Raw genomic sequence first — 144,179 nt, forward strand, 5'->3', positions numbered from 1 at the left:
ATAACCTGTATATAAGGAGATAATTCTGAAAATTTCCCTGCAAAACTCTTTAAGCAAAAAGTAGCATTCCTTCTGTGGAATCACAGAATGTTAATAAATGTTGCATATGAAAAGGGCACCATGATCATATAAGCTTGGGAAACTTGGGTTAAATAAAGTCAAACAAGTACTGAAGAACTTCTTTGAATTTTTAGTGTGCTAAAGAGCAGCATGAAACATCAAGAGGAGGATATAAAATAGAGCATCTCCCAACATCTCACAGCATTACTCAATGAGCACCTTTGAGGGCCAGAAAAATGTACCTGTAGGGACCAGAGAGTTTCTGCCCAGGGCCCTTTCTAGGAAAGCCTATGTGGTCATAACCCAAATTTGCTGCTCACCAAAAGTTACTGCAAAAATTGTATTTGTCTGGAGGAATTCTTCATCATCTCTGAATAACCTTATAAAGCTTTGTGAGAATTAATAATCAACTCTAATCACTTGAATAACACATAAGTTTGGACACTTAAAAAAAATTCTGGTGAAAAGAGCAGTCAATTCTCTCTTTCTCACTATCTCCTTCACCCACCTATCCTTTCATTCTCTTCAAATCAAAGGCGAAGGGGAGAGAAAGCCCTGCAAATGTGCATTGTATAGTCCTAACAAAGATAAATGTGGACAGAGTTCAGAGGGTGGTTTGTTTGCAGTTCATGGCAGAGGTTCATGGTCCCAAAGATTTCAGAGTTGGTGTGAGAACTGGAATTTTTGCATCTTTAAAGTTCTATCTTCTTCAAGTTTTTACACTTATTTTCCCAAGGCAAATTAGATTTTTTATATTATACATAGCAAGATGAATCTTTCATTTTCCTCTCAACAGCATAAAAGAAACTCCCTCCCTTTTGATGAAATCTAAGAGGCTTTTCATCAAACCAGTAAAAATGTTTATGACAATAACCTTAGAGAAATATTCTTTAAACATTCAAGCCTCAATATCTTGGGATGATGCATCAAAAGCCTGTTGGAAAGAAAAGCTTAGATTCAGAGTGACATCTAGATACCTGTTTTTCTCAGCAAAATAATTCAGCCATTGTAATTATTTTTAACAGAATTGGGCTTCACACTGTGGGATAATGAGCTGGAAAATGTATTTGTTTTAAATAAAGGCATTTCACACTACAAGAACACACAAACATCTACGAAATCCAAATGCTTCCGTCCAGCGTGCCTGGTAAAAGAGCCAATTTGATGTTATTTCCAACTGCGTAGAAATAATTTGCTACAAATTCAGGCTACAATGCAAACAGGTGCTTCTTGAAAGAAACCCCATGAGTCTGCAGTTGCCAAGGGCTCGGACAGCTGGGAAACATGAAGATATTCTCTTTTAAATAGAACCCAAGCCTCTGGCACCTATTTGGGTCCCAACCCAAAGCATCAACTTTAGGTTGCTCATCCATGATTACAGGACCAGCTGGCCCTTCATATTACCCTCAGACTTCACTAGAGCCGTGGAATTGTACTAGCAACACTACAAAATTGCATTACCCTGAGGATGTGCAGGAAGGTGATTCCCTAACAAGCCCCAGGAGGGCACATAGTGATGTCAGATGCAATAACCTTCACCCTAAACTCCAACAACTTCACCTTTTGAATGAAATAAAGAGACAATGACAAAACCAAAGGAGAGAAGGGTGGAATGGACAGCTAGAAAGTTATAGATGGAATAGTTGCAAAGAGAAGGGAAAAGGAGTATGTGGAATCATAACATAGATCAGTGAGTTGAATTATAAAGCAGAAACAAATGGTAAAAAGAATGAAGTTCAAAGAAAGGAATTAGAAAGTATCTTACGTTTTGAAGAGAAATTTTCAACAGTGCAGAAGTAACTTAAGCATATAACATTTAGACTGATATTATGTATAACAAATCCTGGTATTATGTTTAATGAATCCCACTCAGTGTTGATGGTTCTTGTTTGGATCTTAATGCACTTGAGTACTCATCCATGGCTGTACCTAGAGTTTATTTTTTAAGTCTTACTGGGTTGTCAATGAATCTGATAACTTTAAACCTTCGTTTTCACAGATTTGGTTTTAAGATCCTGCTCTAACAATTTCAACGTGTGGGAGAGTTTCCCCCCACACCACCAAGCAATTCTCAGACACCAGCTGGGCGTTCTACGATTCAGTTCAATTCTGACAGATCCCATAGGTTAAGGGCTTAGTCAAACAAGACTGCCCCCTCCCTTCAGATGCTAATCACAAGTCTAGGTTGTCACCTGTGCCATAGATCAAAGTTCCAAGGACTCTCTCCTTGGATTTGATTCATTTGCTAGAGTGGCTCACAGAACTCAGAGAAACATTTTACTTACTAGATTAACGGTTTATCATAAAAGACTCACTCAAAAATAGCCAGACTGAAGAGATGCACTCAAAAAAGTATGTGGAGCCACTGATCTTCAGTGCCCTCTCCAGGTGCTACTCTTCTGCACCTCCATATGTTGACCAACTTGGAAGCTCTCAGAAACCTGTCCTTTTTCAGTTTTTATGAAGATTTCATGACTTTGGCACAATTGATTAAATCGTTGGCCATTGTTAACCGAACTCAATCTCCAGCCCCTTTTTCCTCGCCTGAAAGTCTTAACCCTCTAATCACATGCTTGGTTCTCCTGGAAACCAGGCCCCAATCATTAGGTTACTCAGGGGCATTCTACCTTCACTAACAACAAAAGACACTTGTATCACTTTCATAATTAGTAAATTCCAGGCAGCTCTGTGCTAGGAACGATGAAAAACCAAATATATATATTTCTTATTATAAATAACTTTGAATAAGCAAAGATGGCTTTCACTATTTTGTGTAAGCTGTTATTTAAAGAAAAACACTGTGTGTTCTTTAATGGTAAAGATATTTATTTTTGAAAAGTTTTTTTAATCAAAATAAGGGATCATAAACTTTCAGAAACAGAAAAATCTTGTTTATACCAAGAAATAAAAGTCCTTGTACCTTATAATAAGAATCATCACTTCCTTGCATTTACCTCTGAGAGAATGAGGCACACAGTGAACTCTATTGCTTCCATCAGCAGCTAGAATTTGTCCTTGGCAAACAAAAAAGTATAAAACAATGAGTTTTGCTCAGAATATTAGAGTAGATTACATTTTTAAAAACTTTCAGCAATATTATTTTGTCTTCATAGTATGATTTTGACATGTTTGCATAAATAAGTGCATAATCTTGTTTATGTATTTCTATAAAACAGATGTCTAGATGAAAGGTAGAATCATCTGGTAAGCCTCCATAAGAGGAAAATGATTCAGCCACTTATTCTTTTCACCTGCTTTGTAGCTGTACCTCGGTTTCTCATTGCATCAAGTTGGAATAATGCCTATCTCTATGATATTCACAGGGATATTATAAGATTAGAAGATAAAGAGAACATTTGGGGTTCTATTCCTTTACTGAAGAAAATAGCTTGCTAATTGCTTTTTCTTTTATAGATTTTATGTTTTAATTACACAGGTAATATCACAAAAGTCTTATTAGAGAGGTATAAATTTCACAAAAATATGAAAATTTAATTTTACTCCTCCCTCACCCTTAACCAAGAAATTCTGCTCCTCTCTTCAAAAGTAATTTTTTAATTTTTTTTTATTGTTCAAGTACAGTTGTCTCCATTTCTCTGCCACCACTTTCCCCCCACCTCCCACCCTCAATCCTTCCCCTCTTTGGCTTTGTCCATGGGTCCTTCATACATGTTCCTTGACTTGAACCTTCCCCTTCTTTTTCTTTTTACCCTGCCGTCCTCCCTGTCGGTTTCTTTTTCTTTCAGTGTTGCTGGTTATACTTTTCTTGCTTGTTTGTTTTGTTGATTAGGTTCCACTTATAGATGAGATCATATGGTATCTGTCTTTCACATTTTCTCTATTCTTTTGTTGTTATTTTATAATTTTATTGCACTGTAATCAGAGCATGTGGCCTGAATACTTGTTGTTTTTTTTTTAAATATACTGAATTGGGGGATCTATTAATGATTGATCTTTTTATTTCACATTTTTTATAAAATTTTGAAAAGAATATATATTTTCTATATGTGGGTTACAAAGATTGAGGCAGAGATAGAGATACATTAGAGTAAGCTTGCCAATTGTTGCCAAAATCTTACCTATTTTTACCTATTTTTTGTCCAGTTATCTTTCAAATTCTGAGATAAGTGTATTATTAAGTTTCCAATTGTGTTCAGATAAGTTACTTCTACTTTCTCTTATTTTTCACAATCTTTTCTTCTCAGTAAGCTGTTCATAAAGTAAACCTTTTGTTTATCAAATATTTTTGGCCTTAAATCTACTTTTTTGATGTACTCCCATACAAGCTTTAGTTTTGTTATATTGTTTTGCAAGTTTTTCCTTAAATTTTCAACCTTTCAGTACCATTTTGCTTTAGTGTTTTCTCTAAATTTTATCTAAATAATGTTTTTACCCAAAATAAAATTCTACACATTTTAATAGAAATATTACAACCATTAATACTTTATTAATAAATATAATTACATATTAAAATGATTACCCATGATGACTATTATTTGTTCTTATTCTTACTGCCTAACAAATGTTTTCTGTTTCCTATGTTTTCTCGTTCTCTGTTTTGCCCTCCTTGTCCTGTGGGCTTCTTGAGGTGTTAATGTTCTATTTTATTCCTTTTCTTTTAATTTGGAAGTTAAAAAGCCTTTTGATATTGTTTGATGATTGCTCTTATATATTTGTCACACATATTTATACTTGTATTTTTCAAACATATCTAAAAATAATTAGCATTTATATTCTCTAGCTGTACAAGGGGAAAACCTTAACATTCTGTAAATTTTCTTGACCTGTACCATGATGCAATTAGTTAATCATTAAATTGCAAATTAATTTATTTGTATTGTGCATTGGCAATTATTTAATAACTAAAACTTTTACCAGATTCTGCTCACCAAAATTTCTTACACCCCATATCTTCTTCTTTCTGCAATATATCCATAAGCTTCTTTGGACCCTTGAAGAGTTATGCCTGAAATGTTTTAATTTTTTATTCACATTTGAATTATACTCAGGTTGGGCTTAGACTTTTAAATTATAATAAACTTTTTTCAATCAGGAAATATTATGCAGCCTTAAAAAATAAGGAAATACTATACATGCCACAACATGGGTGAACCTCCAGGACATGCTAAGAGAAATAAATCTGTCACAAAAAGAAAAAGCAGTCAAAACAGAGTAAAAAGGTACTTGCTGAGGGCTGGAGGAAGAGGGGAGGAGGAATTTGTGTTGAATGGGTATGGAGTTTCAGTTTCGCAAGGTGGAAAAGTTCTAGAGATCTGTTACATAGCAATATGAATGTACTTAACTGTACACACATAAATAGTTAAGATGGTAAATTTAACATTATGTGTTTACCATAAAGTTATTTTCACACACTAATTTGGAGACATTGCTTAATTTGGGGTGGCTAATTAGAAAAAAAATGGCTGATCTCAATTCGTTTCTCATTCCTTAGTAATTAATGGTCTATTCCAATCTGGAAGCTATTAGAATTTTTGCTTTATCCTTGGTATGCTAATCTTACCATGTTTTGTCTAAGTAGGTGTCTTTTTTCATTCATCATGTTCAGTACTTGCTGGATTTTTCAATATGAAAAAAAGGCCTTTTTTAGCTGTGGGAGATCCTCTTCTATTACTGATTTGACCATTCCATTGCTTCTTTCTAAAATGTCTCTGGACCCTCAATTTATTCCTTCATGTCTCTCAACTCTTCTCTTTCAGATACCATCTTTATAATTTTGGTCTCTATCATGAGCAATGCTCTCATATTTATTTTCCAGATCATAAATTTGTTCTTTACATATGCCCATTTTATGTTTCAGTCCATCTACTGGATTTTATTTTGCAATGATACTTTTAATTTTCACATGCTTTTTTTTTTTAACTTGGTCTCTTCTTATTGACGTCTGTTAATGATTTTTTAATGTCTTTTGAATATCTTTAAGATACTAAGAATAATTTCTTAAATTTCTTTTTAGGTTCGCCCATTTATTTCATTCTCTCTTAAATCTCATGTCATTGGATTTTAGTACCCACTACTTCTTTATTATTGTTATAATTATTGTCCTTCAGATCACCCACTCTCGTTTCTTAAAAAATTTAAACATCTTGGTTCATTGTAACTCTATTCAACAGCCTTGTCTTAACTCTTGACAATTTCTATATCTGCATGGATGAACTCTCTCCTCCAGTGAGCTTACACACCACCTTACCTCAGCCTCTAATACTAAGGGTCATGCCTTAGACTTTGCTAGCAATTTTAAGCCTTCCATGATCTTGATTTCACTTACTCCATTCTCAAACAACCATGTTGGGGTACCCCAACTCAAACAATACCATCATCCAACCTGGACCTCCAGTCTATGAGTATTAATCCCAGCATATTTTCGCTATCCCTCACTCCTGTGGAAGTTTATCTTTTAAAAAAAATACTCTTCATCTTGAATTTGTTATGTAGCAATAGTTAACGAATACAGTGACAATATGTTCTACATAAATGAATCCGCCACATCTACTACAGCAAATACTAACTTTAATTATTTTACCAATTTGGGGCAATAGAATGAAATTCTAACCATAAAGTGTTTGCTTTAAAACAAACTTAAAAATAGGAATAACATGAGCACCAAAACAGGACTTTGAACCCACTGTTCTTGGAATGGTCAGAGCAGCCATCCTGGTGGGTAAAATCGAGGCAGTAAACTAATTCAGGGCATCTTGCCAAGAGCATAAGAGACTGAGGTCCAAATCCCAGACTTTATCCACAGTAAGAGAGAAGCCATCTGAATTTTTCCAAATGGAACCTGGCATGATCAAAATGCCTGACAGTGAAGGTAATCTCAGGTTCAAGTGGGAATAGATTCTGATTGCAGAGCTAAGGTATTAGTGAAACAAAGAAATAAGTAGGATACCATGACTGGACAAGAGGAAAAATCTCAAGCTGTGGTCAAAGAGGGTAAAAAAGACAATGAATAAGTTCTATTGAGATTTGAGACATTTAATATAGTTTCCTTTTACTAACTATGATACTCTGTGGCTTAAGATCAGAATATAATTGGCTAAATTTGCCTTTTCATTTCCTGAGGAATTTCCAAAATATTCCTTCCAAATTTGTGAATTTTGAGAAGGAGCCAGGTCCCAGAGCCACTTTTGGCTTCCAAATTCTTTCTTTGCTTGGTCGATTCAATTTATCTTCTCACTCCTCCACTTGCACGGTCTCTATTTATACCATATTGACATGGACATGAATTTAGGCTCTTTCCTTCGTCTCCTCTCTCCCTAAAATACATTAAACATTTTATTTCCTTATATCAGGCTTTGAGTGTTATGCAGTAGGCTTTACTAAATGTTTGAGAGAGGTACAAATAGTTTATACCACCAACAATGTGACATTAAATATTAGATATCCTTGTTCTTTAAAAATTCACTCAGCTAATTTTATCCACTTGGGCTCCAGTTTCTTGCCATATAAATGTGCTTATTTTTCCTCTCCTCTCTTTTGACTCCTCCCTCCCTTCTTCCATCTCAAGTAATTTACCACAGTATTTTTCTAAGCAAAGATTGATCTATCTGTCCTCACAGGAATTTTGGTGCCAGCTGTTAAGATAATTGGTTTTGTCTTGCTGCACTTGATTGGCTGATTGGTATAAGAAATCAATAACAGGCTTGTTTTAAAGATCATTACACAGATCCTTGATATTGAAGGGCTAACATGAATCAAAGGCTGAGAATTTTTATGGCCAGAATGGAAGATAGGATATTACATTATGTATCAGGAACACTGCATGATGCTAAATAACAGGAACAAATTCAAAAGTAAATACATACACTGGACACCATTGTGCACTAATCTTTTGGTCTAAAATTTGTCAATAAATAATTAAGCATTATTTTTCAACTGTATTTCAGGGTAACCAAATAGCCATATTTAATGAGCAAAAGTTTCTGCCTATTTTTCATTTGTTTTTAACAGAATTTTATTTAAATGTGGAATGAGCAATAGAATTTTTTAAATCACCGTTCTGTAATTGTTAGTGAAATAACTGAATCAGGAAATAATCACCAATACATGAAGAACTTAAAATGGAAAGTTTAGGTTATCAACTATCTGACCCTCTGCTCAACTTCAGTTTCACTCAAAGCGGAGCAAATAGTCATCATAGGCCTTTTGAGTTGTGGTATATAAGCTAGCATATTTTTATTATTGTCTTTAGGGGAGCATGAAGTATTTCAAACTTTGTACTCATTATTATAAAATCATAAACATGTAGATTTAGGTTTTATTTTCCTCTCTAGGTGAGTTCAAAATTATTATTTTTACTCAAAAGATATTTGTTGAGTACCTTTTATCCAGGAAATATCCAGTGGTCTGGTTTGGCTTACATAAGGGGTACATGATGTGGTGAGAAGGTGGTGGGTTTTCAGGAGATAAGGCTTAAAAATTAGATTTGAAGTACATTGTATGTCAGATTAAAGATTTAAAATGTTATATGACAGCTCTTAGATTGCCATTGCCTTTTTTTTTTTTAAACAGAAGAGTGACAGATTCTGTTAGTGGGACTGCAAACTGGTGAAGCTCCTATGGAAAACAGTGTAAAGATGCCTCAAAAAACTAAAAATAGGTATACTATGTGACCTAGCAATTGTACTTCTGGGTATTTATCCAAAGAAAACAAAACATTAATTCAGAAAGATATATGGGGTCTTTGTTCATTGCAACATTATTTATAATAGCCAAGATACGGAAGCAACCTAGGTGTCCATGGGTAGATAAATGGATAAAGAAGATGTGGTATACATATACAGTGGAATATTATGCAGCAACAAAAAAGAATGAAAGCCTGTGATTTCCAACCACAAGGATGGATCTAGAGGGTATTATGCTAAGTGAAATAAGTCAGGCAGAGAAATACGGTTCCACTTATATGTAGAATCTAAAGAAAAACAAAATAAAAAAATACTCATAGAAAGAGACCAAAGCAACGGTTACCAGAAGGGAAGGGTGAAAAGGAGAAGGAGAATATAATTAATGATAATGTGGTAAGTTTACATGGTGATAGATAATTACTAGAATTAGTGAAATGATCAGATTGTAAGGTATAAAAATGTCAAATCACTATACTGTACAGCTGAAACTAATATAATCAATATGATTGTATGCCAACTATACTTAAATAAAAATATTTTTAAAATGAGAAGAGTGAAAAATTATATTTGCTTATGATCAGAATCACTCAGAAATTATATGGAAGACAAGTTGAAGAAGGACATGACTAGAGGCAAGGCTAAGTAGGCGACTGCTGCCATTCTGATGGTGACATTGCAAGGCAACAAGAGTGGGGCCAAACGGGAAGGGATGAACAGGAGACTTAGAATGGAGAGAGGCTAACGTCCAAATATTAAACACAGATGATGGAGTGTTCCCATTCAGTGTGTATTGGCTAAAAAAAAAGTAAGGAAAACATCTCTCCCAAAGCTTTCTCATCTTTTTGGTATGTTGCAATCAAGCAATAAGGGTTACTAGAAAGTTACTGAATCTCATAGCTGAGAAATGTCATTATTTCACAACAACGACAACCAAAAAAAAAAATAAAAAGAATTCAGGTCTAGCATATTCTTCTCTAGTCTCAGAACCAAACTTTCAGAGTTTATTTAAATAAAAATAAGAATTGGGTTATTTACACTCATCCAGCATGAGGAAAGTAGAGAAAAAGGAATACTGATGCCCAAAAGTGTGGTGATATATGTTGGGATGAGCCCTGAATTCTAATGACATCTTTTAACCATGTCTTTTATAGCAGCACACTTGTACCAGCTGCTGAGTGCTTCTACTTACATCCCTTTTAGTTTGAGCATTTAGATGGCCTGTACCACCAAGTTTCCTATTTTAGAATATTATTTGGGCCTGTAAGTTATAAAGTATTTGGAAGTACAGTACATATGTTTAACACCAAGGGTAAAGACCAAATGAATGGAAAGTATTTCTTGCACCATGTGGTTTATTTAGGTCTCCACCTGACTCTTGAATTCCTATGCAGTATTTAAATCTGGATAATGTAACAAAACCATGCTTGATTCTAAGACATGTCCATAAGCTTAGAGAACAAGCAATCTAATACAAAGACAACATACATACCTGCATTCCCTATAGATAGTTTGACAATAAATTCTTTACCTATCCCTGTCCAAAAAAATACATTTTAAAATGTTTTTCCTTGTTTCTTCTCAGCACATTTCTTTGTGGTCCTAGAGAACTAAAAGTTATCAACGATAAGTAAGGGAGGAGAATATGAGTTAGATAGAAAAGACTGGCAGTAAAAGTGTCACGTGAGGTGGAAAAATAAAGAGAAAAGATTATGGGTCTCCCCTGGAACAAATAAGAGTGCTTGAAGACTAACACCATGTTCAACATCTATAAAGAAGAAATTCCAAAGAGAAGACTTATCAGTGAGTCACTACACTGGAAAATAATTGTGGAAAGTCAACCAGAAAAAGTAAAATGGCTATTATCTTAAAAGGAGGTGGATAAAATAAAATGAATATCAAACTATTTACTCTGTGTGGCACAGCATAAAGGACAAAGGCTTTGGGGCCACAGAGGCCTGGATTTCAAACTTCCACTCTTCCACTTACCAGCAGAGTGACTTTAAGCAATACATTTAGTTCTTCAAATCCTAACAGTACCATCTCTTTGCATAGAAATAAGAATAACTAACTCAGGCCTGTGGTGGGAATTAGAGGTTTGGGAAGCATTTTGCATGCCATTAATGTACTACTAAATGGTAGCTATTATGCAATAAACACTTATGGTGGCTTAGTTGACCCAGTTACTCAATAAGACACGAGCAAGTTGTTTTTGCAGGAGCTGGTGTAGGACAGGCAAGTGGAAACAGAAAACACTAAGTGGAAAAGGTCGTAAATGTTTTTAATTGAATAAAAACATGAAAACAAAGAGAAAGGTTATGCTTACTATAAAAATGAAAAAGATGACATCTGCTTAGGAAAAAACAGAGTTAGTCTTATTTTGTGAGGGAAAATGACTGTTACTCCTCAAAGGTGACATTAAAAAAGGCTTATATTTTTCCCCCAGTTGTTCAGGACAATATCAGATGTTGATATAGTTTCTTGATCGCGACCTGCTAGACATTTCTGGAGAAGTAAAACTACCCAAGCCATTTTCATTCATCTGTCTTCTTCCCATTAATAAATGTGTTAGGTAAATGAATGGATGAATCAATCAATCAATCAATCAACAGATCAATCTATCAATTCCTAGATTAGAAATCTAAAGTACCACCCACCTTAATACATGGAATAAAGTACAGTGTTACCCTTTATCAACAAAATCAATGGACAAAGAAAACCACAGATGTTAGGCATTGTGTTTCTCAACAAGCTACTCTGAATTAAATGGCTCTATTTTACTTTGGCTGTTATTTAAATAGGCCATAAGCACATGCTGCAGGATGTCCAAAAGGCGAGTAACTTTCACTCTGTGTCTAATGGTTACCATTCATTATCTAAAGCTGTTCCCACAGCAGAGATAATCGCCCAGCCCTTGGTAACCTGGAACCCCTCCAGGAATCAATTTGCGTTAGCAGAGCTTTGCCTGCCTCACATCCCTGCTTCTTCTTAAACCTCCCCTATGCTGTGGCAGGAAGACGGTGCCCTGATTAGCAAGCCACCTCCCATTTCTCTCGGTATAATTCTGATCCCAACCTTCAGATTGCCTCTACTCCCTCCTCTTAAGACATGTAAAATGATTCTATCATTAGAAGGCTCTTCACAATGCCAAATTTGGTTATACTGAATGTCAGATCACAATACGTCAGGATAGGAAAAGCATTGTTAGGCATGCCATCCTGCCTCCTCACACCCATGTTTTAATATGGCCACTATCTAATGTGCTAATAATCCAAATGATCTTAGGATAGCTCCCTGTTGTCCAGAAGTAATCAAGACACTGGGATTTCGTGACAGGTGGCCTCCACGTTTGATATCACCAAAGACATTCCTAAACCCAGGCTTCCACTGCCTAACATCAATCTGTAATGACAATACTGGAACCAACTCTGCCACTTACTAGCTGAGTCAATGTCATTAAGTTACTTGGGCACTTTATGACTCAATTTCTTCATTTATAAAATAGAAAATAACAGCACCTACCTCTGAAGGTTCTGTTGAGAGTTAGAATGAGTTAATACATATAAAGCATTACTAAGAACAAAGGTTGGCACATAATAATTCTAGAGGAAAGCAGCTGTAAGGAATTTTGAGTTCTATTGAATTGTAGAGCCACATTTGGATCTAGGGCTACTGTCACTCATGCTTAATTAATTCTTTGGCTCTGAAACGCATCTTGCCTGGAGAGGTGCACGAATCAAGCCATGTCATCCACAACCTTAAAAAAATGTGGTAGGGTGGGGAGAAACATGTATTCCTAGCAGAATCCATATTTATTATCTGCTAGGAGAGTGATACCTCACCAGAGAGCATCGACATTTTTTTCTTTTCATTCACATTGGTGGCTTGAACTCTCAGACCACAGGCCATTTTGTCCCTTGGTATTGAAGTCACAGACTAGAGCTGTGATACTGTTGTCATCGAACGTGAGCTTTGCATGACTCTTAGATAGTGGTTCCCAAAGTCTCCTACCTGTCTATATAAGAGTCATATGCAGTGCTTGCCAAACATATAGACCCTGATCCTCATTTCTGTACATTTTGATTCAGGAAGACTTGGGGTGTGGCTCAGGAATCAGGTAATTCTGAGCTGTAGTCCATGATAATGTAGTCCATGAAGAAGAAACTGTCCCCTTCTCTGGGAATACTTATTTTCTTCATTCAGTTACACTAATATATCTTAGAGTTACCTCGTCTGTTGAATTCTTCATGATTTTACACAGGGACTACTCCTCCAAATTCTTCATCCTCAACCACATGTTGCATTTCAAAGAAAGAAGTCGAGATATTTTATAAATGGTAGTGGATCTCAGTGCTTTCATTTCCTCCTTCCCTCTAATCTCATAGTCACAGGTTTTGACAGAATTAAACCAGGTCTTCCTGGCCACAAGGATGGATATGAACATAATCCATGCAAGTGTGATAGAATATATTTGGAGGATTCTTGGAAAAGCTCTCTTTCTCTGCCTCTCCCTCCTCAAAAAAATTTTCTCGGTCCCATCAAAAATGAATGATAAAACATTTAATACCAGACTGGATGCTGCTGAGAGTGGCTTAGAAACTATGAGAGAAACCAGCTTTAAAATGAAGCCAATACTATGGGAAATCAAACTCAGAGACAGAAACAACTCACATTCCAAACGATATCACTCAGCAACCGGATCAAGTTATCACCTGAAGCTTACATTACTGCTGAATATTTTATATAGGTAAACCAAAGTACATTCTCTAGGGTTGAGGCTGGTTTGAGTTGCATTTTCTAGTCTTTGAAACCAAAAGCATCTTTACTGATTCATAGCCCGTAACAATTAGTTCAAAGCTTCATAATGTTGGTCTTGCTCTCAAGATCACAATCAGTTCAAAAGCCCTTGCGGAGAAGAACACTAGCCCATGCTGTTCTTATAACTCATATTCAGATCTGCAACTCTGATCTTCTCAACTCATGTGTATCTCAGAGATGGTTACAGTACCATACTTTCCTAGTTTTCCTTCTACATTGCTAGTTATTACTTCTCAGGCTTCTTTGCCAGTTCTTCCTCTTCTCCCTGACTCCCAGCATTCAGTCCTTAGAGGATTCTCTCCACTTTCCTCACTCACTTTCTCAAAAATCACATTCAATTCCACTTATGTGCCGATGACTCCTAAACATGTAACTCTAATATAGATCCGTTTCCTGAACTCCAGATTCATACATCAAATTGCCCACTTAACATATATGCTTGGAAGACTAATCAAACTCAGTGTTGTAAAACTACTGAACACCTGATTTCTTTTCCCTCTTCACCTCCAGAAATATGCTCTACCTGAAGCCTTCTCCATCTCTGTTGATGGCAATTCCAGCTTTTAGTCTGCTCAGGTCAAAAGCTTTAGAAGCATCCCGGACTTCCATCTTTTTCTTGTATTCTACATCCAAAATGTCATTGAATTCTGTTGGTTCTACCTTCAAAATATATACAGAATTGTCAGCACCTCCACTGCCACCACTATGGAATGAGCTGATGGGGAATCCTTCCTGTAGCTAAAGTTGCCAGTCAGTGAAGTCCTATATCTTCCAGAAATAGACCTATCCAGAACAGACTTATCTTAGTAATCCTGCAGTGTTCTTTTTATTGTCTAGAAGCTGCCCATCCAAAAGGTGGCTTTGTGGTGAATGGAGCAATGAATTTTAGAAAGTAGCAGGTGAGGCAGTCAATTATGCTTCTTACAGTCAGAGATTTGAGAGGTGAATTTTTTATGGCCACCACACCATTTTTATTTTTGTCTTTTACTTGTCCTAGCATTATTGATTTATTGTCATCCACAGTTCTTTCCTGGTTTATTGCCTTGATCCTACATTAGCCTCTGGGGCCTATTGATCTGGATGAGGACTTCCTTCTTCAGTTGCCAGCCTGGCCAAATCTCACTCCTTGACAAATGAAATAAAGTTGAAAGCAACGAGGTTTAACTCTCTTCTATATATGAGGAAACTAGGACACATTGTATTGGGCAAAACCTGCTCCATCTTTTACCTAACTGGCCAACTCCAGATTTTTTTTTTTAAATGAGCCTATATAAGCCTTAGTTTTCTTGCCTTTAAAATGAAGATTAAAAATATCTTTAAATAAACAAGAATAATAAAACGACATTTTTGCAAATTACTGAACTTCCCTGGGCCTCAGTTTCCTCATCTATAAAGTGTATATAAAATACTCCTTCTCTCAGAGTTATTGTAAAGATTAAATGATATAATTAAATAAACTGTAGCTATTACATAAGAAAAAAAAGACATTTACCTGAACAAATGAATTGTTACCAAGATCTAAATAGCTAATATAATATCCTGAAAAATCTTACACAAATATAAGAAAAACTCTATTCAAAAATGCTGTATAAGTAGAAGAAAGAACTCTGGCCTTGGGGAGGAAGGGGGCAAGGGAAAGTGGTGGGGGGAAGGCAGAGACAAATGTATTTGGGAAAAAAAAAAGAATCATTGAGAAAAAAAAAAAAAAGAACTCTTGCCCTAATGATAGGTTAAATATTTTTAGAGTTCACAACTTCATCCCTAATTTCTCTCCTGAGGTTATTTAGTTATTGTATTTTTTTATTTAAGCCTACCTGAAAGAGAATGTTAAAATCATATATTCACATTACTGTTTCACTTTGGAGAAGAACTCATGTTCCTTCATTTATGTGTATATCAATGTATATGCGTACCATGTTGACATAAACTTAATTTAAATTGAAAAAGTCTACCTACAATTAAATTTTTCAAAGAATAAATATTCGCTATTGTTATTTCAAAATTATCACCACCAAAATCCATCAGTTGTTCATAACTGTAGCATGCTCATATGTAAGAATACATGTGTGTATGAATTTCAGTTTGTCCACAAGAGCAAAACACCTGCTGTTTGTAAGACAGAAAATCAGCCAGAGCTGACTTTTGAGAGCAACTATGTAGTCTTTATTTTCTGAGAATTTTAATTCTTTATCACAAATTATGACTGTTCATATTTGGTGCCTTACTTCAAAATATGTATTTATGTAATCAAATGTAATCATTGACACATTTTTGAACTTTGCTAAGGCACTGAGTGGACTCTCAGGACTTTTATATATGGGAACACAACTCTAAAAGACTAACCAATGGTCACATAATGAGATATTGACAGAATTCACATTTCCTACCTGTCTATCCAGTATGGTTTATCATATCACTTGGTAGAATTAAATCAGTCAAAAATCAAAAGATCCTTTATTTGCTAATTATTTATTTATAAGTTGAGTTGTTCCTAAAAGTGACATGTGATAAATCTAAGAGATAGGATCACTCTGGTTGTGCCCTTAGATTAGTGTGTTTGGTATTTGTGTGCAAGTTATCTTGAGGCGAGAGGTGAAATAATCTTTTTTAAAAAAATGCATGTTACTCATCTCAAAACTCATCTCAAAAAAAGTGAAAGCTTGACCATTTACAACAAAAAAACCGACTTCCTTTCTACATAATTATTCAGTAATTGGTCAGAGGCAGAAATAGAACTCTACTCTGGGAAAGTGTATCTATCAATCAGGGTTTAATTAGGAAAACTGAAGCCACCTTAGGAACTTTGATTAGATAGAAATTCAATACAGAGAATGATACACTTACACACTATTGAACAGTCTGGAGGAATGAGTGTGAGAAGTCTATTTTCAGAAATTCTAGAAGTGAGGTGATCAGAGAAAAAATGCAGCCCAATGATCTGAGCTGTCAAATCACCAAAATGGGTGATTCTTAGAAGAGAAGCCCCAAAGTCAAAGAACACCATCACTGGTTCTACCTTGGCTAACTAGTCACAGCTCTCAACACAAAAGGAAACTGCAAGGTGGCAATGGGTACACTCTTGGCCACTTGGCTTAGGAAATCAGGTAGTAATGCTAATAGACTCCTTTCAAGTAGAGGAAATTATTCATTCTCTAGGATTATGACCTCATTTTCCATGGAAGCCTGTGGATGTTCTACATCCTGTGGAAAACTGTACAACCTGATGTGACCCTGGCAATAAATGGCTTGTATTGCATTAAGTGGAAAATCCCAAGTCTTAATCAGATCAGAGCCAGATGATCTTGTTGTCTCATAGTGATCATTTGGATTCAATTTATTTGCCTCCTGCCAGCATGTGCTCAATATTTCCAAAACTAGCTTATGTCAACTTCACTTCAGGATCCTTTCTCAATCTGTTTTTGCCCACATCTCATAATCCCTTTACTATCTATATACCTGGACCATTTAGCCTTTACTACAAGCTTGACTTTGCTGTCTGTTCCAATGCGCATAGGGATAAAAAAATGCTGATGGCTCAATATTTTGTGTATGCCGTGCAAATTTATGTGTGGCAAATCCATCAGGGACTGCAGGCAGGAGATGTGATAAAAATTCTCATTCCTTGAATCTACTAAAGCAGAAAAAATACCAGAATGTGGCAAATAAGAGAAGCCGCAATAGTTAATTATCATGACACACAGCTCATCTGTAATTAATCCTTTTCTTCAGCAGGATTCTGCAACTGTAGCATTAAAAAAAAAAACAGGTCAGATGATGCTTTAATTAAGGCTGTACAGTGTTGCTGCTTCTACAGCAACAAGAACTGTTTTTTGTCTATAGGTGTGTGTGAAGCACTACAAATATTTTCTTAACATCTTTACAGAGTGCTGTTTAAGCATCTTTGCTAGCATTATGTCTGGAGACAGACTGATTACAATTCAAAGGAGTTTTTCTATTCTCCTCACACCCATCTTAGGAGCCACTAAAACAATCTAAATGTCATGCCAGTGGGAGGAAACACTCTTGCCAAGGAGCTAGAAATGAATCATGAGGTGCCACTGCAATAGGGAATGGCACTGTCTTGAAATTTACAACCCTTTTAACTGGCTACCCGACTCAGATCAAGAGCCTGTAGTGTGTGCTCATTTGACCAAATCTGACTTGTAGTGAGTCCACTACCATTACCCTGAAACAGTGATCCTCAAGCTGCAATACTCAGCGGTGAAACGTACGTTGTGATAAGACCATTGAAAAGGAAAACTTTAAAGTCACTCTCTTGTATCTGAGAATCTTTTGCAAGTTGCTAAATGGAATAAGGCTGGCAGTATGTCCTAGTCAGATCTCATAATTAATAAAAAAAAAAAGACTGGTTCTGTGTTTTCAAAGACATTGCTATTGTCAAAGCAGAGTCACTCTGTGATAGACAGATAGTGCTTATCATTATCTGCGTTCTTTTCTTTGGTGAATGGTTGGTCACATTTCCCAGACCCATTGCAGTCATGTGACTTGTTCTCACAATAAAACCTGAGAAGCAGTATATGTCACCTCCACAACAAGGCCATTTAGAATGGTTATGCCTATTCCATGTTTTCCTCTTCGATAGTCAGTTGATCTCAGAAAATCCAGTGAAGAACTTTAAGGTTCTAAAAGATGTAAAAAGCATGTGTGGAAGATCCCCATCGATGCCACTGACTTGCATTAGACTATGATGCACACAAGTAAAAATCTTTATTGTGTTAAACGACGTGATGTGAGAGTTTTTGTTAACAACGCTTCACCTATACTGACCGATACATGCACTGTGTTGTTTATTATTATGTGTTTGTGTTATTCCCTGCTTCCCCCTGTGATTAGTAATATGTATTTGCAAGACACCTGGCTAAATACCAGGATCTAGTGAGACTTCTGTGGCATAGTTTGTGTACATAACATTTTTCTCTACACTATGGCAAACTAATTACACTGATCTTAAATACCTTAGATTTCTCTTGACCAAGGTAATCAGCTTGTACAATCTAACCAAGAAAGGGCCAATATCAGTTATTAAGTAGTCTATTTCTAAATCCTAAGGAAGATACCTAACTGAGCAATATAGAATTCACACATTTACAGGTAAAATATGCTGCTCCATCCAGCATTATAGAGTAGCCAGAAAACGTTCTCCCTTGTGTGGAGAATTCAGAACCCAGTCACTTTGGGTCTGCCACCCTCCCTACATTGCCTACAGACAGTGAACACTCATTTGCCCACTATAAATTATAAAATGCATGTTGATTTCTACCTGCTTTATTTGGTGAAATAATGCATTTATAACCTGTTAAGCATTTGATACGCAATGGGGGAGGGATCCTTTGTAAATTTTGCTAAGTATAGCCAGTAAGCAAAGGAATTTGCCTACTGTTTGCCCCCAGACTATGATATTGTTCTCCTCAGTAAAGATCTCTGTGGTTCTGAAGATTGAGTCGCTGAGATCATATTTCTGAGGCTCTCAAGCAGGTCTGGTTGCTTCAGTACACAGAACAAAATAAATTCATTGTAAACATCAACCTTCTAGAGAGATATGGGCAGGGGTGAGGCATTGGAGGGATAGAAAGGATGAGGAGTAGACAAAAAAAGCCTTCATCTTTTCCAACTTACCTCCAGAAAAACTGAATTCGGCAGAGGTAACCCTTGACAGATTATTTCCATTTTGGTACCCTTCTATTGTTACATAGTAATAATCAACTCAATACTGTTGCTTTCCTTCAAAAGTAATTGGAGCTCTGAAACATAAAAATTTAAGCCAGGCTCCTTCCTTTCTTTGTCTCAGATCTTATAATAATAGGGAGGCTGCACTGGCTATTTGGAAATTATCAGAGAAGCAGAAGGCCAAAAGTAGTACTTCTCTATACCAACTCTGCCCCTCTAGGTCCTGCACCAAATCACAGAGAGAGAGGGAAGAGAAGGGAAGAGGAGAGGAGGGGGGAGAGGTGGGGTGAGGAGAGGAGAAGAAAAGAGAGGGAAGGAGAGGGGAGGAGAAGAGAGGAGAGGAGAGGAGAGGAGAGGAGAGGAGAGGAGAGGAGAGGAGAGGAGGAGAGGAGAGGAAAGGAGGGAAGAGGAGGGAAGAAAGCATTTAGCTGGTTCCATCAATTATACAGTTTTAATTTTTCCCCTTTTCAATATTAACAATAATAAAGCAAGTTCCTAAACCTGGAATTAATTATGCAAATATTCTGTGCTGTCTTTGTTTAAAAATTCTTAACAGCTGCCACCAGGACATCAGACTACAAGTGCATCAGGTGTGTAGTATTGTACCCAGCTGAATAGGTGCAGTACTTATGTTTAATTCCATGTTATACTTAACCTCCCTGTAACAATAGTGGTTCTTGTGTAAACTTTTCATGATGTTCTCTCTAGGAGCCTTTGTCAATAGTAATAAAGAATGCATGAATAATTAAGAAACCACAGAGATCTCAAAAATTTCATTCTAGTCAATGGTTTCTCAAGTTCTCTTTCATCAGAAAGTGGTTCAAGAGACCAACTTGTCTTACTGTCGGGGGATGGGGGGTGGGGCTTAGAGCTGTAAAATAGGCAAAGTGGTGGACAAAGAAGAAAAAGCAAGAGATTCAAATGCAGTGGTCCACATTTCAGACAATTACTCCCTAGATAATAAAGTCACCAATGTTACTCACCAATCAATAAACAATTTCATTGTAGAATACACTACTGAAAAAATATGGCACAAACCTACACACCTGGAGCTGAATATCTAGTTGGAAAGATGTTATCGACATGGAAGATATGATCTCAAAACATGTACTCTAATGGTGACCAGAATTCACGAAGGTGAGACATCATTGTGGGCTGGCATAGACAATTTGAATTAGGCCTCTGAAGGGTAATTATTATGCTAGTGTGAAAAAAGCAGTGACTTAAAGTTCTTGCAAGTCTTGTTCTAAGTTAAGTGATTACTCAGTGGAACCATAAGCCTAGAGCCCAGGATTTAAAGACATAGGGAAATACTTCATCACCTCAGAAATATATGCAGCCCAAAGCCATCTTGTTAATATGTCTTCACTTTATTTGGAAAGTAAGTGATATGTGGGGGAATGATGGCAAAAAAGTTTGTTATGGCTTCTAAAGTGAAAGGACAAAAAAAGAGAGGGCTAAGCCATCATTTCTATACAATATGCCAGGTAGAAAGAGAAGGTTCATTAATTGGACAGCTGCTAAACGGTAGGCCACATTTGAGCACTTTTCTTGAAATGCCTAGTTTTTTTCCCTCGTAACAATCATCTAAGATAATTATACAGATAGAATGTATCTAGGCCAGAATACCAGTCTCCACAGCTAAGTAAACCCCTTCTACAATCTCATGCTGTCTTGTCTGGACCGCGTTCTGGTCTGTCGACATTAGAGCTGCCTAGTAGAACTAAACAGAGAAAATTAACTGAAGGTACACTTAGTTGATATTTAAGTTGGCCCAGCTGCAGATACATGGAAATGCCAATAATGTAAGTGAACAATTTACCCCAAATCACAAAATTATATTAGTCCTATTAACTTCATTAAATTATGGAAATTAAGATTCAGTATCCACACACACACACACACACACACACACAGACATACATGGGGCCACAGGCACAGGTACACACACACACTCATACCGCCTGCCACCGCCACCCCACCCCACACCATACATATAGAAACACACACAATCCTTTGATTCTCACTTTCCTCTCTTAAACAGTTCAGCTCCAGACGCATCGCCAAAGGCAAAACTGCATTGCTGAATTCAGCAGCTGAGGCAGTTTACCCTGAGTCTCTTGAAGGAATCTGGAGCCTCAGAGATTCACTACTTACCAATAATTGGCCCCATCAACCTCTTAATACTGTATATGTGGTGCCCACAAAAATATTACCAGATTTCCCATGGCTGTTTATACAAACACAAAATGATAAAATGCAGTCAAACATCACAAATACCAGGAGAACCTGGGACACTGGGCCCAGGTGGCAGGTCCTCCCCTCACTCTCACTGGGGTTGCTGTGTCTTCTCCTGAGCATAATGCCCCTGAAAACATGCATTCCCCAGCCTCTGGCAAGGCAAGGGGTGAGTAATCATGGGCCCTGAGAAAGGCAGCCCCGCAAGGAGAGAGCAGCTATGGAAGGACTTGGGGGGATTTGATAGGAGAGCCACGGACCACTGAATTCCTATGTGCTGATCAGACCTGAGATGGAGCAAACCAGTGCCTCAAACCTCAGACCAGCCTGGAAGGACACTGACTGAGCATGTGGAATTGAGATCCTTTGCCTTGTCCCCAACACACCACAAAATAAACAATTAGTGTACTTCTGGTTCCTTCAGACTTTTGATCCTTTCACCTCTGGCCTTAAACAGTTTTCTTTGTTTATAAAAACAGGTACTAAATCTAAGTGTGAGTTTCAGGGACAATCTTTTTATTGCCTTAATTGTAATATCAGGGGTGATCTCGTTCTGTAGGAGGCTTCCTTTACTCTTCACGTGCCCACCTGCTCTCTTCCACTTTCAAGGGCTCATTGGCAAAGATACTTTTGTCACCTGTTGGAATCTGAGATTTAAAAACGTCTCTGAGATTTAAAGAGGACAATTAGGTGCAGGAAGAAGAGAACTTGTGCACATCTGTCTGGGGACAGGCTATAGGGCTATGGGAATCCTGCATCCCTGTGCTGGAAGCTTGGCCTGGATCTCTGTCTCTCTCATCACTGACTTGAATCTCTCAGTATCTGATCACTATGGAAAGCTGAAGTGTTCCTACCTTCTGTGTTCATCCAGAAAGTCTTAGGAGGAATTCTGAATCATTTCCTGTTGAAAATTATAGCACTAATGTAGGAGGGAGAAAATTCGTATTTAAAATATTCTCATAACAAAATCAGAATTTTGCTTTTGCTATTTCCAAATTTTTATTGACTCTCGTTGTAAACTAAATAAAGATTTAGAGTGTTCTGCCTCTGAGTGATTAGATATTCCCTTTCTGCCCTACTACTTAACTGTGTGTGCCGCGCGCACGGTGGCGGGGGCGGGGGCGGGGTTGGGCGGGGGAGATGCAGGTGTTGAGTGGTGGCACTAATGCTGAGTGAACATTTAATAGCCTGGCCCTGGCGCTGGTGAGGCTCAGTTGGTCCAAGCATTGCCCTGTAAACTGAAAGGTGGCAGGTTTGATTTCTGGTCAGGACACATGCCTACGTTGTGGGTTCAGTCCTCAGTTGCAGTGCATATGAGAGGCAACTGGTAAATGTTTTTCTCTCACATCGATGTTTCTCTCCCTCTCTTTTTACCTCCCTTCCTCCTCTTTTAAATCAATAAGCATGTCCTCAGGTGAGCATAATAAAAATATTTAAAAAGGTAGAAGAGTAAATATCCTAATGAGTTATTCTTTCTCAGTAATTTCTAAGGTCTCTACCAGGCCATATCCATTTTCATAGACATTTCTAGAGACAAAGCCTTACCCAAAATAAATGATGCTGATGATTGTACTATCGTGGGCCGATGATTGTACTATCGTGGGCCAGTAGGAGAGAAATTTGGGGCCTTTGTAGTGTACTTCAACTCCTGCTACATAGAAGGCAACATACTGCCTATGGATAAGCCAACTGTGGGGAAAACTTCATTAATCTGCGTGTTGAAAGCTTGTTTAAAAAAAAAATCACTGCGTATTTAAATTATTCATTCGACTGAATGCTAAGTAAGAGGAAATCAACCTACTTTTTTATGGTCTTTGCTTCTGATTTGCATCAGAGGCTGTAAGTTTCAAGCCCTGCAGACTCTAACCAAGGCTATACCTGGCATTTGCTCATCTCCTGGGTAATGCGATCCAATCTGGGCAGTGGTTGTTTACAACTGGTCCTTTGTGAGTAGCTAAAAGAGAGATGATGGACCTAGATCACTAAAATGGGCAATCAGCAGGCTCCAGGAAGAAAGCAACACGGCCTTTTTGTTGGTTTGAATGCCCACATTGAAACAGGATGATTTCACCTGGTGCAACACCCCCCAAAAGATAGCATCTCCACCTCCCTGTTCATGCTCAAGTGCCCGTAGATGGGATTAGACTGGAATGTGCCACCACAGAAAAGCATGACCACACAGAATTTATGGATTTAAATAGGGGAAATGTTGTGAGAAGCAAGTAAACTGATATTATGTGATGACAAGCACTGCCCTCCTAGACCTGATACTCTGGTTGGGGAAACATGACTCACTCGCCTGAAACAACCAGAGAAAAATGCCACCACACCATACATACTGAAAATAAAACATAAAATCAGGTGCTAGGTTGTGTGGCAATAGCCCATAGACTATTAAAGAAACTTAGGACAGCCTGGACTGGCGAAGATTTGAGGTAAGTTTTGCCGTTAAAATGGAAAGGTCCTCGGGAAGGAGGCAGAAGGCTGGCGTGGGCTGGACCAAGTGAGGCCAATACATGGAGACTCTATTTAAATTCATTCCGTTGATTCAACAAACAAATGAGAAACCACTAAATGCCAGGCAGTCTGCTAGGTGCTGAGTGTACTGTGCAGAGCAAAACAAAGAAACCAGGGGGGAAAAAATAAGGGAAACGAGAGAAATTTAGGTGTGTGAAGTAATGATAGTTGGGAAACACCTCTCCTACATGAGAAAAAGCTTGTATGCCCACTCTATAAAAAGAAGATCGCTATTGAAAAGAGCATTTTCCTAGTTGTAAACAAGCAATAAAACAACTACAAACCAAGGTGGAATGTTCTTCTTTGACAACATACATTTTTTTTCCAGTTAGTAGAGCACATCTTTATTTCTAAATGTTATTTACTGAGCAAATAATCACACAGCACTTGAAGTCAAATCTTTGATCAAAATTACACAATTCTGATATTTAAAAATTGTCAAATAAAAGAAACAATAAAAATATAATGATTCTGACCATCTTGATAGAATTTGTGCTCTGAATTATTTTTTTTAGCAGTGTTAAAGAATCTTTATTACAGCTTGTTGAGTGAGGTTCACCATGTATGGCTTGGAATAGTTTTTGTTTTCTTTTTCCCTGCAACAAGCCAACTGGCCCTTCCTGGTATCAAACCCATGCCTTTGGCATCTCAACTGCAGCTTGTTCTGACAAAAAAATAAATCAGCTAAGACAACAGAGAAAAAGACGAAGTGTTTATCAAGCCCAATCCTATACGCTGGGATGTGTGCAGGTTTACGAGGCCCATTTTCTAAATGATGAGTGGATCTAAGAGAATGGAAAGGCATGGTTTGTGTCCTGTTTAAAGAAAAGAGATATGAGCCTACACTTTCAGCTTTCACCCATCCAATGAGTCTGGGAACCACAGAACAAGTGCTTCCTTCAAGGATCCTTCGTAACCAGATTTTTAGACATATCATACCCCTTACTTTCCTAGATTTTCACCTCTATGTAATGCATACAGACACATGGGTAAATCAGCAGCAACCCTCAAGGAGGCTATAACCACCCCAGTATGTACATTCTACAGCTCTTCAACTTGTTTCCCATCCTGCCCATCGCCTGCACGAATCAGGTTTGATTGCCCAAGCTTGTCACCTGGTATACAGAAACTCAGTCTAACACTGTATTTATTAGCAATCCCTTTCCCTTATGTTTAATTTATTGTTACATTTTTTAAATGTACAAACAGTTATACCAGTTTTATACACAAAACCACAGGTACCGTTTTGTATCTGTCAAAATTCCAGCAGCCTGTGGAGAGAGACAGTTGAATAGATGTCCTATGCTGCCATCTAGTGCTTTTGTTAAGACACGGGTTTGTTCATTTCTCTGGAAAGGAGGAAACAAAGGCAGCTCAAGGCGCCCAAATTCTGGAACAGCTACTGATATGCATTATTAAACAGATGCATTTGTGACACTTGGACCATATTCCCTGGAACCAAGCAACTTAACTTGTTTTCACACAACGGCAGGGCAGCTTACATCCGTGATCTTGACTGGCAAAGCTTGGGCCTTCTACCCTGGCTACCAAGACAGCTTTAAAAAAAAAAAAAAGATCATTATCTCTAAAATTGACTAAACAGCAGCCATTTTCTTTTCAGTGGCCAAAGTGATGCCTCTGAATTTTCTCTTGCTCCTCCACTCACATGATTTGTGTCACCAGTTTGATCTGTTTTTGAATCCCTCCCTTTTTCTTTTCCTGGATCTAAAAGATATCTTTCTTCTCTTCCATTTGTCAATCAGTAGTCTCTCTGTTGCACGCATGCTAAACTAAAAGCACTATCTATATTAGGGCACTAGTTAGTGCGTAAATAAATTAAAAGAAAATAACCTTTTCCTCTGTGTCTCTGACTGCTTACACCTCTGGCGTCTAAGAGGCTTTATTATCCCTCTCTTTTTGACTCTTTAACCCCTTTCCTCTCTAATGTTGTTTTTTCCTGTCCTTTAACTTTGTACAATATTCTCTTCTAGTTATAATAATACAGAGACTTCACTTGATCCCTCTCTACTTTCCTGCTACCAGCAAATGTCTACTCTATGTGCATGTGTCTTTTCATTCTTTATCTCAGTGATGTGAAGAATTCACTAACTTGTATCCTGTTGTTCAAATGTGGAATTGACTGCCTGACAAATTGGGCAGTGCCCTCCCAGCAAGGTGGAATGAACCTACCTGTTAGGGCTGCAGATCCTAGAGTTGATCCTGAAACGGAGAGGAAGTTGCAATAGATGACCTCCAAGTTGCTTCCAACTTTGATCCTGTCTTTTTAAAACTTACTTCTATACAATCTCCACTTTTTCTCGAGGCACACCCTACCTAACCTTGTCTGTACACTCATGGTTTCCTAAAAAAAGAAGTGAGCCTTTTTATAAGGTCAAATGATCAAATTCTATCTCCCCTCCTTGAATTCAGTGCTTCATCACAGCACCCTGACCAGACCCCTTGCCTGAAGCCTTCTTCTCTCTTCTCTGCTTAATCTGTTTATCATTGTTTTCCATTTTTTTCACTGATTTCTTGTCTTTCTGGGGAATTTATCAAACTTGAATTTGCCCACCTATATGTTTGTGAATTTAGAAACAGGTTTACTTACTCTCCCTGTATCTCATACAGTGCTCATGATGCTGGGATGGCGACGATGGCGATGATGATGATGATTAGCTCAAATGATTTTGTCTACCACTTCTATACAGTTCCCGAAACCTCCATTTCCACCTTGGTTGTTCAACCTCTTTCCACACCGTAGCACCACAGAGTAAAACAGTCCTTTTGGCTCTCCCATCAACTCTGCGATAAGTGAACTCTGGGCTCTGACTCTCACCCCTAAAATGACATTTTCTAGGTCTGCCCATGACTGTGAACGGGAAAAATATGCCCAATCTTCAACTCAGCTCAGTACCTTACTTTCGTTTAACCTTTTCCCAAGCCTTGGAAATTCCTTCTTCTGGGTTTCTTTCAGATATGCACCTTCATTTCCGCTTTCTGCAGCCATTGCATGAGTTTCAATCCTCACTACCTTGTACCTGGGTTGTAGAATAACTCCGGGGCAGCCCTTCTGGCTCCCGATTCCACTCCTGTACCAGGTCATCCCACAAAGAGGCCTGGGTAGTCTTTCAACCACTTTGCTGTCATGTAACTGACCACTGAAACACCACTACAGCTTCTCATTGCTTCCTAATACTACACTGAATTTTTGTAGCCTCGCACTTTTTCCCAGTTGAGAACCTTTCCCAATGACATCCCATTTTCTGCAAATACATTCTCCCCCTACATGTCTCAGGTTCCAGTCTAACTTGTCTCTTTGGCATCCCCTATACAGGAATATTTTGCACACAGCCATCTCCCCCTGGAATGCTTCATTCACTCGTTTCAAAAAGAAGGCCTTATTAACCTTTCCAATATGCTTGCCCTGATCACAATCTAAGATGGATCACCCCTGTCTCTGAGCTCTTCTACAGTGAGATCCTCAGTGGTCTCACTTTCTGGGAAATATAGATGCTCATAAAAAGCTTGCTGACAGGATATGGCTGATTTCCTGCCCCCGCCCCCCCCGCCCCACTGCCAGTAGCTGGTCTGTGCTCTCGGACACAGGCGCATGGGGTTATGCCACAGTTGGAGATCTGTGTGATGTCTGATCTGCGGGATTTGTTGCTGAGGGATGCTCCAATCACTTTCATATTAAGAAGTTTCCTGGAATAGGCCCCCTCTGTCATACCCTAGAGGAGTAATGAAGACGAAGTAAGAAGACAACCCAGGGATTTTTGGCATTGTGATTTGAGGTACCCACTTTGACATAACCATTTTGATGTAGCTGTTTTGATATCAAAATGGTACTTTAATGTATCAAATCACTGTTTTCTTTGTTGTGTCATTACCAATTAACATGTCAAACCCACATCTCTGATTCTTACTACACCTTTAGCTCTTACCATGATGCATATTTAAAGACACTAAAAGTCAGAAGTTATAATATTATATCAAAGTCATGTTTCCATGTTGAAAAGTTCCCAGCATCAAAACGGTTTGCCAAAGCAACCGGGTCTCCAAGTCACAACTTTGATGTGAACTGGTGGTATGTGACCTAATGACAGAGTTCTCAGGGGGAGGCGCTAGCATGTTCAGGCTGGCAGAATAAACACTCAAGAGGACTCATGGCCAGTAGGTGCGGTTCCTAATGAAGAAGTCATTAGGGGTAGACTTGTAAGCCACTGGTCCTGGTAGCAGAAGGTGTTCCTCATGAGCATAAAATGGGTGGGTAATTGGGCCCCTAAGCAAGTGCTTAAGTTGCCTAATGCTCCTGCATCTATCACAGGCCAGACCTGGGGATGAGTGTTTATTACTTCCTCTCACCTGCAGAGCTAGAAGCAAAGTTGTCATGGAAAAGAGCATGGCTGAGAGGGTCACAACACTATGAGCTTTTATCGAGAGTGTGGTTTATATTTCTTCAAAGGAAAGTTCCTTGCCGACAGCTAGTTTATTTTTCACCCTGGGGTATTCCATCATTTCTGAATCTGGTGCGGTATTCTGCACTCCATAATTGCTTAGTGTTAACTGTTCACACATCAGTGATTTGGCTCTGGCAATTCAAAAAAGGTTGCTGTAGTTTGAAGAGATAGAACTCCTTTCTCTCTGACAGAAATTACAGTGTGTGGGGGTGAGGAGGAAACGTATGTGAAAAATATCACTTTTTTGTTTATTTATTTCTTTACTTGTTTATTATCTCCCTTCCTGAACCCGAACCCGCAGTAGAATACAGGCTCCATGAGGACAAGAACATTGCTTATATTCATTGAGGTTGCCCTGTGTTTTACACAGAGATTGGTACACAGTAGGTACTCAGGAAATATTTATTTAAAAACAATTAACTTTTTCATTAAGAAAACGAGGTACCTTTGGACTAGCAGTTTCAAAAAGGAGTGGTTTGGTCCATTCCCAAACAGCTTTGTGATTAGCTATGTGTTTCTCTGGGCCTTTTACTGCTCAGAATCCCTGCCAGGGAAAAAAATGCTAAAGCTCCATTTTTTAAATATGTAGATCCCTGACATTTGGTTGCTTCATGAATTTTGCATTACATAATGACAAGTGTTTAATTTTATAAACTGCTCCTATAATAGATCGTTTTCAAGGAGACGCGTAATCTGGAAATGCAGTGTAAAGTGCTGTTGCCGAATTAGACAAATGTCTTCCCCAAGCCAACGATCCTTTCTGTAGTAAATGTTTTCAAGCATTGACGGATTGGAAGCCATGGAAATAGTCTCAACACCCAGCTGGCTGACTGAGTCAGAAATGAGATGGTCCACAGAGCCTTTTCTTTTCCAGGCTGCTGTGTACCAACCCTTGGAATATCTCCGGAGTGAAGAAAAAACAAACAATTGACTTGTTTCCTGAGGCCCAATCACCTCACTAGGTTTGATTTCTAATTCTTTCTTGATTGCCACAAAAATGGAAGGGAGAGAAGTAGGGAAAAGAAATAATTATTTCTGGGTCCTCTATTAGGGACTTTAGAGTTCTGTGGTCTACCTCAAGCATCTATGCAATGCCATCAGGCTGGGAGATCAGCTCACATTGGTTTGACTTCATAATTGGAGTAGAAGCCACACTAATGTGTCAAGTTGTGGATAATCCACACTTCACATGCCACATTTCTGTCACTGTTTGTCCTCAGGGAACTCACTGACTGACCCTCTCTGTTCCTTGGTTTCCTTGTCTAAACACTATGCCCAATAATGTGCCCTTTTCAAGAGAATTCTGATTTAAGGAAATTGACATTATTCTTCAAAAGTGAGTGGGTATAAAAGCTATATGGCCAAAAGAAAGGAGACTGGCTTCATAAATGATAACAAAGATTATTCATTACAAGTGTTTCAAGCCAGATCATTCTCATTATAAAAGCACTGTGTAAATTCAATAAAAGCATTGAAAAGAAAATGTGCTGTGTCAAAGATTAAGGATGAAAATTCATATGAAACATGGTGACAATATAGTTAAAAGGTTTACAAAGGAAAGGTTACAGCAAAAAAGACTTATAGTCAGTTACCCACAGCCAATCCCCAGGGAGGTCTGTCAGTCAATAAGGCAGCCCCATGTGGCGGACAGAACAGTGGACAAGAACCAGGAGCCCTGAGTCTAGGTCACATTTATGAAGTGACTCTTCCATCGCAGGCATTGACACCTGCCCAAGGTCACACAGCTGGGGTTCAAATCCCAGAGGTCAGATTCTAGTGTCATACTCTTAACCATTACACCGCAGTGCCACCTAGTAAAATAATTTCTGGCAAGTCACCCAGTTTCCACACCTAAGTTTGGGTTGAACTAGATAGGCTCTAAAGTTTTTTCCAGGTATAACATAATGCCAATTCAGGCGAGCTACTCTACTTCTTTGATAGAATATGTCAATCTATCCTTCTTCGACAGAATATATGTATTTTTATATATCTTTCCATATTTCTAGCTCTGTCCTCCTCCCAGTTGAGAGCCATCTGTGTCAGCCTAATGCCTTGCACAGCACTGATAAGTGCTCTATAAATGGAATTACTGGTGACACTCTGGATGCTTTTTGATGCCTTGCTGATTGTATCAACAGCAAACTCACGCCATCTAGGCTGTACTGACCTTCCTTACTTCTAAGCAACACTTCATTTCTTGTGTTTTTGGTTCCTTGCCCCGATACCCATAGCAATTATTTGAAATATCATCTACCCTTTCCAGTACCCAACCCCATTTACATACCATCCCTCCCCCTCACCTCCAGAAGGTAATCTTTCTTCCTACTTTTCGGAGACTGATGTTCCCAGAACTCCTATTTTTCACTTAACAGAATTTCTTTATATTTTCACTATTCCTTTTCTCCTTTCAAAAGAGAAGTAGTACCTGTCTTTCTTTTCAAAACACTTCCTCTGTCTGCTCCATTTGATGGGATCTTGTTCTACAATTTTTCCTTTCTCTTATTCCATCTTTAATCTTCTCCCATGTGTCTAGGAACATGCTCTAAGTTGAGGAGCTGAAGCAGGCCCGGACATGAACTAACAATGCTCAAGATCTCCTGTGTGCCAGAGACTGTGTAAAACTATTTGACATAATGTTTCATTTAATCCTCCCAGCAACCTCGATAGTTTATTTTGTTTTATTACTTTATTATTTTTTATTTTGTAATGGAAAATAATGCTTAAAAACATTAAATGACATGGCCAAGGTGTATAGAAAATAATTGAGTAGTGCCAGGATTTAAACCAAGTTTGACTTCAACTTAGATGTTCCTTCTACCATACCTTACTTGTTTCTTAACACAAGTAAATAAATCCTTTCTTGCAACCCTGATGCTTTAAGCTTTCCTTTTGGTCTTTCACTGCCAAACTTTAAATACAGCAAGTGTTTATTGAATATCAGTTATGCCGAGCTACATGCTTCCTCCTGAGGGAAGACAGAGAGGAACAGCTCAGTCCTTATCTGCCAGCAGCTTCCAATGTGATAGGAGTACCAGATATATAAATACAATAAAATGAGGCAGAAAGAAGTGCTAAATGAAGTTATCAGAATCTTCTGAGAATACAGAGAAAGAACAATTTACTCTTATTAAGGGAGGGTCAGAGCAGAGAATTTCACAACATATTAGTTTTGGAGAACTCCTTAAAGCATTCAAGCCACTTCCTATTCACCTGCAGTTCTTCTTAGGAACATGTCTCCTCTGCATCCCTTCCTTTCTCTTCTCTCACTTCCAACCTACATTACCATCATAGCCTCAGAAATGGTCTCCCTAACTCCAGATTTTCCCATTCCAATCCAGCCTACAAAAGATCCTTTCTGCTGGGTTGCCAACTCAAATGTATTACTCCCTAAAGAAACATGTTCTGTGGCTCCCTGCTGCCCAATGAGTAGGAATAAATTCATTAACTTCGTCTTCATCAATCATAGGCCCACACTATGAAGTTGTTATAAAGATCCAATGTGATAACATATGGGGAAAAGATATGAAAACCATAAAACATTCTAAAGATAGGCTGTTATTAATATTGTTATGTACCCTACTCTTGGGCCAGTGTCTGTTCCCTGAACTCACCCTTGACCTTAGCTCATGTCATCCTTGTTCTCATAATGCTTTCTCTCCTCATTTCCAATTCTAAAATTCTATTCTCTATATCTCTCAAGGCCTTGCCATAAATGCTACAGTTTAAAGAAACATTTTCCGACCTCTCAGTGAAAATTTCTTCAGGCTTCTCTGAACATCCATAGAGTTTTCCTTCCAGCTTTTCCAATGTCCGTATCACAGCGAGCCAAGTGTCACAGACAGTTGAGTATATGCCATGGCTTCCCTATTCAGCTATACGTCAGAAACTATTCATCTTGTAAGGTTCATGTGACTAGCGTAGTGTTTTATGTAAAGTAGGTGTTCAAATACCTGTTGAATGGAAGACTATAAAAGGTGAAGTTACGTTACTCTGTATTAAAATAATTTTAACTGAAGTAAAGGGGGAAATTTTTCACATATCCCTGACAAGGTCTAAAGCAGGGCACGAGGAGGCAGAAGACACACAGGCCTAGAAAATAGCCTCCTTGCAGGGGCGGGCCATCATGGGGAGAAGAAAAGCCAGAGCTTATCTGGCCCCAACCCTGCATCTGCTCTCTCAGTTCTTATTTTCCAGTATCAGTGAGCCACTGGAAAACCTAAATGACAATCATTATTTTTTCCTCCTTTCTCCCAGGAATTCAGAATTCAGAAATGGGAGTTATTTTGAAAATCAAATTGAGTAGCTAAAAGTCTCAGCTAAAACCACGTATTTTTCTATTACTCTCTCTTTATTCTCCCTCTCCCTCTGTGCTGTTTATCTCAAGTGACTAGGGGAGCTAGTTGAAATGACATCTTGTTATAAACAGTTAAGTTGAATAATGCTGCAAGAAAATGGTTGGACCCATGGAGATCTGGGACCATGGTCAAAACTAAGGGCCTCCTTTGTCTGGTATAGTCCAGAGAGCTCAGTCTGGTTGGACTCTCCAAGCTGGCTGTGACTCAAAAATCAGGCAGGAAGCCAAAGGATCTCTGAGCTCTGACTCACGTAAACAGGGAACAGTGCCAAAGGCCTCCAGCCAGCCCAGGTATGCAGACTGCAGACCTGCATTCACCTCTCACTGACCACCCACACCCCTCAGGTGGCATGACGTTATCTGTGGGCTCTGCCTTTACTATTGGCACATCTGCATCATGTTTTGGGAGCAGGTGACTCCTTTTCCCGCTGCCACTTGGAATTCACACAAGGACTGAAAAGCATGGCCGACCAGGCTAAGCAGGGGGATCATCAGTTCAAGCCAGACTTTCTAGATTGGTCTCAGCTTTTGTTACATTATCACCTTCTCTCAGAAGATTCAAAATGTTTCTCACATGTCCCAAGCCCACTTACTCGACTTCCTGGAGAATCTCCAGCAAATCACTCATCTCTACAAAATGTTCCATCTTTTGCCTCTGCAGAAGCTGGTAAGAGAGTGAGGGATGGTGTGCAGTTCTTTTCTTTTTTCTGTCCATATTTTTTAAAGTAAAATTAGATCTCAAAAATGGATGAAACTTTATACCTGGAACAGAGTCAACATAAAGAAATAAAAGGTTTGTCTAGGCTTGTTTTTATTCACCTGGACTGCCTCCCATTATCCATACTCCAAAAAAAATAGTTTTTAATCAGCTTCCTGCCAGAATCCTAGTACAAGGCAGAAGTTCGGACATGTGCAATTTCAGAGCAACTTTCTGGGCCCAGATTTGCAATTTGGTGACATTATTCCTACCTTCCGAACAGGGCAACAATTGAACATAGCCTTGTATTGTTGCAAAAGGCTTAAGTGTTTGCCAGGCATGCAAAGGAGGAAATGGAATCATTTCACTGAATCTAAGGTCAGTGGTCTTAAAACTGATGAGCCTGCCAACTACCTGAGATCCTTGGCCTCAAAAACATTTTCCCCTAGATTGCTGGTCCCTGGGCCACACATACTTCTTGGGACACTTCTGGAAAACCTGATGGGAATTGTTTTCCTAAACGATGAAGAAGATTCCCTGGAGACAGTACTGTGACCATCCAGCTCTTCCTTCCAGCAGCCAGCTCACCACTCACTCTCCCAACTTGGGGACTGTTCCAACCTACCACAGGCCCCGAGCGTCTGGCTCTGCCTCCTCCCTCCTTTTGAGGATTTCTTTCCATATGGAATACCCAAGCCATAATTTATGGAGACCAGGCAGCTCTGAGCTTTCTGTGATCTCTTCATTAGAGGATTTACAGAGTTACAATTCATTCCAAATATCCTATCACGTTCCTTAAGAATGGTATTCAACATGGGGAGGGAGAAGACTGGATTTATCAACTTGGGCTCAGGGAAGCTTTTCCCTTGGACATCTGAGTAGAATATTTTACCACAAATCTGAACCCCCAGAGACCGCACAGCCTGGCAGCCCCAACTGAGGACACTGTGTCTTGGCTGTATGTGAAATAATCTAAGCACCCTTGAGGGTACGTAGAATGCTTTTGCTTACTATGTATTTGCTTGTTTATATCTACTGTACCTTATTTTGAAAAGAATTAGATAAACTAAAAAATACAGGTAGTAAATTGTGTTAAAACTAAGGGGGGAGTAGAAAAATAAAATAAATTTGTGATATCAATCACAGAATAATATATGCTATAAAGTTGCACAGCTTCTGAATTGTGCTACAGATTTGGCTGTGAGCTCGTGAGCAGCCGAACAAAGAAAAATATCATATGACTGGTAGTGTCTGTATAAAAATAACACAGCTGCTATAAAGAAACCAAGCCTTCCCTTAGTACTGAGATACTGAGATCAGAGAGAAGACTCTCTTCTCTCTCTTTCACTTTCTCTTTCTCTGATCTACATAAAGAAAGCATTGTGTGATGACATGGACTTTGTAGCAACACTCCTGTGGCCAAAACAGCAAGTTTCACAATTTCCCTCCATTGAAGGGTGCCACAGCAGCAACGCACAGCTCAATAGCAGCAACTGTCCAAAATCATTCTTTAGTAAGAAAAATAACCTAGTAAATAAAATTCAGAAAAAATATTATCTCCCAAGAGAGTGAAATAGAATGCTTAAACTACCCAGCTCTCTTAATGGGTAAATATTTAAATATATGGAGAAATTAGTAATTTGGAAATCCTTTGTGTCATTCTATGTGACTACTGTTTGTTTCAACTGAGAGTTTGGTAAGAGTTGAGCAACAGAGAGCTTAAGATTGTTTTCAGCAAGAACTTGAAAAGCCAATAGTTGCCAGTTAAGAACAAAGCCATAACCTTTGGCTATTGACTAAGCATAGGGAAGGATCAGGCCACTTTATTAATGAAGGAGAAGAAGGAGGAGAAGGAGGAGGAAAAGAGGAGAAGGGAGAGGAAGAAGTGGAGGAGAGGGTAAGGAGAAGAAAAAGAGGAGGAAGAGGAGGGCTGATGGAGGAGGAGGGAGAAGGGACCATTTCCTAGGATACATGGTAAACTAGGTGGCCCTGAGGAAGTGAGCCAAACAAGAGCAGGACTGGGACCAAACTCATCATGAATTAGATCTTAATATCCTTAAATCCAGAATTATTAATTCCAACTCCAACCAAGGGGATACTTTTTTTTTCACTTTTATGGCTGTGTTTTAAGAATGGCTGTATTTTAATTACAGGCAAAATGATACTTCAGGACATTTAAGGAAAGATATCTTTAGCTTTTACATCTATTTTCAGAGGAATTTAAAAGTATTTTAGGTTCCTTTAGTATGAAAGTATTGAAAGGTACTATGTAAATGTAGGTTGTTACTACAATTTGATGACATTCTCCTCAAGCAAAAACTGATAGAACCCACAAAATACAGAATGAAGTGCACACGCTTCTTATTTGGGGGCAATTAATTAACAAGCACATAAACAATTTACCTAGAATTCTAATGCCAGTACTATCATATCCCCCCCGCCCCGCCCAGTGCAGGGGAGAAAATACAGAACCGAACCTTGCATCCCTCTGTCCCCCTATACCCACAACACACAGACACACACACACGCACACATACACACCCCTGAGACCAGAATGCAGACCCTGTAGGGGCTGACATTTCCCTCTGGGAGATTTATGAATAAAGTCCACGTTGAACCCTTTAATCAATCCTTCCAGAAATGTGCTTTGTCAGTGAAACTCCTAAAACAAAGTCACACAGGCTACACACTAGCCACTATCTACCACCCCTACTAATGGTGCAAAAGGAGGGCAGGCTATAAATATAAATTTAAAAACTACCAACTTATTTTAATTTATCAACTTGTATTTGACTTTGAAAAACAAGAGTTTTAGGGTTTAGTTTAGAATTGCTTTACCCTTAGATACAGTATGTAATTGGGAAAGACAAACTGGAACCACAGTAAACAAAGCAAAATAACCAGCCTTAAGTGCATTATTTGCCACAGTTAGTCTATACAGTAGATCATCAACATTGGTAGAAAAAGGAGAGCCACCTCTATTTGAGAACCTAAGCAGTTATACAAAAATCTGCAGTCCTGTAGGTATAAATGGAGGTCACTTACATACAGCTCCTTTTGAGTTTTCCTCTAAACTTGAAATGTCTTTCTCCAAATCTACTTTTTGAAATGTGCTTATCACTGGTAACTTTTTCTCCATTTTGAATTGTGTCTATAATAACTGGAACTAGTGTAGTGGTCACAACATTGATACAAGAATAAGAAACAAAAAAAAATTATTCATTTCCTATTCTACAATTTTATATACAAATTAAGAATAACAACAACAACAAAAAGAAAGCTCCTCTAAATCTCTCTTATGGATTTCAACGATTCAGAAATATGCAGAGCACTTGAAAGCAATAAAAGAAATAACCTAAGAAAATTAGGCAAAATGAATTTGCAATTAGTTTGTGAAATTGCGATAAATGCATTTTGAAAGCAAAGAGTAAAATGTAACTTTGTTCAGTATAATTTGAAATTGGCTTTTGTGCTTAATATAGTTCACTTATAATTAGATGAAGATTTTGTTCTGGTTTGAAACATTCAAAGTTCCATCTTGAGATTGCTATGTACTATGTACACAGAACTTTTCAGCAAGAAAGTCTGCTGCTACTGCTGCTGCGTTTGCTTTGACAGCTTTTATCCTAGTTTTATAGAAATGAAAGAGTGAAAGAACACAGCTGGTTTGAACAATGGAGCATGTTCAACATTAGGCCAAACACTTTAGATATTGCAAAATATTGCAGGCTATATTTATAGCTCTTAGCAGGTTTTCGAAATTCATGCTGATATTGCCTTACTCCTGTTTATTGGACCAAATTTCTATTTAATGATCAAGTTATCTTTCAGCCAAAAAAACGGGGGGGGCTTTCAAAGGCAATGACACTTACACCGACCTCTTGTCAATATCGAAACAGTGATGACTTGAAACCCTTTCTAAATTACTTCAAGATGTCTCAAAAATTCACGAACATTCTGGATACCAAGGGGATTTAAAAGATTTTTATGTTGAACTGCCTTATTTTTCTTTTCCCTAAAGAAAGTGAATATCCTGTCTCTGAGAACCTCTTTCCCAGTCATGAAATTGTGCACTGGCTCATGTACCAGCACCTTCCAGGAAACTGCCCAAGGGAAGTCAGGGCACAGGCTGCCAGGTAATTGCCCGTTCTCCATTTAAACTTTCTTTTCTGTGGCAGTTGTTTTTAATAGAGTTTTCTTGTTTTTTAATAGATCCTGTAACTTTGGAGAGTGCTAGCAAGGGCTCACATTCTTTCACATTAATAACGGGAGAAGCAATGAAAAGAAGAGGGCAGTAGTTATAAGTTTAGTGACCATACACTGAGGCAGGCAAAGTTTTTCAGGACAGTGAGATTTCTACAGGTTTATCAAATACCTACAAGATTTAAGGACTAGCAACAGTGCTACCCTGTCCTTCCAGTGCAAAGTGAAAGTCCCCCAAACTCCCACAGCATCTGTTTGTTTAATTCATTGTCATTTATCATCGTTGCTGTTCGTGAACAATTAACTAGACCTCAGATGTCACATCTATAAAATTGAGACACAATATATATTTCATGGTGCTGTACATTAGGATTGTAAGTCATACACTCTTATACACACACATAAATAATCTACTTACACACCACAGGCTTAATATACTGTATATATTAGATACTAAGCAAAATGTTTTATGCACTTTTCTTACTGAAGAAAAGTGATGTTAGCCCTGGCCAAGTAGCTCAGCTGTTCAGAGAGTTTTCCCATACACCAGAAAAGATCACAGATTTGATCTCTGGTTAGGGTTGTAGGTTCTACCCCCTGTCGGGGCAACAGATTAATATCCTCTCTCTTTCTCTCCCCCCGCCCCAAATCAAACACATCCTTGGATGAGTATAAAAACAAATAAATAGAAGTGAAGTTAAATTTTGCTACAGTTAATTTTTGAAAAGTCACACAACAAAGTAAATAGTGGAGTTGATCCTAAAACAAAGTATTGTCTGATTCTGAAAACTGTGTTCTTTCTACCATACTATTTAGCTTCATGTTGGCAGAAGGGAGTTCTTCTTATGGTTGCATTCTGTTGATCTTGGACCTTTGATCTTGGAATGTGGCTGCTATAACAGCTAACCAAGAAATATTTTTCCACTGATGGAACAAGAGAAGCTAACAAATTGTTATTGACTTATGAGCAAAATATTACATAATATTTTAAATTAATCCCCAAATATTTAAAATAATTCTCCCTAGAATAGTAAGGCTTGGTAAAGCTATACTTCCTGCCCTAGAGGAGTAGTCAAGCTCTCTCAGAACCAGGAAGGGCTCTCAGAACCCAGAGGCTTTCATGGGGAGTACTCTGTTGTTCTTATACTTGCTTGCATATTAGAATCACCTGGGAGCACTTTAAAATCTCTCACCATGCCAGTTGAAGAAAGAATCTCTCTAAGGTTGAGGCTAAGACTCCTACATCTGTAAACTTCCTTCAAGAGCCCCTGAGGCTGAACTGCAATGTCAGCTGCGTCCCTGGAAACTTGGATACAGCTAGGGGGATAGCCCTAGAGAGTCAGAGATTCAAGTTTGCAGTTTGATCATCCACCCAAAGCATGGAGCTTGGAAACGAGTTGTGGTCTTACTATAGACCACAGAGAGCTGCTCCACTGCACTTACTCCCAAGAGTCATAGCAGTGAGTCACGCAGGAATTGAGCGCCACCCATACACTTGGTGGTGGGTGGCAGGTGCAGAAATGAGCCAGCAGCAGTGTGCTAATAAGATCTGTCACTGATCTCAAAAGAGGAGAAGATCATCAAGCTGCCTGATCTCCCAAAATACTTGAGTCTCAGACAAGAGGGATATTGTCCTGAGTCCCAAGCTCAGGTAGTGGGCAGGAAAGACATAAAACACAGTTCTGATTTCATTTAGCTCTTAGGCATAAACTAACGCTTTACAACAAGTAAATTGAAGGTTTACATGATCCAGTCAAATAAAAAAATATTTATTGAATCTCAATTTTGCTGTTTTATTTCTATGAAGATGTTAAGACCCATGTCATCTGCTTTTTTATTTCTCATGGTCTCTGAGACATAGAGGGTTCCTCACTACTATTGTTTCTGATGCTTTGAAAAATATTGCCTTCCCTCATAGCATTTGGATTTCCTTCCTCCATGATTCTTAATTTACTCTGCCCACAGCAGAGCCATTTGAGTACTTGTCAAACTCCCAACCTACTCCCACTGTTTCTATTTGCAAGTAAAGCACCTGGAGGGCAGGATATATGTCTTTTTTATCTCAGAATCTTCTAACGTATCTCGTAAGGTGATGCACACACAGGGAATACTTGATACATGTTTGTTTGTTGTTTGCTTTCTGAAAGTTTTGATAAAAACACCATTGGAAAAACATCAGAGTATCATAAATATAGGTGCACCTCATTTTATTGTACTTTGCTTTATTGCACTTCACAGATGTTGCATTTTTTATAAACTGAAGGCTAGACCCTACACCAACAAAAAGATTACAACTCACTTTACTGTGGTGGTCTGGAACCAAACCTGGAATATCCCTAAGGTATGTCTATAGAGATTCAGGGGCAGAAGGTAAATAAAATATAAATTTCTCAGATGCACATACTAAGCTCTTGGGTGGAATCAAGTGTTTGTTACCAGCAGGAACAAGATAAGTAACTAAAAAGAGAACTTATTTCTTTGGGAATTCTATTGAACTTTAATAATCAAAATCACAATACATGGTTCTTGATTGCTTTTTGTTTTTCATTAAGGTAAATTTTCTCTCTTCCTAGCCTGCAAGTTCCTTGAGAGCCAGAATATTCCTCATGATACATAATATTATAGTTGACACATAGAACATATTAAACAAATTTGATTAGTTAAAAAAGGGAATATATGTAACAAATAGCCCAGGAAATCTTGTTTCTCTTATTTTGTATAAATTACAAGGTATCAGAATGTTGAACATAGAATGTTCTAGACTACAGTCTATGAAGGAGGAAGACTAAAAACATGTATATTTATGGCTCTCAGCTCTACAGTTTATTGAAAAAAATTAATAGTAGTTTTTAAAACCTAACTTAAAAAAACTAATTTAGCCCATACTTGTGCATTCCAAAACTAAGGTCTTTAAATATCATTAGGGTTTCCTCAGCAATATCAATGCTGTTGTTCATATAAGAGCATCATTACATCATTCACTCACTGATTGAGGAAAAAGCTTAGTTGAATTACGTATGTTCCCAGTTTCATTTAAGTGGGGGAAACTGTGCACACCATTTCTATTTATTTTATGCACATAGTGTAATAATATAGCAATCCTACAAACCATAAATTAAGGCATACTTTCAATAGTGAATCTCTTTTTAATAGAAACCTTTACTGTCATTATTTCTTAGCCATTCTCTGCCTTGAAGACCCAGATTACATACCATCTTCTCTGTTAAACGTTATCTGTCTTTTACTATCTACTCAAAAATAATTGTTTCTTCTATGGTCCCATATTATGTTTTACATATTTTTATTATAGAATTTTATTAATTTAGCCATTTATTCAACAAGCATAAAGCAGTTTACCACTAGTCGGTCATCAGGCTTGGCATCAGGAATATAGAGAGAAGCATGAAGCTGGCTCATCCAGAGGTATTGTACTTGTTTCTCTTTGTCTGTTTCTCCAATATCCTAAGTTCCCTGAGGTATAAAGTGTCTATTTAATTAGTTGAGCAAGCCAAGAGCAACAGGTGACAAGAGACACAGGATTATTGTGAAGCTCACAATTGTAGTGACAAGACCTCCACCTTCTGTTGTTAGATTCTTTTTCTCCCTGTTCTAAAGTCAATGTTTCTCTTCCTTCCTCTAGTCCTCTCTTGTTACCATTTCTGCTATCCTTTCATCCACCATGCATAAAATTGAGCACATTATTTTCTCTAGTAAACACCCACCATCTTGCAGGCTTCCCCAAACAAAAACCTAAGGGTCATCATCAATTTTTCTCTTTTCCTGATCTTCCACTTGGATGAAACAACTAAAAAATAGTTATTACACACCTTAAATTACTACTGCAGCCATCCCCTTTTCTTGATCTTCACTGGTCTTACTTAATTTATTTATCATCTTCTGCCTGGACAATTTCCATGGCATCTTAACTGGTCACATTGATTGTGGGCTGTCCCCCACACCAATTTGTTTTCCACTTTATGCCTGGGTTTTCTCTCTATAATGCAAATCAGATCATTTCTTTTCCACCACCACCTCTTCTCTCTTTAAGTTACTGATGGCTTTTCATCACCTTCCTAACAAGGTGCTGAGAGATCCAAGCCTCTGTCTTACAGTATATGAGACTCTTCGTGTACCAGCTTTGCTTTTTGCCAAGCCCTCTAAATTACTGTTGCTCCCTCACTCTGCTCAAGAACATACACCAAGGGAACCAGGATTGCCCTTAGGAAAACAGAACTGTATAAAGCTAAAATCTTCTCACACTTCATAGACGGCACTGCTTAGGGAACTAAAATAAAGGATAAGAACTTAATCAAGCTCTGTTCAAGGGGAAATGATTCTGTTCCTCTTAGACATGGATATTCCAATCACTATAACAGAACAAGGAAAACAATGAACATCATAAATTAAGTTAGGGCATCTTCTGAAAACATTGCTTCCTCCTAGGGTGCTCAGCTCTTAGGTATTTAGAATGTTGCTATGATTTTCAGGACTGAATCAGGTAATTCTAAAACTAGAGGAGATACTAAAATCATGTAAACCAACCACCACATTTCACATATGAGAAAACTCAAGCCCAGAGCATTGATAGATGCGTCCAAGCTCATTCAACTAGTACTCATTTCTTTAACTCCTCCAAACAGAAATAAAAGAAAATAATAGATTTTATAATGTTAAATGATAAATTCATTTATATATTTTTCTGAGGAGCAAACTCATTCATATGCCAGAGCCTCCATTCCAATGTGGCTTCATCTCTAAAACTCACTTTTTATTTTGCATTTTCAATTAGACACAAGGTGAAATGTCTCTTTATGGAAATCTTGACTCACTTCTACCTGTCACTGTGGGTGTATTAAAGTATATAAAGTTATAAAAAGATATGAAATATGAATATAATCTAGTTTAATTATTTCCATCCTCCAAAGACTATGATGGCAGTTAGATGTCAGTGAAATCTCCAGTGGTTGAACTTCATGCTTAGAAAAATAGTGAGTAAAAGAAAGGCTAGAGAAAAGGAAGCTGATAAAAGTACCAAAAAAAAGAACATTTATCTCCACCAAAAGAACATGTACCCATGACAGAAAAACCAAGTTTCATATATAGATAGCATCAGTGAGTCAAAGATGATGACAATATTTGGCAAAGTTAAACCAAGCCAAGTTCAGTGAATTTATAGATCACTGAGCTATTTTTTAAGATAAAAAACACTTGAAACATTTTTATTTGATAACTTACTTGTGCTTGCTGTCTGTTCCTTTCTACTAGCCAGGGACTAAAGCTGAGACAAATAGCTACTGAGGTACAATCCTTTCAACAGGCTGGTTTCAGCAGCCCTTGGTAACTTTTAAGAGGGTTCATGTGCATCACTATAGTGATTTGCACCTGAGTTTTAAACACTGATACATTTTGATCCTTGGCTCTTCCATGCTAAGAAGCTAAGCTTTTCCAAAATCCTGAACCAGTCCATCCTATGGTCAGTACCTTCTGCGTATTTCAGACTGCTAGGGGGTTGGGTTTCATCTGGAAAGGAAAAGAAGGCTGTTTGCCTATTTCCCCAATCAATTTTCCTCAACAAATATTTATTAGGTATCAGCTTCTATGTGAAAGAGCCTTTTCTAGTTTCTGCTTCTTGTGTACTTCTCTTTCCTATGCCACATGCCTATTCTTTCTTCTCTTTCTATTGCATCTTCTGTCCTTGAGAGTTTTCCCCCACCACCACCCCCTGTCCAAGGCACAGTTCTGGAGAAATAGCTTTAATATGCCATCTCATACGGACCCTATATGCCAATGCAAGTCTCTACTCACAGCACTGTCCCATGTCCTAACCAAAGAAGAAACTTGCCATGTAGCTCTATGTCCAAAGTACACAGTGGGGGAAGGGGAAGAGGACACTCAACTATTATCTGAGTTCCAAACTTTAGAGGAAGCCTTGTCTATCAGAACTTACTGTTACTCAAGGAGGCTAGGGTAAAAGAGGGAATTTATCTACAGATATTAAAATGACTTGAGATTCATATCCGCACCCACAACTAACCTACCACTTCCTCTAGCATCACCAAGGCAAAATGATACTTATTTTCATATCTCCCTCCTATGTCCCTCCTATTAAATTGTTTATTAATTGGCTACTTGACTTTTCTTCATTTCAAGGCTTCTCTCCTTGTTTACTTCAGTCATTTCACATGTATTAAAAAATGCTAAAGGCTTGGCAATAAGTAGCATAACTTTTCTGGATCATGTACCTTTTTAAGGATGATCTTGGCAAGTGGAATATCTAGACTGTCCCTCTCTGTATTCTTCTGTGGCATCAACATGGCATAGCTCCTCTAACTTGAAGTTGGGTGAATACAAACAGGGTCTCAATTCTCTCACTGTAACTCAAGCCATTATGGGGTATCAGGAAATGGAGGACTCAGGATAAAGACTTCTAACCCCATCAAGGTCTCATTTCTCCTGAGTGACTTCAGTGTTCCAGATATCCAGACAGTTTTTCTAAACTTATCTTTTACTATGAAAAATTGTAAAAAGCAAAGCAATGGCAGTGCATGCCAATACCCTGTTATTGGGTCCATCTTGTAGTAGAAACTCCTTAGGCTTACAATTAACCACAGTATAAATAAACATTTGTTTTTGTAAAATAAATAACCCAATTTTTTAATAAAAAGAAAAGTAAATGTGCTTTTGCTTCATCATTTCTTAAATGGTAAAATAGTATTTGCCTGATGGGGTGGCTGTGAAGGTTAAATAATATATTTAAAGTGTTAGGTCTGACATATTCATTAAATATCATGTATCATTATTGGATCAGGGATCTTGGTAATACTTGTGGTCTATACATAGCACAAATAATGAATTTCAATGGCTTATGCCTAAAACTCAGAATGGACACATTGATGACTTTTCATTGGGTATCAAAATAGCTGGGTGATTGACCTAATATTTCATGTTCAAAGAGTTGATGTGGCACTACGTAGACCCAGCCTAAGTCCAAAATAACTGAAGGATGAGACCACACACTTGACCTGCTTTCAGCCTTCCTGTTCAGAGTGACAGCAGAAAGTTTAGAGTTGGGTCTGTTTGGCATTTAAGCACTCATAAATATTAAAGAACTGTAACACAATCGTACCATGACGTCTCGGCTTGTAAATGAGTCTGTGGGATTATTAGCCTGGCTTTCGGGGATACAGAAGTTACTTGGAAATTAAAGGGCTGAAAAGTCCCTCCTACCAATCAGGTTCAAGTCTCATATACAAAAGACGTGATAAGGAGAAATATCATGGCAAATAAATTTCATCCTGTTTATCACCTCTGATCAATTGACACTGTCTCCTAAAGTGTTAAATCGGGAAGAATTGCAGGGTTGAATAAAGGTTCATCAGCAAAGAGTTCTATGATTGCTTAGTGATGTATGACATGGCAAAGAATACTGCAGTCACTCTTAAGTCTCTTTGCTAGTCCTGCATTGGATAATCTCTATATCTCATGCAACTAAAAAACTTTATCAACTATTCCTTTAAAGAGCCACTAAAACTGAAAAGCCCTGGATCTCACCAAGCTTAAAAAAGCACTTTAAATCTCAAGTGTCACCAGAAAGATTTCAAGGCAGTACTAACAAAATTGCCTCTGAAGGTACCTAAAGTAGATGGGTAGGCTGCTGAAATCTGGACTTTTTTTCCTAAGCTATAGTGAGAAGAGTTGCTGAAAAGTTTCCTGGATAATTCTTATGAGGATAATTTACCTCTGAGCTACAAAATTCATCTCTAAAATCCTCTCACCTTCAGAAATGATGAAAGTGGATATGACAAGAAACTCTCTTGGGAAACTGAATGATTTGCTTTATTGTCAGAGAAAGGGATGTAAAGAGAGAGAACTTTATGTTTCAAGAGTTGAGAAGGAAGAATTATCTAACAACTGGGGGACAGATCCACATAACAGGCAGGTATTTTAGGCCCTTGGCAGGAGGCGCTGACTATATTATCTCTTGATGCAATGTGCATGGGGTTGTGGGTAGCTTTGGGGGACACATGTGTATGAGGTTGAAAGAGCTGAGCTCTAAGAGCAATGACTCTGGGATAATCCAAGATGGACCTAGGCTTCTGTAGATAAGCTAAGCCATTCTCCCTCTATCCTCCCCATCCTCGCTCCAAAATGACCACCCTCCCTCCAAAGGCAATGAGGGCTTAGTCAGCAGGGACCAGCACTACTCTGGTATGTGTGGAGCTTGTTAATAGCCTTACTGTGTAGCATCACAAGACTAAAACCCCGGATTTACCCTGATTGGATACAGAATTTAGACCTACACCTCAATTAGGCTGTGTAAACTCCTGGGAGTGGACACAAAAGAGAAATGCAGGTCTTACTGAAGAAAAATAAGAGGCATGGTCATTTTTGTCCCCAAAGTTTTTTAAACAGTTCTTAAGGGCTACACTAGAACCATAACTCAGAGATAGCTAGTAGTATATCATATAGTATTGTTGTAATATTTACTATGGAATTGGCCCCAAAATGACTCTTAAATGTGCTCCAATTACACCTGTGTGATACTCTACTTCTGTCATCATAGGTGAAGGTTTCATTTAATCAAGTCTTTAAATCAGATACCCTAGTGTCAGCAATCAATCTCCTCACCCAAAGCCAACCACCTCATTCATTCCATCACGTCTCCTCCCTACCGTCCACACGTTATCTCTCAGATCTCTCTGTACCGGTCCAGATTCTATTCAGCATGTGTTGAGGTTCTGGGTTCAGGACTGTTGCATGGAAGTTCAGAGGAATGTGAAGAACCGAGGGCTGACAATAGTTAGCTTTTTTAATCAATTAAGAAAAGTCTAATAGAAGACATTAAATCTGAAAAAGCAAACCTGGAGACCAGAGGCAGAGGGATTCATGTGACACAGCAGGATACGTAGAGTCACAAGTGAGTAGTGGAACTGTGCATGTGACACAGCTAGCGATGCACAGATCATAAGTTAGTGAAGAACTGTACAGAAGATAGTGATGAGGTACAGGACATGCTACCCCCAAGTATGTCACTTTGGCACATTGAATATTTCAAGCTGGAGGAATTTGAGAAATGGAAGGATTTTCTGACCTACCCTGAAGCAGGATATAATATCCTCCTGTCAGAGGTGCCTTTCAACTCAAAGGAAAAAAGTATCCTTATCTCTAAATAGGTAGAGACGCTGAAAGGAATCTGAATGAAGAGGTCTTGCTATTTCCTCTAGTTTACTACTTTTAGCTCATAGTCTTTTTTGTCCTTTTTAAATTTTTCCTCACTCCATCAAACCTGAGCATAAAAACTCTCAGGTTTAACTATTTCTTTGGGTCTTTATTTCCTTATGAAGGCTCACAGGTCATATAAAACTTATATTAAATAAATGTATATGCCTTTCTCTTGTTTATATATCTTGTGTTACTAGTGGCCCCAGCCAAGAATTTAGAAGGGTAGAGAAAGAGGTATGTTTGCTCCCCTGCAATGACTGTCTCTGCACAGGTGAAAGCACAGTTCAACCCACTGAAAAAAGCTTTGCTTCCATTCACTTTTGGATTCAGAGTTCCTGAGCCCATTTCTCAGAGTAATAATATTGTCTGAGTAAGCTCAGAGAATTCATTTAGCAACAGTTCAATTTCAATTCAAGCCAAGATATATTTACTAAGTGTCCAAGCTCCGTGTTCATCCTTGGAGATACAGTAGAAAAAAGATGCCGACAAAGAAACTGGATGATTTTAAAACAAAAATATTGATTTCTACCTGTACTACTAAAACTACTAAATTGAAATTTACTCTGATAACATCAACCTCTTTCCTCCCTTAGTGTCTGCTACTACAAAAATCATCATCTCTTTTCTTCCCAGTGCTTGCATTTAAGGCAAATCAATTCTATATCTTAGCGGTCTCTCACCATTTTCTGATGCCGGGACACACTCACTCTCTCCTTTCCTGCCTCCTTCTCTTTCCCCTTCCCCTTCCCCTTCCCCTTCCCCTTCCCCTTCTCCTCCTTTTCCTCCTCTCCTCCTCCTTCTTCTTTCTCTCTCCCCCCCTTCTCTCTCTGTCAAAATCCTCAAATTCTCATAACCTTACTAACAATAAGAAGCTATGGATCTTTGAGCAAATCCAGTCCTCCCCTCTTCCATTCATCTTTTGCTGCCACCTCTACCTCACTTTATTTCATCCCTTCCTTTTGCATTTTCACCAGCTTCTGTCAAAGCCTTTATACTTATGACGATCTGGCCAGCTCTCTCCTTCAAAGGTTTATTTCATTCATAAAGCTTAACATACTGACTCTCCAAAGGATATTTGCATTTTTCGGGTGGCAAAATCTTAAGTAAAAAAGGATAAAGCTATAATAGTAAATTTTCAATCATTGGAAAACTAGCAGAGGAAGCTATCAGAGGAGTCTTCCCAAAGCCCCTGAAAACAGCTGTTTCTTCAATTCTATAATACGGAGCACTTTTTATTTTTCTAAGAGGTACGTGCTCGAATTTCTTGGCCCTGATTTGGATCCTACCCTGTAATTTTTCTGGGGTGGTGTTCTTTCATCAGAACCAGGGCTGCTAGTGCCCAGGACTCTGAATAGCAATAATTCTCCTGGAACATTCCAAAGTTTCAGTGCCTGGAGGGCTGGGGAATGAAGGAGTTAATGATCTTAAGTGCCCATCAAGGCAGAGTTAATGGGTCTTAACAGAAACCTGAGCAGGAGACTAACCACCTGCATTCAGACTGACCACTTTTCAGTGGAATCCTGGGTGGTCTGCCTAAGCAGGTTTCCCCATGCCCCGGGGGGCCAGAGGCTCTGTGAAGAATCCAGTTCAATAATGAACATAAGAATGATTAGTAGTGCTTCCTGCCCTCAGTAAGAGATGGTGTGGGCAGCAGGGTGCTGGGAGAAAAGCAAACAGCTGGATATTAGATTGCAAGGTGGACAGAAACCACTTACACTTTAGATTCGATATCATTCTGATGATTGAGGAATGGAATTGAACCCATCCTGATTTAGCATGGCAAAGAGTAAGCTGCTGTGCCACTTTTATTAAATGTTTATTAATTTGTTCATTTATCATTTAAGACCTTTTTAAAACCCAGGAGCATTGTCTTCTCTCTTACCTGAAAAGATACAGTAAATAGCATAGTTAAACTTAAAAGAAAGGAAATTGCATATGCGTGCCTTCTTACTGGATTATGTATTCCATATGCATACATATATATAGATGCAATATGTATACATGCGTGCATATATACAATATGTAGATTATAGAACACTAATGACTTCATACGATCAGTGAATGAGAAACATGGCCCTGTTTCTCAGACAGGAGTTTGGCATGGTAGGAGGGGTAATGGCAGTGTGGACTCTGAGGGCGGGGCTGAGGGGTGTGGGAGGGACGAGGGGTGTGAGAGACCAAGGCTGGATGGTGAGACCCAGAGTCGTTTCTCCAGTTCCTCCTGCAGTGGCCTCCTATGAATCAAGCTTGCCTGTGACATTACAAGTGGCAATTTAAGCAATCATAAAAGAAATTAAAGGAGAAACAAAGCTGATATTCCATAAGTAAAATTTAAACTAGAAATCAAATGTAAGCCCATAGAAAGCTCTCAAAATACACAGCTCATATGCACGTGAGTGTTTGCGCTGGCTCTCTTCACATTTGTGCACACACACACACACGCGACAGACGTGCAGGAGCCAGCTTTTTATTACAAGAACACATGTATGGGAGACAGATCCTGGATTTGGACCTGGCTCTGCTGCTAATTGTCTGTTGAAGTAATTAGGCAATTGATGTCAACTCTAAATCTCTACCTACTCCTCAGTAAAAGAAAGGAGTTAGATATCTTCATGATCCTTTACAACTTCAAGATTTCTAAACATTTGTGGTACAGGTTAATACTAAACAATCAGGAGAAACTCTTCTCTTTTGATCTGACCCCTACTTCCGCCCTTGTGCTCCTGCCCTTGTACACTCTGCTGTGGAAGAACGTCCTGGACACTGGAATGAGGCCATACAGCCGTGTAGAGCAGATGATGGGATACAGAGAGTAGAAAGGAGCCACCCATAGGAAGGCAAAGGAAGCTCCAGGACCACTATGACACCATGCAGGCCACGTTCCTCAGGACAGTCTCCTTTGGAGCACATGGTGGGTGGGGAGCAGGGTCCTTCTCTCTCCCTGACTCAAAAATGGTGGTTGGAAGCATGGACATCAGAGTCTGATGGGTTCATTTTACAGTCCCTGCAATCCCAGTCACTAGCTATGTGTCCTTTGGGCAGTTACTATACTGTCCTAATCCTCAGTTTCCTCCCCTGGAAAATGAAGATCACAATATCCACCTCAACACGATGTTTTATGGCTTAAATCACATATGTAGCATGGTGCCCATATGTGATTTAATAAGTATTCAGCCAGGCAGCCAACACAACAATAGCAGTCCAGTATGAATGAATCAAAATCATAACTTTTTTTTGTCAGATCAGCAAAAATATATTTTTTGGTGCACTGCAGAATTGTAGTAATTACTTTATATGTGCCATGAGATGAAAAAGCTTAAAAACCACCACTTTAGATAGATGGTCGACCCCTGAGAATTGTTCCATGGAACCTCCCATTCATGTCACATTGGCTGCCTGTAATACGGATGGCTAGAACTGCCCCTTGATGATCCCGATGCAACGCCTCAAAGATTAAGCACTCTATCTATGCATTCAGGTATTTACTAAGTACTTCCCTATGAGTCCTCCAGAATGAAAGTCCGAGAGAGCAGGGGCCTCGCTTACCTTGTCCAGTGCTGGATTTCAGAAGCCCATGAAAGTGTCTCTGGAAGGTGCTCAAAAGAATATCATGCTATAGACCACACTATCTTATATATTTGTTCTGGGCATTGTTTCTTGTCTATTTCCTACTGCTAAAATGTAAGTTCCATGAGGCAGTGAACATTACTTGTCCCCTGATGAGTCCCATGTACCTAGAACAATGCCTAGTACATAGTGTGTGTTTCATAAATGTGGGGTTTTTTTACATTGACTGAAGGTGGTAAGGAGAGTGATTTACAAATAGTAAAGTCTCAATAACCCAGGCTGCTCAAGGATCTTCTTAACCTTTAGCTTCAAATGGAGGTTTCAAGGAAATTGGCTTTCACTGCCCCTTGAATGCAGAGCATTCAGCTAAATAACCAGACCTTTCAGGAATTCATGAGAACATGAAGACAAGGGGAAAAAAAGTCAGTTCCATATCCGAGGTTGCTAAGGCTGTTCCACAGTTATTGAAACTCACGCTCTCCTACACTGATTTGTCAAATCCTTTATTTAAATATCTCATTATCTAAGACAATTTTGTACTTACTGTCATGAAGGCTTATGAAACCTGCAAACCTGTCTTGCTGGAACAGGTACAATTTAAGCCAGTGATTGTTCCAAAAGAGAAAGGAAAGGTGAAGAATGGCACCATTGTGAAGATTTAGAACAGGAAGGCAGACAGCCCTTAGAGCTAACCTCTGTTCTCCAGGGTGTTTGTTTGGTCTCCTTAGACAATGCATGTAGCCCACAGATAGAAGGGGAAAAATTGTAAGTCTTCATGTATAATTTTTGTTGTTATATCTAAACTGATAGTTGAGGGCTAGGAGCTGAAACAATATTTTATAGAAGTATCATGTTGAAGTTTCTGCAGGTTTCAAAATATTTAAATATGTAAATTTCAATGGAGAGATGTTCAGATTTTTTGATAGTCTAATGATTTTAAGCATCTCATTTCTAGTCACACACTGACAAAAGATGTTCAGATTGCAGTGTGAGATGGTTTCTATGGTTACAGTTGTTTCCTAGCATTTTAGTGACATCTTTTGTGAGCATTGGCTGCTTCACTTATTTGTCACTAATGTATGTGTAGAACTATAGTTAATAGCCTTGGGCGGACAAAATTTTTTTTTCTGAATGGCTGTATTGTTTTTTAGCAGCATTTTTCAATAAGGTGACAATGCATTAGAATACTAATGGTATGTATGGTATTTTAAGATGTCAAGTTTTCAATAAAATGATAATGAAAATTTTGCATTTCATTTAATAGTTAAATATTCATGAATTTTCACAGCATGATGAACTGAGTGAAAAATAAAGAAACTGTATAATGTATAATACTAAACATCATAAATTAAGTTTCTTTTCATAGAAGCTATTCAAGAGTGTTTAATATATGGTTCTTCGTGGATTTAGACCAATCGGAGCTAAATTAAAGGCATCTAAAAAAGAAACTTGTTTAAACCAATTTAGCATATTTTAACACAGCATGTTTACAATGTAATAATATAAAGGAAAATGACACATTACAAACAATACCTACATTATATAAAAATTATGATGACTAAGTGGGGAACAGAATCATCAGGCAAGCATATTTTAAGGAAAGTAATTGTGAAGTAAGAGATGGAGGCATCATGTGAGTAGAGCCAGGTGACATAATTGTGACTAAGAGGATGAAAGTAAGCAGAAGATATTAAGAATCTAACAATTCCGTCCAGTGATGATCCAGCTCAGGCATTAGACTGTTCTGAACACAGAGGTGAACATCATGCCTTCCCTCTGGCCCTGGAATAGTCCAGTCCTAAAGTGAATGTTAAAGTAAGGAAAAACTTTGCCCCAATATTAGAGATTAAAAGACTTTCCCTCCAAATTCAAAGATCAATGATTTTCTTGCAGCAACATCCACCCCAACTGCCTCCTAGAAAGGATGCATCTCTAGTGAGTATTTGGAGATGCTCTGTATGAAGTTGAGCTACCAGAGAGGACGTAACTAATAGAACTAATTGCTGTGATATGGAAGACTGAGAAAGAAGCTATTACTGGACTTCTTATCGGAGAGATTTTGTCAGTCATTGAATAACCCACGACCTCTTTTGCCAGTCTTCTAATTGGGAATTTTCCAGCTACACTCTCCTGACTGGTCTGGTATTCCATTGACCCTTCCTATTAGGACTCTTCAATGGGGTGGGGAGAACTGTAAGACTGAGACACAGAAGACAGACTTGGCTTCCATTAAAGAGCAAACCAAGAAGAGAACCAAGATTAAGTAGATAAAAAATCATACTCTGATAGGTGCTGCTGATGTATGTGTGAATGGAGACTTAAGTTTCAAAATTTTAAATTCTTGTAAGTAAAAGCATCAACAGAGTACTGCTCACCCAGATTGGCAGTTAACTTGGTGTTATGCCTCGCTCATAAGTATTAATGTCACTAATTTATTTATTGCCTAAATATGTGTAAAAATACTTAGACACTTAAATGCAGATGAGAGTCAAAGGTAGTTCTTTTTAAAAGCATTTTATACAAGAGAACATCACTGCAAACTCTATTAGTTAACCAATTTAGAATTGTCCTTGATCATTTCCTGTATTAAGGAATTGATTTACCAATGAAAATAAAGAATTATTAAATGTAAAAAAAAAAAAACAATTTCATATGAGGTTTCCTTAATTTTAATAGCTTGCCCAAACCTGGTTCATTTTAACATACTGGTTTTTATTTATTTCATATTGACCAGAAAAAGTGTTATTCATTGTTCTTGATCTACCACTCACTAGCTACACAGCCAGCGGAGGCAACCCCACCTTTCATGCCTCATTTTCTTCATCTGTGAAGGAGAATAACTGAAGTACTGACCTGACAAAATGTTGTGTAGACTAAATGAGATCAATACATATATAGCACTTTGTGTTAAGTTTACCAAATAGTAAGTATACGATAAACATTAGCTATCTTTATCATCATTATAATTAATGTTAAAGAAAGCTAAATAGAAGGCCAGTAGAGAGATGATGAGCGAAAGATGTTAAAGACTTTCATAGCACAAATGTCAAGGACGAGAATATAGGTATAAATAGGTATAAATATCTTAAATTGGAAAAAAAGTTTTGGATTAGAAGTAAGCAAAGTAAATTAGCTAACTGTACCAATAATCAGCTCCCTTATTCATGAAAGTAGGTTTACATTGATCTCTTCCTGATCTAAATTGTGATAACCATATGACTTTATGAAGCCAGATGCTTAAAAAGAATTTATAATGCAAAAAAATAAACACCGTATGATTCCATTTCCATGAAGTACTTAGAACAGTCAAATTCATAAAAACAGAAAGTAGAATAGTGGTTACCAGGGGCTAGAGGAAGAGGAGAGTGGGAAATTATTGTTTGATGGGTACAAAGTTTCAGTTTGGGATGATGGAATTGTCCTGGGGACTATCAGGGTGGTTGTACAACAATGTGAATATGCTTAATGCCACAGAACTGTGCACTTAAAAATGGTTAAAATGGTAAGTTTTATACAATGTATACTTACCAAAATAAGAAAAGACAAATGTAAATGGCAAAGAACAACAACAACAACAACAACAACAACAACAACAGCAACAAAAACACTGGGGGAAAAATAACAAGGAGGAATATATAGAGTTAATCCAATATATTGAGTTAAAGAAAATGACTCTTGTCCATAATTTTAGGCCCTTAGTTAAATGATTTTAGTCTCAGTTTGCATAATGCCTAAGACTCTAAGACATTTTTAAATATTACTTTACAAAAAAAAATCTCTCATTAATTTTAGATAAACCCTTTTGGCTTCAGACTTGAACATAAACCAATTCCATCATGTCACCGCAGAAAGTGTCCACTTCAGTGCCTCAGGAAGTCTAATGAGACCATCGTGACCAGCACTCCCAGCAAGACCATCTTCTCCATGAGGATACATCAGTGTCTTGCACCAGGATAAGTGAAGAGAGCATTATCAAGGCAAATTGTGGTTAATGCATTCTCCTTTACGCATTTCTGAGGTGATGACCAGCCTCACTAAATATCACCCCAAATGGTTTTGGAATGCAACTGAACATGAAAAAAAAGACATTTTCCTCCTGCATAAGCACAACCAACACAAACATCACCCAACATAAGTGCTGCTCTGGCATTTTCTTCTTCATTCTGAGGTGTTCCTTGTATGTCCCAGGAGACAGGGAACTAACATCCTGTGTGCAGAGATTCCAAGCAAGCAACGGCTCTTCATTATTAACTAGGATTAGACTAATAGCAAATTTGATCTTTGGTTTGGAGGCCTTAGCCTTTCACCCCAAAGTTACCCTGATTTCAAATAGCCCATTTCTCTGTTTTATCAAGAAGTGGCAACAATCTGCTACCACCACCGTTATTATGGCATTTCAATCAACTCATTTCACTGAAGTTAGAGAAAACACTTTGTTGAAACCCAAAGGAAAATCTGCCACGTTTCCATTCAGACATATGGCAGAAAAATAAAGCTTAATAACCAGTAATCAGAGTCTGCCTTCTTTGGGTGGAATCCACTGTGGACAAAAACAATTTATGCTGCCTTGGATGAAAATAGTTCGTCGATGTTATTATTCTCCAAGAGATAGTAAAATAACTCCTTCTCATCTATATCCTAAAACTAGGGGCAAAAGAGTTCAGATAATGTTGAGATCGATACAGTCACAAAAGCAGAGTCATGTAGGAAATACATCTTGAAATTACTATCTTGCGCTTTTTATCACAGTACTAGCCAAAGAACAGCCAGGGCCATTATAAAGGGTAGTATTACAACAAGTTTTAGTTCAGGGAATCATCGAAATTAAAGACAACAAAGATATAATATGCATCTACCAACAGCTGTCAGAGAGGAGAGAGGAGGCAGGGACTAGATGAAAGGAGGTGAAGGGATTAGTCAAAGAACATACATTCATGACACATAGACACAGCCAACAGACTGGAGATGGCCAGAGGGAAGGGGGATGCTGGGTGAGACGGGCAAAGGGGAGGAGAATGCGGGCATCTGCAATAGTGTCAACAATAAAAATAAAGTAAAAAAAATTAAAAAGAGTAGTGATTGCAAAGATCAACATTCTGAAGTGTTTTTCTCTTTCATAAAATAGACCTCTGATTATTCCCCAAGACTGAACTAATTCAGAATAGTGAATCATCAACATTTATCTTTTAATGTATCTTGCACTGACATTTGAATATGAATATACATTTTTATAGAAGATTAATAGAAGCAAATTAACAAGGCTTCATTACAGTCCAAACTCAGGTGAAATGGAGAAATATCCCTTTTCTTCATTATGTATTACACCCTTTACATCTTTCCCGTAATCCTCCATGCTCAGAATTCTCTCCTTTTAGTCCATGCCTTCTCACCCTCTTCAGGTGAAAGTACTTTTCTATACAAACTACCCTTTCTGCAAAGGGCATATCTTTTGATATCAAAAGGTTTCCCTGCCCTCCGAGTGAGTAGTGGGTGTTCTTAGGTCAATTTTTTAAAAAGTAGGTAATACCTGCTTTCATTGGCAATACAGTGATTCCTTAACTTTGTTGCACATTAGAATGACCCAGAAAGCTTTTTAAAAATGTGATGCTTACGTCATACCCCATGCCAATGAAATAAGGATATCTAGGAGTGAGAGCCAAACAGTACTTTTTAAAGGTCCCCATGTAAATCCAATGTACAGTAATGTTTGGGAAACATTATAGTGTAAGTATATTGGAAGTCAAAAATTGTTATTGTATGTCAATAAACCATCTATCTCTTCAAACCGATAATTAAGAACTGGCACCATTTTGATTTCTTAACATTACTTAACCTTCAATAATCCTAGGAAAGTCTATTCAAAGTGGAGATATCAGCATAAATAATAGAAAGCATCTCTTCTCTTTTTAATCATTATTAAATCAATATCATACTCTGGCCTCACCAAGTATTTTTTTTACACATTTTTCTTTTATGGTTTTATTTTTATTATCATTTTCCTAATAGGGCTGGCAGAGACTCAACTCATGGGGAAAGGTGTGCTCTCTCCTTGTAAGGATGTATTTTTCCAGGAAGGTTGCCCTTTGAAAATGTGGTTTGGTTTTCCGACATGGCTTAGCTTCTGTGACATAAACTAGGAAGACTCAAGCCACACCCATTGCAATCTCTTACTTTTTGTCCTCAAATTCTTTAAGACCTCACTGGAAACATTGTGCTAAATCCTTATTTTGCACCTTCCATTCATAAGTAATGGAAATATATTTTCATTCAAAGCTCTTGTTCTCTACATTTGCGTTGATTTATATCAGCGCAACACTTCAAAATCTATTTCCATCACCCATTAATTTTTCTAAGGAAAGCAATTTCTATATTCTAAAGTAAAGAAATTACTAGACAATTTATGCTTATTTTGACCATATTCTTACAATGCTGTTTAACTAGTCCATTTCCTTTGCCTAAGTGCTACTTGCTTTCTCATGTATATATATTCAGACATCTGGCTCTTCTTTCAGGCTTTTTGGCCTAAGACAAATTCTGGAAACAGTCAACTTTAAAAAATATATTTTTGTGTTGTAGAGTCTAAATGGCTGTTTTATCTGAATGCTTCCTTTTTCACCTTTTCTTGTCCAATAATCATATATTCACAAGTAAGAATAAAAACAGAAGGAAAATTAAGTAGCCCTCTTCAAAAATTCCCTTGGTGTCATGAAAACTAATCAATAACAAACATTAATTTTCTTAACATTAAAAGCCAACTGAGTTAATTCTTGTTCCTATTGTGATTTCTGAGTACATTTCTTAGAGTCTCCTTAGGATATTTTGGAAGTCTCTTTGAAGATCAGAATATTATACCACTAAGTCCTTACATTCTTATTTATGAACTTACCTACCATGATTCTAACGAGTTAACACTAAGTCAACAAGTATTTACTAAAAGTAATGCCTGGTACTGTGCAAGGCATTATAAAAAATGTAGAAGAAAAGGAGCCCAAGAATTTGTAACCTGGTTGAGAAGGGGAGATGCTATTGGTTAAAAAACGCAACTATTTTAGAACCACTAAGAAAAACATGAACCTACTTAAATTTTAACGTGTTATCATATATGCCAAGATGAGTTAACATTTAAAATGCATTCTGAGATGCAAAAGGAAAGTGCATCTTACTACAAATGCAATAGATAACCACTAGGAAACAATACACAACAGTGCTAAATGCAAGAGCTGTATTCATAGTGATGAGCATACAGCTGATGAAATAGATACCACTGCAACTACTTGGATGGTTTGCAGAAATAAAGCTAAATGGAAACAAAAAGTCAAAAGCACTAGTGAAGTCCCTGGAGTTTCATATCATGTCAAGTAAGCAAATCCTACTTATTCACTTTTATGAAAAAGGCACATTGAATATCACATTCACATCTCTTCCACTGTCATGTCTTCCTTACCCTACATCAAAAATACTTTTCACATTTATCCCTCTCCTGCTTTCACACTTATCACTACACTAGTTCCTCTCACTGTCTTCTCTACCAAATCTCTCTAGGCAGTATTTAAATTAATCTTCCCTGTCCACAGCTCTGAACACAAGGATTCCAACATTGTAGAGACAACCACAATGGATAATCAATAATGGCTAAACTACTTAGCTTGGCATTCCAGGCCCTAGAAGATCTGACCCTAATATATGTTATTTCCTATTTTTCCATTACAACAGCAGTTCTCTTAACACATTGCTATTTAATTGACTCATCAAATCAATGTTCTGCATTCCCTCTGTAAAGCGTGGATGATTAAACACTCCAGGCTGGCAAGTTATATGTCTGTGCCCTTCTCCCACCAATTAGCTGTATGCTTGTCCAAACCTATTTATGCCAGTCTTACATGTTCTTGCAATTATGTGATTTAATTAAATATGCAAACATATAAAATATAAGTACAGTAAGAAAACTGTTTCTATGAAAATTAAGTTATATCTTTAAAAAATAAAAAGCCTAATTTAAAAAAAATGATGTAAAATTAAGAGGGCAAGACAGTATAACAGATTGAGAAACAAACAATAAAAATCCAGAAGGATACCTCATTCAGATTGTTCTCAAGTGTCTCCCAGTTTTGCTCCACTTTAAATAAACCAAACTGGTTTATATGATCAGGCATAAAATGGTGTATCATGGGCAGGGACTCCAACCAGTAGACTCATACTCCAAGAAAATGATTTGGTTCCTTAAGAGAAGTTTGGCAAATAAATGTATGCCGTGCCTTTTTTGTTAAAATAAAAGACCTATATGTGTTCTTTTTTTAATGTCCCACTCTTTACTAAGTTTTCAATTTGTGAACTAGCTATGGATCTCAACTCAGTAGACAGAGAAACTCTGCTCCTACCCTGAACTCTAACCACATTTTAATCCCTAGCCCCACACTATTTCTTCATGAAACAAACCTTCCCCACATTTCACACCATTCAAAGCTACCAGTGCTCAAGATTCTGCTATGTGAATGACCCCACCTCTGTAAGGTATTCCCTGAAGTCCTCCTGCCATAAATTGGAGTCAGGAGGGTTCTAATACCAGCCCTACCATCATCTAAGGGGGGAACCTAATCAAATGTACTAACCTCTAAGTCTCAATTTCTTCATCTGTGCAGTGGGGATAATACCTACCACCCAGGGTTGTTACAGGATTAATGTATAAAACATTAAGCATATTGCCTCGAATGTAAATGGGTTCAAAAAATGAGACAAATCGATTTCTACTCACACATCCTTCTTTTGGATGCTTATAGCCCCTTCCTCTTTTCCCATGATGCTTCTCATTTTCTATCCTGCATTGTATCAGTTTCAGTACATGTCTCCTCCCCTCTACTAGATTATATATTCCTTGACTGCTAGGTTGTGCAGCTAATATTTTGTTGCGATCACCTGCCTTACTTTTAAATAAATAAACTATTAAATGAAAGGCTGAATGATTGATAAACTTTTGTTTTGGTTGGACAAATAAATAGAGGCCTGGCAAAGGATAAGAAAAAGAGAAATAATTTAGAATACTGTATATATTTTGCATTTCACTTTCTATAAAATTTTATTCAATAGACTAGATAAAATGTTCAGTTACAGCTGCTTAGAGATGGGTGCTTCTGCATCTCCTTTAAGAATGGCTTCATCTTTTGTTTTTGTGTTGATTCTCTTTCTTGTAAAAGTGGTGACGGGCTAGATTACACCTGAAAAGCAGTCTTAGGAGCCCTCGAAGAATTCCAGTCTTTGCAATGCAATGTTCTTTGGGAGAAAACTTTTGCCTGTTTTTCCCCCAAAAGGATTGAAATTCTGCATTCTTTTTAGTTGACAATCGACTGAAACATTTTGCAAATAAATGCCAGGCCTCAATGAGGTGCAAAATACTGACTGTATTAGCTAGTTATTTAGAGAGATGTGAAGATGCTCTTGCCAACATACATTCAATTTAGGCTTTGGATGCTTTGTGTGATCTCCCAGGCAGCACTTGTTTTAAAATGTTGGAATTTAATTTAAAAGTTTTCAAACTTGTTTTTTTGTTCTTATTGTTAAAAGCACCTATAACTTTAGTTCTTTAAAGGAGACTCTAGAATTAATCTGTGTGTGTGTGCGTGTGTGTAGGCTTATCTATACATATGTAATATATGAAAAAATTACCATGCTTTTCTATTCTTTCACTTTCTTCTAATTTTTGTCATTGAACTTAAACATTCTCAGTCTCAGAACACTGGAAATGAAACACCAGTGCTGTTTTTGTAAAGAGGACCTTTTCAGGCCCACACCCTCCTTAAGTTAAATATGTAGATTCATATGTAATTTTATAACCACAGGTTACAAGGTTGTTAAAGGGTAAAGAAAGCTCTTTAATTTACCTACCCTGTAAGGCACGTGACAGAACCCACATAAGTCACATATGATCAAGGCTTTCTCCTCAGCCATGGTATATGACTATGTTCCTTGATAAAGCCCATTCCAAATTTTAACAAATTAATATTTATAATAGTGACAACCACTTATATTTTTATATGTAAGAAACATTCATCACTTTTGTCCTAGTGAGAGGTTTCGAAATGTCTAGGCCTGTTTAGCAAGCTAGTGGGTTAGGATTGACTTAACTAGGGCTTTGCCATACATTGCACAGGCTATGTTCTTCACAGGTCCAGGGCAACCTTGCACCTGGACTGTTTTGTTATGAGAGGCAGGAAACCTTGGCTTAGGGTGGAACCTGGGTTCTAGGTGAAGAAAACCATCAACAACAGGAAAGGAAGCAGGACAACAGTAGCATGAGAGGTCCAGCTACAGTATTCACTTAACGAGCAGAAAAATTAAATTGTGGTCCAGGCTGATTCACAAGCAAATGACACTTCCCCTGGGGACCCCCATAAATGCTTGGAAGAAAGGAAGTTATTGAAGGGTTGTAGTTCCTACATGAGAAGGAAATTAGGTTAAAAAAATGTAGACGACTTTCCTAAGTTCACTCTGGTAGACAAATGAGAAACAAAAGTCACTGGGAGTTTCATAGAAATGAATGACCATGAATAGTCTGTGACCCATGACTCTGAATGACACGCTTTGCATTCAATAGAAGACTGAAAGAGCAGGCCACCTCTGAGAGTATGCCATGATGTTATTAACACCATCTTTATAAAAATGGGCTGAGAATTACTCAATAGCCAAGTACTTTGAGATATCAATAAACAAGAATAATACAAACTTGCATCCTGCCCTGATAAAATTATTTCAATAAAATATTTTTTATTGTGATAATGACTAAACACTGTCCGACGTAGTCTACTACCCATCCACTTTACACCAAAGTTATAGGTTTTTCAAGAGAACAGTGTTGAAAGAGAAGTTTCAGAACTATCTTTTATATTCCCTAGTGCAATCTGCTGGAATGACTAATAGCTGTACCTAGATCCAATGCCTGAAAGTTTTAAAAGTTAATATTGCTACGTATGCTTTCTACAGTTTACTTAAAATTGCATGGGCTTTGACACAGACAGATGTGGGTGGAAATCCCAGCTTGACACCTGCTAACTTGTGGCCTTGATCAGTCATTGAGCCTTTCTGAAGCCATTTCCTCATCTGTAAAAGGATAATTATAACATCCACCTTGCAGAACTATACTAAGGCATAGTGACATCATTTGACACAGTACAATTCTGATGATATTAATAGCTATTATTATTTTTGTTATCTACATGACTAAAGCCCTCTTAATGCTCTCTCTTCTTTGATTCAGGAATCCACTTCTTTACTCATGGAGAATTAAAAATTAAGTACACTGTAGCAGAATAAAGAACAGAACTCCTCATAAAGAAGATAAGCTCCTGAAAAGATACAATCTAAATCTGTTCACATACTGACATATGCATAAGGCTGCCAGTATATCACAGGACCTGAAATCAACTTGGCCTTCTCCCTGATATTTATAAAATAATTTTATTGGGTCTTTTAAAATTTTACCAATTTAATACTTTTTAAAAAATGAAAATTCAACCAATGTAGGAGTATATAAACAAAAAATATTCATTGTCTTCCTTTTCCTCCATACAATCCTCTTCCCCTGAAAAAATCAGCACTCCATGTTTAATGCATGTTCTTCCCTATACTTTCCTATGATCATACCAACATATCTAAACTTTTCAGCCTTACCACCATCACTTCACCAACATAGCACCTTGCAGATATTGACTTGTGTTGTTTTCTTGCGTGTGAGCACTCTCTCCACCCACACCTAATCTATGATATGCTATGACTGGATAGAGGGCCTCCTACTAAAAAAAGATCTTAAATGTTCACAGGAACTTGTTGGAGTCCTTGTGAATGGGAGCTCCATTCGCTGAAGAGGTGGCTGTTGTAGCTCACTAATTAGGGTAACCTTTACTGTCAAAATCAGGACATCTGTGAGAGTGAAAGGGAACAGTATTAATAGTTCCAGCTGGATAACAGGCCTAAGTCAGGTGTATGGTCTCCCTACATTGTATCTACACTGACACATCTGCCTACTTCTCAATATCCCTCAAAGCATTTAATGACGCTCTATCCATTTCAGAATTCTTCATGACTTCTCACTTTCTGGAACAACATTCCTACAACTTCTCACTCAGAATATTAATGTTCCTAGTGACATTTTGTAAACTCAGAATTGCAAATTAGAAGCCTGTAGATGCCACCTCCCCCTATTGTCTTCACACTGCACTGTATTCATGTGACTAGCCTGGCCTCTGACGGTATTTGAATTTAGGATACCTTTTAACTTAACATTCCCTAAGTTATTTAATAACAACGCCCTTCACTACTGCACCTTGACCCTATCTCAAGTGTATGACTTGTCTTCCAAGTAGGTCATTAGCTCCCTTTCATCTTCATACTATGCTATATTCAGAAGAGGTTTTCAATAAATATGTACTGAGAGGAGGGAAGGGAGGCAAAGGAGGGATTTATTTAAGTCAATGGATACTTCCCATATATATTCTTGCTTAATCTGTTTTTTCTAGTTTTATCAAGATAAAATTGACATATAACATTCTATTACTTTAAGGTGTACAATATTATTTAACACATATATGAGGTCTGTCCAGAATGGTTTGCATGACATTGATGTAACCTGGCAGCCAAGGAGGATGGACTGGAATGCACATACATGAACATTGATGACTGCACTGTACTGGTCAGTGGGGGCTATAGTTGTTAAGTGAGCATGTGTACTGTGTGGCCATTGCACTCAAAATGACTGAACGAGTAAAGCAATGCACATGCATCAAATTTTGCATTAAGCTTGAACATTCCTCCGTGGAAACTATTTGGATGATTCAAAAAGCTGCAGCTCTGGGCAAGTGATGATTGGCAGCTTCACCACAACAACATGCTCATTCATGTATCATATCTTGTGCAGAATTTTTTGGCAAAACATCAAATCATCCTGGTGACTCAGCACCCTTATAGCTCAGATTTGGTGCTCTGTGACTTCTGGCTTTTCCCAAGACTAAAATCACTTTTGAAAGTGAAGAGATTTCAGACCATCAATGAGATTCAATAAAATATGATGGGGCATATTATGGTAACTGGAAGAACTGTTGGGAGGTCCCAAAGTACCTACTTTGTAGGGAACTGAGGCATCATTGTCCTATGTACAATGTGTCTTGTATCTTGTATCTTCTTCAATAAATGTCTCTATTTTTTATATTGTGTGGCTGGATACCTTCTGGACAGACTTTGATATATATTGTGAAATGATTACCACAATAAATTTAGTTCATATCCACTATCTCACATGGTTATACATTTTTTCCCTTATAATGAGAATCTTTAAGATCTACTCTTTTAGTAACTTTCAAATACACAATAAATGATCGTTAACTATAGTCATCATGTTGTACATTACATCCCCAGAACGTTTTTTCTCATAACTAAAAGTCTGTACCTTTTGATCACCTTTACCAGATTTCCCCACTCTTCCAGTAATCTGTTGTCTGCAGTCAGTCTGTCTTTTGGCATTTCAGTGGATACTGGTGACATGAAGGGTATGCAAGTTTCTCAGTCTACCTTATATATTTCCTGTCACTGGAGTCACTAATGGGGAAAATAATAAAGGCATAGGGTTCTCTCCTCAGAAAGTGACCCTAATTTGATTAGAAAAGTAAAAGTTCTGATTTGGGTAGGAATGCTTTTTCCTATAGCCCCTTTCTGTGAGTACTAATTAGTAGTAAAATGATAAACAAAGAGCCTAACAGTATGACATAGAAAGTGGGGACCCCAGTGGCTGAGAGGCTATGAAGAAATGTAGAGGGCACTATGAGATACAGGACCAAGGAGTGTGTGGTGGGGCTCTGAAAAAAACACCAAAGTTTGCTTAACACCAGTTATTTTGAGTTGATTTCTTTTGCCATCAAAATTTTTATCATGGTATTTGAGACCAAAAACTGTAATTCCTTCAGATGTTCTAGGAACTGTGGTTTGGGGATACATTAAATGTCAATCCTATTTTTGACTGCCATTGAGCTGTTAATGGGAGGGTGGGTGTTCTGAAACATAGGTATGGTTTTCTTTCCTGCAGGCTTATACCATATTTGCTAGGCAACCAAGAGGCAAGATGGGGTACATTGGAGTAATAGTACAATGAAAGAGATACTGTTATCTATTGGTATCTGCTGGTCTTGGGCAAGCTAGAATAGTTAGAAAAAAATGGATGATGATGGTGGTAGTGGTGGTAATGATGATGATTATAATGATGTGATGATGATCTGGTCGGCTGGAAGGGGTACACAGCCAAGAGTGAGACTGCCTGGGTGCTAGCTCAGCTCAGCTATATACCAGCTACATGCCTTTGAACAAATCATCTAATTACTCTGAGACATTGCTTTCTCATCTCTGTGATGGGAAAATTAATACTTTCTTGCGTGCCTTTTAATGTTATTACCTGGGCAAAGCAAGAAATATATGGAATCACTCTGTAATCAGCAATGTGCTTACATAATTAATGATGCAGATTTGCTCGATTACCTTTGCCAATTAAGTTATCATGGTGAGTTGCTAGCCAGGTTGCTAACTTTCATACAGGATTGTGTGAGGGGAAAAAAAACCACATACATAGAGTCTTTAGGAGTTTTGTGTGAAATATGCAATCAAATATATGAGGTTTTAAAAAGTGAAAGGTTTGCAGTCCTAATTCAGTATAGCTCTTCTTATACAACTTTATACAACTTTTTAAAATAACACATTTTATGGCATTTATATTTTCAGTGTTTTCTAAAATAGAAAAGAAGTATTCTGTTTTATACATAAGGATAAAAGGAGAAATGCTATAGCTAAAAAGGAAGTGTTCGTTGGGATAGCTCTTAGAAAAATCTAAATTCTAGTCCACGATTACTGTAGTGCTCTGAACAAGGATCTCAGTTTCCCCATCTGCCAATTAAGGATAAAGAACTAGATGATTTCCAATGTCCTTCTCAACTCAAACATTTCATCATTTCTCTGAAATTACCTATGCTTTCCCCACATTTCCAAATGGAGGTGGCACTGAATGTTATTCTCTTCTGAGACAGCACTGCTGTTTACTCTGGCAGCACTGGCTCTCCTCATATCAATGGGATGTGATGAGCTAAGAAGGAATGGAGAAACATGCTTTGAAAACGGAACATGATACACATTTCTATCTCAAACAGGAAAGTTTGTTTATATTTTGCATGCAATTTGCATCAAGTAAATGTCAAAGCACAAGCTTGATAACGTTAGCACAGCAGTACTTTGGTTATTCAGAGAGCTAGATATGAACCTGGCCACCACTGGTGAGAGGGCTACCATATGCAAGCTGGACCTGAGCCCTCCAGATCAGGAATGGCTGAAGACAATCTGTAATATGGAGGTCAGCACCTATCACTGAAGACTAACTAAGAGTCTGTAATGACCTAAGCTTTCTTCAGGGCACAGTTTCCCGACCTGAGCAGGTTCCTCTTTCTTAAGGTTGCAAGGATAGCACATTAGAGTTTATTGTAAATAGTTGGAGTGCTGTAAGGTTGTTAAATAATCTTAGTTCCTTATGCCACAATCATTTCAGTTGACACTGAAATCCCCTATGTAAGACCCCATAATGTTAACTTGTCCCTAATATCTTGCGGCATTTTGCAATTGCATTCCATATAGTACCCTTCCACTTCACAATTCTTTTCCACTGCTTTTAGTCAGTTTTGGAAACCAAGAAAAACCCCAGAGTTGAGAGAACTCTTTGACTAGTTTCCATACATATCCACCTTACTTTCTACACCATACTTTTTAGAGAGGGAAATGTCTTAATTGTACCCATAAGTTCCTCTGAGGTCTATAAGTTATATATCAAGAAATGTTTTATATGTAATCTGATCCTAACCTGCCATAAAAGAACTTTACATCTCAGCTCCCAACATCCTACCAACAAGAAAGACCCAAGAAAGTATTACTGAATAAGGGATTTGGCAGTTCTTGTTTTCCATGTCTTCACCATATTACCAAGCACTATTCACATCAAACACTCCATGAGTATCCTTTCATGAATCTGAGCTCTTACACATAGTGTTCTCTCCACGTAGAATGCTCATCTATCTACCCACTCACCCATTCCTCTGACTCAACTTTACTCTTACTCACCCTATATTATTTAATTCAGATAAGCCCTTCTCCTGGAAGCCTTCCATGACCAACACTTCTCTCTCTCACACACAGACACACACACACACAGAGTTAGATGCCCTTTATCTCTGCTCCCATAGCAACCTTAATTCCTACTTTTACCTCAGTACATTGTAAATGTTGGTTATTTCCCTCTCCAAATTTAATAATAACCCTCTTGAGAGCAGGGACTGTCTTATTCATGCCTGCATCTCTGTCACCAACATAGTATCTGAATTTCTGTCACCTAGCACAGCACTTGGACTACAGAAAGTACAGTGAAGAAATATTTAGTAAAAGAATAAATGTATCCATCTCAAGCACTATTTGCTCCCAGTACTGCTCTAAAGCAATCTTTTTTTGTTTCCATTTAAAATTAATAAAATTTAACAAGCTCTTGATGACAATTTGGAAGCCTTACTAGGACCTCTCAGACAGCATTTCTCTTGTGTTTCAGAATGTGTCTGCTTTGCATGACAGTCCAGATGTCAGCCTTTCCACATTTTCCCAGAATTACCTTGAGTCAAATATGTCCCTCCTGTGTAGTTCCAAACCTTCTATCTGGGCAGGCAGCCCTGTTGTTAGCTAACTGTCTGCAGCATTACACTGCTGTATTCATAGATTGTCAGCATGGTGCAGTATTATTATGCGAGATCATTTGCTCATGTAAAGACACATTAAACCTAGCAGTTGCTTTGTCTCTTGTCAAGGGAATTGTGTGCTGTTACATTAGAGATGAGAGTTTGCAGCGTCAACCTGCTACTGCTGTTTTTGCTACCCACTTCGAAAGAATCAACAATTCGTGCTTGTTCCCTTGTTTTTCTCTCTGGTAACAACTTAGCCACTATCCAAACAGCAGTCTTATCAAGTGCCAGAAAAATAATATCCCTCAGGGCAAAGGTCACTTCATGCAAGTTTCTCAACTGAGGGCTGGAGTCCTGTCCTTTATTGTCAGTCCAGTGGCTGGGACACTGCCACTCCCTGCTAAGAGGCTTCCCACACCTACCAGATGGGCTTCCAAACCGGCACTCAGGATTTCCCATTGTCTCATTTTACCAGGCTTTCACCAGGCTTCATATTGAATGCCCTCTCCAGTGCCAACTTCTTACTTGAATTACCATGTAATCTGTTGCCAAAACTTTCAGGAACCTGCTCTGCTGGCCAGGCTAAATCATCACCTACGCACGCAGCAGGGTTACCGTCCAGAACCACACAAGCCCAGCGGGCAGTCTAATCCAAAGTCCTTTCTCTCCTAGCCTGCCCCATTCTGTAAATGTTAACTGTACCATATCTGCCATATTCAAAACATGATACATGACATAATTTGATATACAGGATATTTCCATTTGAAAAAGAAAAAAAGCAATATAGGATTACTGAAAGAAAAATGAAATCTAACTTTCTGCCTCGGTTTCCCCCAAGTTTTCTTTCCCCCTTTACTTGGAAGTAAACTACCAGAAAACATAATATCCAAATCAGGCAAAATAACAAGAAAAAAGCTTAAATTACCAAAGGCTCTTGGGGAAAGTTGGTGTATCAAATAGGAGAAGGTGTTAATGGTAGCTTAATCTTTGGCCAGGCCTACTTTTTTTTAAGGTTCATGCTGGTAGCTTCTATTAAGAAAGCACCTTTTCAACATTACATTTGCCTCAGCAGGCACGTTTCAACAATATATTATGGCTATGTTGTGGACTGGCCAACCTGCATTCATCACTTTTCTTCAAGATGTAAGTTGTAGCAGATACATTTTTAAGTTTGCTTAGCTGCAAGAGCTTTCTGACAAAGGAGCAGCCTGTAAGACATCATCCCTTTCTATTCTGTGCCCAGCTGCACAGCACATTTCACTTACCTTTAACTGTCTTGTCTTCACTGGCATACACGTCCTTGGTGTTTGCTTGTCTTGCTTTTAGTCTTAAAATTCCTTAAGGATTCAGTCAGTATACTGATCTGATTGTCTGACTAGCCGTCTTTCCATCTGTCTACATTTTAATGTATCAAATAAACAACATGATATCATTATTTTATTTCCTTTTGGTTAAACTTGTAGAAAGCTATAATTTTACAGGTAAGAAACCCTTGCGTCTACAGAGACATGTCTGACAGCAGGTGGCTTTCAAAGAGATAAGTATAAAATATGAGCCTATTCCTTTTAATGAAATCAAATGAATGTTACCTCTTTAATTTCTCCAAAGTATTTCAGTTAGGAAATTTGTAAGCAATATGTGTTCATTTCTAGAAATTAAAGTCTATGTAGGTGATTATATGCATCTTGATTTAATGTGAAAGCACAAGTTCATCAGTTCAAAGATCTGTACTCTACGAATCCTCTAAAGTTCTAGGGATACATTTATATTTTCTAAAGAACTTTTTAAAATTTATCTTTAGAATTTTTGATATTTTATTTTTAAAATTCTTGGCAACATCTATTCTTTTACTGTTACTTCTCTTCATTTTTCTCTTGGGCCCTCTGCTTGCTTTTAGAAATATCATATTATAATGCCAACTGTAACTGAAAAATTTTTTTAATTAAAAATAAATTAAAGTGTCATGTTACTTTTTTAAAGGTCATTTATTCTCTCTTCCCATACCCATGTTTTGTATAAGAAAAAGTCATCTTTTATAGTCTACCATCCTTTTCTTATCAGTTACCTTGCCCTTGTCCTATAACCTTGATTGCTTATTTAATTAATAATTGCAGCTTGTTGGTAGCATGGTACCTGGTAATACTCAGCCTGGAAAGGAAGTATAAAGGCATTGGGAAGAAAATAAGGCATTCAGATATGTACAATGAGAGAAAGTGAAAGCTGTATTACAATGCAAAAATTAAAAAAAAAGAATTTTATGCAATTTCTCTAAAACAGAGATTATAGGCATATGAGCTATAATTTAACAGCTGATGACAAATGCTATTTAAATATATACATTTTATTAGTAAAAGAGTTAAACTGTGACAGAAATGCAAATTGAAATAACACTAAGATGTTATTTTGCCTATCATATTGGGGGGAAAAGCTGATACTACACAATGTTGGCAAGAGTATGGAGAAACTAGCTCCTATTTTCTGCAAGTGGGAGTGCTAACTGGCAAAACTTTTTGGAGTGCAATTTGAAAATATATGTTTTAGTTCAAATATTGCCCATTCTTTGAATCAGCAGTTTTATCTTTATAAATGTACCATGCACTTATATTAACACAGGTATACAAAAATTTATGTACAAAAATATTTGCTGAGTGACTGTTGAGCTCTGGCTCTGGAATCACATAGGCCTTTGTTGAAATCACAGTTCCATTGCTTTCTAGATATGTGAGCTTGATCAAGTTACATAACATATCTAGATGTCACTGTTCTCATCTGTAGGATTATTTTGAGAATTAAATAAAATAATGTCTATAAAGTGTGTAACAAAGTGCCTCACACCTCAAAAGTACTGAAGAAGAGGTGTTTGTTACTGCTTTTTTTGAGAGAGAGAGTGAGAGAGAAATACAGAGAGAGTGACAGGGAGGGAGGGAGGCGGGGGGGAGAGGGAGAGACAGAGTGAGAGAGAGAGAGATACCTCAACCCATCGATCCACCTATCCATGCATTTCCTGTCAGGCTCCTGTATGTGTCCTGACTGGGGATCCAACCAGAAATCTTGGAGCATCGGGACGATGCCACAACCAACCAAGCCATCCAGTCAGAGCTATTACTCTTTGTGTGAATATTATTATAAATATTATGCAGCACCACTTATAATAGCAAAGATCTGAAAACAACCCAACTATCTATAAACTGGGGTATCAGTTAAATAGACTTAGGTTCATTCGATGGACTACAACATAGCCCTTAAAATATATGAAATCAATCTACATGGAAGTAGAGCCAAGATACACTTTGGAAAAAATCAATAATTTTAGTATTAATATTATTATTTCATATATGTCAAAAGTCACAATAATATATTTTAGTAATATCTGTTGAGTGAAAGAGAAGAATATAAACCAAAATATTAATAATAACTGTCTCCAAGTGGAATAATGGGACACTTTAGTTTTTTTACCTATCATGAACTTCCCAAATAGTTTATTTTTATACAATGAGAATGTTATTACTTCTGTAATTAATAACAAGATTTTTCTGGAAAGTAAAACTAAATTCAGTAAGTGATATAATTCTTCATACTAAAACCTCAAATCAAATAAAATAAGTTGTGTATTCTTGACAATTCTTAGCAAAAAAATCTGTCTCAAGATGAAATGCTCACATATAAAAAGGAGCTTATAGGGCACAGGGAATATAGTCAATAATATTGCAATAACTATGTATGGTGTCTGATGGGTATGAGATTTATCAGGATGATCACTTCATAAGCTTAGCAATAACTGGGGCGTATACATGAAACTAATATCATATTCTATGTTAACTGTAATTTAAAATAAAAAAATGATTTAAATTTAATAGCTAAATAAATAGGAGTTTTATTTTCTTCCCTGTACTTAGGTCTGCTTGCTTGTTTCAGTGCATTGAACATGTAGAACATAGCAAGAAAAACCCAGGGAAGATAGATCCATATAAAATACAAAAGAGTATTTTAAAATAATTTAAAATAATACGGGAGATCTCATTTACCAAACTAGATACCTGTTTTCTACTCTTCAGTTATGTATACAAAGTATTATCCAGAACGCTTTCATCCTCTTGTTCCCAGAACCTAGTTATAGAAAGAGTTCAATAAATATTTGTTGAATGAATGAAGAAAGAGTAACTGATTCTCACTTAGACATACCCCTTTTAACTCCTGAGTAACTGAACTTACATGTCCTCCATTGCCAAAACCCGAGAGCAGAGATACATGGTGGGCAAGGAGAAAAGAAATGAAACCAGGAGATTTTCTGGAAGAGCATGAGAGAGATTACAGACTCAGAGAATTTTAGAGATCAAAGACAACCACGATAATGCCCAATCTAACTCCTACTTCTATGAGGAAAGTAAGTCTCAGAGAAAATGAGTCACCCCAGGTTGGCAAATTACTAGTTATTGGCAGAGACAGGACATAATCCAGGTCTTCCACTTCCAATTCAATTTCCCTTTTTACCCAGGTTGTTACCCTCCATAAGAGTATTACTTAGAGAAATTGGCATAGATTCTTTCTTCATTATTAAAGAGGTGGCCATGATGGTGACAGGGAAATCCAATTTAATCCAGTAAAGCTATATACTTTTATAAATTTATGTCATCTTAAATTGTTTTCTCCCAGTGAAATTTACAATGTAAATAACAGACAATTGGAGCCTCTCAACTCTACTATTAGTGTGTCCCTTTAAAGATGTTTCTGCCTCCCTACCTTTCTTCTGACTACATGATCAAAATCATGGGTAAACCAAGGCTATTTGATGTCTCTGTGTTAACTTTGCCTAGGAAGAAATGAGAAAGTAAGGCAGAATACTTTCTCAAACTATAAATGAGATGAGAATACCATTATGAATTTGGAAGCATGGCCCTCTTTTTTGAATGGGTTCTTCAGTTATCTCCTTCTGCCCGTTCAAACAGATTCCTTCTTAGTCATTGTTTAATAGCACTCCTCTGCCTTAGCTATGGCAGCACTTAGAACAGGGGAGATGAAATGTCAAAGCTAAAGAAAGGTAATGGCTGCAAATGAGATGCAAGCAGAGGGGATATACAGGCAATGCCAAACTAGGAGAAAGTGAACTCTGAGCAGTGGCAGGAATTTTACTGAGCTGAATTTACTTAATGTGGTGGCAAATGTGAGCCTTGCATAATATATTAGATTTTTAGGAAGTTGTATTAAACAGCTATTTGTTTATAAAATCTGATATTTTTCCACAGATTCCAGTCCATCCAAATTTATGCAGGCAAAAAGGTGATTGATTGTTCAACAATATATCTTTTACTTAATCCAGCGCCTTAAGTTTTTTCCCCCTATTACCATGTTACACAAGGGCAACCCCACACTGGCAGTTGGTTGTTAATTACATTTGATGTGCAGTAACACAAGAGAGCTAATTAACTTGCATCAAAAAAGCTTTATTTACTGTGTCAAATTAAACAAACTCATAAAGTGTTCAGCCACAATGGCTCTCAATTATCATGCAGTCCAAGTAATGTGGTGCAAACATATTCCCAGGTCTCTTTCAGGTATCACTTCAGTCTCACAGCCCTTCTGCACATGTACAATTATAAATTGATTTTTTAATGAACAGAACTGAAAGTCAACTGCTCTTTGTTTTGCTTTGTTTTGTGTATGTGAGTGCATGTGTGTGTTGAGTGTGTATGTGTTCTCTGAAGTACAGCTGGATATGTAAGTCATATTCATTTTCTTAATCCTTGCTTACTTCACAGTTCAACAGGGTTTTCCTGACCTTTAATAGAGAACTGTCATGAAAAAAAGAGGGAAAATGCTTACTGTTCCAAAGCCAATGCTCTGTGTTGAGCGTGATTGTCTAAAACTGGTCATCTTTAGACTCTTCTTCTAGACAGTGTTGACTGTTTAATAGAAACATCACTACTCCATGATGACTCAATTACAGGAGGTATAAAAACAGTGCCTTTCTCTTTTGGTGAGTAAAATGATAAGATATGGTCCCTCAGCCAACAGAAGGCAGCCAGAGAGCTGAGTATCTTTGAAGAAGTTTTCTTGCTTTGGAAAAGTTAGTTAAAATTTGCACCATTCTTTGCAAAACAGGGCCTAAAATTGATTACTTGTGGTAAGTATTTAGGAAAATACATTCCATTTCTTTTTATTTAGTTGATTTGTAAGATAATGATTGGAGGTTGGTAGCACAGTAAAATGGAAGAAACACAACTTGAAACCAGATGAAGAATAATAAAAACAGCTCATGCAGCTGGTAGGTGGCAGAACCATGACTGTCTCACCCAAATGTTTGCTCTCTACTGTCAACAAAGTGGCTTTGGCAAGTTATTGAACTCTCATTTCCTTATCTGCAAAATGTAAATAACATTGGAAAGTACTTATCAATGGAACCCACAATAAATGAAACCATAAATTGTTGATGTCATTATATTTGTTGATGGATCTCACCAGAAAAAGTTCATAATGTAAGTTCCCTGTTGCCATCTTTCAACAGTAGAGTTCAATACATACAGACCAATAAATGAAGAGAGAGAATAACTTTATCGGAGAATAAAAAGTTTCCTCATCTACCTGAAAACGTAGAATACCAATATCTCTTGAAGAGTGTTATTCCGAGCACTTTGAATAAAGAGAAGCACTGAGAAATGGGAACAAAGTCTAGGAAAGCTGCCTGTTTTTTTATAACCCCACCAGTGTTTCTGAAAGTGAGCCATCCTGAGTCCCTTGTGGAAATAAAGGCAAAAGATTACCTCAGTATTGATTCTCTTTCTAAACTGAACTCCTACAAATTTAGCCCATGGGTGATATGTGGTCATGTCCTGCTAAACCCCAATACATAAGGAAATCTTGCTTCTCAGAAATAGATGGGAAAGCACCCTCAGGACAGGATGTCCTGGCCCCCACCTCTTGAATCTTAGCATTTATGAATAAGACACAGTTTGTAGCTGAGGCCAGAGTCACTCAGTTCCTGAAGGACTTTTATCCTCCTACCTAATCAGTGTTTTTGTCTTCTGGACAGACATCAAGTTCTGGCAAAAAAGAAAAAACAAAAAACAACAACAACAAAAAAACCCTTACCAATAATGCAACATATTTGACAAGAGGTCACAGCAGGGTCCAGTAAAGAAATCACAGTAGGAAATGCAGCTGAGTGTGGGCATAACAAAATGTCCTTTATTTACAGGAGCATAACCTGTAATATGCAATTTCAACACTGAGGTACACCATAGTGAGTCTAAAAGATTGCTGATTCTCTAATGAAAACTTTGAGTGATTCCAAAGGTCTAGGGTCTTGTGCTCTGGGTGACTATTGTGTACTAAAAAGGCAACATTATTATTCCACCTCAGAATATTCATATAAATCAGTGGCACACCTCTACTCCTGCCAACATTTCCTGTCCAGGACATTACAGTTCACAACTATCACATAGGTCTCCTAATTGAAAGGATGACAAAAGACTGAACAATTCTGGTTTTCACTTACTAGCTTCATAAACTACATCTCACTTAAATGGCTCCCACAGGCCTATACTTCACAAGCAGAATCCATTTGCCTCCCCTACCCCGTGACAATTATGAGATAAAATGAAAACAAAGACTCAAAACAGAAAAAAAAAGCCTGAAATAAATCATTTGTGCAAATGGAGAGATACAACTTGTAATATTGAAAATCTTATAGCCTAGTCTACAAGGAACAATCTTATAGGTCTCTGTCCCATCAGGAAAGATAAGCACATAAGAGGCTGACCAATTTATTATAAACAGGCTGTTTTATGCTGGAATGATTGCAGAGATGTTACTATAACGGAGAATTCTGAAGAGGACATTAAAATACAGCTACAGTGCCAAATGGAGTAGTTGATTTTTTAGAGCTTTATTCAGACTGAACGTGACAGTCCCTTTTGCGTATGGAAGTGTCCATGGGTGGCCATTAAATCAAACTGAGCATCTTACAAGCCTATTCATATTGACCAGAGTATGGTGGCTCATTTAGCCAATTCTGCAAGTATATATTTCAGGGAGCTGGAGAGGATGCAAAGACCTTTCTAACACTGTTCAGAGCTCTCTTTGATTACAATGCTCCCTGTGGGACCACAGGAGTTACTCAAGACCCTCCACCCCCATTTTGAAAGTTAAGAAATTCTAAACCAAGCAAGTGGCAGTGCATTTATTTCTGCTCGGATCATTTCAGTGACATTCAAAGAAGTTAGTCAAATCAGTACCAGTTTGTAATTTCCCCTTTGTATTTTAGGGGAGAAAATTTCATAGAGAACCACAAATCCCACGATTCTGCCATGCTTCTTGGCACAAAACTTGCTGTGACTCTATTGTGAAGCTGTGCTTTAAGCTGCAGTGGACACACCAACTTCTTAGGGTCAGGGACTTGAAAAGCACCATATGACTTTGGCTTGATCATAAGAGCCTATAAGGCTTTCCACTACTGATGAAGCAGATGTTAATGTCCTTTCCCTATAGAATTCCAAAGTGGTGATTTTCCTATGCTGAAGCTTGAAGATCAGAATAGGGCTCTTACCTCTCTCATTTGCTCATCTTAGTGACCTACACTGTATTAATGTTCAACTGCAACTGTAATTGTATTTCAGGTGAAGTTTATGGAGTAGACAAGGAAATGGATTAGCTTGTTTATTCTAAGGACTAACTAAAACTTAAAACCTTAGCAAATTATTGGAATAAAGTCTCCATCAAAGAATCACGGTAAAAGAACACAAACTCACTTCATGCCCACTGTCATTATTGAATGTATTTGGGGAGATGCCTTTGAATATTTTCAGTGGTGGCAAATTTTCATACTTAGAGATGGACTTTTAAAAATAATTTTAATTCACTGATTATCAATTTTAATGAATCAGGCAATAAAGTGTCTTGGAAAATATTTTTATTTAGAAAAAACAGATGGGACTATAATATTGAAATATTAATTTTTTTTAAGTTCTAGGACTGATTCTGAAAGCAGTATGAAAGTTTGCTGGAGTAAAAATGTTATGCACCCACACAAAATGTCTGCTTCTTTGAAAAATGTTTCATATAAGGTCTTGTACACTGTTAAAAAAAATGGCCAGTGATGAGATTGCAGAATAGTTTACAACAAACAGCTAATTGTTGGTCTTCATTGAGCACCTACTACAGTGAGGAGAAGGACATGGACATAAACAATATCGTATTATGATTGATATGGGAAAGAGTTGTATAAAGTGAAGGGGCAATAGAGGAAAGGAAATGCTTAATACTCATAGCTAATACTTACATAGTGCCTTCCATGTGCCAAGCTCATGCTAAATAAATGCCCTCATTTAATCCTCATAACAATTTTATAAGGAAAGCAGTAGGTATCTGAAAGAGGCAAGAAGTCTTGTCTAAGGAGTGACATTCAAGCTGAGGTATGGTGACTTGAGTTACTGGGATGTAACTGAGAATTACAATACATGGAGTGCATCATTAATGGTGAGCAAAGTGCTGGGGGTCAAAAGGAAGCTAGATATCTGTCTGTCTATCTATCTATGAATGGGCCAGGTGATTGATGGCCTTGGTTGATACCCAAAGGAGATTAGGATTATCCTGTCAATAATGGGGAATTCTCAGAGAATTCTCAACATTTTTTTGAGCTAAATCCCACTTGCTGCAGCTCATCAGTTAGAAGGGGAGGCTTACAATGATAAATGTAAGAATTAAGTGTTGAAATTGTCCATCGGGGCATCAGCAAAATGGCATAAACTGCAAGACCTCTGAACACAAATGTTTTGCTTAGAAGGGTATATTGACTATCTAGAGTATTGGCTGTCCTAGGAATACAAGCTAGTCCATTTAATGGTCCTTAGAGTGCCAGGCAATGTGGCCTTTGACTCAGCCTCAGCACTCCACTGAAGGTCCTTGGTTTAACCATGGGAACTAATTCCAGTCAGAACCAAAGCTTTTTTGTATAGTTGTGTGAATACATGTGTTTAAAGCTAGGTTCTGACTTCTTACCAGTCTGTGTTGCTAAAATACCAAAGAGTAATTATAATAGGATGCCTAGTTAATGATTTTTTTTTTTGTCTGCTACAACGTTTAAATTAGACTAAATTCAGCTGTTTGAGCGCCCTCTGACAATATTTTTTTCCTTCGGCTCCGTGACTGTTTTATCACTCCATACTCATTTGACCTAATCGGCACCATCCTGCACTCTAAAATGTTTATACTGTTAAATGAATTTTTAATCTAACTTTTACAGCATTCAATTTCAGTTTCATCAGCTATCCACAGTGTAATATCTAATGTTTTAAAATAATCTAGACAGTTAAAAAAAGCAGGGGAGGAGGAAGAATCGCCATGTTATGAAGTAAATGATTAATTAAAGTAAATTAGATTCTGGCAGCTCTTGCTATCATTATCATGTGTTCCCCACTAGACGAATAGATCTTTGTTGAGAATGTGTGCTTTCACAAGGTTCAAGAGTCACCTAGGAAAGGACATTATTGACGAATATTTTTGTATTGCTGTTGGTTTTATATTCTATTACTCTGTGAATAACCTAACCTTTTTCAAACATCTAGACTGCATTCAGAAATCTGACTTTGTTTAATGTTTTGAGGTAGGTTTGAGAGAGGGATAACCCAGCAATTCTGTATATATGCTCAAGCAAATTACAATTAACCAATACATCTAATATGTCGGCAAGTGCTAGAAAATCTAAAATACGCAGCACTGTGAGCGCCTGCCGCATGATACCATCCTTGCTGTGGCACAGTCCCGGGATTAGCAGCTGCAAACGTCCTCTGAACCACACAGCACAGCACAGCAAGAACGGAGCAGCTCTCCTCTCTTTCAGAGATTTGTCTTCTTTCCTCCCCTTGTATCTGCCACTTCCACATTGAGGAAAGTAACAATGCCGAGACAAACAGCTCTCTCTAAGCCATCCAAATGCTGCTGCCATGAAAACTGGACAGTCTTTGCATTGTTTCTGAAGGCACAGAAGGGAGATATTGACAGCTTTTTAAAGAAAGGGACCACATACTTGCCTTTATTTAGACTACTGAAAGTGTTGTCACTTAAATCAATCTTCTTCTAAACTCAACTGTTGTGTTTTTCATGCTTGTACTCTTTATCACCTAATTCTTTTGTTTTAAAGTATATTCCCTACAACTTTCCTATTTGCTTTATCTCAAGCTTAGCCAGTTGTGCTCTTTTTACCCAAATCCAGGCAAATGGCAGTGTAACCTATAAGCTTAGTTCTCTGCAATCTCTAGTCATCTAGACAGTCACATTGTCTTAAAACTTAGGAAAAGGCACAAATGTATTTGAAGTCTGTGATACTGGGACAAATGAAAAAAGTTCTATAAAAATAATATAAATACCAGGAATAAATTTATCTTGAGATTTGTCCAATAAGAGGGAGAGAGAGAACATAACCCCCCTAAAAATGAAATTTTAGACTGTAATAATCACATGCTATTAAATATTTCTGCTGGTTTTGAAATGATGTGACCCATAAAATTCTGAGATATCACCCAATGAATTAATGTTGCTTTAGACAATTTATATATGTTTAACCTCTACCACCTGCCATAGCTCTGTTAATTTTCTCTTCTATGTGAGTTGGGTATGACTATAAAAAACTAACTATACAATATGTACATAGAGGTATTCTTTTTTTTTTTTTTTGCTCCTTTTAACTGCAGCTGATGAAGTGAGCTTTGATTACCCATCAAAGTAATTTCCTCTACCCACTGCCTCTATTTTCCTCCCACCCTCCACATTTGAACATGTTTCTCTTTTCCTTGAGGCTCCTTTTCATCTTTCACAGCACAGCTTCCGGTGCCTCGGCGACTGGAAAAAGCCCGCAGTGCGGCTCAGTGTGGCAGCACATCCCCACAGCCGGGGTGTTTTCTCAGACAGTTTTAAAAATGATCCAGTATCGCATGAGTTAAAAAAAAAAATTCCCCCTGGAAAAGCTAATTATTGCATGCAGATACTTCTTTGTGTGATCAAGGAGGGGACAATTTAATAGGCTCTGTAATACAACCAAGAACAAAATTGCTTTAAAGGAAGTCTCTTGTTGAGTGACAACTCTGTTGCCTGAGCCAATTAGGTCCCAATAAAGAGTGTTGAATTGGCTCCTGCTTTCTCATTAATTATGTTCTGTCACAGACATGGGGCTTGATTTAGCAATTTTGTATTACATTAAGATACTGAAAGGCCGGGAACAAATGGCTCACTCTGATAATAGGCATTCTCTACACGGTGTGACATTTACTATCCAGCTGTCCGTAAGGCAGCCTAGCACTTCAGTTCAGGGGTTTATTTGTCATTGCTTCAAAGGGACACTCAGCTTTTCACAAAAAAAGAAACAGAGAGGCTAATAGATAGGACAAAATGTACTGCTGATATGCTTTATTAGAGATAGGATGCTAGGGTTTTGCTAACAAGCTCATCCGTTGGGACTCAGCCGAGTTTGCTGCCAATCATCCTACACACAAAGGCACACTAGTTAACAAGGAGAAATGAATTACAGACACTTATTCTGCCGGTGGGATCACAAATACACCAATCTGTGAAAGAGGCACAAACTCCAGAGACAAACTACATATTTGTCAATAACCTCCTAGAAAGAACCCTAGTAATTCTTTGAAGACCTTTGATTTAGCTTCCTTCTAAAATACATGTATAGGAAATGTTTTTGTTACCATGACATTCTTTCTTTGTTATTTGTACAAATTTTCATCACATTAAAAACAGAAAACTGAGGAGGTCTGCAAATGTTTTAGTAGGTATCTTTACACTACTTTTCATATCCCTCCACAGGGTGCTGGTGCTTTGGTTATTTCATTAAGAACAACAGAAAATTAAATCTTTAAACTTTTGGTTTAAGCTGTAATCTACCAATGCAATAGGAAACAATCTATAACTCAGAATCTATTGTGCATACCAATTAAAAGAACAGGTTAGGGACTAAATGAAAACAAATCCCTTTCGTGAAATAAGTAGATGACTTCATATTATAAATATGTGTACACATGTACCCCTATATAAACACACACCCCGATAAAATCTTTATATGATATACATATGATTTTATAATATCTAAACATGAACCTAAAATCAGTGTATCTACATAATAAATATGGTGAAATATTTTATACATTCTATTTTCTATACTGAGTCAAATCTTTGACCATGGCATTGGTCAATGTTCTGCCACTTCTATTAGTTAAACATTCTCCTGCAAACATATAGAGAAGGGCTTATTGTTGACTATAAAAAAACAAAAGCGCAGGCTTGCCTACTGACCACATCATATTAATCGAATTTGAATGTGGCCTCTGCAGGTTAATTACAAACAAGCTCTCCAAAACAGTTTCTAGAGACGATACCCTGTTCATCTGATTGGAGGCTGCATCAATTCACTTCATTTATTCTTCCCACCATCTTGGATTATTGCAACTCAAGGCTAAACAATGGAAAGAATAAAGGAGATTTATCAGACTCTCTTTCCTTGCATAGAAGTTCAAATAATGTGCAGATCTGTTGGGCTCAGTTTCATGTTCAGGGAGAACAGTCCATTCCCCCCATCTCTCCTGCTTCTGCTCTTTCATGAGGCTCAAAGCATCCGTATCAATTGATGAAGACATTAAGGTTGCAGCACAGTGTTCCCATAAGGAAATTTTCTTCATCTTTTCCTAAACAATTCTCCCATATAGATGCTCTGCCTCCTCTATTCACCTCTACTCTCTTTAATTCCACTGAATCTAAAATCCTTAATAATTCCCTATCATTGTTGTCTCACTATCATTTCAGGAGAAGGGGGTCATGAAGCAGAGATGTGGAATGTCCAGTGTTCCAGTTGTATGTGAGATACACATATTCCTTCCATTAGCCCTCATCAGCAGAAAAAGATGAATAAAAATAATTTATCTAAAGAAGCAGATCTTAACATAATCCCCAAACATTTTTTCCTTCATTTTTAAATAATCTATTAAAAGAAGCAGCTCTCACTTAATATAATCCCCAAACACTTTTTCCTTTATTTTTAAATAATGCCTTAAAATGGGAGAGGAGGAGAAAAGAAAATCATGTGAAAATGCAGTGTCGATTTTTTCCCATCTCTTCACTCCCCCAAGAAAACATCATATACAAGAAAGCACTTGCACATTACTTCCCAACACCAATAATACCTGTAAATTATATATTTTTAAAAGCATATATTGAATACAGACCTGGTGGAAGTAGCTTAAATCTAAGGAAACCATGAAATACTTTTTTTCTAAGATTTGCCATGTTTCTATTTTAGAAAAGCCTTTGCAATAAATAATATACATAATAGAGGCAAGAATCATTTTATTCTCACTTAGCAGGAGCTTTATCTTCACTATTCAGATACTCCATAAGGTTGAAATCTTTCAAAAAGCATGAGCCCTCCTCATATTGAAGCAAAGGTATTTATATAGACATTAAGTATTTATGCAGCAATTTGTATTTGCAAAGCGGTTTGTAACCATTCATTAGATCATCCAAATAACTTCCTTCTGAAGTATGTGAGTGCTTCCTCTCCCAGGCACAGAGAGTCAGGTCCAGGGAGTGACGGGCACAGCACAGAGGACTTGGGTCACACATGAACTGCTGTATCCCAGAGTGGGCATCCTAATGGTTTTGTGAACCTTCCCTTCTTCAAGTCCTTAAAAATAGGTTTGACCCCTACTGCAATACCTTAGTTATGACTTTATTGTGACTTTTCTGCAGGCAGAGGAACTGAGTAGGTGTTTCCAGCTCCTGCAGCCCTCGCGTTATTATACTCGTGGGATAATGATACCCACAGGACAACTCAGGAGCAGACTGTGAATCAGAGGATAAAACTAGTGTCTCCACCTAAGGCATCATGTCTTGCTAACATGAAATATTATGAAGAGATAGTTGGAGGAATTGTGTCATTGACAAGGCTTTCTTGGAAATTTACTCCTGTAGCTACACCGGGCAAATGTAGAGAGCAGCAGACCCCATGAGTAAGAGTGTGTTCACCTTGAAAGACCCTACCTTGTCATTCTCATAAGTTTCCTACTGATATGCTGATTCTACCTCAGCTTCTTCACTTAACACTGTGGTGACTTGATTCCAAAGATGGCTTCCAGAATCCCTTTATTCTTCCTGTGCTCATGTGATCTCTAGCATCTGGGTTGCCTGCAACTGCTTTGACCAGTAGATATGGTAGTGATTCTGTGTTAGTTCCAGATCTGATCTTTAGACAAACTGGAGACTTTGTCTTCCTCTCTCCTAGAATGCTTACTCTTGGAGAACTCCCTCGTGGACCTCTAAGCTTCCATGTAAGAAGCCCAGGCTCTTCTGCTGGAGAGACGAGCCAGACGGAAAAGCACTGAGGCACCAGACACGTGAGTACAGAAACCACTTGTGATGTTCAATTTTGTCAGGCCTTCAGATGACTCCATCCCCAGACATCATCTGATGGCAATTACCAAGAGATACCCGAGTCAGACCCAGCTAAGCCTAATCAATTCCCAGAACTATGAGATCACCATAAATTGTTAATATAAACCATTAAGTTTTGAAGAGGCTAGAAATACATAACCAGAATAACCACCGTCAATCTGTCCGCATAAGCTATGAGACAAAGCTAGGGGCTTGGCTGAGCTGGGCTAAGCTAGAAGGAGAGAGCTATTGAAAATCAGCAGCATTATATAGAGCACTAGAGTCAGTCTCACGAAATCTTGGGCAAGTTATTTAACCTCTCAATTTCCTCATCTATAAAATAGGACTAGTGATATGACCTCAAAGTATTCTCAAGATTTAATGATCTAAAAAAATGTTAAGCACTTAACACAGTGGTAAGACAGGCAGGTCCTCAATAACTTGAATTTATCACTGTTGTTACTGTTATTATCATTAGTATTGCCTAAGTATACTATACTGCCTTTCAAGTATCTGCTCAACTCACAAGTCATTGCCCTTTCTCAAACTGTCCTCCGACCCATTAAAGTGGGAATGTAGAAGACATTTATGTATGACCCCACTCTAAGACCATAGCTAATTAAATTAAAAGAAAATAACTGACCTGAGCTAGGCCAATCAGATTCTTGATCCTTTCAAAATGGAAATGAGACTGAGAGAAGCCAGTTCACTTCTATTGTAGGTACAGGGAGAATGAGTAAGAAGGATGCAAAAGATGCCCAACTTCCACCCTGTGGACTGAGAACAGAGAAAATCACACAGGGGGTGGGGAGAGGAAGAAAAAAAAGAGAGAGAGAGGATTTTCAGGAATCCTGATGTCTGTCCAAGTTCTGTTCCTTGGCTTTTTTAGAGAACCAATTGTAATCCTTCTCTAGGGCATTATAAGAGGCACCTATATCCTTATATTGTCCCTTTTTCTATTGAGCTAACTTGAGTTGGTTTCTGCAATGTAAACAAAGAATCCAAAGAATTCAAACAAAAGATGAAGGATTGGAAAGGAAGCTTCAGACAGGACACTGTCAGTGGCCTCCTCATACCAAAAAGCATTCAGGATCCAGACTGGAGCCACCGCAGTAGTACTTAAGCCTTACATATCTCCCTCTCTGTATCACTAAGGCTCTCTATATCATTGACAGGATGGTACAGTGTCCTCTTCTTTTAAACAATAGCTTTATTTAGATATAATTTACATAGCATACAATTCATCCATTTAAAGGTACATTTCAATGTTTTTTAGTGCATCACTCCTAAAAGAAACCCCTTACCCATTAGCAGTCACTTTCCATTTTTCTCCCACTACTCTTAGTCTTCAGCAACCACTAATCTGTTTTCTGTTTCTACAGATTTTCCTATCCTGGACATTTTATATAAATGGAATTATACAATATGTATTCATTTGTGACTGGTTTCTTCCATTTTTAGTGTATGTTTTCAAGGTTCATCCTTGTAATATGTATCAGTATCTCATGTTTATTGATGAATAATATTCCATTGAGTGGATATACCTTGCTTTATTTATCCATTTATCAGTTGGTGAACACTTGCATTGTTTCCACTTTTTGGTTATTATGAAAAATGATGTGATGAACATTTACATACAAGTTTTTGTGTGAACATATGTTTTCATTTCTGGTTAGTATATTTCTAGGAATAAAATTGCTGGGTTGTATTATAACTCTATATTTAACAGCCAGTGTTTTCCAAATGAAGGCACTATTTTATATTCCCTCCAGCAACATATGCAGAGGGTTCCAATTTCTCCACATCCTTGCCAATATTTGTATTCTTTGTGTCAAATATAACTATCCTAGTGCATGTGAAGAGGTATCTCACTGGGTTTTATTTCCATCTCCTTGATGACTAATAATGTTGAAAATCTCCTCATGTGATTATTGGCCTTTCATGTCTCTTCTTTGGAGAAATGTCTATTTAGATCCTTTGCCTATTTTTTAATTTTTTTTTATTATTGAGTTGTTAAAATTCTTTATATATTGTAGCTATAAATCCCTTATCAGACATAAGATTTCTAAATATTTTCTCCCAATCATTGGACTGTCTTTTCACTTTCTTGGTGGTGTCTTTCAAAGCAGAGAAGTTTTTACCTTTGATGAAGTCTAATTTATCTTTTTTTGTTGTTGTTGCTTGTGCTTTTGGTATCATATGTAAGAAACCAATGCCAAAACCAAGGTTATGAAGATTTATCTCTGTTTTCTTCTAAGAGTTTTTTTTTGAAGAATTTATTTATTGATTTTTAGACAGAGAAGAAAGGAGGGAGAAAGAGAGAGAGAGAAACATCAAAGTGTGGTTGCCTCTTGCGTGCTCCCCACTGGGGATCTGGCCTGCAGCCCAGGCATTTGTCCTGACTGAGAATCAAACCAACAACCCTTTGATTCACAGACCAGATCTCAATCCACTGAACCACACCAGCCAGTTCTCTAAGAGTTTTATAGTTGCAGGTCTTATATTTATGTCTTTGATCCATTCTGAGTTAATTTTTTTATATGAAGTTAGGAATCCAATTTCATTTCTTTACATGTGGATATCCAGTTGTCCCAACACCACTTGTTGAGAAGACTATTCTTTCTCATATTGAATTGTGTTTCTCCCTTGTCAAAAATCAATTGACTATAAATATGTTTATTTCTGGATTCTTAACTCTATTCCATTGATTTGCAGGTCTATCCCTATGCCATAATCACAGTATCTGGTTACTGTAGATTTGTAGTAAATTTTGAAATTGAGAAGTGTGAATACTGTAACTTCCATCTTCTTTTCCAAAAGTGTTTGGTTGTTCTAGGTTCCTTGAATTTCCATGTGAATTTTAAGATCAGTTTGTCAATTTCTGCAAAAAATTAACTGGGCTTTCAATAGGGACTGTATTGAATCTGTAAAGCAACTTAGACAGTATCGCAATCTTAACAATATTAAATCTTTCAACTTATAAACTTGGGATGTCTTTCCATTTGTTTAGGTTTTCTTTAATTTCTTTTAACAATGTTTTGTAGTTTTCAGAATTTTGCATTTATTTTGTTAAATTTATTCTTAAGTATTTATTCTTTTTAATATTATAATAATTTCATTTTCAGATTTATTACATGTACATAGAAATACAGTTGATTTTTATATATTGATCTTGTACCCTGCAACTTTATGGAGTTTGTTTATTAATTCTAAGTTTCCAGTGAATTCCTTGGGATTTTCCATATACAAGATAGTTTACTTTTTCTTTTCAAGTGCAGATGCCTTTTTATTTCATTTTCTTGCCTAATTGCCCTGGCTAGAACCCCCAGTACAATGTTGAAGAGAAGTAATGAGAATAGACATCTTTATCTTGTTTCTGATCTTTCACATTTAAGTGTGTTAGGTGTTGGTTTCAATGTTTTCTTAGTCACTAAATATTTTAGTCACAATACACAGTTTAGAGATCTTGGTAGCCAACTCCATGTTTACAAGTATGACAGAATGTTGTTTACTTTTTATAGATTCTTAAAAAAACTGTTAGCTTCCCGTATTTCTTCATACTCTGCAGATATAAGAGCACTTGGATGTCTCCTTAACTCTGAAGCCTATTCTGAATCTCACTGTTTCACAAATAGAAGATACTGGCTCTGGCTGCTACTACCTCTCTATAAGAACCATGTAAGTAAATTTAAAAAGCGTTTTAGAAAATAAAATACTTTATACAAAAAAAATAATTGTTTATTCCTTCTAAAATACATAAAGCTTTTTTCATATATATCTATCAAATATTGTTGAAGAAATCAACTCCTTTCCTCCCTTATATGTATAATTAATAATTTTGCATTATGATTAATGTAACTTTTTTTAATTTTTAAGTTAGATAAAAGAAAATTTTCTTTAAAATTATGTTCATTATTTTTAATGCAGAACTAGAATTTACACTCAAACTCTAAAAATGTTTCTGTATATTATAAAAGATAAATTTTTCCCCTAAATCACGGATGTAATTTTTACTGAGTCACTAGTTAATTTTTCCTAAAATATTTTTGACTTGTATTATTGCTAGAAACATGTCAGTTAAAATCTTTGACTCTCAGTATCATCATTTGTAAATTGAGGGGATTAAAGAGAATAACTATAAAAATCCCATCCAATTATAAAATTCAAAACTTTAATTTCTATGAACAAACTTACATAAGATTCTTAAGCTGGTATGAAATTTTCCTAAGGGCTAATTCAAGTAGCCGTCTGCTCTTTTATATTGCCTTTTCATTTCAAATATTTTTCTGAATCCTTTGTTAATGGTGCTTTTAAATTTTTTCAGAAACCACACAATTTTTTATTTTGATATTAAACAGATTACTTGCTTTCCAAAGTTTAATTATCTCTATTATAAGAAAAACTTTTCACTTAATGAAATTATTGTTAAACTATATTAATGGAAAACATTATTCTCAAGATTAATTCCTATATGCCTTTGAAAAATACTTACTTGCATTTACCATAATCCACATTATTATCTTATGGCACTGCAATTTATAGAATTATTAAAATATAAATTTATGTTGAATATTTGCATAAATTAAGAAATGTCAACATCACTCCCTCTGAGAAGCCTTCCATGATTCATCAGCCTCAATCTGATACCTCTGACATGAGAACAAACATGTGTTTACATAGCTGCATACTTTTCCTTCATAGTAATGTCATATTTCTTTGGATAACATTATTAATATCTCTCTACCCATCAGATTAGAAGCTCATCGTTTCCTCAGTGCTTAGTACAAATGAATCAACAAATTAATGCATAATTACTGGAGTTTATTTCTACTACATTCTACTATTTTCTTTTTTTCTCATCAATAATAAAAATCCATAAAACTCCTGAATGATGGAGGTTAGATATTATTTCTCTCACAGCCCAAGAGAGTGTCTGGCACTTAGGGATTAACTGAAGAGACTGGAAGGAAGAGAGCAGGGGACATGGCTTTAGCTGAAATGTCTGTGTCAGAGCCCAAGGCCACTGGAACAAGCCTATGTAGACTTGGTCTGTCAGCCACAGAGTCCGGAGCCACCGCCACGGAAGGGTTCACTGGCCTCCAGGATCAGCAATCGTTCACACATTCTTTTCTGTCCTCCTTCCATGTTTCTTTCTTGATTTCTGGGATCCCGCCCACCTTCATGTGGGAACTTTTGGGTGATGCCTTTTCCTGTACTCTCGTTTCTATCATTTACTTTTGACCCTCCTGGCTTAATACTAACTAGCCACCTTTCCACAGGTTTTCCCAAGATTTCCTGGACTCTAACTCTCTGCTGCCCCCACCTGGCAATAATCATTGTGGTCACCTCCAGAGAATCTGCCTGCTCAAACTCGGCCATTCTGCACTTGATCCTAGCCAAAAGGCAGAGAAGCAATGAAACTTGGCCATCCTGATTTGGCACAAGGTAGAGTCCTCAATGCTTCCAACTTGTTTGCATGTATAAAAATCATATTTAACTCAAATTCTACATGCTATTTTTAAAGTCAGTTTAAGAAAAATAATAAGGATTAGGGAAAGACTCAATACGTTGCACCCACTGAATAGTCTAGATTTACAACGCAAACACTAAAGATACTTATGTCCTCCTAAGACTATTCTTCCAACCCAAATTATGGCATGAGGGCAAAAGTCAGTTAATATAACTTATGCCCATAGATGAATTTGCTTGTCATTTTAAATAAAGTCATAAAACTTAAAATGTACACTTTAATTTTGAACACATAATACTTTATTTCTAAAATGGACATTTTTAATGATTTCCAAAGAAAAGGTATACTTTAAGATGACTTTACACATGCAAACAGCTAAATAAAACACCGGTATTAAACTCTCAATTCTTTAAATCTCTTTTCATCGGACTTTGCATGGGTTTATTGTTCCTTATGGTGCCTAGAAGTAGTTTTTTACTATTGTCAGGGGGACTGTTTGAGCTTAAGATGTCCATTAACTTTTTAAGATGAACATATAATAAAGTGAGAATGGATAAATCTTGGCTTCCCAAATGCTATTTAACATCATTTTCAAGTTACACAAATAATATGCATGGGTGGTTAGAAGAATAGATGTAAATTTTAATAGCATCTTAATTTTGCAAAGCACTTCACAGTATATGAAATACTTTCTTAAATATTGTATCATTTTGATTATATCTACAACCCTATAAGGTAGAGAGAGATTCATATTTCAATATTACATGTATGTGTTTGTATAGTGGTTGCCCAGATTTACACAGCTAATAAAGTGACAAAGCCACTTGAAACTGCTTTAAGTCAAGTTTGTTTCTGCATACTATTTATCTTTCTAATGGCCATAAGGAATTTTAGAAAGTATCTAATCCTATCTCCACATGTCATAGATGAAGAAACAGCCCCATGGAGATGCAGTGACTAATCTAAGGTTACTGAGCAGTTAGTGGTAAAGTCCTAGAAGCTAAAGCCTCCAGCCTTTGGAACACTTTTTCACTACACCCTATTAACTCAGTGTGAGGTCATCCTATTAAGAGAGAAAGTAGAGAATGCTGTTAATATGGCTATGCCTTGCCTTAAAATCCTGTCCCAGGTACAAATCTTTGGATATAACTACGTGTGTTATACATAGTCCTCCAATGACTTGTTGGGTTTCTCCTAATGATACTACAGATGCAAATATCACTAGTATATGATATTGCAAGTATATTAAGAAAGAAACAGCATCCACCCTCCCTTCTCCCACTGCCACCACCGCCTCCTTGAAATTCAAGGCCCTAGCAGCTCCCCTAGAGCCCGACGTTAATGCAGAGGAAGCCACCACTTAAAGAGGAATGGCAAAAAAAAAAAAAAAAAAAAAAAAAAAAAAGCTATGGCAGGACTTGGAGAAGCTTTTAAAAGAAACAGTGATCTTGGTTGTGCCAACAAATATCTCATATCTCCACATAAACCTGACCGCCCACGATGAGCCCTGCTCTTCAGCGAATGTGCCTGAGCTCACCACCCTCATTACAACTCCTCTGCTCCCCAGTTATATTTAACGCTGCTGTCCAGCACTGAGGGAATAAGACCACAGCCTATCCTGTGGGACCAGGTGGGTAGAGTCTCTGTCAACACAAATACTATTTTGTACCACTGACTAAATTAATTTACACTATTCTTAGTAAATTTTTTATTATAGAAGTAAAACTCTGAAAACTTAATAAATTGCTTCTTCAAAGTTATTGGCTTTTTTAAAAGAATTTAACCACTGTTCTGTGTAGCAGTCAAGAGCATGAACTTTGGAGTTAAACAACACTGAATATAAATCCTAAATATTTCATTTATTAGTTATGGGATATTTGACAAGTTACTGGACTTTGCTTACTCTCAACATCTGTAAAATAACATCTGCCCTTTAGGGGTTTTGTGCAGATTAAATAAGACTACATATATAAAGCTATTAGCATAGTCCTTGGGACTGAATAAACAACAAATAAATAATAACTGTTGTGTTTGTTTCTATAAAAAGTGCCAGGGTTCACAAAGATATGACAATTTTTGGTTTTACAAATATAATGACTGAGGCTAAATATGCCCACTGGGTAATTAATTGACATTTATTTATTCTTTCATTTGACAAATGCTGGTTGAGAACCTGCCACGTACTAAACCTTGTATTTGCTATAATGATGAATAAAACCACCTCTCCATTGAAGGGTTCAAAGACTAATGGATGTTTAATTCAATTATATACATCAATAAAAATTTCATGTGCATCACTTCTGTACCCTATAAATGTCTGCCTCCTCTCCTATGCAAAGAACCACGCTACTGTTGATAGAGACTACATCTTACTTGCTCAGCATCAGAGTACCTGTTTAATACACCTGCTTAGTCAACACTCAGTAAATACATGCTAAATTGACTTGAATGAGATGCAATCATTTGTTCCTAGGAACCATTATTATTTATGATTAAAAATATTTATGTAATATTTTGGGTCCATGAAATATTTTTTTAAAGCTTACTATCTTCTTTTGTAATTCCATATATTTAAACAATTATCTCTTTAGGAAAGATAGGAGTTAACATTAATATGTTATTATATATAATATATATTTCTATATAAATTAATAAAGTTAAATTTATTAACATTTAATTTGATCATGTAAATTAACAAGAACTTAATTGCAGGGCATTATAGCATTCAAATATTATAACGGCATACTGACCATCAACCAAATGGCATTCTGAACTGGGTATAACATCTGTCACATATTGATCTAATTTAATTCTACCGGTTTAGCTGACCAGGAGGAGCCTTTTACCCGGAAGTACAAGGATATCACACTCAATCTACGGACTCCATGGTACAGAATTACTTCCCTAGGCAGGTGTATTATTGAGCAAAGAACAATCGTGGCCATAAGTTTACCTCTCAATTCTATCCCTTATAGGCCTTGATTTTTAAAGGCCTCTTCTCCTTTTCCCTCTAAGAGCAGGGATTGGTACTATTTTAGCCAAGAAAATTCTGTGGGTTGGAGACTATGAAATAATATTCAATTTTAAAACTGTGGATCAATAGTACAATTTCAAGAAGGGGACTCACCCTCTCTAACAAATGTTTCCTGATTCACTAAAGCCAGAATTCACATACACAGTCTACTATGCATAAGAACTTTTTAAATAAGAAATTAAAATCCATTGATAAAAATATATAATTCCACTAGGTATCCAGAGCCTCAAGCAATTGATTTCAAGTAGGTGCCGCTTGATTGCGTGTCACCTGATTTGTATGCAGAAATCTCAACTTCCGCTCCTGTTAGTGACAATCTTATTAGCACGACTTCATCATACATTAGTGGCTGTCCTCTGCTCACTGTGCATCTCAGGCTAATTTCATGATCCACAAAGTGGAGCATAAAACGGAGGAAATTATCTCACTGATTCTGGCAACATCCAAATATTTGCCAGTTTTACTGTGGATTGTGTGACAAATAGACATATTTACATTCTTGTTACCTGGGAAAACAGCTCCAGAAAAAAATCCACAGCTGCATATTAATTTTTGTAATAAGAGAATACAAGGAAGACATGGAAGACAGGATGAAGATGTCATTAGGGGAAATCCCATAAAATGAAGGCTTACCTTTTTAGGAGGCATCCTCTTCCTCCTGGTTCTTGGTTCTCAGCTTTTTTCTAGCTTTGTCCCAGACTGAGAGTTTAATTGAACATGAAGACTTGGGACCCCCTAAAAGTCTCATAATGGGTTTGCAGGAGTTCATTACATTAATGGTGACACCTGAAGTAGAAAAATAAATTTACAAATCTTTGTGTATATTCTATATTATATCCAAACATGTTGCACTGGGTCCCTCTAAAAAAATGTTTAATGGATAATAATAAGGTTGTGGGTAAACATTATAAAACAAAGGAATGGATTCCTTGGAGCAAAAACCTAGTCAAATCACTTAGTCTATTCAAGAGCTTTTCCTGGAAGGGTTTTCAAGATGCTTTGCTTGAAGTACATGTGAAGGTGTGAAATTTAGCAAGGTTTAGCAAAAGCCATAGTAAATCTCCTTGTTATTTTAGTCATCATTTTGAACTGTTAAATAACTCTGGTATGGAATTACAAATCAAAACATGCATTGGTTCAATATAAAGTAATACTAAAAAGCTGTCTTTCTTAAACAGATGGCATCTATATCACAAATAATTATTTAAAAAAATTTAAAGTGCATTAAACATTTTAGTTTTTGATGATTTCCAGGCTTAGAAATGAGTCTTTTATTGATTCCAGTAACATTAATTAATTCCAATAAATATTAATTAAATATTGGACATCTCTTTGCTAGATAATCCAAGACACAGGACTGTGACCTCCAGTTGAAGAATAAAAACTGTAGAGAAACTAATTTACCATGCATGGTGTATATCATGGAAGAAATGTAGAAAACAAATTGCTATGCCATTCAAAATAGGGGAAAATCACAACTATTTGTGAAGATCAAAATACACCAGCCTTTGAAGAAGCAGCCTTTATATGAGCCCTGAGGGATGGTGAATTTGATGGGCACTGAGGCATGGTTAGCAATCTGACAGAATGGGAAGCAAAAAACATAGTGACTTAAGGGCACGGGCTCTGTCTAGATTCCAGTTCAGGCTCTACTGCCAATCATCTATGTGATTTAGGGCAAGCCATTTAAATTCTCCATCCTGTTTTCCTTATTATAAATGGATCTAGTGATAATACATACCTTTTAGGATACCTGTACAATTAAATAAATTATTATACATAAAGTGCTTAGATTATTGCCTGGAACATAAGTCCTGTAAAAGAGTTAGCCATTATCACTCTGTGTAGAGCAAAGGCATGGTTAGAAGAAAATGTGTATAGGCCTGGCCGGTATGGCTCAACTAGTTTGAGTGCTGTCTCAAAAACCAGAAGATCATGGGTTCAATTCTCAGTCAGGGCACATGCTCAGGCTGCAAGTGCTGTCCCTGCTTTGTGAGCACGCGCAAGAGGCAACCAATCTATGTTTCTCTCTCACATTGATGTTTCCTTCTCTTCCCCCGCACCACTCCTCAGATGAGGGTTTAAAAAATAAATAAATAAATAAATAAATAAATAAATAAATAAATAGTAAATAAATTTGAAAAAGAAAGTGTGTATACAATCATGGAGAACTGGCTGAAGTGGAGGGCATAAACAGGGGAGGAGTAAAAGATAAAACTAAAAGGATAAATTGATAGTATATTGTCAAGAGCACTGAATACAGGAGAGGAGTTTATCCTAAATTATGTAGAAAGTAGGGAGCCCATAAAATTTTGTTTTTGTTTTTGTGTTTGCTTTTAACCAGGTTAAATTAGATTTGCACTTTAGGAGGATTAACCTGACCTTAGTGCAAATGATGGTTTGGTGGTGAGACAGACAAGATATAAAAAAAATAAAATAAAAAAATTTAAAAAGCTACTGCAGACAAGAAGCAGTAAGAGACCTAGGTAGGGTAGCAACAGTAGGAATAAAAAAGAAAAGACAAGATTCTCTCATTTGTTCATGTTATAAGTTAAGTAACTTACATATTAGGGGCAACTAATGAATCTGCTTCAAGTCTAGGAAACTTTTAGGTCATTAAATAAAATAGAAAAGTCAAGATAAGAAACTCTTATGCAGTGACAATGAGCAGCTTGCCTTTAGACATGCTGAGTTTAAGTTGTCGAGAGGACATTCTACTGGTACTTAGAATTATGTATGCAAAGACGGCAATCTGAAATTATCTGCGTAGACTTAATAGTTGAAAAAAACAAGAAGAGAGAAGACCTCTTGGGAAGAGGAAGAAAGAAACAGAAATGCTTCCAAGAATAAAATCTTAAACAGACTCTATTGTGTAAGGAGCACAAACAACTAGAAAGTACACAGGGGCCAATGGCATAAGAAGTAGATGAGGTTACTTGTGGATTCATTGGGGCCTGATAGGCATTGGTCCTTTATCACCGTCTGATTTCCTGTGGGAACAATCCCACCTAACTGAAATCCCATAGCTTTAAGAGAAACATAAATATTCTAAGGCATGTTTTTCAAGCCTTTTTCTTTTTACTGTGGAAAAGTCATAAATACCCCTCCTGAATATAAGACTTAACTTGGTCTTAAGTTCAAACTCTGAATCTATGAGAACAATTATACAAGCATCTCTTATATTTATGCTTACGGATGACATAGAGATCATTTTCTCTGCTCTGACTTGTTTATTACCAAATAATAACAATGATGATAACAACAATATCTAGAGAGATAACTATGTATACCTTGCATATATCTCTTTTTTTGGTAACTACAGCTTATTTTTAAAAAGAAAATATTTCCTATACTTTCATTTTCTGCCTTTTTGTTATAAGGAAAATTCCCATAACCCAAAACAGAGTCTATAGACTTAAGTGAGCATGAAATTGATAAAAACCCTTTTCTTCAAGGAAACCAAATCAAATGTGTGAATTCCAAACTGGCATTGGTAGCCCCTGAACATTCTTTAATTCCGTCCCTCCACATATATACTCAACTTTTTTCTGACACTAAAATTGATCGCATTACCTGGGCTTCCTTTAATCTCTCTCCAGATCCCTCTAATGCTTATCTGACATCCCAGACCAATTGTTTTCATTGCCTCATTACCTCTGGCACCTCTGAAACACTCAGCCCACAGTCTCAGAATTACTGCTGAAATAATAACTCTTGTCTTTTTCCCTCCCATTTTCTCCTTTCTACCATCAGAAAGGGATCATCTTATAAACTAAAGCCTTGCTCATACCTCATTACCTTTGATCAATTCTTATTTGTGTGATTTATTTACTTTTCTATGTTTACTCCTTCATTTGTATCCAACTAGAATTTATCAAGCATTACTGTAGTAGACATTTATTGTTTGCACATCTATTTCTTCACTTTGGGGCCCCCTATTTTTCCTTTGGAAGAACCACTTCATTCTCACTCTTAGTAGAGGTAGTTCAGACAGAATTTCCAGGGGTGGAATATGTGCCCTGGACATAACATGATCATAGCATTTCATAACCTAGAACGAAAATCATTGGAGATGAGCAAATAAACCAATTTAGGCCAATTAGAGTAGATCCAAGAAATTCTGTAGGAGCTACAGAGTCTCTCTTCTTAGGGGTTGGGTGTTATGATAGGAGTCTGAAGTTTCTTGGTGTCACCCCTGAAATTTTCAGGCAAATCAATCAACATATTTCTTAAAAACATAAAACCTAGTTTGAGCTGGCTTTCTGTCATTGCCCTCCCTATGATGTATCTATTGTGGGTCAAGTACCATCTTAAGTTCTAGAGAAATAGAATTAAAATAGATATATTTCTGCCTACAAAGAACTCACACTATATTAGATGAAATAGATGTTCATAAAGCCCACAAATGACCAAAAAGCAAGGACTAAAAGGCACCTTGGACTCAAAGGTTTAAAGAGCTGGTTGAACTACTTTATATCCCAGATGAAGAGGTTGGGGTATATTCAGATGCAGAGGAGTTTTTCCAATCGGTGCCATTCCATCAAAAATGTAAAAATAAATAAATAAACAAACAAACAAACAAACCCAAAAATTAGACAGGAGAATGCATAAACTGTTTTACAGTTATAAAATAGACTATAATTCAGCAGAGAATTCACAACTATGTGATAGCGCTGAATGAAAAAAAGTAGATCATAGAGGAATACATACAGTATGATACCGTTTATAACAAAATGCAAAAATAAGTAAACTCTAAAAATGAGTAAGTTATGGAGGTGTTTAGAGTAATTTTTTCAAGCGCAATTCAAGATAGTGGTTACCTGGATGAAGGGTGGATAGTAGCCAGGAATTTGTCATGAACAAATGATGTAGAGGGAGCCTCAATAATATTGGTAATATTCCACTACTTAAGTGTAATGGTGACCTCTTTGGTATTCAGTTTTTAGTTATGTTATATAACTTACACATGATATATATTTTATGTAGCAAGTACTTTTTAAATATATTTTTTAAAACAATCTTCCAAATATGATGACTCATATTTACTTTCCATGTTTATAATATAAAAACCTGCCCTGGTTGGGTGGCTCAGTTAGTTGGAGCATAGTCTGTTACACCAAAAGTTGGCAGGTTCAATCCTTGGTCCTGGTGTGTATGGGAGGCAATTGATCAGTCTTTTTCTCTCACATCAACATTTTTCTCTCTCATCTACTTTCTCTCTCTCTCCCTTCCTTTCTCTCTAAAATCAGAATAATAATTTAAAAACCTATCACTAAACATGTTGATTCATATACTGCTAGGATTTTAACCAGTCTTACTATGATTACTTATCTGAATCCCTCTTCTAGATTCATGCGACTATAGTAAAGGATTACTGTAAATTCAAATTAATATGTTTTTTCTTGGTTCCATAGTTCTACTATGTAATTTATATTTGCAGAGTGATTCAATTTTGAATACCGAAAAGGAGACTCATAAACTTATATTTACATCATTAATCCAAGTATATATACAAACATCCCCAAAACACTTGTCCATGAGTTCCAGAATCCCTCCAATAAAGACAATAGAGAAATGATCTGATGACAGCCACAGCTGCAGTTGTGTTGAACTCCTGGGTTTGTTTCATCTGAGTTTAATTATTTCTAATGAAACCTCTCCCTCTGTTTGGCCCTAACTAAGGTGTAGGATCACTTGAGCTGTGCTGGCAGGTCTCAACTTGTAAGCACAAGTGGCCTCTTTAGCCCACAGGCGTGCTGCCTTACACCTGTTACAGGCAGGCAGGGAGAGATTAGGGCCTGTGGGTGTAACTCAGTTGTGTCTGTCAACATCAGTCAATGCCAAGCTGTGGGGACAATTGTCAAAAATGTAGGATCAGGTCTTGTTCGTGAATTAGCTTTTCATCCCATTCAATCATGTTACCAAGTACCTACCACATACAAGGCACTCAACCAGGTGTTTGGAGTAATTAAAAGGATGAGACCCAGTTTCTGCTTTGAAAAATGATTCCTGAGGTATATGTTAGAGCAGTGGTTTTAAACTTTAGCTTGCATCAGAATCACCTAGATGGTTTGTTAAAAGTTTCCTGTGCCCCACCAAAAGGGTTTCTGATTCAATAGATCTGGGGTGGGGCTCAAAATTTTGCATTTCTCATGTGTTCCCAAGTGATGTTGATGCTGCAAGTCCAGGGACCAGATCATGAGAACTGCTGTGGTAGACTATTCAGAGGTCTAGAAAGTCTCTCAAGTTGTCACTGAAAGAATTGACTTGAAAAGAATTTTTCTTCCAAGTGTATAGTAAATATACTTTAAAAATATTACTGACACTATTAATTATAACAATAATTATTATTGCATATGCTTAGAGAGTCTTTATTACATGACAAGCAGTGCTAACTGCTTTTCATGCATTGCTTCAGTGGATCCTCACAGAAACTCAATTAGGTTGGTATTATCACCTCCATTTTACAGATGAGGAAACTAAGAATTAGAGATGTTAAAGAACTTGCCCCAGACCAAGGTTTCTCAATCTAAGCATTTGACATTTGAGGCTGGATAATTTGGGAGGTGGGGGAGGGGAGGTAAGGGAGAAAGGCTATCCTGAGCATTGTAGGATATTTAACAGCATCCCTGGCCTCTATCCATTAGATGGCAGTAACACTCCCACTCAGTGTGACAAATAAAAATGTCTTCAGGCATTGTCACTGTCCCCAAATCTGGTTGCAAACTACTGCCCCAGATGCACGGTTTAGAAAATGTCTAACCATTTAGCACCTTTATCTATCAGGAGTCATGTGTATTTTTACTTCCAAAGCACAGAATGTTAAAGCTGGAAGGAAAGTTAGGGATTATCTGAATAAATTCGCTCAGTTTTAGATAAAGACCCCACAGCCTATGGAGGAATTTCAGCACTCTGCCAAGAACCAGAAGAAATTCAGATCTATTTTGACTCCTTCGACAGTGCACAAACTTTTCCTCGTTTTCCTGCACCATTTATTCTCAAGAAATATTCCCAGCCCATGTACACTCATGACAAGTGTGTCTTACTCTTTACCAGCCAATGCTCTCAAAGCCTGTGGGCTAACTCCTTTTCATTGCATGCCACAGAGTGGGTGATAAACCATAGTGGGATCCCTGGGCAAGTTTTACAAAAGGGCAGGTCCAAACAGAACATTTCATGGGAGCCAATGACACTCATGTAAACCTGCCCAGGTCTGCCTTTGAACAAGACAGCTCTGCCAATGAAATATACAGTTTGCCCAATATGAAGAAATCTGGTAATCATATATAATTATAAAACCTATAAATGTTAGCAAGTTGAATCACTCATCCAAGTAGTTTTCCTTGGCCAAAGTGCAAATTGCAGTAATTGGATAGAGACATCTGCACTATTTTAACCTGTCGTGTTAAATATCTATATTTTGTAACTCATCTTGATAGCTAATTTTCATGGAAGTATGTGTTAATTGAGCAAAAAAGACATCTTTAAGATGGTTATCATAAGATAATCACACCCTAGGGCATTGTGAGGCAAGAGGTACTGCTCTGGATCTGTGACTCTCCAAGGATATGATTATCACATGAGAGCGGCCACACCTCCCGAAGCGCTCCCTCTCCGGGCTGCCTCCAACAGACTCAGGGGCAGGGATCAAGTCCCTCCGCTTCCCACCACATCACAGTCATCTCTTCCCAGGAGGTTGGGTCGTTTCTCAAAAATAATACTTTGGAGAAAGATACAGTCAAGAAAATAGTGCCCTTCAGAACAAAGTGATCACGGAGAAAGTTAGAGTTTCCTCTTGGGAAACACACACACATACACCCCCAATACCACCACTCATTCTAATCTGATTTCAGTGACATCCTTTCAAACACCAAATGGACATCCTTACTACATATGCTTTCATTCTTCCTTAATTTTTACCCAGTCATTGCCACCCAATCACCTCCTGCTTATAAAGTGTATCCCTTTTTGTAAATGAACAAGCTGTTTGATGTTTATTTCGCCATGCTTTGCCCATGCCCCTAGCCAATTATCAGGGTTTTGTTTTCCTCCAAAGACTCTTACTTAATACAATTCTTAATACATTCTTGTCATTTTAAGAACATGATGCAAAAGACAATTTAATGGATTAAATCAGATATGTCAATTTGCAATGTTGAAAATGACCCTTATTCAGTTATGACAATTAGCTCCTACAACCAACCAATTTGTATACAAGATTTCAAAGTGTTAGCAAGTTATTAGGTTATATACTGTGATGAATAGCAACAGAAGATCTGTTCTACTAACAGCAACACTAGCATTAGGAGTTCTAAAATTAACATATAAGCCGCAGCAATATTTCTTAAAGGTGGTGCTACAGAAGTCAAAATGAAATGAAAACTACATTTTCTTTATTTATGACTTTCTTTTTTTTAAGTTAAGGGTTTCTAGTATTGTAATGTTTACTTCTGAATACAGAAACTGTGAAATAATGGTGAAAACACTTGAAAAGTAGCCAGAAGTTACAAGGCAAAACTCTCTATCAACTGTGTCCCAGATTTAAAAAAAAAAAAAAGTGAAATGCTTTAAAACTGTTCTTTAAAACTCCAGTTAGAAAAAGGAAGAAGACTGTCAATCCACAGTAATGTATAAAGAGTTGAGGTACTGATACATTTTCCTGCTTTGAGTGCATGAAGTCATCTTTGTTTCAGGTTTCCTTGGCAACCCTCCTCAGAGTATGTACAGGAAGAGCACGTCCTAAATGGAGTCTGGTCTGAAGAGGGCCTTAAAAAAAGAGGGAGTCTAAGTTCCCTATTTTTATTCCTTCAGAGTGTGTGTATAATGAAGGATGTATAAGAAAGAAGAACACATCATTTTCCACAGTCTTGGCTACCCTATGCGAGAGTGAGATAACAATGATTTTTGAAAGCCTGTGATGTTTTCCTGGCTATGAGACATCAAAGGAGATATGGAGTTCCTAGAAAGTTATTTGAAAGGCCATTTTCAAGTCAGAGCTGCATCAATAGCCAAAGATGAGTGGAAGCTATTTGCTTTTGGTGATGCTCTAACTCCAGTGATTTCTCTTCATAGAAATTTTCATGATGTCATCTTCAAGGACAAGAGCTTATAGGAATTGTTAACAATTGACTTTCTCATTTATAAAAGCAATAGCTTGCCTAATCGTTGTCTCTGTCTGTGTCCTCTACTTCCTAACCTCCCTTTTAAACTTGACCTCTGCTACATAACAGATAGCAACTGGTATAGCTCGCCTAGCAGCAGACCCAATAAACACTAATCAGACCTTATCCTATGCTATCTCTGTCGATGTCCTTCTTAAAACTTTCTTCTTACTTGGCTTTGTGACTCTGATATTTTCTCTTCTGTTTCTTTATTTTTGCTGGCAAGGAAGGGCACTAGGGTAAGTCAAGTGAAGTACTTGCTTTGCGCACAAAATTTAAGGAGGTGCCAAAAAATTTGGTAACCAAAATGAATGGTATTTTAATGCAATATTTTTAGAAGTCAAAATTAAAGGCAAAAAAATGATTAATAAAAGGTCAAAATTATAAATAAAACAGGACCTGTACTGACTAGATCATTATTCATTTGACTGCTTTTACTTCCCTCTTTCTCCACCCTACCATGCTATGCCTAAATCTTAAAGTCATATTACTTTCATGTCAAGGATCTTTATTTAGCACTTATATTACACGTTTGCATCATGCTGTCATTATCCATACATACACACACACACACACACACACACACACACTCAACTTGCTTACACAAATATATTCACCATCTTTTTTCATTTAGTTATAGATACAGGTGTTCTTGAATAATCTCTTTAAATATAGTGTGCAGATAATACATCTCTTAATTCTTATGCATACTCAGATATTTTTCCTTTGCCCAAAACGTGAGAAGTCTTGAATGGACATAGGATTCTTGGATTGCCTTTTTCTCTTGGTAGTTTTTTTTTTCTTTTGAATTTATTGGGGTGACACTGGTTAACAAAATTATCGAGGTTTCAGGTGCACAATTCTATAACACATCATTCTGTTTTTCAGTGCTTTAGATGAGAAGTCTGATTGCCAGTTTGATTCTTTTTTAAGGAGTTTGTTCCTTCTCCTTAGATTCTGTATTATTTTCCTTTTATCTTTTGAGCTCAAAGAAAGTCTCATGCTAGGCCTAGGTTGTTGATTCTTGACAATAATGCCTGCCACTCAATAAGCTCTTTGAACCTCAAGTTAAATCTACCTTCAACATAGGGAAATTGTCTCCTTTCATTTGTCTAATAATTTTCTGTTCTCTATCGATTCCTAATTTTTCTTTTACAACTCCTATTATTTGTATCATGAGTGTCCTGTGTCTGTCCTCCAAAATCATTTATCTTTTCCTACCTGTTTTCTCTACCATCCTATTTCATTCACAGATGTTTTTCTCCCCACTTAATTTCCCAGGCTACTGATTCAGAATTCAATGGTGACTATTTTCTCTTTTAATTTGTGTACTGATTTTTTTAAATTAAAAATTATTTTTAGTTCAAAAAAATTGAGAGATTTTGTATTGCATTTGAACCTAAGTTTTCTTATTAAGTTTCGTTCAAGTTGTTTTCAGTTTCCGTGAGCAGTTCTATTCCTTTTAGGACCGGCAAATTCTTGATGCTGTTCTATCATTGCCAGATATCCTAGTTTTCTTTTTCAACTTCTGACTCATTCTCAGATCTTACCTGGAGTTTGGGGTGCGCTAAAGAGAAGCATTTTGCTTCCACAACTCATCTCCAAGAGTTAATTTGTCAGACTGCATTGGGAAGAAGGCCCTTATCTCCCCCACTCTCCCCTCCAGTCAAGGGTAGGCTCCTCCAGCCTCCAAAGTAGGGTGCCTACATTCACCTACTTGGCTTCCCCTCAGCCTCTGGGAGCCAGTAAGGTCATATTCTTGGGGATGCCTGCTCTTCCTCAGGAGATGGGTGAGGGTGTCCCAGGGATGTACACAGCTGAGCCTGCTCCAGGAGGCATGGCATTCTAGTCCTCACACTTGAGTGTTCTGCTGCAGGTTCTCCTCAGGCCCCCAGGGCAAAGTTTCATGCTTGCTACTCCTTCAGCACTGCCAAAGACCTTGCATATCCTGCATGACTGAAAACTATTTGACAGATTACCTAAATTAGAAAATCAGAGCTTCAGATGCAAATGATCAAAACGGGGGATTGTCACCTCCCTCAAGGCCACAGAGAAACAGAATTTTGGGCCCCGGGGTAAATCTGAGAAGTGAAACCTTGTGAATGACAGGTGGTGTCTGTCAGATGCCAGTTTCTGGGTTTCCCCTGCTCACATCCCAGGTTCTGGGTGGAGGGGGTAGCAAGCATTGGCTCAGTAGAACTTTGAGGAAACCTGAGTGAAGACAGGCATTGATGAAGGGACAGGCTCATTGATGCTTTTTGGCAGGAAATTCCCACCAGTCTTGCCCCTTGCTGTCAAAGTTGCGCACCCAATGGATGACTTGTAGCTACTAACTCACAACTGTGAGTGAGTGATTCTCATTATTTACTGAAACTGAATCATTTAAGGTCTTCTCCCACATGTCTTGATGAATTTGTCTAACATACACACTCACACACATATACATATACACACCCTCTTCCTCCTCCTCCTAGGACACTTTTTAATTATGGCCTACACTTTCCCAAGTCCTGGTTTGGCTTATCTTGTTCCTTTCTCTTCTTTTCCACTTTCTCCTCTCCACTCCCTTGTCCTTCAAGGCTCAGCTCAGATGTCTCCACCCATGAGGCTTTCTCTTGCCCTTGGTCTGCTTTAATACATACCACTTTCATTCTTCTGCAGCATTTTCTTCAAACTTTTATTATAATTTGCATTTCATTCATTAGAATTTATAAACTATGTAAATCTTGAATGCAATGATTATGTGTGGCTTGTTTTTGCCTTCCCCCTACTACCTGAAATATTGTACATACTTCTATAATAGTGAATTGAATAAAACTGTTCAGAGCAACATTTATTTGTCTTCAATGTGCCAGGCAGTGAGCTAGTGCTTGAGATAAAAGATGAAATAAACAGAGACCCTGTCCTCAGATGTTCAAATGCCAAGTTCTATATTGCAATATGGCCATTAAATGATCTGGAATGTAGCAATGGGTATATATTGGATCATATATAGGTATCACCATCTAAATGCAGAAATCTTCAGGAAAGTGCTGCCTGGCTGTTTTGCCTTGCCTCCTAATCTGCCTTTGTAAAGCAGATGTTTACCAGGTCCAGAAATCACATCAGGGCAAAGGAAGTAGACCCACAGAGAAAAAAAAAAAATTCCAGGCATGTTGAAATTGCAAATCAGATAAGCAACTCATTTCAAGTCAATATAAATAATTAGTCTTTAGGAAGAGAGGGCAGGGAAGAAGCAAGTAAAAGGAAAAATAGACTATGGCATCCTACTGGTGTACCTATGGCTCTCTTGATCTGGGTCCCCACCTAACTAAACAATTCTCTTTGGAGCTTCTCTAAAGAATGATGAGGTTGAGACAGACAACAAGTATATGGTGAACAAAGGGCTGAGGATTAGATAAAGGCATTTCCCAAGAACAAATTGCTAAACTGAACTTCTCTAATAGCCCCCACCCCTTCATCTCTCCCTAAAACCCATGATGTAAGCATAGTTTACCTTTGGCCAATTTTCCCTTCCGCCACTGTCCTTTCAGAATCACCCTCAGAAGCTGTCTCATCATCCTTAAGGTTCAGAAACTTCTTCAACTACTCCTACCCAGTACCTACAGGCCAGAACATCATCCAAAACTTTCTTTCCTCCAACGCATGAAAACATGATCTGCTGCTTCCCTTAAGATCCTGTACCTTTCTACTTGACAATGTATAAAGTGGATCAGTGAATTTAGATCCTCTTACTCAAGAGAGGAAAATATTTTAATCTAGATAATGTTAAAAAAATCTTTCTAACAAGTTTTCTTCTTAGATAGTATAATGACTTAAGCCAGTAAAATTGTATAAAAAGAGCCCTAAGAAAGATTGTCACTGGAAATTTCACATTTTAAATATGGCTAGCAGTTGGGGGATTTCTTGTTTGTCTTAGGTTCACAGATCCCACCACAGAGTGTGGCCCAGACATACCTCTGCCCAGGCCACATTTCGAAGCAATGACCAATGTTTCCTACAGCCCCTTTAGACTAAGAAATTGAGGATGCCTTGAGTTCAGTGCCAATCTCCCCACCAGTTCCTATATACTACCCTGATTCACAATCTTTTGTTCTAAATCTATGACTGGTGCTCAGAAGCATAGGCTGCATGTCTCACTGGATCATTACTGCTCTGAGTTGGCAAGGTCTGGAAGGCTCTGTATCGGTTCCCGAAGCTGAACCCACACTTGCACCTGAGAGAACCATGTATATATGAGATGGACAGATCAACAAACATTTAGTTTCTGAGAGTTCTGATGAAAATCAGGACTTAGAAGAAGTAGGAGAAAATAATGCTCTTACTGATATTGTCAGAGACAAACGACAGGCCTGGATAATACTTAGATCTGACGAAATATAGGGGCCTTATTTTAGGGTTTGTCCAAAAAGTAATAGCATGTAGGTCATGAATTCCTGCCTGAGAGAAGTTAATGAAGTTATGATGTATTATAACATTACATGATATGAGTTTAAATCACTCCTCACTCAGCCATTTGATTTGGGGCAAAATATCTGGCCTTTCTGGTTTCAGTTTTCTACTTGGTAAGATGGAGGACTAGAACTGCTGAGATTTTAGCTATATAGAGTAATAGTCTGTGGTTCTATAATGTACTCTGAAATAAGAAATTGCTCATTAAACATGAATGTGTTGAGGACAATAGAAGGAAACTGCAAAGTAAAAATTCCATTTTAAAGATGTGGGTGAAACTGAACTACACAGCAGCTTGTTAATCACTGACTATGCGGTCACAGGAGACAGAATTCTGGATCCTTTTCTTTACCATCCATTGCTTACTGCGCCAGGCTGTTTTGTTGAACACACATTGACCATTCCTCTAAATTCATTCAAGTGCACATGATAGAAGATGACTCCAAATGTGCATGACTGCATTTGTCAAGAAAGAAATTAGCTAATGGATATATATATCTCCATTAAAGATACAAAGAGACTGGGGCTCCACTAATGTAATATAAAAATTCAACTTGCAAATAAGATCCCAGGGTTGGATTGATTGCTGTGTACAACAGTGACATGAATATAAAGACTCCCTAAGGTTAAATTGGGCTCCTGCATTGAAATTCTAATTAGAAATATGAGTGCCCCAACTCTGTGAAGGTGCATGTGTGTTCAATTGTTCTCCTTTTTCACCTTATCTCTTCCATTATTTTATAACCTTTTCCCTCCTCCTTTCTTACTGTTCTCAAGCAACCTGTTCTCCTTGCCTAATCTAAGTGTAGTGCCTTTCTCTAAGTTGGCATTAATTGACAAGCAGTGTTTAATTATTATTTTTCATGTTTGAGGAGGACTAATATTAACTCTCCATGGACCTGGTGGCTCCACTCTGCCTTCATCACTGGTATTTCTTTAGTCAGACAGACATGCCATATATTATTTTTCATCTTAATATTATGTACCTATATTTGTGCTAATCAAGGCTACTGGGCACCTCATTTATCTTCTATCACTAACACTTTAGACAACTGAAGATTAAATCATCTTTACATGAACCAAGAAGTATATGGAAAAATATTGCTTGAAGACTATTAATGTGGAGTCTTTTTTTATTGCTTCTCCCAAGGACATTCTTTTTTTTATTTTATTTTTCAATTACAGTTGACATATAATATTATATTAGTTTCGAGTGTACAGCATAGTGGTTAGACAATTATATAATTTACAAAGTGATACCCCTAATAAGTCTATACTCACCTGGCACTATACACAGTTATTACAATATTATTGACTATATTCCCTATGCTATAATTTACATCCCTGTGACTATTTTGTAATTACCTATTTGTATTTCTTAATCCCTTCACCTTTTCCTTCAGCCCCTCAACCCCTCCCATCTGGCAACCCTCAATTTACTCTCTGTATCTATGAGTTTGTTCTCTGTTTTGTCTGTTTATTATGTTCTTTAGATTCCACATATAAGTGAAATCATATAGTATTTGTCTTTCTCTGATTTATTGCACTTAGCATAATGCCCTCTAGCTCCATCCATGTGGTAGCAAATGAAGATTCCTTAATGCCAGAAATATGCCTTCTCGGATTGGGATCCTCAGCCAGCACTCAGCACCTGATATCACTGCATATTCGATTGACTATTAATTAATATCTCAAAGGATCTTCAAACCATATGCTTATGCAGTGCTGCTCTGGATTAAGAATAAGGACCTTGCATATTGCCGAAATCATGATTGTCTGGCTCTTTCTTAAATTCATCAGTCACACCAGAACTCTAGCTAGTCCACTAGCATAATTGTCAATTTCTGATTCAAAGCTGAAAAAGCCTCTGTTGAGAGAATCTGCTTTGCAAGAAGAGACAATTCATTCAGTTTTCTTTATCATTCTATGTTGAGCTTGAACCTCAGGAATAGATTTATTCAGGGGATTTTTTGACTCAGACACTAAAAGGTAAAGAAGCTCATGGCCTAAAATCTAAATCTTCACCTAAGCCCCTCTTGGGTAACAATAGGATCTCAATTACCAGGAAAAAAAAAAAGCAGCAAATGAAAGTTACTTCAGGAAGATAGAGGTCACATCCACTAAGGACAGCTAAAGTTGGAAAGTGTCAAGGATTAGGTATAAAAGAACAAGTAGGAACTCTAGGTCCAAGATCAATAGGGGCTAAACCAGAAAGTTCAGGTAAGAAGGGTCAGAAACCTGACTTAGGTTCACAGATTGGTGCTTCCAGGTATAGTCATATGATCTCAGAGTCTTAAGGTCCTAGGTGGCCCTACCATGGCAAATGGAAAGGGCACAGGCTCTGCAGTCAAAGATCCTGGATTCCAATCAAGACTCCATTATATACTGCCTGCATGACCTTAGGCAAAACACATCTTTAAAGTTCTTACAATGAATATTTTTCATATAAGATTATTGTATTAAGTGAGATCATATGCATGAAAGCACTTTGGACATTTAATTTTCTTTATAAATCTTAATTATCAACTTGAAACATTTTCTTAGTAGTAATGGAAAATAAGAGTTTGGTACTGTGGATCAGCCACATATGGATTTAATAGGCGGGGTTTTTTTTTTTCTTTTTCTAGTTAGTTCTGCCATCTGTGGAACATTCAGAAAGAAACAACAAACTTTGGAAAACAAGCCATTCATAAACCAGGAACTGTTCACATATGCATTATGATTGAGAGTCTTCGACCTATTACTGCCTATAGGGCAGAAACCTGGAAGGGATCCCACATCGAACATTCTTCTTTCAATCTAGACCTATTCATTTGCCTTATCAGTCATGAAGTAAATAAATCACAAACTCAATTTTATCTGCCAGGCTCTACAAACACCAAATTGTGTGCTAACAGCATCAAAAAAACAGGAACTATAATTCAAAAAAGTCCATCAGTGGTTCTCAAACTGTGGTTCCAGACCTGCAGCAGCAACCTCACCTGGAAACTTGTTAGAAATGCAAATTATCGAGCCCTACCCTGACCCACTGAATCAGAAACTCTGGGGATGAAGCCATCTGTTTGAACAAGCCCTAAGCCCTTCCTGTGATCCTGATTCTCTTCGGAGTTTGAGAGTCATTCTACTTGATTGAGAACAGAAGTAGCAACATAAGCACAGTGTTTTTATTTGTAGATTATTAAGGACCTGAACTAGTTTTATATTTGTTAATATGGTTGAAGTTTCAATACAATATGTGCAATTCAAAATCACAACTATTAAATGCATGACCAAGACAACTGAGATCTTTAGTTAGTATTTATAGGCTTATTGTTAAGGAAGTTCATTTTCCCAACTTTGGTCTGAAAAAATTAAATGTCTTGGTCAAGCCTAATTTCCTGTGATACTTGAGCAATTCAAACACTCTAAAAAATTTGAGTATAGTTTTATTTACTAAGGACTCTAATCAAGGTGGAAGCTCTTACAATTAGTCTTGGCAATAGAAATGTAAATTAAACTCAGTTCCTTAATTTTAGCAATTCACTTCCTTGTCTGGCTTTTAATAGTAAGAGTCTAACTATTATGTTAATAACTTGCCTTGTAAAGTTTACAATATACTTTAACAATATTGATAATAAAATTACAATCGAATATGGTATGGTGAGTGCAAAATAGATGTCAGGAAAAATACAGGACAGGAATTTTTTTTCAATATAAGTACTTTTAAAAAATCTTACCTAATGTTCAGAGGCAAAAGGTCAATTTTTCTCTTCTTTGACAAAGTTAGCTACACAAATGTCAGGTGTGTGTGAATATAAAAATCCCCTAAGAACTAGTCAGTCATTTTTCATTTCATACACACCATAATTTTTAAATATTACATAAAAATGGAGTTTTAGGTTATATATTACAGCATTTATTTTGCATCATGGTTTGGCATGAAGGTAAAGACCCAGAGCTTTCTTCTCTAAAATTCCTCCAGCATCCTGAAAATGATGCTCAGAGAGTTCCTGAGGAAGCACTGAATTAATATTTGTGGAATGGGTTGGATTTTCCCAAAAGCATTCATCAACAGTTACCAATATTAAATGCAGTCTTCCTAACACACACATATGCACATATAAGTTTGCGAAGTTAAAAATAAAGGCAGACCAAAGCAGTCACCCTTTAACTTAATCTTACCCAGGCCCCCTCCAAAACCAGGAATAAGCATCAGACTTCCTCCTGTTCCCTGCCCCTCAATGCCCAGCAGCATCCTCTCAGGAGACTGCAGTTATGCCCTCCCGGTGACCATCACTCTGGCTCTGGTGAAACTAAGAATTCCTAGCCCCGCTTTATTACTCCCTTTTTTAAAACATTGCTCCACACGGCTTCACAAGACACTTCTTGTTTAAGAGAAAGTTCTGTTTCTTTCCAAATGAAAACTGAAAACCACAGAATAACATTTCTAGCCTTAGGGAGCCTAATGATGAAAAAAAAAAATGGAGATCTAGGATTGAACATGTAAATATTGGGACTATAATAGTGAGAAAGGGAGTAAGCTGCTAAATTCATGAGAATACCATATATCATGAATCATATAGGTAGAAAACTTAACATATCTAAATATTTTTAAGTAACCCTTTATAGTAGCATTTTATAATTACACTGGGACCCTCTGGCATGTGAATTATGATGTATTCATGTTCAGTCGCATTGACTGCACTCAGCTTTTAGCCATGTGCCTAGCAACACACTGGGTATGAATTAATGTGCCATAATTCATGGCCTGTTGTGCCTTATTAAATATAGCATTGATTCAATTTTAGAACTGCAACATAATGACTCAAATATTTTTCAGAATGCTAAGTGCCCCATACGATTTTCATTTGCAACCTGCACTTACAATGGTAATATTTTCCTACTGCAGAGCAAGAAAAAAATGCAATTGCCCACCAAAAAAATAAAATACCAAGGAGGATTATATCCTAAATGGCCTTGTTTTCCCAATAAATGAGTCTCTAAAACTCTCCTTTAAATGGAAAAAACCTACTTTTTTTTTATTTTGTTATGTTTTCAGGTCATTTGAAAAACTACTTTAAAAGATGCTTCATTTCCTTGTTCTCCATTATATTAGGATTTAAAGTAAAATAACATATGTTACATCTATGGGGGAAAGTGCCTGGTAGGAAGTCAGGAGACCTATGGTCCAGTTCTGATTCTGCTAATTTACTCTGTAATTGCCAATAAATCACAGAATCTCTCTGTGTTTCAGTTTCCTTGCCTGAGAAATACATTTGATACTGTTCTTTAACAATTCCAGGGGTTGTTGTGGGAATAAAACAATATAAATATGTGAGGATGCTATATAAATATAAATTACTACAGGTAAGGAGCCTAGCCATATATTAAGAACACTTTTAGCTAGAAGAAGAGCTTTCATACCCATCATCTTATTGAAAACTCCCAACAATGCTGTGGGTGGATAAGTACCATTATTACCATTTCACAGCTGGACTTTAACCAAAGGCTGCTTTCCTTCTCAGTGGCAGATGCACATGGTTTCAAATATCACAATTAGAGTGCCTTTACATCCATTGGACAGAGGGAAAAACAAAGAAAAAGTGACAACTGTAACTTAGTGGCAAAATTACAACCCAAATCCTGGCTACTGTCTTTCAGGCAGACCAGCAACTACCTTTATGTTGAAAAGGTTGAGCTACTACCTCACCTTATAATTTCTGCATGAACCAGGGGAAGCCCTTCACCTTAGCCTCCTACAGTATTAAACACAACTAAGTTACCATTCTATAAATGATAGTTTTCAGTCAGCCCAGTCTCATCCAAAGGACATCTTTCCCTTTCTTCACGTTCAGAATTACATTTTTAAAATGACTTTTTATTGATTTTAAACAAATTGGAAGATCTGTATTTTATTAATTTAAGGAGGCTGTAGAACTTTCCTTTTATTACTAGTTAACTACCATACTGTTTGCTGCATGCCCTATTTATTGTTCCTGAGTTATAAAGTTATGCAAGGATGACCTGAAAAAAAAATGACAAAACCAGTATTCTATATGCAACTCATTCTTCTGTCACTAGCATTTTGAGCATAAAAACACCTCTGGCAACATTGGAAGAAAAAACAAACTAACTAAATTTTGGCCCAAGAATCCAAGATGAAGACCCATTGGGTAGAAGCTACATTCACATCCTCCCAGGACCAAATTGGAATTACAACTAAATTATAAAGCAATCAATCTGAATACCAAAGAAAGACGAGCTAAAGAAAAGTCTGATAATCAAGTGTTAGCAGACTGGTAGGAGGTTCAGAGGTGCAAAAAGGACTGGCTCTGACCCACAGCAGCACCTGAAATTCCAAAGGGATATCTCAGCTGCAGAGGATTCCCCCTGAGACACATGGAGACTAAACCCCAAACAGGGCTCCCCAGGCCAGAGCACAAGAACCAGGAAGAGGTGCCCACATAACATCTGCCTGTGAAAAACAGCAGGGTTTCTGTCCACCACAAGCAGACAGGAGCCAATTAGAGATGCAGGCACCCGTTTAAAGGGCCAATGCACAAAATTTCATTTGCAGTCACTCATGCTGGGCTCCAGCAGAGAGAAGGCAGAGTGGACTACAATAGCGTGAGGAGAGTCAGGGGTTTGTCGTTCTGGGAAGAGAGCTAAAGGGACAGTCAGCAGGATCCTTGTGATGAGTCATTCTCCCATACCACAGCTGCCATCTTTCTTGGGTGGAGCACTCCCTTCCCTGTGGCATCAATCTGGGAGAAAGATCATCCCACCCGTATGCCCTTATGCCCTGCCAAGGAGTTAGCTGTCTTGGCCAGGGTGTAGAGGGCTGGGCAGACTCAGGGAGTGTCAGTGTCTGAGTTGTGTGGCTTTGGGGTAAGGGCCATTCCTGTGAACCTGACTGCTGCTTCCCACTCAAGGGAGAGCTGCTAGAACCAACCTCCAGGTGTGCAGCAGATCCTCCCTCAGGGCTCTAGCTAGAGGTCCAAAGGCTCCACCTGCCCTACTCCTAGTGACTCAACCTTGCCATGGCCAGGGCAAAATTCAAGAGAGGCTGAATGGTGTGGGTCTGGGGCTAGGGCCATACTTACCACCTTCCCTGAAGACTGACTGGAACTATACCTCATGGGAAATTCACTAGCTCCAACCTTCCAAGTCCCAGCAGCCCTACCCTGCTGAACTTCATCTCCTCCCAGCAGAACCTGGAACAGACTGAGCTGTGTGTCTCTAGAACAAGGGTTATTTTTTCCTTGCATTCCTAACCGGAGTAGAGCCCTCCCTTTGCACAGCCAAATCTTGGTCTGTTTAGGCCTGATACACTGCTCGCTTCACCCTGATGACTCCCTGAGACTAGACTTCAACACAAAAATATGTGAGTACCCAGAAGATAGCATTAACCTGGGGACACTTGTTGAGTGGCCTCAGACCCAACACTGGCACGGAATTGTCACCTGTATCAGTCTGGTGAACACCACATACCCCTACCTGGTGATTCACTATGAACCTACCTCATGCAACTCAAGTATAGCCAGAGGCTCTTTCAATGACTGAGACTAACAGGCAGCTCACAGGTGGAGAGGCAGAGGCAGATCACAGAGTGCATTGGGGATTTTGCTGACCTGCCCCTGGGCCCAGTGCTGATAAAATCTGGCTTTGGCATGTAGCTTGGTCCTCCCTGCATGCACCCAGGCTCAGCAGAGGCAGCCACAAACTGTGGACCACTTGTAGCTCCAAACAGATTACCAAGTGCCAGGAACAGGCAGCATCTTACATTAGCGCCCACCAGAGTCCTTCCCAAAAGGTCCTGAACCAATATACTAAGGAGTTACCTTCAGACACCATCAGAGCAGGATCCAATAAGCTTCACAAGCAGCACATCCAAAGGGAGAATTAAGCAAGCACAAAACACTACTGAGGTGAATTCCAGTTTGTGTAGTCAGGGCCTGCACAGCAGCTCACATTCGATGTTTGGGATTGAGCCTTAAGACAGTCAGCCTTAGGAGTAATTCCATGCACACACAGGCCAATATTAACCAAGACTTAGTTACAACTGGAGGGCCCAAATAACTCACAAAAGGGACAATCCCAGAACACCCACCTCAGGCAATCAAGAAAACTGCACCACTGGACCCCACAGGGTACCTACTACATAAGGCCACTCCACAAAGACCAAGAGTAATAGCAGGTCTATCTAATACATAGAAACAAACACAAAGAGGTGGCCAATATGGGGAGAGAAAGTAACAGGTTCCAAAGTATAAAACAGGAGAAATCTCCAGGAAAAAAAAGCTAAATGAAATGGAGGCAAGCAATTGATAAAATATAGAGATAAAGTAATGGTTATAAGGATGTTCAACAGTGTGAAAAAAGACATAAAAACCATAAGAAAGAACCAGTCACAAATGAAGAATGCAATGTATAACACCAAGAATACACCGGAAGGAATACACAGTAAGTTGGATGAAACAGAACACTAAATCAGCAATTTCATAGACAAGGTAGAAAAAAAGACCCAATTAGAGCAGGAGAAAAGAAAAAATAACTTTAAAAAAATGAGGCTAGTTTAAGGGACCTTTGAGACAATGTGAAGTATAACAACATCTCCATCATAGGGATACTAGAAGGAGAAGATAGAGAACAAGGAGTCGAGAACCTATATGAAGAAATAATGACCAAAAGCTTCCCTATCTTGGTGAAGTAAAAAGACACACAATTCCAGAAAGTGCAAAGAGTTCCCAAACAAGATGAATCTAAAGGGACCCACACCAAAAACACATCATAATTACAATAGCAAAGTTTAAAAACAAAGTGGGAATATTAAAAGCCACAAGAAAGAAGACAATTAGTTACCTACAAGGGAGCTCCCATGAGACTGTCAGCTGATTTCTCAACAGGAATATTTCAGGCCAGAATTGATTGGCATGAAATATTCAAAATGATTTTTAAAAAAAACCCACGGACCTACAACCAAGACTACTTTACCCAACAAGGCTATCATTTTAAATTGAAGGAGAAATTAAGAGCCCCCCAGCTAAAGGAGATTCTTGTAACACCAAACCAGTAGTACAAGAAATGTTAAGGGCATGCCTGGAGGAGGAGAAGGAAAGGAAGAGGGAGGAGAGGAAGAAGGAGGAGGAGGAGGAGGAGAAGGAGGAACTATGACAATGACAACAATAACATAGGAACAAAAGTAAAAGAATAAAATGGTGATAAATACATTACCTATTGATAATCACTTTAAATGTATATATGCTGTCTGAGACCCAACTCAAAGCAAAAGATACATATAAGCTAAAAATAAAGGGACAGAAAAAGGAATTTTATGCAAATGGAAAGGAAAAAAAGCTGAGGTAGTAATAATTACATCTGATACAAATAGACTTTAAAACAAAGGTTATATAATAAAGACAAAGGACACCACAAATGATAAAGGGTGAAAATGAAAAGGGTCCAATAAGAGAAAATAACCCTTCTAAACATATATGACCCAATGTAGAAGCACCTAAATATATAAAGAAAATCTTGGTGCACATAAAGGGAGAGATTGACTATAATACTGTCATTGTAAGAGATTTTAACATCCCATTGACATCAGTGGATAGATCTTCCAGACATAAAATTAACAAGGAAACCATGGCCTTAAGTAACACAGTCAATCAGATGTATTTAATTGCTATTTAAAGCATTTCACCCTAAAGCAGCAGAATATACATTCTTCTCAAGTGTATATGGAATATTTCCTAGGATAGACCACATGTTATGACTTAAAACAAGTCTCAATAAATTTCAGAAGACTGAAATCATATCAAGCATCTTCTCTGACCACAATACTATGAAATTAGACAACAGTCATGAAAAAACTTAAAAGCACACAAAGACATGAAGGCTAAAGAACTTGTTACTAAACAATGAATCAATGAAGAAATCAAAAGATAACTTGAAACAAATGAAAACACAACTACACAAAATCTATGGGGCACAGAAAAACAGTCCTAAGAGGGAAATTCATAGCATTACAGGCCTACCTCCAGAAACTAGAAAAATCTCAAATAATCTAACTTTACACTTGAAGGAACTTCAAAAAACAACAAACAAAACCCAAAGTAACAAGATGGAAGGAAATAATAAAGATCAAAGTGGAAATAAATGAAATAGAGTCTAAAAAATACAGAAAATCAATGAAACCTAGGGCTGCTTCTTTGAAAAGATAAACAAAGTTGAAAAATCTTTAACCAGACTCATCAAAAAAGAGAGAAAGAGAGACAACCCAAATAAACACAATGAAAAATGAGAGGGGAAGTAACAACTATCACTAAAGAAATACAAAGGATTGTAAGAAAATATTACAAACAACTACCTGCCAAGAAATTGGACAATCTAAAAGAAATGGATAAATTCCTAAAAACATACAATCTTCCAAAACTGAATCAGAAAGAATCAGAGACTCTGAATAAACAGATTACAACTAGTGAAGTTTAATCAGTTATAAAAAGAAAAAGACTCCCAACAAACAAAAGCCCTGGACCGAATGGCTTCACAAGTGAATTTTACCAAATGTTCCAAGAAGAACTAACACCTATCCTTCTCAAACTATTCCAAATAATGCAAGAGGAGGGAATACTCCCAAGCTCTTTTATGAAGCCAGCATTATCCTAACTCCAAAACCAGAAAAAGACACTACAAGAAAAGAAAATTATGGGCTAATTTTTCTAATGAACACAGATGCTAAATCATCAACAAAATATTAGCAAACTGAATCCAATAATGGATTTAAAAGATCATACAACGTGATCAAGTGGGATTTATTCTGGGGATGCTAGGTTGGCACAATATCTGAAAATAATAAATGTGATACCATATACACAAAATGAAGAATAAAAATACATGATCACATAAATAGATGTAGAAAAAGCATCTGATAAAAATCCGGCACCCATTGATTATAAAAACTCTCAGCAAAATGGAAGTAGAGGGAACATATCTCAACATAATAAAGGCCATGTTTCACAAACACACAGCCTCAACGGGCAAAAACTGTAAGCGTTTCCCTTAAGATTGGGAACGGGACAAGGATGTCTGCTTTCACCACTTTATTCAACATAGTACTAAAAGTACTAACCACATCAATTAGACAAGAAAAAAAAACAAAAGGTATCCAAATCGGAAAGGAAGAAGTAAAATTGTCATTATTTGCAGGTGATAGTGTATGTAAATAACCCTAAACATTCCACCAAAAAACGACTAGAACTGATAAATAAATTCAGTACAGTAATAACATACAAAATAAATATCCAGGAATTAATTGCATTTTTATATACCAATACTGAACTATCAGAAAGGGAAAATAAGAAAACAATCCTATTTACGATTGCATCAAAATAATACCTAGGGATAAATGTAACAAGGATGTACAATACCATGGCCAGGAAATTATAATACACTAAAGAAAGAAACTGAAGAGGATACAAATAGGTGGAAGCATATACCATGTTCATGGATAGGAAAAAGTAGCATCATTAAAATGTTCATACTCCCAAAGCAATCTAGAGATTCAACACAATTCCTATCAAGATACCAATGGCATATTTCACAAAACTAGAACAAATACTCCAAAAATTTATATGGAACCACGAAAGGTCCCAAATAGCCAGAGCTACCATGAGAAAGAAGAACAAAGTGGGAGGAATGAATCATGCTACATGATATCAAATTATACCACAAGGCTATAAAAACAGCATGGTATGGGCAAAAAAACAGACACACAGAGCAATACAAAAGAAGAGAGCCCAGACATAAACCCACATCTTTATAGTCAATTAATATTTGACAAAGGATGCAAAAACATACAGTGGGGTAAAGACAGTCTATCCCATAAATGGTGTTGGGAAAATTGGTCAGATACATGCAGAAAAAAAAGTGAAACTAGATTGCCTTTTTTACATCATACACAAGAATAAACACAAAATGGATTAAAGACTTAAATGTTAGACTTGGAGCCATAAAAATCCTAGCAAAGAACAGGCAGTAAAATATTGGACATTTCTCATAGCCATATTTTTTTTATATATCTCCTCAGGCAAAGGAAACAAAAGAAAAAATAAACAAATGGGACTACTTCAGACTAAAAAGTTTTTGCATAACAAAGAAAACCATCAACAAAAAGAAAAGACAGCCCATTGAATGGGAGAACATATTCATCAATGATATATCTGATAAAGTTAATATCCAAAATTTATCAAGAACTTATAAAACACACAAAAAAACAATTAAAAAATGAGCAAAGGACCTAAATAGACACTTCTCCAAAGAGGTCATACAGATGGCCAATAGACATATGAAAAGATGCTCAGCATCATTAATAATCAGAGAAATGCAAATTAAAACCATAATGAGATACCATCTCACATCTCTCAGAATAGCTGTTATCAATAAATCAACAAACAACAAGTTTGGCAAGGGAGTGGAGAAAAGAAAACCCTTGTGCACTGTTGGTGGGAATGCAGACTGGTACAACCACTGTGGAAAGCCATAGGGAGTTACCTCAAAAAATTAAAAATGGAACTGCCTTATTATCCAGCAATTCTACTTTTGGGAATTTATCCAAAGAAAAGTGAAACACTAATTTGAAAGAATATTTGCATCCCTATGCTCATTACAATATTATTTACAAGAGCCAAGATTTGGAAGCCCCCCAAGTGTCCATCAGTAGATGAGCAGATAAAACAGCTATGTTACATTTACACAATGGAATATTACTCAACTGTAAAAAAAAAAAAAAAAGGGAAATCTTACCCTTTGCATGAAATCTTACCTGACAGCATGGATGGACTTGGAGAGCATTATGCTAAGTGAAATAAGCCAGTCAGAGAAAGACAAGTACCACATGATTTCACTTATATGTGGAATAATGAATAAAATGAACTAACAAGCAAAATAGAGACCGACTTACAGAGAAGAGGCTGACAGCTGTGCAGAGCGTTTGGCGGGGCGTGGAGGGTGGAGGGACTGAGCAAAAATAAGACAAAAACTCATGGACATGGACAACAGGGTGGTGATTGCCAGTGTGGAGGGGTTCGGGGAGGTGGATGTGATTACAGGGGCTATAAACGGTGATGGAGAGAGACTTCATTTGGGTTGATAAAAACACAATACAGGGTACAGATGATGTGTTGTAGAATTATGTGCCTGAAATCTATATAATTTTGTTTACCAGTGTCATCCCAATAATACCAATTAAAAGGCAAAATTTCAAAAAATATTTTTGAAAACTAAAAAAATAATAAATAAATAAATTTTGGCTCATGACAATTTAATTGTTTCATTTGTAATATGAGAAAAAATAGTTTGGGATCACAACCCTGACCAGCTTCCTGAAACAGAATTTGTTATACACTGGGGGTCAGTGTCTTTTAGTGCATCCATTCTAAATATCCAGACGTGGAACATAGTAAAATAACATTCTTTTAGAGTAAGTCAGACTGAGTTTCTAACTCCAACTTCATCATGACTGGTATGTGGCATTGGAAAACTGACCTAATCTCTCTAAGCATGTTATTTAACATAAGTGAAGCTAAAAACATTTTCATCTCATTAAGTGTAAAGAGACAATTGAATATTCTATTAAGCTACTGAGGATAGAGTCTGAAAGAGAGCTGAGCATACAAACGTGCCATTAGATTAGAGAAACTATTGTGATCCAGATTATAGATAAGATATGGATCCAATGCTAGTTATTATGGGCCAACTACACATCTCAAGTCTCATCTTTGCTCTCACTTTACAGGTCATCATCACAGTTTTTTAGATATATGAATATTCCTGGCATTATTTTATATTAGCAGTGCACATAATTCTCTTTGTAGTCAGTATGTATCTACATTACAGTTCATTCTGCCTTATACCAAAATTGCTTGTATGTTTGCCTCCTGCCCCTACATAATAAGTATGAGAGAGCAGGAAACACAACTGACTCCCTCTTGATTCTGTTCAAGGACGAAAAGGATGTTGTCCATCTATCTGGCTGGAGTCCAATAAAAGTCAGTCGAATTGCATTGAAGAAAACTGGTCTAAGTGAGATATTTTCTGCAAGAATTGGGGTTAGGAAGCCATACAGGATGATATCCACCAGCCAGCACTTTGCTTGCCATATCAAAGCAGAGGCCTTTGAGTAAACAATTATTGCTTTCTGTACCAGAGCAGGAGTGACAACCCTCTTTGAATGTTAAAAAAATGGGGAAAATCAGATGGCTAGCCCAGTTCAACCTTAAGTGAATAGTAAATGTTACTTTGGGTCAGGCTTTGTAGAGTCCCAAAAGATTCTTCTGCATGCTGGAAAAGAAAGGGTTAGGCTCTCCATGATTCCAAAACAGCAATGACTTTTTCACTCTTCAATGCAAAATAAAAGCCCATTTAGACTTTCTTTTGCAATTATCACCTATTTGAATTCTGGTAACACTTATTTAGTTATCAATCTAGTCCTTTTTCCTATTTAAAAAATAAATAGCAGAGTTTTTTTTTCCTTCATACACTGATGTGAGGCAGCCATAATTTTGATCTTCTTTAATATGACAATAGAGCCCTGTTTAACGGCAGCAAGTCTTCTACGGCCTGAGCTGTAGCAGACTGAACAGAGGAGAGAAGAGAAGGCAATCAGGTCTGAGGAAGCAGGCCTTGCTGCTGAGAGACTCCATTCTACCTGCCCAGTCACAGTGAGAGGGAATAACAAGGTGGACAATTGCAGGGGAGGTGATGCCAGTCCCTGGATGGTGAGTGTCCCTTGCTTCTCCTTTATACAGAATTCCCTACGATTTTTCATACACTCTGTCTTAGCAATCTTATCAACCTGCTGGTTTGATCACTATATCAAAATATAACTGCTGGCGGGCCAGTCTTACAGATTTTCAGAAGAAAGCAAGATGGGCCAAGTTGTCAGTATTATCCCTGTCTCAGAGAAACCCTCATGCATATAACATGGAAATTCAGCTGCCATCACCCTGCCTCCTTAGAGAAGTCTGTACCCTATTCTTCAAACCATGGAAGCACACTATTAGGCAGATCACCTAGTAGCATAGCTAAAACACCCGGACAGGTATAGATAGACTTTACTGCTTTACACACACACACACACACACACACACACACACACACACACACACATCCCACTCACCTCCTTTGGAGATCTCTATTCATTGAAAAGATTTTCCAGTCTTTTCTGTCATGAAGTCTCAGAGATCTTTCTTCCACCTCTACTGCAGCCGTCACCATTCTCCTGACCTTCTCCTGGACTCTCAAGTCAACACCATTTCATGCTTCATTTGTGCCATGGGTTGTTCCATGGGGTTATCAAAGATAATGGAACACAATATATATGTGGACTCTGGAAGCAGAAGCTAGATCTAAATCTTGGCTTGATCACTTTTGAGCTACATTTTTCTCATTTGAGATGACAGTAATAGTGCCTATGTCGGGTTATTGTAAATATTAAATAAATTAATATGTGCTAAGTATTTGGAAAGTGCCTGGCACACAGTAAGCCCTCAATAAATGCTCACTTTTAATGATGTTATATCCTTCATCATCCCCATATTCTACTTGCTATGACTCTGTTCTTGGTTTGGTACTTAATTTAAAACTCTGAACTTCAGATTTCTTTCCCTTATATAATATTTTTAAAAGGGCCTTCTCTTTTGTCTTTTCAGTATTTCAGGTGCTTAATTTGTATAGATTTCTTGTGATGGAATACGAAACAGAGAAAAACAAGTAAAACTGCCCTAAAACTTCATTTTCAGAACTAACTCATAGAATTATAATTTTGAGGGTTAAATATTGACTGGTACAATAGAGGCTTTCAATAAATGCTTAAATGCATGCATTAATTAATTAATTATCTTGCTCACTTTTCTCATTGATTATGAGCTCACTAATCCAAGAAGGGAGTTGGGAAGAGAATTTTCTCTTCCTTCTAGCCTACATTCCCCAGCTTCTTCACCAGAACTGTCAAGGAATATTCCAAACAGCCAAAAGTGAGTTACGTATCTCCCTAAATAGGCTCGGGGACACAATTCCATCTTATAACTCTTTGGATTAGTCAAGTGCTTAATAGATGGTGAGGTCTAATACATCCATTCAGCTGCAGAGATGGTCTCTTCCTATTTCCTGGAACATTTTCTTCCCTGGGTTCCTAGCCATCAAATTTTTCTGCTATTCCCCTTACTTTCAGCCACTTCTTTTCAGTATCTTTTTCAGATATTCCTCCTCTTCTCAAACCCTAAATGCTAATATGCCCAAGAGTCTGATCTTTGCTATTCTTCTCCATATCCCTGCATGCTTACTGCATGATCATCTTCCATCTCAAGTCTCCAAAGGCAATCTACACCTCCAGGGGGGCCTCTCCCTTGGGATCTGGACTTCTGTATTCAACTGTCCTCTCACCCTCTCCATTCATATATCAAGCACACATTTCAAGCTCAACACATCCAAAACAGAAGTCTTGATTTCCCACTCAAATCTGCTCCTTCTCCAAGCTTCCCACTTAGAAATGGGAACCATATTCTCACAGTTACTTAGACCCAAAATGCAGGTCCAAGTAACCCATTGTTGATTTCTCTTACACATACTCCACATCCACATCAATGAGCAAGTTCTGTTCTCTCACCTTCAGTATGTCTCAAATCAAAACTCTCCTCACTGCCTCCTTTTCCAACAACCTTGTTCAATCCACCATTACATCTCACCTAAACTAACGCAATGGCTTCCTAACAGGTCTGTGCTGCCACCCTTTTTTCCTCTCCTGCCTTAAAATTATCTTCAATGCAGCAGCCAAAGTGATATTTTTAAACAAAATCAGACCACATCCTTGTTAAAATACCTCAGCTTTTAGATTTTCCTAGTTGAATGGAAGCTCCAGGAGAGCAAGAGATTTTGCCTGTGTTGTTCACTGCTTATCCCTGGTAACAATCGCAGTTCTTAGTATGATGCATAATTAGTACTTTTAAATATTTGTTAAAAAAATAATGACTTAATACTCAATGAGCATCTACTTTGTGTTTTACCATGTGCTGAGTTCTGGGAACATACCAAGGACATAACAAACGTAGTCCATATCCTCATAGCTAGTGAGGATTACAAACATTCACATATGTAAAAACATTAACAGATATGATAGTGTTAGATTGGTATGATCTTTAATTTTATGTGTCAGCATGGTGGGCCACACCACCCAGATATTTAGTCAAACATTATAAATGTTTCTTTGGGGTGTTTCTTGGATGAAATTAACATTTAAATTGGTGGACTTTGAACACAGAAGATTATCTTCCATAATTTAGATGGGTCTCATCCAATCAGTTAAAAGCCTTAATAAAACAAAGACTGATCTAGCCCAAGCAGGAAGGAATTCTTCCAATAGATGACTTTTGTACTTAGCTGCAACATAGGCTCTTCCTGGGTGTCTAGCCATCCAGCCTATCCAATCAGATTTTGCACTTCCAAGCATTCATAATCATTTAAACCTATTCCTTAAAATCGATCTCTATCTCTAACTCTGTCTCCATCTCTATTTCTACCACTTTTTCTGTCTCTACACACACACACACACACACACACACACACATGCACGTACATCTCTGGAGAGTCCTGACTGATAAAGTGGGGAAATGAAGGGTGCTTTGGGGTACATATCAGGAGGTCCTCCTAACTTAGTTGGAGAAGATAGTGAAGGCCTCCTGATGAAATGACATTTAGACCAAGATTTACACTATGAAGAGCATGTCAGACAGGACCACTGTAAAGGGGAAGCCAAACTATCCTAAGCAAAATAAATAGCATTTCCAGTTACGCTATTGTAAAAGAAGTGCTTCTCAGGAAATGAGAAACTCAGCATTAGCTGGTTGATCCTCCTTACATGAGATGTGCAAGCTAGGTGTGTTATTTGTCAGACCTCATGCTAAGAAAGTCAAGCACACTGTCACACAATCCCTCTCAGCAGAGGTCACAGTCATCCTGATCCAAAGAAAAACTCCATACATATTCATCCCTCCTATTGGCAAAGTTTATGTCCCCCCACCCCCCACCCCCGACTACGCACACACGGATATAATCAGTAAAGTCTGACACAACTCCAGGCTGCAGACACCCAAGAAAATAGCAAAGTCCTTACAAGGAGAGACCTAATTCAGCCTCAGAGTAGTCCAGTCAGCAGTCACTCCATTCTGAAACCTGTCAGACTGCGATGCTGCTCAAGGCTGTTGTTTTGACATTAGCTTGACACATTCACATGTCGCCCTCATTGTGTGAACTCCTACTCAGTGTTTTGTAATAACAGCAAAGGCATCAATATTTAAAAACAATCAAATGTATGTTTGGTTTAAATAGGCAGTTGAGCCACAATCAGTTATGAAAAGCCTTCTATGCATATTTGCCCATCACATATATTTTAAATTAACTATCCATGTGGGAAGTTTCTTACCTGAATTAGTTAGCCAGAAAGGGTCAACAATCTAATGGATCCAGGGTTATATTGTTTTCTTAATTCAAGTTACTCTCTCACTTTATATTCTGATTCTACCATCACTTTAAAGATGACATATGATTATATAAGTATATAGCAGATAAAAGTCCTCAAAATTTCTCATTTAGGTACAAATACCTTAACAGACATCTCTTTTATGGAAGCAACTGCTGAACTCATTCATTTTATTTTCACTCTTCTATTTGGCAAGTATAGATGAAGATTTACACAAGGTGCCCATGGAAGAGACTGAAGAGCCTCCCATTGCCCATCACACATTTCCTCAGGCCCCTGTACTTCATTAACCAGGAAAACTGCAGAAAGTGTTTCCATCCTGCACTCCTAAATTCTGACATTCTTCAAAGACTGAGAAAAGGCAGTAATAGGTATTTGTGACTTATATTTAGTGTTTGAAAGCCAATGGAAAACATATATAACTCAAATAAACATAAATGTACATACCAGATTTTCTTTCATTTTGTTGTGTTTAACTTTTATGGTATTGTATCATATTAGTTACACTGGTTATCACATGTCAGTTAAAAAATAATTAGCAGTTGTCCCTAGCTCATCTTAATAAGCAAGGAAAACAAGGAAATTATTACTTGATAAATGCTATTTGGTAAATAAAACTGTTAAACTGTGAAGTCTCTGGGAAAAGAACACCAATTTTTAAAAAGACCTTGGTAATGACAAAGGGAGGAGCCCTTGCCTTGACTGTACTTATGCCTTCAACTGTCTGCACTACCCCCTTGCATTAACAGCATTGGGAATCATCCAGAGTTAGGCCAAGTGATCCTGAGTGAGGCCCATGCCAGGACTGTAAAAGTCCTTCTTGATCCCCTTGTGCCTCCTCCCCATCACCTCTCTCCCTACAAAAGCCAAGTCTAGATCAAAAGTGACCTGGTCATTAGAAAAACAGATTCTAGAGAATGACAACTATATTCTCTTCAGAGCCAAAATTACAGGAATCCTTTGCAACTCCCTTCTGAAACATACCTTCAGACAAGACCTATGGCATAAAAGATGGAAATATATGACTTTTCTTTGAAAGAGCACTATTCATAATCAAGAAATGTGTGGCAATAAGTTTCTGACTAGGGATTTCCATCTCAATTTTTCAAAGGATGTCTTGATTTATACCAAATGTTAGAAATGCCAAATACTGAAGCAGAACACGCACAGTGGCTGACTCAAACTCAATTTTCCTTTCAATATTTGGTCTACTTTAGCTAAAGTACATACCACTTTCCTGGCTTGTCTTAAGTTTTGTTAATAGTGGGAGTGAGCAAGGCCATCCCAGAGTTCACCTGTGAGGTCATCAAAGCTAGTTTTAATGCCCTCAACATTTTGCCCTCCACCCCAATCGTAATCCATTTCAGGACCTATAGTCTCAAGTTTGTCTCCTATCCAAGCATGCTCCTAGAAAAATATCTTAAAATTCACTCAAGAGAAGGTACAAATGATAGATATGTTTTAATTGGTTTTTCACCCTAGGGATACTCTTCTCTGGACTGGAACCAGGACCCAGATGCTTTTGGTAATTGGAACAAGATGATCCTCTCCAGTTCGCCAGTGTTTATTTGCATGAGTAATATTCATGGGGCTTTTGTAGAGAGTCCCTGAGAGGCGTCACATGAGGTCAATGCAGGGAATGGCATGGTCTCTATCTATCCTCACCTTCCTGCCACATACACACACAAAACACAGCCTGATGGCGTGATTTTGAGTTCCTATAAAAGAGAGATTAATATAAGAAACAGGGACACCTATGTTTATGAAAGACTGTGTCACAGAGAACTACTATGTCAGCTCTGCCACAGACCACACCTGGTGTGGTCGAAACGTCCCCCCAGGGGAAGAGGAGTTGTGCTGGCAGTGTAGCATTCTTATAGGGGCCACCAGAATAGAAGCAATGTCCAGGTCCTTTAATGAGAAGACCAAAACATCTGAAGTGGTTCATGTATGAGACACCACTTATCCTCCAAAAATAATTAAAGAAGAGTTTGGGGATGATAGTAGGGTGAGGGTTGAAGCCTACTGAAGCTTTATTGGAAATTACACCCAAAGAAATTTCCCCCATGATGATATAAGTTAAGAGAAGTGTTTGGGAACCACACTGGCCCATCTTGTTCCTTAAGTTTACCCCTTATGGGCCAATACCTTTCCAGGAGCTCTCCCTTCACTAATTGAACCTTCCAAATAAAGTGTATTATTAATAGCATCATTGTTATTGTTAGTTAGCATTTATAGTTTCATCCTATTTTTTTCATATCTTCTCTTTTTCAGCTACTAGATGGTATGGCAATAAGTGCCTTTGAAATTGGCCTATCACTTTCTTTCTGCAGCAATTTAGTTGCCTGGTGCCAAAGCTTGAATTTAAATAAAATAACTATGACTGTACATTGGCCCTGCCCATTAATGCCAAATGAATGCACTGCTACATCAGTAAACAGCAAATTCATTACAGAGTGTTATTCAGGCTCTTACAAATGAGCCACTTGAGTCAGATCATTCTTCAATCTTTGTGCCTGCCTTTGCGTGTCATCTACCTAGGAAGGCAATGCTCTGAAATCGTGTTAAGAATTTTAATCATGTATATCCTCTGCACATTGTGTAGACAGGAAGAAAAGGGCACTCCTGCTTCCCCAGACTCCTGTTGAACCCCTGCAGTTTTCCTCACCTTGGATGATGTATTCAAGACTTTGATTCATTTTTCCATATTATAACCATCTCTTTCACAGCTGGGGTGAAGGGAAGGAGAAAGAGTGTTAGATAGCTATAGGGAAAGGCATGATGTAAGGGTCAGAAACCTTTTAAAAGTGGTGTGCTGAGGTTTGGGTTCTTTTCTCCTTCTCTGTCTGAGAGGGGCTCTTTGCTGTACATGACCCCTTTCAGTCCATCATAGCCATGTGTTGGCTTGGCTTTGCTAAAATTGAGCTGCTCACTTTGGCCTTTTTACTATCATTGTTCATTCAAAACTAATTAAACACTAACAGGAATTACTCTGTTTAACCTCTTCAGCAGCACTAAGAAAAGTAGGTACTATTATTATTGGCCTCTACTTTCCTACAAGAGAAAATGGGAGCTTGGAGAGCATCAATAACCTCATCTATGGTTGCACTAGCAATAAGAAGGAGGCTTTCAAACCTGAATCTGCATGCCCCCAAGACAAGTACTAAGTACTGTGCTGCTTAGCTGTCCAGGAGCTCTAGCAAGAGAATGAACCACAGAAGCATCACACTGATCGATTGTGCTGCAGATATGACTCTCTGCCCCAAGCTGGGGGCCTGATTTCAGTTCACATTTTTAAAGTAGCAGTCCCAGGATTTGCACTTGGCTTATGGATTGGCTTGAAAAACTTGAACTTCCATCTGATGGTCCTGAGACCTATCATTCTTCAGACTCTCAGAATGGTTGATTTGAACCATTCCTTCTCTCTCCTTCCTGTGTATTCTTTGTGAAAACCTTTGTGTTGTGATAGCTTTACAAAGGTAGGGGTTTATTGGTGGCAAATAGCTTTCCAATGGGTTAAAACTATAGGAAATATAAAAATTAGACAATTGTTGTCAAATATATATACTATTCCACTTAGTTGTCTGTACCAATGACATTGGAAGTCTAATCCACATGCTGGTGTCAGTCAACAAATTATTCCTAGTCTGCAATAAAATACTGTAGAAACTGGGCGTAAATGTTTAGAAACTGTAAAATCAATTTCACAGAGCTTGTTGAATTTAAAAATAAAAAGTTTATGTATTTCTAAGACTTCATTTTCATTGTATTATATAAAAATATCACTCTAGAGATGAGCTAGACTTTCAGTACAGACAGTTTGAGAAACTACTGGAATTTACACCTGCGGGAACCAAGGTTTAATTAGAGAGGTTAAGTAATTTTCCCAAAGACATACAGCCTAAAGTAAGCAGAGCCATAGTCACCTTCCCCTTAAATCCTGGGGACTAGTTTTGTAGAACTCTACTCTGTGCTTCTCTCTTTGAGTTCCTCCCTTGGGGCCTATAAGTCTCTAGGTTTTAACCTACTTTCACTAGCACAGAGCCAGAAGGTGACAAATCAGCATCTCCCCCGCTCATTATTTATATTCAGCATACACTCCACTGTCCCCTCCCTTTGTCAATCAGGTCCCATGGGGTCAGACGAGCAATACTCATCTACCTTGTAATCTGGGTTCATCAAGCCATCAGCATTTCCTGTTTTACTCCTTGAGTGAGATGATTTCTGGCAGTTGAATTTTAAAACCTGTATGTCATTTAAAGAATACCAGAGGGAATCTCATCAACATTTTAAGGGGCATGAGGCAGAGACTGTGTGCTATGGTAACATCTCCCAGTTACTTGCCTCACTGAAGGCAATTTATCAAAAGCAAAACAACCTTTCCTAACTTGATGGGATGTGTTGCAGAGAGTCCGTGTCCCTTCTAAGAGCACTCAAGTTCCCACCCCACTCTTGCTTTGACACTGTAGTTTGACAAAAGAAAGTACCAACATGGCCAAAGTTACCAAACATCAGTAGAGCTGCTTTTTAAGATTGTGGCACCTGTCCTCTTAATTTGAAAATCATTAGAGAAAATCTGTCAAGTCAACCAGGAGAAATTTCAACACCAACAGAAATCAGACTTGTAGATAGCCTTGTCTATATTCAGAATCCCTGATCCCAAATATTGGGCAAAGCAGAGAGAACCAAGATGTCAGGGTAAAAACGTGTCTATCTCCTGCCTACTCAGGTTGACAGGACTAAAACTCTATGCACAGAAGACTACCTTTTTATTTTATATATTTTTAACAGGACAAGTAGATTACATCAAAGGAACAGCTAGACCGATCAATCCAAAACTGTGTTTCTGGGAGCTCAGTGGTTTCTGGAAAGGTGTCATATGATTATGGGAGATGGGTGAGGAAAAAAAAAGAAGTTAGGAGGGTAAAGAGTAGGCTGCTCTCTTCCTTCTTTAACTAGAGTAACCTTGCTTTCATCCATTTCTCATTTTAGATTCTCTGTAAGATTTAATTTCAGGAAAAGATTCTACTCCGTTCAATTTCTTTTAAAAACTACTTATTTAACTACAATTTTATTCCTAAACATTTTGGTTTGATTTAAATCAGCAAGTTTTAAGCCTATTTTAGAATTAAATTGGATTTTTTAAAAAAATTTTGTAATTCCAATCTTTTATTTCAGAAATATTTGGCTGTAGAAATGAGTCAGACATCTCATTTTAACTGAGACATTTTTGCCAAACAAAATGAAAAAATATATAAATATTCTCTCCTCTTGAAAGAGAAATGTTGCCACAGGGCCTCATTTTCTTTTGTTGCAAGAATTTCTTGAAGACTTCTTGAGGAAATTTAATTCTGAAAATGGGGAACAGAAAAATGCCAGTCTCCCTAAAAATTTTTATATGCATTTTAAAAGATACATGTAAATATTTCACAACTGAAACTATTCTCTAAGGTTTTGGTCTACAGATAAGGAAAAACTTCTAATAATAGAAGTGATGTTCCATTGAGCTCTGTAGTTAACCAAGGCCTGATAGCACTAGAAGTCCTATGAAATCCATTTGGAGATACAAGTACAATGAACTAACCTATGATATTTTAGGTCCACAAACTAGAAACCAATAAATCAAGGTGTGATGGAGCCAGGCCTAGAAATACTTGCCATTTTGAAAAATTCCCAAGTCACAATTTGAAATTCCATAAGATTTAAAATGCAAGTATTAGTCCCACATTAAACTTATTATCATCTTTGTAGAACAATCGTATTTCCCATCAGTGTCCTAATATTCCTTCCACAATTACCACAATCATTGTTCAAAATTCTTTATGTACATTATCTCTAATATTTAGGGTAATCTGATATAAGAAGTATCATTATACCCACTTTACAGAGTAGGACATCAGAACTCTAAAAGTTAAATGACTTTCCTAAGACCATTAAAGCCAAATAAATGGTAGGACATTGCTCCAAGTCCTTCTACTACATCACACTATATCTCATGAGATTAGAATCCATATATCTACCTTGAGGGTATGAGTTGGCATCTTTTATTGAATGCTTACTATATGCCAAGCATTGGGCAAAGCACTTTACATATACTACCCTCTTTAATCCTCACTATGCCAGGAAGTAGTTATTAGAATGAGCTCCATTTTACAGATGAGGAAACTAACTGAGGCTTAACATGGTTCAGTAACCCAGGTCACACATCTTGAAATACATGAAGCCATACCTAAAGCCCAGATTGGTCTCATTTCAAAATACAAACAAACAAGACCAAGTTTATATTTCTAAATGAAGAATTTTTCTCTGGGATTACACACCTATTCTCATGATGCCTCTGTTGCTTACAATTTTTCTAAAGTTAATATTTTGAAATTGTCTCCTTAGAATCAGTTTATGAACCACTTAGGAAAAAATGCCTACGTTGAATCTACTTTATAGCAACACTACATTCCAGGAAACTTTTAGACTTTTCCAAAAGTCAGAGTTTCTCTCAAAAATTTGACATCACAGAGAATTTCCCCAAAAATGTGCCCTTGACTTCAAAGTAACTCCAAAAACGTTTTGAATAATTACATCACCATTGGATTAAGTTTATAGTTTCCCTGTGTGCTACTGTGAAGCAACACTTATTTATGGACATAATTCCTGCATGTTCTTTTTTAAAACTATCAGCACCTCACAGCTTATGATTATCTCTGCCCCTTTGTTCAGCCAGCTATCAGCTGCACTCCCACACCATGTCTATCACCAAGCATATTAACTCTTCCCTCACATACTGATTCATGAAAGAAAGTCACACATATTTGTATGAACGAAGCATCAACCTATGGAAAGGGATCAGGGGCAATGATTCTTTGGGAGGACTCCTAACCACCAAGAAGCCTTTCCATGCTCAGAATCTTTCTTCCTTTTCTCATACATGAGAAGCCTAACCTGGTGAAATGATCCCACATTCCCTCTGTAACAACAGATCACTTTTAATATTAGTTTCCATTTCATGAAAACCTTCTCAAGGGGGCAGATGAAGCCTATATTACTGTAGCCATTGAGCATTTTGATTAAAATCAGTATAGCTTTGAAATTCCAAATCACTCATAAGATATCACTTTTTAGCTAAAATCTTACTAAGTTGGGGAGAGATTGGCATTTAAACAGATGTCAGCAGTGTTTTGGGAAATGTAAATTGAGGTACAGATGGTGACTGCTAGGGAGTTAAGAGCATCTGTGTTCTATGAAAAAAAAACTATATTTGTGAAAAAAATTTTAAATAATAACTGAAACTCCCAACTCAATTTTGAAGGCAGACAAAAATATCCTCATGGGATGGCACTCTTTGATAACTTTCTTATCATATCAAAGATGCCTTAAATCTCTGGGTTCTGGATATTAATCAGCTCCAAGATGGGGAATTACACCCTATGCCTTCACTATGCCAGAATTAGAACCTCTACTCCAAAAGAACAACTACGTAACCTTGGCAAAGACTACCAATTCTTCTATCTCAGCCAATTTTGTACCTCAGTGTACATGTGAAAGAAAATACCAGTGATCTGCTACACAATTTTAAAGATCAGGCATCTGGAGTCAAAGAAGCTGAAGTCAAATTCTGGCACAGCTGGTTCATAGCAGTACGACCTTAGGGCACATGATTTCTCCAAGCCTCAGTTTTCTCATTTGTAAAATGAAGATAAAAATAACAGTGCCTACCCTCATAGGATTGCTGTGAGGATTAGAATTACATGTAAAGTCCTTAGAGCCTATGGTAAACATCAATAAACATTAGCTATTATTATTTCAGGCTTTCTTCCTAATCCTGGGAGATCTAGACAAGTCTTAAGTATCATTGACCTACTATCTCCTCAGGTTCCACATCCCGACCTGTGTCTTGAGCTAGCATTAATAATGACCTAAAAATCTGGATCTCCTGAATTGGTAAAACTTAAACTCATGCAGATCATCAATGGTCTAACAGTTTGTCTTTATAACAGGCCTCTAGACATTTCCCATCAAAGGATCAGCCACTCCAAATAGGAACACTTGCATTTTTTAGGTTAGGCCCTTTTGCAAAATGCAGAAGCCCTTTCAGATCACCAGGATAATTCACCAACTCACATTCCCATTAATGTGATTAATGTTCTAGGAACCTGAGTATGCTAAAACAGTTTTCCAATAAAAACCTAATTTACAATCAGGAAGAGACTGAAAATCTCTCTATTCTACTCTATTTATTTGTTTGTTTGTTTGCCTTTAAGGATTCTTATGCTCAGCTGCTCATATTAATCCAGTTTTTCAATGAGTTTTCTCCTCCAGGGAAAACATCAAGAAACCAAAAGGTTAATCAACTCAGCCATATTAAGAAACCATGTAGGAACCATACAGAAATCCAGATTCACAGGTTAGAGTTTAATGTGCTATACACCATGCATGATTGGAGTGAGTTTATGAATTAGATCCCATACACAAATGGATGCATTTAGCTTCGTTCTCAGCACATCCGCAAACTCATTTACCGGATCCATAAGTACTTGTAAACATTGCTAATGGAGTTTGCTAAATGAATATTATAAACATAATCCAAATGAGCTCTCCATGGAAATTGCAAATCATATGAAAAATATAGTGCATTTGGTTATAGCACATTTCAGGAACGGTATATTTTAGTTAATTGTGTTAGTATATTATACATGGCTAAATGTCAGTACTAGCACCTAGAAAAAAATTACCTCTTTCTGCTTGCATGATACCATTCCATCTAAGATATTGAGTATTATACAATCCATCAATCAAAGGTTTTTTTTCTTGCTAAAGCCAATTTTCCTTGTTTACACCATAGAGCACTTAATAAATCATGCAAGCTCCTTCAGCCCCTTAAAATATCAAAAGGATCCCCGAAACAGCTTCCAAAACTATGCCTTCCTTGTTGGCCTGAAATAGTTACTGCAGCTTTCAAGACAGCCTTATTCACACTGGGGCATGACTCAGAAGTTATGCTCTTCAATTAATAAAAGTAGAGAAGAAGTTTTAAAGATGTGATTTTATCTTTCTTTGTTTTCAAATAAGTCTTACTTTCAGCTACATATTCTATAACTTAGAGTTACTTTATTTAAATGAAAATTCCATACTCAAGTCATTTCTTGCCCAGAGCACAAGCAAACCATAACCTGAGACTTCCAAAGGTTTTCTTATCTTGGTGATGATTTCTTTCAGGCATCAGAACACTAAACATGCTATTCAAAAAAGGAAGTCTGATGTTTTCAAGAGTTCAATTCTCTCAAGATGTGAACTTCACTTTTTGTTTTACAGCAGTGAGACTGAATATACAAATGGACTGCAGCCAGACCATATGTAAAAATAGACCTCTGACACACACCAGAAGCAACTTGCCCAGGAGACTGACTCTATCTACAGTAGCTGGCCTCCTACAAGTCAGCCTTGTACGAAGTCGTACTGCTATCTCTAGGAATAATCCAGGAAGCCAAACAACAATCCCTCTAACAGTGAGTCCGAAACATCCATGTCTTTTTTCCTCTATCCTTTTTTTTTTAATTAATTTATTTATTTTTCCAAATACATTTGTCTCCGCTTTCCCCCCACCACTTTACCTTGTCCCGCTCCCCACCCCTCTTGATTAATAACTGACTGCTTCTCTAATTTTTGTCCCTGCTTCCAATTTAGGACCAACCAGAGAAAGACAAATATGTACCCCTCACCAATCACATAAGATGCCCCGCTTCTAGTTAGCCCACCTACAGCCTCTCCATGCTAACAGCCTCCAATTAGACCACATCTGAAGCCTTCCCTTTTATTCACTATGAAGCTTTCCATTCCCCTGCCTGCCTTCAAGTCTCTGCCAAAACGCAAATGACACAAGTGACTGACACTCTTGATGTAGCAATCTCTGAATAAATGGTGTTTGCTTATTCTCATTTGGTCTTCATTATTTCTACATGAACAACTCAGTAAAGTTTTACTGACAAAAACAAATGTTGAAATACATTTCGTCTAGCTCATGCAAAGGACCATTGGGATTTACATCCTAGTAGAGACTATCTTTTGAAGTATTAAAGGATCTACGTTATTCTGGAGAAAACCATTCCCACAATGAAACTTATGTAAATAAGCAGACTTCTCAGGAAAATAAAGTTCGTGATTGCCAAGCTAACATAGGCAATCACGAAACTGAATTCTCAGTAGCTAACATTTCTTGAATCGATACTCAGCCCAACTTATTTCTCTCAATATACCAAGTACTACATTCAGCTCTTTTTGAGCTCATCTTGCACATTATTTCTCAGTTCCTCCTTTAAAGCAAATTCTAACAGTCAGGGGCTGTGTATGTACATACAAAGATTTTGTAATAATGGAGATCGAATCTCTCACTCATCTACCACCACCCCCTGGCCGGAAGTCCTCCGGCAATGAGAGAAGAGCATCAGTGCCTGACTTTTCCTTTTCTTAGTTTCATGTGTTTTATGTTCATCCCATTTTGATTCTTTGCTAACTTGGATGAAGTTCTCAGGCTAAATAGAGACTGTAAAACAACTAGAAAAACTTATCGTTGGTGGCAAAAGATAGAATGTGCTGAGTAAATAAATATTATGGTTAGTAAATAAATATTATGGTAAGTAAATTAGTATACTGACCAAAAATTAATGTCCACGTTTTGGAAAAGTAGGTCAAATTTTATTTATTCAGTCATACTGAATAAAACGTGTTTGTGTATTTTTGTTAGGATTTTTATTTTCTGATTTTAAAAGTGTTTGAAAAATCATGCAGTGACCTGGAACTTTCATTATGAACACCAATTATCACTAGAAAAATGAACACAGGCAAGCATCAAATATGGCCCAGATAAAAGGGGTTTTCCAAGATGTTCTTTTTTTTCCCAAAAAGATACCACCAACTTATACTACTTTGAACAGACTGAAGACACTATTTGAGGATAAAAATGTCTTGATTACCCAAGTCTAGAAACTACAGTACAAAATGTGAGTGCTTATTTTCTCTTTAATGGGCATGCCTCAGATGCCATTGAGAGTCATAAACACCTGTCTTTTATATCACTGAGGATTTTTGCAACAGAAAATCTTTAAATGTGACAAAAATATTCTCTTCATAATGAAGCTTATCCTATATTTCTAATCAGTTTAGCTGGCCTTGGGCACATTTTTTCTGGTTCTTCCATTTCATTTTTATGATGAGGTGACAAAAACTCAACATAATATTCTAGACAAGGATATGCTGTCAATTTATATAATGGCACCTTAATATTTTCCACATTATTCTCACTCCTCTTCCAGTGACTTATTTTTAGCACTGTGGCACATTGAGCAAAGCTCATGATCTTTTTCTTGGAAGGTTATGGCTAATTCAATATCCATCACCGTGTATGATTAGCTTAAATTGTTCTTTCAGATGTGCATCACCTCACACTTGCCTGTTTCAAATTTCATCTTCACCATATTGTCCGATTACCTAGTTTGGTTAAGTCATGCTGGAGTCTCTTGTGGCCCTTACTGGACTAAAAAGTTAGGGTTGTTGAATATCACTCCTTTATTCACCTCATCTTATAAATGGTTAAAAAATAAGTTCAACAACAAGAATATTTTCTAGTACAGATCTCCAGGGCATTCTGCAATTGACCTCATTCTGCATCCCTAACTGGACCCAACCCCCATTCTCTCAGTGCTCTTCCCTGGTCTTCTTAGCCCCTCGCCTTGCTTTTACCTCTAGGGCAAATGACAAAGCTTTCTTATCATGTGCTTGGAAGGCAGTTTATCAAAATGCCTGTACAAGTTAAAAAAGCTTGTGTGCAATCAAAATTTAAGTAGCAACCAGTGTGTATAGTACCATTGCCAAAGTTATGCTGATGAGCTATTTTGTATTCTGCTGACCTTATTCTTTATTTTTTCCTTTTATATGAATAAAATATTTACTTTCTTTTGTTATTTGTAAGTCCTCTGGGCTCCTCTTATTAGCAGTTTTATAGTTATTAGACATAACATCTGCCTACCCCATCTCCTTATCTGTTTAGAATAGTAAGTGGATTTGACTTTAAACTCCCATGGGTTTGAATTGGTTTATTCATACACAGTGCATTATTTACCTTCTACTATAAAAAAATACACATCCTAAAGAAAATAATAAAGTTTCAATGTCATTTTGAAATGGAAAGGTTTCACGCTACAGAATGATTCAGTGTAAGAAGTCAATCCAAAATGCATTCTTATGCACATTGGCCAAGCAAGGGATAAAATTGTTTCTTAAATAATTGGTTATTTACTTCCAAGGCATAGTTTGACCTATATATAACTTTCTAGGAGGACATACTTAACTACAGAGAACAAGAGACATCTTTCTGTGAGCTTTTGGCTCTCTGTAGATATGAGCTCTTAATTCAGATTCTCTGGCATTACAACCTTCTTACACTGACTCTGCAGAATTTTGCACTGTAGCCTGACCTAATAATATAACTTTCTCCTGAGTCCTTCCAGATAAGTGCTCCCTCAGAGCTCTAAGGAGAGTGGTATCTCATTTAATCACACTACTTATAGAATGAAATCACTCAAATGAAGAGTGATAGATTCCATTTATTCTGAGACTCTAGCAGCAGTTAAGAGAACTGAGAAGAAGAAGCAGTTATCCAAATAGGTTGTCCATTTCAAAACATATATTATACTTTCAAAGATCCTAAAATGCCTAATGAGAAGTTGCTTAGCGGCACAGTGTCTCCTCACCAAGGAATGCTCCCTTTGTCTCCCTAGTTTGTCATTCTGTGAAACAAAACACATGAAAGCAATGTTAAGGCTGTCCTTTAAAAGCAGAAAAAATAATGCAGGACAAGAGCAGATGAAATAATAATGCTTCATTGGAAAAAGGATAACCCATGGTTCTTAAGTCCCTTTTCAAACAAAAATTGAGAGTTCCTTTCCATACCCAGATAATGTATAGATTCAAGCTAATGTGTGCCTGCTATTTCACAGCCATGATGTGTTCTGAAATCTTCCTTAATATCTTAATAAATGAATTTATGAGTGGTTTTAGAGAAGCGGTCATTTAGCACTAGCATTGTTACTACTAGCATAAATCAAGTACTTTTGGATTGTACAACGGGGAAGGGGGATCAAATTAAGTCAAAACAGCAGACTCCAAAAAGAAGGTGACCTTCTTAGAGATGGGTAATAATTTGAGGGAAGATATCATGTCTTATACTTATTACCTTCACCTCTCTACAGTCCCATGCATTTAGTTCAACAAACAGCTGGTTTTCGTATCCTGGTTTGGCCATTTACTTATTTATTCAGCAGAGATCATTGACTGCCACTATACGGCATTACTCATGATGCACATGAATATAAAAGTTTAAACAGGTCTCAGAACTGAATAAGGTCCACCCTCAAGCCTATATTGTGTGGGTTTCCTTATCCTAATTTTGCTTAGATGTTTCTATGACTTCCAGATATCCAGAAGATTATCACCATAAAGAAAACAGCAATCAAATACTTTATCCTGTTGGGTTTTCGTTTGCCTTATCTACCTTGTTTATAGAGCAGTCATGTTAACCAAAGCACACAGGATGTAAAATGCAACAGCATGGAGAACATGTTTTAGCTTTGGCTAAATGCCAAAATCTTGAACAGTCATTGAAGATATTCACACAAAAACCTGGCTGATATCATCCATTCTTGGCATCAGGATTCCTGAAATTATCAGTTCTAGTGAATTTCTATTTTCAAATCTATTTAATAAAATGAAAACTGTTTCACCATTAGTAAATTATTTGTTAATTATAGGTCCTATTGAATTTCAGGTATCATCTCAAAGATATGGGGGAGAAAGGGAAGAAACAAAGTTCTAAGTTAATACCTACAAGATGCTGAGCTCCATGAAGCAGGTGATAAATTCATTTTCCCATATTTGATGATATAGTTTAGCAGAAATGTCTCATTGTCTTTTTGTTTTTAATTTGAATTGACAACATAAAAAATAGCTTGTGTTATGGATCCTACTCAGCTATTCCTTTTTTGTGAAGGCTTATATTATCACATTAAAGGCCTTTAATTTTTTTTCTGATTATTCAGTAAATCTCTCGTAGCTGTGACAGAATTCATGACATTTTTTCCTATCTATAATAGGTGATTTTATTGCATTTTTTCATGTTAATATATAAAATATAATACTTTAATTTTTATTAAAAATATTTCCAATGATTTCCAAGCATTAAGATATATTACTATCTCCAAAGTCCTAACTAAAATTGTTCTACATAGTGAAACCACTATTTCCTCCCTGATGAGGACTTTGTCAAAGTCTAAGAGGGACTCATGAAATGTGTTTCTCTGGCTCTCTGTTTGTCTGTCATTGCATTTACGCAAAGTGCTGAAGCAATACTGCTGAACACTTAGTCACGATCCCTCTCTCTTTCTTCTGGTTCCACTGCTTCAATTTGGCCTCAAAAGAGTGGAGAGGAGGAAGGATGGGGAAGTACAGAACGGGGCAGGGGGGGCGAGGGAACAAATTGAATTGACCTTTGCCATTTAAAAACATCATAAAATGTTCTGATTATGATATCTTGAAGTCCATTATTCATTCCTTCAGAAATTATTTTCAAATAAAGATGTAAACCAGTAGAGAGAGGAACATTCTACCTATTTCCTAGAACTTCGCACAAATCCTAGTCCAATCCACTCTTGGAAAAAATAATATAAGAAAACATATAAAGTTTCAAACATAATATGAAATTGTAACATTATACACAATGTCAAGAGGTTCCCCATGCTACATGATGCATAAATATTCTTTTCCTATGGCTCAGTAAAACTAATGCAAAATTCTTCCCCAAACAACAGAATAAGTAAATGACAACTAACTAAGTCATTTGCTCCCAATTTTCTGACCAGCCTTCACAGTGTTGGAATCCTGTCCCACCCCCTCCACAGGTGTTGGAATCAAGAATGACTCTCTGCAGGCAACCACTGTTACCTAGAAACCATGTCAAGGTGTTGAGTGTCACAAAGCAGACTAGTTTATATTCCTGCATTTGTCTCTCCAACACCCTCGGTTTTATCATCCAAGGAAATTAGCTCATGACAGCAAAGTGACAGAAATGAAGTAAAGGGTTTTTTTTGTTTTGTTTTGTTTTAATCAAGCAGCATTGAATGACCTAAACACTGGACACTTAAGCAGCTAAAGTCAGTGGTGATATGTACAATACAAACAAAAATAACTACAAAAAAAGTGTATTTGTTAAATAACTGTACTCTATATAACCCTACTCTAAAGTTGCAAGGAAAAATAATAAACAAAACTATTTGCCAAGTTTCCCTGTATTCGTAGCACTGTCCAGAATTGGTAAATTGTACTCTTTTAAAGTTAGATCACTTACAAAAGTAGCCAAAAACCTCAGTGTAGGATTGATTATAAGCATGTGAGATAAGGGATTGGTTGGTACCTCGTAAAGACTTGATAAGCTGAGCCATTAAGAATTACATAAAGTATATATAGAATGTGAAAAGTTTGACTAGGGAAAAACAATGGCGATATTAATTAAGCCCACCCAGCTCAAACATCCTAAAAACTAGAATCATCTGAGCGCATTTTTTTAATGAAAGCAAGGGTCTTTCATTAAAACTTCAATATATTATCAAATATTCATCATTTTTCATGTTTTTAGGAACAAATTTCTAACATGCTCTTCTCCTGAAATAATATGCTTTTGAATTAAAACAAACAAAACCCAGTTCAATGTAAGATGACTTAATACAGGTTATTTGAAAAATCTGTCTGGAATTCTTGATTGTTTGCTTTTGTTATAAAGGCAGTGACCCAGTGCCCTAAATTTGGTCATCATTTTACAAAAAGCCAATTTAGTTACTTTACTTTTTAAAAATTCAAGTACAGAGTCTGAATAGTAAATATTTCTATTCAGAGTGTGAATACAAACATGTTTTCTTAACAGCTTATCCACTAGGAAATATTTTTAGAGATGGGTGATGTTGATCTTGCTCTAAGTGCTCCTAGAGCAAAAATGTGTGTGATTTTTTTCAAGACGCAAGAAACAGCATTAATTGAAAAACCAGGTGCCAAGAACCTGACTAATTAAATTATGCTTCCTGTGCACTTTGTTTCCTATATTTTATCTTCCATGGGCTATTCTGGCCCATGTTGAATCCCTTGGGGCTCCCATTATCTGTTGTTTTCATTGTATGTTATACCACAGATAAGCCCAGGTCATCATACACATAAACCGAGAGTAATCTTAATTAATAAAAAAAAAACATTCAGCCCTGCTGGTGTGGCTCAGTGGATTGAGCACTGGCCTGAGGACCAAAGAGTCGCCAGTTCGGTTCCCAGTCAGGGCACATGCCTGGGTTGCAGGACAGGTCCCCAGCAGGGGGTGTGTGGGAGGCAACCACAGATTGATGTTTCTCTCCCTCTTTTTCTCCTTCCCTTCTCCTCTCTAAAAATAAATAAGTGAAATCTTTAAAAAAAAAAAAAAAAGGACATTCAAAAGTTTAAAGTGAGAATTTTAAAATTCCTAGAGTAGTAATCCCCAAAAAAGTGTAATTTCCTTCCGTTGTGGGATTCCAGGTGAAGTAGATTGTTGTGGTTGTTAGAGCTCTGTGACTTAGTTGGTGAAAATGCCAGAAATCAAAACATTTAAAGTAACAAGATGGGAGAAAACTAACCAGAGGAAAAAAGTATAAAAACAGGGGGTCTATCATTTCATTAAGAGAGGTAGAGAGGTATAAGATAAGAATCTAAAATCGGAATGGGAAAATCTTTCATGAAACAAGAAATGAACCTCATTAGCTATAAACCTAACACAAGCTTCTCAGGCCTTAAGTACAACATCCTTACAATGGCAGGGTTAGAGTTTGGGAAGCAAACCAAACTGGGCCTCACACACACATCTCGCTGGACAAAAGAGAGGGGAGACAAAAAGCAGCAGGGCAACCCATGATGACTAGCTCTCTTAATAATTGCTACACTGTGCGGCACATTCAGTACAGCGACTTCCCCTAAGGAAATAATAAAAAAATAAACAAAACATTTTTCTTCTCAAATAAGTATAGATACATAAATTCCAAATATTTTGTTATTTTTGTTGTTGTTCCAGGACGGAAGTGCTGGTTCTATGTGTTCAATCCTTAAATTCTCCCACCGCTCTTCAGGGTAGGTACTATTTGACACAGTAACTGTCCTGCTCAAGACTTGTCACAAGAAGGTTAAAGACGAGGACCCAGATCTTTTTTCTCCTATGCCTCAGTATTATACTTCAGGCTGTAAGTGCCAGAAGCATTTGGCTTCTCAATTACAGAAGAGAAGAAAACCTGCATGTTGCAGGACAGTAAAAGTGGGAGCATTAAAGGTAGGCATATGAGGGGGGACCCAAAAAAACTGGGGTTCATTTATAAAAAACTATGTATTTATTCTTACATGTTTAAATTTCAGTCATCTTCACAGTAGTCTCCATTTGATACAATATAGCTACTGAGATGTTTATTTCAGTGCTCAAAACAGTTTTTGAACTCATTGATATTGATGCCTTTTAGTGCTTCTGCCATTTTTTGTTTCACCTTTTCCACACAGGAAAAACATTTCCCTTTGAAGAATTTTTTCCTCTGGGGAAAGAAAAAAAGTCATTCAGGGTGAGACTGGGTGAATATGGAGGGTGGGGCATGGTGGTAATGTCATTTTTGATCAAAAGCTGCTGAACACTTAGCATGGTGTGCGCAGGTTCCCTTGTAAATCATCCACCAAATGCATTGAAAGAGTCTTCAAAAAAGTTCTCTGAAATCCAAACACAGCCTCTCACAAGGACATGAGGTGGTGGGCTGATACAGATGGGTTCCCAGAACACTCACTTAGCAGGACAAGCCTGTACTGCAAGGAGTCCACCCTCCAGAAGGTAATCCCTTTTTTGGGGGGGGGGTCCCCCTTGTAGCTCTCAAAGTATATCAGATAAGAATCTACTAACTTATTTATCACTTGATTCTAGATGGACAGTATTTTTAGCCACCCTCTATTGTAATAGTAAATTACCTACCCTATTACCTACATAATACCAACCAGATACTAAATCAATGAAATGAATTAAAAATCCATTCTAATTCTCCCTAGACAGGTAGTAACATGAATTTGGAGAAGGGCAGGGCCACATCAAGATCACTCTTTCCATCTTGAGCCTGGTTACCACAGGCTCATGGTACCAGGAAGGAAAACAGCATTTTTAAAAAGATTTTATTTATTAATTTTTAGAGAAAGGGGAAGGGAGCAAGAAAGAGAGAGAAACCTCAGTGTGTGGTTGCTTCTTGAGCGCCCCCTACTGGGGACCTGGCCCACAACCCAGGCCTCTGCTCTGACTGAGAATCGAATTGGCAACCCTTTGGTTCGCAGGCCGGTGGTCAATCCACTGAGCCACACCAGCCAGGGCAGAATTGTTTTGTTTTGTTTTGTTTTATGCTTTAGTAAGAAGAATACAGTCAAACAGTTTGACCATCTTTAAAAAGTTCCATTTTAATGATGGATATCTGAAAGTTGAGTAAGGTGTCAGGAGCATGAACTCATTTGCCTTAAATACTGAACTGGATATGGTCTTTACTGATTCCTTGTAATTTAATCAGTTTTCTTTCTGAGGTTGTTGAGTGATATATTTTGCAAATTAACACTTTCTTCCTTAAAAAGTCAGAGCTGGTATTCAGACAGTTCGCACCGAGATAGCCATGCCAGTTGTTCACTGCTGGCATCCATTCTAATTTGTCAGGATAAGTGTCTGAGCTGACCAGCTGGTGAATATTTTGAATATCATCCCTCTCTGCCTCTTGTCAGTATCTACGTTCACTCTTTCAATTATCTACTATTTGTGTTCATTGTTGGACCAGGTGGATCTGATAGGAAAGCCAGACTCATATTCTACAACTTGGATTTTAATCCAGCTTCATCTGGATTAATTACGTAACTAATTTCTGAAGATCAGTTTCCTCATCTGTAAAATAGAGACAATAATATATGTCCTCACTGAGAGGATTAAATTAATTAATTCTTGTAGAGTGCTTTGATCAGCGCTGGCTCATGATAAAAGTATTCAATTACCGGCAACTATTACTACTAGGCATTTAAAGGGTAAACGTTCGGCTGCCTTCACTCTTCCCACATGCTTTCAACATTCCCCTACTAATAAAGTAAAGAAGGGAGAATGTAAAACTAACTTCATGATAACCACCACAGGTTATCTGACAAAAGAGGAAAGAAAAATAAAATTTTAAGACAACCTCTTGGGTCTCACAACAGACTTCTCGTAGAGAAACCTCCTGTCTAAAAGTAAGGTACAGATACCAGGTGAGTTCACACATGATATATTTTGTGCTTTCAAATTGTTTTGTTCCAAGAGCATTGGTTTGTCTTCTGTGAGAAAAAATACTCTTTTAATTTATTTATTAGTTTTTATATAACACAAGTCTTTGTAGAAATTTGTAAGCTAGTCCTTTCATTACTTTGATATACATATACATCTAGGCTAAATGATAGTTAACATATATTGAATGCTTATGAAGTATCTGGCACTATTCTGAGTGCATTATGTACATCAACTTTCTTAATTCCCCCAACGAACTTATGAGGTATAGGTATTATTTTTATTCCTTTTTACAGAAGGCCAAGTTAAACCATAGAAAGATTTTAAAATTTATCAGAGATTATACACCTAGCAATAATGGAACTGGGATTTGACCTAAACCTCTGGTCCTAGAGCTGTTGCATTAATGACTGTACTATACAACTTCTCTTTGGGACACAACATATATGTAACTTCCCAACATCTCTTACAGTCCTAATTATTATTTATTTGACACTCAGCTTTGAATAACAGTTGGCCCAAATATACACTTACCACTTACCACTTTCTGCATAGGTTGTTCCAAACAAGTAGTTTGAATTGAATTCAGTGCAAAAGTCCTTGAAATGAGTTTGCAAATGATAAAGTTGACCCAGCACATTTAAGGGGAAACACACTGAAAAAAAAAATGGACCCTGCTCAAGGAAGGTGTGCTTTCATGGTCTACTAATGGTGTTTAAGAAAGGTCTGACAAATTATATTCAGATCCACCCACTTTAGGTAGTGTCTATTATGATACCTCGTGGTTTTGTTTTTTTAATAATAATTTAAATTAGAAAAAAACCACCTGTGATCATCATCAAAAAATAGGAAATACAAAAAGAGTACAAAAGAGAAACTAAAATTTACCCATTATCCTTCCTCCCTGAAATTATCATTCTTCATCACTGAGTTGAGTTCTGTCAACTTATACTGTTCTAGGAAACAAAATAGTATGTCATTGAGAATTGTTATTATTAATTATATACAGTCACATATTTCAAGTTGATAATCTTATTAATATATTTTTATGTTATATTATAATTATAATTGCGAAGACCTGAATTCACAGTAATAAATTAACCATATAAGGTTTAAGAAATAATGTATACATAAATACACACATGGAACAAAATATAAATAATACACAGGTTTAACTAAAAATATGGACTTTAGAATCATGGGTTCAAAGAGCTGGCTATACTCTTTGCCAAACTGTAAAATTTTGGTTAAGATAAGTAAGCTCCCTATGCCTCACACTCCTTATCTGTAAGGTGGGAATAATCACTTATATATCTAGTAAGCCTTTGGGGGCATTACAAGAAGAGATGTGTGAAAAATCCTTAGACCCATTCCTGGTTTGTAAGGGGTGCATAATAGAGTTTATCTTCCTTTTTCCTTTTCTCTGTGCTATTGAGCTAAGAGTACACTCATGTTTTCAATGGTAGGGGACATTTACTTACTTATTTAGCTAGTGATAGTGAGTCTGTTCCAGGGTAGAATGGGATTCGGCTGCCTGCCACCACACACAACCATAAAACAGAGATT

Source organism: Pteronotus mesoamericanus, unplaced genomic scaffold, assembly GCF_021234165.1.
Source record: "Pteronotus mesoamericanus isolate MK-2021 breed Mesoamerican mustached bat unplaced genomic scaffold, CSHL_Meso_final contig_46, whole genome shotgun sequence".
NCBI classification, from domain to species: Eukaryota; Metazoa; Chordata; class Mammalia; order Chiroptera; family Mormoopidae; genus Pteronotus; species Pteronotus mesoamericanus.